Below are 126,144 nucleotides of genomic sequence, written 5' to 3'. Positions count from 1 at the left end.
ATCGATAGATCCAAAAATTTCAACGGGCTTATTATTCAAGGCCTTATACTCTAATTTCGGTAACGTTAAAGACTCTGTTGAATTTTCAAAATACTTATAAAATATTGATGGCTTTACAAAAGAGATCAGACTTCCTATGTCCACTAACGCGGATAAGACGCATACAGAATTATTGATAGAGCTAACCTTCAATGGTGGATTGTCTATAAAGATGTTCCTACCGTGAGACTGGACATGAGTGACGATATGGTCATCTATCGTTACCTCTACGGCTGAAACGGTAGCTGGTGTCGACGGTGTGTGCTGCAACGACGATGAGACTGCAGGTAAGGCCTGTGTCTGATCTCTCCGTCGGCGTTTGAAGCAAGCGTCAATGGTGTGCCCGGATATTTTGCAATAACTACAAATTGTTTCTTCTTTGGCTGGGGCTCCTTGTGCTGGTTTGTTGTTCATTTTATGAGCCGAATCCTTGGATTTCGTTGACTTGAAGTCGATAGTTGATCGTTTATCCGGTTCTGCCGAAACCGATGTAATTTGATGCATGGAATCCAAGAATGCTTGAGACGACGGGATGGAATCCAACGACGATTGTTGAGAGGTTGCTAAGGACTCTTGGCTCTGCGGCGAAGTCATTTCTGATGGTCGCGTTAATTGCTTTTCCGCGACCGGAATCATCATGGATGCGGTGAGCGCGGTGATGGCAACAAGCATCTGCTTCAGTAATTCTTGCTGGGTATGTTGGCATAGTTGGTATTCTACAATCCATTGATTTATTTGTTGTAATGGTGCTGTAACAGAGATGACGAGAGTATGCATATCAACTTGATGCTTATCGTAGGTCACTTTGGTTGCAGGTGTCTCCACAGATTTTAAAGAACCATCGATTGCTTCTGTGGTTCGGTTCTGCGCTGAACTTACTTCGTAATGACTCATGATTGCATCAATCAGAGTTTTAGGATCTTCGGAAAGAGGAATATTATATTTTTGCGCTTCTTCTTGAAGTTGGTCGATCGAAAGTTTATTGAGTTGTGAACAGTTCATTTTGCGGAACGAAACTTTGAAGAAACTCGAAACACTGTAACCGCGACAATCAAACGATCTCGAGAGGACACTTATTGGCGGACACTCGAGTACACAAAGTAATCGTAACAGAAAATTCCGTGTGATGAATTCCAGAAAAGTGCAGATGAATCCCACTTCTGAGAAATGTAATAATATGTAAGAAAGTTTGATTTGTTGAGAGCGACAATAAATGTTCAAAGTTAATAATATCGTCAGTATATTATTAACTATTTGTTCCACCAAAAGTACCGGAATTTCACACTTCAAGACCGGAGTAATCGGAAAAGGAGAAATCATCGGAAGAAAGGATGTCTTCCTTTAATTGAATACAGTCACGATCACTGATTTTATTCGTGAAGGAAATACAAAAAAAGCGAACCAATTTACAATAATTTGGACGCGTAGACGTATACATTGACACTGGAGTAACGTTTCCAACGTCGAATAATGGCGGATATCTCGTAACAATATTCGCAACAATAAACACAATGAAAAACACAGGTAATGAGAATACGAAATAACAAATTCTATCAGAAACCATATATTATACTAGAATGGATACTTTCTGATATATTGAAATCTCTTATTTCCTGTTCTGTTATTTCCTATTGTCCGTGCTTTTCATTGTGTTTCCAGCTTAGGACCCTTAGGGCTAGACCCTTGCGCCGCCGTGCCACGCCGCCGCCGCCGATAAATTATTATTTGCCGATTCCGCCGCCGCCGATTTTGAAATTGTCGCTGAACGCCGCCGCCGCCATGCAAAAATTAATACGGTGCGCCGAAAGAAAGCAAAATGCTATATATGTTCTATAAATATTTTATATACATTGGTTGGAGTATATTATATTGCGTCATCTGTAATTTATTGAAAAATACTTAGGCTGCAATTTACTTGAAGCTACAAAGGCTTCGAAGCATTTTATTGATCAATCACAGTCGATTAATCTTCTCACTTTCGAGTCTTTCGAGTGTGATTGGACAATTTCTTACGAGTTACGATTCCTATTGCAGATGTCGCATAAATCTCGCACGTCTGTCGATCCTGTCGATCTATTATATACATACTATATCTACTAAATTTGTTTATTGAATAATTTAGAGTTTAATTCTCTTATATTCCTACAGTTTCTTTAGAAACTAAAGAAAAGGAAAACGAAATAATTCCGATCAGAATTCATTCCAATTCCAAGCAATTCCATAATATGTGCCCAGGAATATCGAAATACTAGAGAGACTGACGATAGCGCCTGACGGAACTTTTGGAGTACTGTAGCGCCTTCAATCTATATTTCGATCAATTACATGATTTTTATATGATTAATTATAACTATATGAATGACTCATAAACCTTTTTAATAATACTTCATAATTCTTCATACAAAATACAAACGATTCCTTGTAAGAACGTTGTTTAATTCACCTCTGGTTAATTTTTTCGGCTAAATACATGGTGTAAAAATGATTAATTAATTAAAATTAACTGAATGACTCACAAACCTTTTCAATTGCACTTCAAAACTCTTCATACAAAATACAAACGTTTTGGAATAGTAATTCTTTCAACTTGTTCAAGTACATAAGAATTGGTATATTAAGTAGTGACAGCCAATGAAAACCGCGCTTTTTTCCTAGGATAGTCCTTGCCATTGGCTATCGTTAGTTATCGACATCGATAACTGTCGGTAGACGTGTACAGAATATGGGCCCAGGGCCCAGGGCCGTTATGTATAAATCATAAATATAATTTCATTGCTCATAACATATATACTTAAATATTATGCATTTTATATCATTCTATTTCATATTATCAAATTAATTTTAATTACTTTAACGATGGATTCTCGATAAACAGAAATCAATTGATGGAAATGGCCACATTGTGGAATTAAACGAGGCAAAAGTTGACAAGAGAAAGTACAATAAAGGTCGTATAATTGAAGGACATTGGGTTTTTGGTAGTATTGAACGTAATAAAAACATTTTTATCTTACCTATACCAAATCAATCCAGTAACACTCTCTTATCAATTATACGAAAATATGTCCTCCCCGGTTCAATAATTTATACGGATTAGTGGCGTGCATATAAGAACCTTTTGATAATGATAACAATTACACTCATTGTACTGTAAATCATTCAGTAAATTTTGTGAATCCTGATATTGGTGTCCATATTCAAAATATAGAAAGAGAGTATGGCGGGATATGCAAGCAAACATTCCTCGTTATGGAACACGTGAAAAGCATTATGTATATTATCTCGCTGAATTCTTATTTAAAAGAATATATAATTTTGACGAAAGAATTGTTACTTTTTTCGAAATTATGAGTATGATGTATCCATTGGCTAAAACTTGTTGGAGGTCACTCAGAGTCATGACCTTGACAACATATGTCAAGGTCAAGGTCATTGGAGCTTAGTCCTCTAATCGATACTTTTACCCAGGTAAACAGTTGGCGCAGTTATCGGCAGAGATGAATATGTTCATGCCAATGTTGATTGCAAAAGATTATACAAAATACGAAAAGGTAGGTCATGAAACATGCTCTTTGTAATATTTGTCTATTTGGTATGCTAATAGCTAAGGTCTACTATATTTCGATGCTTACTGTAAAACTGGGCAAGTGATATACGGTTTTAATCAGTATTCCCTGGCGGTCATGTGGATGACAGATTATAATTTGTAATATTCATATATGCGTAAAAGTTGCAATTGAATATTCCTCTTACACTTGGGGATAAGATGACAGTAAAACACAATTTTTCCTGCTTGAAACCGTCATTAAAACGATTTTATGAATTAAAATTTTGGATGCTTTATATAATTCGAAATATTTTAAGTTAATGAAATGCCGTTCAAACGAATAAAAGTATGTCCAACTTACTTCCTAAATTACTTTCTTTCATATTTCCTCAATTTACGTTTTATCATACCTTTATGTTTTTATAGCTTAAACTTTTGATTATAGACTGTAAATATGTAAGTAAAATATGCAAGTTTATATTGTATCGCATTATTTAATTGTTTGTAACATCTTCTCTCATAGGAGGTGGCATCTTATTCATATATATAAGGGGAAGATGCCACTTTTGCAAGGTATATGATATATCAAATTTTTTCAATAATACGGAATATTAAATGTTAAATTTATAAACTTGTGTAAATAAAGATTGAAAGATCTCTAAAACATAAATAATATTTTTTCGTAACTTAATTCAATAACATTAAGGAGTTATTCAAGAATAAAGGCTTAAGTGTGACGTCTTCCCCCTAATTACCTTAATGCCTATAAAATGCAAAGAATTATTAATGTATTGTAAAAAACAAAATGTTGTAAGAATTTTTAAAATTTTAACACGTAAAGTATAGTCTTTTAAAATTTTCCACTTTTTTTTTATCATAAAAGTTATATTGCGGTATATTAATGCCTATGTACTGCACACTTATAAATTATTCATTTCTGGGGAAGCGATGAATGACACAGTTTTACATTCTGCGATAGCAAACGATCGCAAAGTGTAGTGTAGTAACGTAGTGTAGCGGAATAGTAATTAAACGATACCAGATATACGATCTGATCTTGTGCTGCTCTTTTATCATAATGGAAATCAATGCATGCACGAATCGATCACACGCGCGTTTTATAGCTTCCGAGTTTCAATATAAATAACATTAATGATAATCCCAGATTGATGTCATTTGCGCCGCACAAGTGCTTGGGATATTATTATACCTGTGTCGTTCATAACACAGTGTAATTGTGTTACAAGAATTTTTATTTTGTGTTGCATACCTAGCTATAACATTTTCTTTCGTTTCGTATATATACAATCGATTTGCGATTATTAAAGTAAGTGAACTACACACACTATTACTTTAATTTATTATATTTTATCTTTTCACGATTGCTTGTACAATTCTGCAAAGTTTAGATCGTTGTAAAGTTTGATAATTGTGTAACGTTGAAAAATATTCTAAGGATATTAATTATTCTCTGCCTGCAAAATTACATAATGTATCTATAATTGAATTCATTTTTACTTATACATCTCTTGGTTTTGCATCTTGGTCCCTATTTAAAAAATAGAAGCCAATTGATGTGATAGATAGAAGTATATACGTTATAGAATTGTTGATCAAGAAATGTAGTTAGTATAAAATATGTTTTTATCATGAATTTTATTTTTAAATCAGAATTAATTAAAAACTGTGATTTTGCAAAATATTTGGGATGTATCAAGGCATTCGATATTTTAGTTCAATATTTTTATACATCATTATGTTTATACAGCAGGTGATAGTTAAGTATCTAAAAGATTTTAAGGAGTGATTTCTCAGATTACTTCAAGATGAAAATTTCATATCATCATATATTCAAAATGATATAGTTTTAAAGATACAAAATTGAAAGGCAAATTTTATTTTTTTCTAAAAACTTCGAAAACCACTCAAGCTATTTTAATAAAACGTTAAACATACATAAAGTTTCATTAAAATAACCCGAATGATTTTTGAAATTTATGGAAATAAAACTTATTTAGAAGAAATTTTTCCTTCAATTTTGACACCTTATATCTTTAAAGTTAAGCCGTTGGAATATATGGACCTTATGAAATATTCGGCTTTATCTAATATAAAAAATTACTCCTTAAAGAGTTACCTTTTAGTACCGCAAATGTAGGTGATTAGGGACAGTTTAGATAACTTGGGACAGCATGTGCTTTTGTTAAATTCAATCATGGAATACATCCATGAGTCTCTAAATCTACAATAGGTGTTTTAAGCCTTAAGTCGTAAGAGATTGACCAATTATAGTCGAATTCAAAGAGAATAATTGACTATGATTCGTCCATTTCTTATGACTTAAAGCTTAGAACTCTATTGTAGATCCAGGATAAAGGAAGTTTAAGTTTTAAACTTCCTTTAGAGATTCATGGATGGATACCACGGTTAAATTTAACAAAAATATATGCTGTCCCAAGTCACCTACATTTACGGTACTTAACTACCACCTTGTATAGAAAAAAAGTTTTTAAATAATTCTTATTACATTTTTATTACATATTTTTGTTACGATTACTTTTTTTAATCTTACAAATAATCTAATTTCAAGACCAATTTGCAAACTTGCAACTTACACATAATAATGTTGAATAATACATAATATCTTAAATAATTATTTACTCTAGGCTGAAATTAATTAATTTTTGTGTTATATATTTAAGAAACGGATAATAAATGATGTGGGTCGAAAGGAATAAAGTTAAAGCTAAAAACAATACTTTTATCAAGCAAGCATGGATGACAAAAGTTTCGGAGAAATCATCACGCTTGAAAACTATATTAAAGTATTTAAAATTGTATTGTAAACATTCCAGTATAAACAGTTTAAAATACCTTGTCGATTCTCAAAGACCTTGGTTTGAGAGGTAATCAATCAAAATCACATTTATTTACAGTATAATTAGTGTGTACACAAATGAATATAGGATTATGTAGGAATTTCTAGAGTGTGTATTTTTCTTGCGAAATTAATAATACCGCAGTGAATAGAAATTTTAGGATTAGTAGCGGTTCACACATAAATTAAGACGTCCACAAATCATGATCCTGTTTCGCGGTACACTTTGCGAAAAGGAGAAAAAATAAACGCGACTCATTTTGCAAAAAGGAGAAAAAAAGGAAAGCGGAAAAAATGTAATTCCATAAAATGCCGCAATATGGCATTGTTAGTTGATTTAATGTAAATTTACGCATGATGACGTTAATATCGCGGTGCGAATTCAGTGATGAACACTTTGTGATATGAATAAGAACGAACAAATTATTGCTCAATGTTGCTTGGCTTACAACACGTAAATCTATACTTTTGCTTTATTCTTATCTCTATTGTTGTCTTTGAACTTTTAAAAATATAAATAAAATAAGCAAGTAAAATAAATAAATAAGGTACCACTTTAACTAAATAATGTCATTTTTACACTTGTTGTGTAATTAAATATATCTTTCAGAATTACGTGGGTTATTATACATTGCATAATTATATCTGTTCTGGTGAGTATGGTTTATACTTCTTATCAAGAATTTGTGTCATCACCTATAGTAATTTCCATGGATGCACATGATCATAAAACGGCCACTTTAGCCTTTCCAGGTATAAAGATTAAGATATTTCCTTAACTTGTACATGTGCATGCAATTATTTATAAAGATTTATTTTTGATAGTATATTATATTAATAGTTCATTTAACTAAGATTATTTATTTCCTAACGGATAAACTTTTCCTGGATGGAATCAATCATAATAATTACGAAAATGTCTAAATTGATATTTATGCATATATACATGTATATACATATATCTACAGGGTGTCCCATTTTAATGTCCCACCCCAAACAACTTTTTTATTTTTAATCTTAGAAAAAAATATTTCAGACAAAAGTTGTATGGCTTTAGGGGGACATAAAATGGTGTTATCATAGGCGAGCGGTTTATCCCCGAAAAATCGCTTAGAAAATGCATTAACCGACCGATCAAAGTTCTAGCGACTGAAAATGATTGGAATCGATTCCTTATATTATTCTGCGAAAAAGCATCTATATACATTTAATTTTTTTAAGTGGTCGTTAAAAAGCTATAAACAATTTTTTGTTTAAAAAATCTAAACTTTGAACAAAAATTCCGAAAAAATTCTGTAAGCTTAATTGGATCAAAATGAACATTTTTTGTCTCTTACAATTAGACTTTTTTGATAAAATCAATAATTTTCGAGACATAAAAGATTATTTTATCGTATTGATAAAAAATATATACCACGATAATTTTCAGGAATCTCCATCTGCTCCATTAATAGGATTAGTTTGCAATCCGCGAAAAAACTGGCGACCAATATGTGAGCTGGATTTGTATACTAAATAATCGCAAATTACATTCATGTATATTAAACACATCATTTGCATTTATGTACACTGATACCGATGAGATACTATTACAGACCGACATCCTTACAAGAATTCGTGTCCCTGTTATATGCTTTATTAGCAAACGCACATTTTAATATATGATATACTATTAAAGTTATTGTTGTACACTTATACAGTATAGTAGAGTAGACATAAATAGATTATCATATATATAGTAGAGATTTAAAAAAATGCTCGATTTGAATTTTTCATCATATTTTATTTTCTAGTAAAGATATTGATGCTGTTTCCAAATGTTATTGTTATTTACAAAAAATTACACAATACAAAAAATTCACTAAAAATTCACAATACAATTTATTCTAAGCTAAAAGATTTAATAATGAAAGACAATAAAAAAAATAATTATGTTATAAGAACTTTTTTTCGAAAATCATTTAATAATTTTACTTTAATAACTGTCTTTTTATTTACTATTACAGAAAATTAAATCAATAAGATTTGCTGTTGCGAGTCGGGCTATTGCGAGTTTTGACAGCATTGTATCTATGTGACGTACGTCACACTAATTTGTCCGTCACATAAAGTAAAAACTTAATTATCAACTTTGAAAGTATTATTAATTTTCTCATTACAGACACCAGTTTGTTCAATTTTATATTATATAAACATTACTTTAAAATATTTTCAGTATATTATAATATAAATATACCATAACGTATTATAAAAATATATGAAACATATTATGCTATTGAACAATGTAGACATCAATTACGTGGTCACAGAAAGTCGTGCATTTTTTGTCCTTGCTACTGTATATTAAAGATATCCTTGAAATGTATCATGATGACTTTAATTGAAATATTTATTCTTATTTTATTTTTTTAAATTTTTTTTTTGAACTAGTTCTAACGCAAAAATCACGGATCAGTCAGTCGATGAAATTCTCGATTTGATAAAGCAGCTGGGCAATCTCTACGTTTCTGTGATGGTCAATAATAATAGTCAAGATGTGAAATTAGATAAACTTTTAACAACTTATTATAACGGGTCTTATGATATCACTGAAATAATGAAAACTGTACGTATGCAAACTCAATCAACATCTTATTTCAAATATGTGATGTACTAGAGTTTTATTTACAAAAACACTTTTATATTAGACTTTTCTTATATACATACATATATACGCGTAAACTTCTTCTAATTGTATAATAATTAGGTAACTGATAATGAAAATTGCTTAATTTTTATTGTTTAGTATAATAATAGAAATTAAATTCTGTCTAATTATATATATAAAAGCTTGTCTAATTTTAAATGCAAATTTCTTCGAAAAGCGTGATCCCATTTTTATGCTGATCTTTCTCGAGTACTCCCTGTCTAAATTTATCTCCCTAACTTTCAATATTCTAGTGATTCTAATAAATAAAAATCATTTATGCACAGACAAGCACGTTTTTTTATTTTTCTGCGATGTAGGTGATTTTAATTTCTTCTGAAGAGCAATCAAAATATTATTTACACGATACTTCGTATCAGCCGTTGTTATCGTTTATATAAAAAATTGTCGGAAATTTATAATATATGTCGTATATTTGCATTTTTCAGCTGACACCACAATGTTCGATGTTAATGAAATGTAAGTTGCATGGAATCTACAGAAATTGCTCAGAGCTTTTTGAGTTTCGCAAGACGCAGGACGGATACTGTTGTACCTTCAATTATGTGCGTGAAAGCGATGACATCCCCAAGTGAGTATCCTGCTTTCAAAATGTATTTTCGAGAAGCATACGACACGTAGTAATTTAACCACTTATTCGACTAGTTAGGATAGGCAGCGCAGCGACATGTTTCAGAATGGGTAAATGAAGTATATCTCCAAAACGGGGGTCCCCTTGGCGTTTATTTTTTCTTTTTTTAAAAAGACGTTTTAGATGCAATACAGTCGTGTGTGCAATACGCTGTGTGCAATATCATTATGTGCAAACAATTAAGCTGTGGGCATTCGTTTTGTAGGCAAATGGAGCCCTCTCTTCCCAGAAGCATTATGTACTATATAAAAATGTTCTACTATTTATACGATAATGTTCTATTATATATATAAAATTGTTGTATTTATCATTGTGTTATTTTATTATATTTTATCACTATATTTTGACATTAAAGACAATAAATATATATATATTTTTTTAAATTAATTATTTTAAATATCTTCTAATTATATATTTAAAATTGATAAATACCAAATTGACATCAATTGAATCGTAACACTCTATAATATTAAATAATTCACAATATTTGTTGATTATTGATCGTAGTATATCAATAATATTGCAAAAAAATACTGCTGTTTGCCTTAATCTATTTTTGTACACGCGATGCATTATAAAGATTAACTACCGCTACTAGAAAAATCGATCTTTTATATAGAATAATTCATGAGTACTTTTTAATTATAATATTAATATGTAAATAAATTTTTCTTAACAGATATTTAATAGAAATCAATTTTTAATCAAAGAAAAACTTATTTAAAATTAATAAAACGCAAGTTCTCTTATCTTTTTATATTCCAAAGTATGTATTTTTGGCAATATGCATTAATTTTTAATGATTAATAATTCATTATTATGTTTTAATATTGAAAGAATTAATGCATATTGCCAAAAATACATCTTCTTGTTTTTACTTGTAGAATATGCTGGTAAAGTTTTGCCAAGAAAACAGGAACACCCTACTGTTAAATATAAGCATCACAATTATTTGAAAAATTATTTGAAATTAATTGCAAAAATTATACCCTAACAGACTGAACAATATAATTGAACCAAGAGACCAGGAATCAGTGAAGACTCTCGGAATAATAGGCGGTCTATCGGTCATGATGGATCCACTTTTGGATGACTATTTCTATTCAATATTGCCCGTTAAGGGTTGGAAAGTAAGTGGAAATGATATTATACACTATTTTAATTAATTGAGAAAGCAAAACAGTGGTCTTTAATTATATCCCACATTTTTTAAAACGACTTACATTTCGGAGCTATAATTAAATTTACTATCAAAGAAAAATTATTTATCGTTCATGCAAAATTAAAAAAAAAAAAAATCTGGAAAAATACTTTTTTTTAATTAACAAAAAACGATATTTAATCTAGATTCTGAAAAACTTGATAATACGCAATTACATAGAGAGTTCCTAGAATGTTTCGCTTAACTTCGTCAGCGTGTCTTGATTATTAAGGTAATGATAGAAGTTTGAATAAAAGAACTTTTGTTATTTAAAATAGTTATTAAAAAGGAATTACATAATTAAGAGGATTTCATGGAAATAAATAACAATCTCAATTAAATCGTAGGAACTTAATTTAATTCTTTAAGGCTTGTTATATCAAGGGCAACTATGTAAAATAAACAGAGAATGGAGGCAACTATAATAGTTCTGTATAATTGCCGTTATTTATTAATTACTTAGGGGTTTATTTTGTAACTTTTAACAACTGTAACATTAGACATACATCTTGATAGCCCCTTAGTTATCTTGTTATAATAACAATTTGGTAATGACGTTGCGAATTTTTATGATGATAATGTAACACCAGAGTTGGAACAGTCAATAGTTATTTATAACGGATTGGAAAAGTCATTCGTTACAGAAAAAAATATCTCACAATTTGTAATTCGTTACTCTTGCACTTCTTGCACGGGATCGAATTAATATGTTCAATTTCCCTTGAGAATTACTTGAAATATGCAAGTCGAATCGCGTACGGATATACAGGGTGTACCATTTTAATAATTAGGCATTAAGATTTCTCGAAAACTGTGGTAGATATGGAAAAATGTTTCAAACAAAAGTTGTATGGTTCGAAGAGGGACATAAGAAGGTACCATTGATTTGACCTTGAGTGGCGTTGTTCAGATCAGGTCAAGGTCACATCGATCTTTTTAAATGGAACACCATATTTTTTATTCCAGAATTTAATAGCTAATAGCGAGAAATTTTCAAAATACTATAATGAAGTTCATTTTCATTAAATACTTTCCGAGTTATGAGACTATAATATATGAGAGTATAATAGTAATTCAAGATTGAATTATTCAAGCATTAAAGATCCAGTTCCGACCGTTATAAACATTTTAATTTCTAATATTGATTGAGTTCTCACATGTTACGGTCTAAAATAAGATTCTTATTGTTAATATTCATTGAATTTTTAGGTGGTCGTGTTCAATCCTACTGATTATCCGGATATGACCAGTGGTGGTGTCACGGAGGTACTCGCAATGCCTCAATATGAAACATATTTGAATGTGGAAGCAACGCTCTTTAGCAGTAGTCGTAACATTATAAATTTACCCAGAAATAAACGTAACTGCGTTTTTTCAAGTGAAATAATTTTTTCAAATATTACAATATATACTTATAGCGATTGTATCGTTAATTGTAAGATTAATGACATACAAAAGTACTGTGGATGCAGACCATTCATTTACCCACGTCGTGGCAAAGAAGACCGTTAGTAAAAGCATATTATTAATTTTTTTAACTATTCATGCTTCCGAATGATCTTGATCCTAAAAATTAAAGTGTTTTGACATTTTCCATCGCTTACTGTTTATTAAAAAATTACTAACGAAACAATTTTTATATGAATAGAATATAATTTTTGAATACACAAACAAACAAGATACAGATTTCAGTAATATATGGAATGAAATTCTTTTCACGTTATATTTTCAAATATTGAGCGATTACGACATGAGTATGGTGTTTTAGCTCGTTTCGGCGTAAAAGATCATTATGTGAATTATAAGCAGAACTTATGTTTAAGAAATAGTGTGACTTTATTTTGAAAGATTATCGCAATTTTTTAAATTAGTGGCTTCTTTATATCCATTAACTAATGATGTAGCAACTATTTCTCTCTTCTCTCTTCTCTCTCAATGAATAAAATATAATATTTTCTCGAAAAAATGTTGGCAACATGTTACTTATTATGTGTGTTGAATATAACAACGGGTTTTTTTTTTCCAATGTTATTATTTTGAGTCATCATCCTAATATGTATGTACAAATACTGAAACACGCAAAACCTCCTTAAGAGTCAAAGTTAACGTCAAGATCATTCGGAAGTCATTTGGAGCTAACTGTGTAAAGGAAATTAATTACCTTATGTTGTAAAAAATAATCTGATTCTTTAAAACTTGCTTTACAAAAAAGAAATTTTAATTTTATTTATACAATTTTGTGTTTTTTACAGATTAATTTTAAAAATATTCTTTATTTGTGATTATTATTATTATGTTCTACATGTAATATATATATATATATATATACTTTGTTATACTTCAGATTCATGGCGTATTTGTAATATCACGGACTTCCAATGCCTATCTAAGTATAAATGTAAATATTTTATTACATTATTAATAATAAAAACAGGTGTTTCTTTACATAAGTAATTTGAAAATTTTAATATTTATATTATCTATATATAACATATTATATAAATAAATTAATAATTACGGTTATGTCATTTACTATATATTGATCCTTTATTTTCTGGAATAGCTAAACGAATGACAATTTTCTCTCACGAGGACGTAGAATCCAGTCTTTTTCAAGAAGAAAATGATGCTTTACATTGTATATATTGTTACCCTGCCTGCAACGACACTAGATATAGTGTATTAAGTATGAGAGCTTTCATGGATCACGGTACATTTGAACCTAACATATTGTAAGCATACAGTATTTTTATTAGTATAAAAAATAAAATTCTTTCTAAAGATTGTTCCTAAAAAAGATGTCGCCATTACTTTGTTGCCGAATTTCAGTCCAAATTACAAAATTACTAATGAAGGATTGCTGCATGTATACTTTTCGAAACACCGCACAATCAAATTGAGACAAGATATGTCTTCTTACTGGTATAATCTCTTGAGTAAGTACAGATTATTAAGAAATTATACTTGTAAATGGAAGTTTAAATTTAAATTTTTACAATCCGAACTTTTATATGTCTTTACTAGATTAAGAATTTAAAAAAAAAATTATGACATAAACGCAATCTATTTTGAATATAGGATTAATTATAGAAATAAGATTCTTTCTTTTATTCAATGCTTCTTTAAGAAATCTTATAATTATGAATTTAATTATTTTACTTAGTTTCTTTAAATATATTTTAATAATCAATTAAGGCAAAAGCTATACAAATAATTTTGTAAAATGGATAAAATTGATAAGCGGAAGGAACGTAAAAGGTATATCACACAGAATTGCTCAATGTTTAATTGAGGTATTATTAAAACGGCCGCAATTGAAAAGTATCTCGAATTAGCATCTTAAATTCTAAAATTCTTAAGATTTTACTTAAAATGATCTTGAAATTAATTGAAAACGACCTGTGAATATCAGACATTTTAATAATGTATAAATAAGCTTTAAAAGTATTGTTTAAAACATTTTAAAACTTGTTTTAAATATGTTTAAAACATGTTTAAAACATTAAGAATATTTTCAATAAAAAAACACGTTTTGTTCTTTAAAAAAAAAACATTTTCCCCCTAACCCTTTCTGTGGGCAATAATACTACATATATAGGCAACCGATCTGTAGACAATGATACATGTAGGCAAATGTGATTTCGTCTCTGAAATTTTTATTTGTGCGCAAAAGTGTTTGTATACTGTATAGTGTAGGCAATCGAGCTGTAGGCAATAATTTTTATGCGCAAACGAACTGTCGACAAAAATAGGCAAACGATGCTGTAGACAATCGATTTGTAGGCAAAAGAAACCATCTCAATCGTCACTATATGCGCGTAATGCTTTTTAAGAATAAACATTGAAAACACGCGGCCATTTCATCAAATCGTCTTATCCTCCCTTTCTAGATATCGTATCACAAAAATGATCGTTTTACAGGTGATATCGGCAGTATATGTGGCGTCTTCATCGGCTTTAGTTTCATCGCTATAGTGGAGCTTCTGTACTTCTTTGTACTCCTGTTTTGCGATTTGTTCTGTAAAAAATCGGTATTGCAGAAAGATGATCGCAAGACTGAAATCCCACCAGACCAAATTCAAACCAAAGGAAAATTATATTGGAATGAACTGTTGCCGCGATCTTGGCATTCAGCGAAATACGGCAAATTCTTTACTAAAAAAGCTAGATATTAACTGGCGAAGTTATTATGGAATTATTCAAGAAAATTTCCGATTGAAATAGTTCCATTTTTGTTAATATAATAGACTTTAAATAAACATGAAAATTTTCTCAAAATTTGTATTTTTTTTATTTTTTCTAGCTTTGAACACAAAATACACCAGCGACAAATACATTAGCGTGTACATTTTAATCGTGAAAAAGAAATTTTTATTCTGTGAAACCATTACGAAGAAATTCGACAGGAACAAAAACATCTAAAACGCTAGTTTTATCGGTAATACAGGCGGCTCTAGCATCCCCTTAAGTATTTTCATAGCATATACATATATTATACTATACATTTACAATAAATATTTCATAATATGTATAATTAATGACTTATAATCTATGCAATCTGAGAGAAAGAGAGAGAGACAAAAATAAAATATATTTACAAAATATTTAAAATAAATCTTACAAATATTTCTAAATATTTTGTAAATATTTTATGAATATCGTATACTGTCTGGGTATTGCCGCAGCGTGCTGCGTATGAAAAGTCAGCTTTACCCACCGGAAATATCCATGGATACATAGTTCTCTATATGCACGCTTCATGTAGGCGTTCATTGAGGCGCCAGTAGACGGATTTTATTTAAAATCTAACTTAACATTAAAGCTAACCTAATCTGACTTTGAGTAGCACTCGATCTGCCTGATCAGTTGATCCGTATGGCGTATCCATGTGGCGTGTGATTTTGACGAACATATTTGTGTTTGTTGAATACAATTAGATCGATCGGAAACAACGTACAACGTTGTAAAGTTTGTCTTTTGTTTCCGTTGTTAAAAAGAATCGAAGTGAGTGACAAGAAAGCATGTTGCTGAGCGTCTTGAAGTCGAAATTCGGTTATGACGATTTCAAAAATGACATTCAGAAGCAAGCTACTACCGCTATTCACAAAGGTTTCTGCAAAATGTTGATCCTTTTTGAATTATCTCTCTTAGTAGCTGTAATATCTTCCATCCCCATGCAGTTTTTCTTTTTTTTTTTCTTCTTTCATGATGGAATATTTCGTAAAAGCCAGTTTACAAAACGTTGACGATTTTAGGAAAGCAAGATGCATTTGTATGCATGCCTACGGGCTCTGGGAAGTCTCTCTGTTTTCAATTACCAGCGATAATGAAAGAGCAGAAAGTTGCAATTGTCTTCTCACCGCTTTTAGCTTTGATGAAGGTATTTTTTACTTCATCAATTTTTTTGTATATGTCTCTTTTATATAAAAAAGAAAATCTGGAAATAGAAAAAGAGAAGCGTTAATAACTTCTTTTACGTTCTGGAGCTGACAGTGGGTCTATTGAACCTATTCGATTATAAATCTCTTTGTCAAAAATGTCAATTTAATTTTCTTTACATCTGTAAAATTTTGATTATTTTTATTAAAATGTACTTATTATCCATTTTTCTTGTCATTTTGGTTCCTTCAAATTAATTAATGTCTTTTAATTAAATTAAATGTATCTTGATCTACAGACTCAATTATATTTATCCAGAACTGATGATGAGTTTATTAGATCCATAGTTATAAATCTTTTTGTAAAAAATTTCAACCTAATTTTCTTTACATTTGCACAAATTTGGATTATTTTTGTTAAAATATATAATTATTGTTAATATTCATTCTTTTTTATGTCATTTTGATTACTTTAAATTAATTAATAACTTTTTAATTAACATAAATTAAATGAGTCTTATAGATCCAGCATTAGTAATTGTATAACAGATTTTTACGTCAGCTCTAGAGGATATACTTATGTTATTAATAATATTCTTGAGGCTTCCACGGGTGTTTCCTATATGACAATCTTGTGCTTCGCGGGTTTTCTCCGTGTTCAAATCCATTCTTGGAATGCCAACGTTTCGTGAACCTTGCAGTCCACTTCATCAGGGCGAGGAACAGCCTGATACCAGGTATCTGGTCTGATACTAAATATACTGACCTAGTATCAGGCTGTTCCTCGCCCTGATGAAGTGGATTGCAAGATTCACGAAACGTTGGCATTCCAAGAATGGATCTGAACACGGAGAAAACCTGCGAAACGCAAGATTGTCTTATGTTATTAATATTGATATTTAATATTGATTGAATATATACTTGAATAAAAACAAATTTTTGAATATTAATTTAATTTCTTTAGAATCAAATAGACTTTTTGGTGAGTAAGAAAATAAATGCCTGCTCTTTGAACTCCACTACTTCCAGCAAAGAGAGAAACACCATTATGAAAGATTTACTGTCAGATGCGCCAAAGATAAAATTATTGTATGTTACTCCTGAAATGGGAGCGCAACGTCATTTTCAGGTATTTTTTTTGGTTTCAAGTCTTTTATATTAGTTGAAAGGAATAGTCCTAAATTATTTCAAAAGCTAATTCGGAAGACGATATTTCAAGATATTTATTTGAATTTTTTAATCTTTCTCATTATGGATTCATTTAATTTATAGGAAACCATAATTCAAATGCAAAAGAAAAAAACACTCTCATATTTCGTTATTGATGAAGCACATTGTTTAAGCGAATGGGGTCATGACTTTAGACCAACTTACAGGCAATTAGGAACTTTTAAAAAATTGTGTTTCAAGATACCTATGATTGCATTAACAGCAACTGCTTCAAAACAGGCAAATCCCATCTAAGAAAATATTAATATTTATGTTTAACGGTTATTACATTAGAATAACATTATTGAATATTATTATAGGTAAAGGACGATATTCTCCAAAGCTTGCATATGCAAGATGCAGTGATATTTTCTCAACCGGTATTTCGTGCTAATTTATATTATGACATATGGTTTCAAGAAATGTTAGACAAACCATTTATACATCTTAAAAACTTTATTTTGGACGCACTTGGTCCCTCAGATAATTCTATTCCTATGGTAAGTTAAATTTTATTATTGTTACCGTTGTATTCTATGAATCATACAGATTAATATTATGGATCCTCTTCGTATTTTTAGCATAAAAGAAATTGTGGTATCATTTATTGTCGAAAAAAGGAAGCAACTGAAATTGTTGCGCATAAATTAACTCTTGCGGGTATTTCTACGCTTGCGTATCATGGAAGTATGTGATTATATAGCATGCTAATACAAACTTGTAAAAAAATAATGTTATTTTATTGTAACACTTGAATAGGCTTAAAAACTCAGGAACGTAATGAAGTACAAAATAAGTGGACGGCAGGTGAAGTACCTGTTATCGCGGCAACATGTAGTTTCGGGATGGGTGTCGATAAGGGATCCGTTAGGTAGTTCTGACATTTTCGAAAAACAATATTACACGCTAAGGAAAATGGTTTATTTATTATATGGATACGTTTAGATTTGTAGTTCATTGGACAGTGCCTCAGAATATTGCAGCATATTATCAAGAATCAGGAAGGGCGGGCAGAGATGGGAAGCCGGCATTCTGCAGGATTTATTTTAGTAACGAAGAATATAGACCTATTTCATTCCTTATCAAAGAGGAAATTACTCATAAGAACTCCGATCTTGTGAAAATTAAATGGCAGAATTTTGAGAAAAGTATTGCATACTGTTTAGAGGCAAAGTACGATCTTTATTTGTGTGTGTGTGTGTGTGTATGTGTGTGTATTCTCAAGAATTTAATTATAATATTTAAAAATGAAAAAATGCGTTTTTTTAAAAGCTTTTAATATTATACATATTTTTCCGAATATTTTGAAGCAAAAAATAAATATATTATAAATAAAATATGATTTGAGATATTTTGGTTGCTTCAAGAATCGCTTGGTATTTTAAGTATATTGTAAATATTGATACTCGCGTGCTATTATCTGCAGATGTCGACATGCAGTATTCTCTAAATATTTCGGGGATTCTCCACCATCTTGCAAAAATAGATGCGACGTTTGTAAAAACAAGGATGAAGTACAAGCAAGGATTGCTCAATTTGAGATGTGTCAGACTAGATCTAACAAATCCCGAAGTAATGTAGGCAGTGTAATACAAATGGGTTACAGTGATGATGAAATGTATGTAAAAAATTGTTTAAATAATTTACATCTGCAACAAACATACTTTCGATAAAATGGTGGCTTTAAAGTGTTTATAATTTTAACAATAACGATAGGGATACATTCAATGAACCACAAGAATCGAGAGAGAGTATAATAGCAGCTGAAAAACGAGAAAGAAAAGAACTTATTATAGAGCAATTTGCACTTCGGCGTGGTACAGCTAAAGAGGATGAAGTAAGTTTGTGAGTAAATTTTTTAAATATAATTGTTTCTATGTTTTTATTTATTTTCCGCAGGTGAGGCGACAAAACATTAAGGATGCGAAAGTGGCGCATGTTTGTGCAGCTAGTAGTACAGATAAAAAAATAAAAGGTTTAACTGTTCAAGTAAGACATTATGCATTGTTTTTTTATATGAAATATTATTTATACTTTTATAATTTTTGTTTTTTTTTGTTTGAAGATTCGAGAACACTTTTACAATGAATTAAAAACAGCATTACTTGAAAATTATCAAAATTTGTGTACAGAAATTAATGAAGAACAGTTTGAAGAGAAAAATATGCACGATGTGGCTAATAGTATAGAATATAAAATATTTTCTAGTTCCAAAGTACCAAATAAGTACAAATTTGATATGTCTAGATTGGTATGTAATATTTTCTATAAATATTTTCTCATATATTTTTTATAAATATCTTTTATAATTATTTTTTAAGTCTTCATACACACACACACACACACACACACACGCACGCACACACACGTAATACCAAAAGAAATTAAAGAACTTGAATAAATATGAGTTGTTTGACTAAATTTTTTTGTATGTAGAACTATAATTGAAATTAATAATATATATTATTATAATAATATATATTTAAAATAATAATAATATTTATTATTATTATTTTAAATATTATTTTAAATATGAATATTTTTTGTTTTATTTGTTTTACTTATACAGATTTCGTCGGTACGAAAATGTACTATTAATAATACTGTGTATGAAGGAATGAGTGACTATAATGAGACTGAATTTCGTAACTCCGAATTTGACTATTCTAACAATATCGACATATCCAATAGTGAACAAATGACAAATACAGTCAAAATACAATTTACCGGAAATACTTATTTATCGAGTAGTCCTAAAGAGACTTTCACTTCTACTTTTAAAACTGCATCAGAGATTATAAAGGAGGAAAGATTACGATTATCTACTTTAGACAAAGATAGAAAGGCTCAATCTTTAGAATTATCTGCTAATAATAATGCACAAAGAAGTACATCCAAAAACGATAAATTACAGATGTCAGGTTTTGTTTGTGCGCGAAAAATTCACGAGGGTGATATGATTAATTCTAATACAAGTTCTTCTAAATCAAAAGTTCATAGAAACAAGACAGATAAGACTGCAAAAAGAGCAGCTAAAACAGTTTACGAGCAGATTTTAGCACAGTCATCATCAAAGAAGACTGTGGAAGAAAGGAAAGATGTTCCTTTTAAGGCAGAATTGAAAGTAGATAATGTTAATTCTATTAAAACTAAAAATGAAGTTAAAAGTGAAAGTAAAAATAAAAGGGGTTATGAATACGTTGAATGTCATGAGAATGACATAAAATTTGCTAAGAAAAAAAGAATTGTACATGACGATTATGTTGATAAAACTAGTGATAATATATCCGATAAAAATAACGATAAAAAGATTTTAAATGACAAAATTATGAAAATGATCAGAAAAAGTACAGATACAGTTATTAATACTATAAATGATAATTTATCGAGAACGACACAAGATAACACAGAAAAGCATTTTGAAATAAAAACTAATGCGGAATTAAAAAGGAAGGAGGAAACTACACATTTGTCTCGTTCAAAATCTCATAAAAATAGTAGTAGTAACAGACCGAAAGTACCTGCAGACAAAGCTACACAATTTAAAACTGCAGAAATTTTAAAGTCGTATCTAATGAAGTACTACCCGTCAGAACGGCTTCCGGATAGGGCGACATTTACGAAAACTTGCAGAGAAATGCACTATAATATGCTACATAAGAAAATATTTGGTACGATAAGCTTAAAAGTTTATAATATAATTTTATAGAATGTTATGAATTTTAGAATGCTTGCAATATATAAATGATATCTTTAATTTTAGATAAAGAAGGAATACACGACTTTGTTGTAAATTTTATGAGTCAGTCTTAAATGTGTTTATTTCACGTTTAACGTGCTCCTACTATTTGCTGATCTACTGAGTAAGTGATAGGAGTAATATGCTATTTATAATTGATACATTTAATTATGAATAAATTTTTCTATATGTATTTACAAAATTTTCTTATTGTATTTATTAAATATTTTTTTTTATTATGTATAGTTAATTGTGTGTGAATATATTCATAGAATTAAATGAAAACAAATTTCTTAGGAGTTTTTGTTGAAACATGTGATCATATATAAATTCGTGATTAAGACTTATTTTAATATTATTTATTTATAAAACGCAAAGAGGATATTTTCGGAAGAAAAACAAATTTTGTACAATATCAATATATATATATACACGTGTTATATATATATATATATACACATATATTGTGTATATACCGGGTGTCTGAGACCACCTGTACACCCCTTTTATCTCGGAAACAGAGCATTTTAGAAAAAAACGTTTCAGACAAAAGTTGGTTCTGAGGTGTGCATAAGATGTTGTCATTGGTTTGACTTTGAATTGTCGTTTGAAAGTCATATGAAAGTCACATTGATTTTTCCAAGTACATCCTATTTTTCATTTCATATTCTTGTAACTTATCTCAAGAGCTTTCCAAAATACTATAATCAGATAGTTTTTCAATAAGAATTTTTTGTGTTGTAAGACTTCAAAGTTACAGTACCGCGCTGACATTAGCATTACGCAATGTGTCCGATCGATGGTTAAAACCTCTTGTTGTTCAGGATTATGTCCTGGATAACATTTATCAAGATTAAGACCATTGGAGATTATTGTTTTACAAGATGTTTTGTATTTTAATTGTCAAAATGTTGAAACTTTCAAGTCTAATAACTCAAAAAGTTCTTAATGAAAAAATATTTGATCATAGTATTTTGGGAAGCGCTTGAGATAAGTTATAAGAATATGCAATGAAAAATAGGGTGTACTATTTGGAAAAATTAACGTGACCTTCATATGACTTTCAAACGACTATTTAAGGTCAAACCAATGACACCATCTTATGTACACCTCAAAACCATACAACTTTTGTCTGAAACTTTTTTTTTTTCTAAAATGCTCTCTGTTTCCGAGATAAAAGGGATGTACGAGTGGTCTCAGACACTCGGTGTGTGTATGTATATACATATATATATATATATTTCAATATCTTAGTTATACATCCAATCTTTTTTTTATTAAATTTATATCATACTTCATAAATGTAAAGAAGACGCTTTCTCGGAAATTTGTCATACCCGCAAATGATATTACGAAACTTATTCTTATTTCTAAGTATTTTATTAAACATGTGAGCACACATTCTTAATTGTAATCATATTAAATTTATATTTCTATAATGTTTGTAATAAATAAGGCAAGGTATTTTTCAGAGAAAAAAAATTTCTCGTAGAGAGCTATATTGTTATGCTTACATTTATGATCTATACATATATTAAAAAAGATTTGCTTCTTCGTTATAATCTACGCTAAAAATGACTTTTGCTCCCTGGTGCGTAAAATTTCCTGGTTACAAAAAATAAATGTATAAAAAAATTTGTTTCTTTTTACAAACAATAAAGATATACGATCTTATCTGTATTTTTTTTCAATTTGTTTTTAGTAAGAGATATGTGCGAAATTTTAGATATAACGTCTCATTGTCAATGCGCATTACATATTTAATAATTCACAAATTATTTACATATTTACATTCATGTAAAAAAATGCAATGCGAAATACATTAAGTATTACTATATAACTATATACTCATTATGTTATACTATAGAAATAGATAAAAATTATTTCCACTCCGATTTTAGGTGACAAATTAAAACTTCGGCACATTAATTTTCGTATCATCCACAGTTTATATATAGTCCACAATTATTAGAATTAATATACAGAGTAGGACATTTAAAGTGTATAATCTACATATCATTTTTTAAAAGCAACTGATGTTTATTTTCTTTGCATTACGTTTATTTTTCTCATTATTTTATTATTTTATGCATATTAAAAAAATTTAAAGCATATTTAAAAAAAAATAGTTTAAGAGATATTTAAGATATTTTATATTTTATGTCAAAATGTGCCATAAATAAAGTATGATATATCTCGTAAATTATTAATTTTTCAATATTTCTACCTTAATACTTTCGTACGCAAAATAGTTAGGGGAATCATATTATATAAAAACTATTTCATTTAAAAAAGTGAAGGCGACCTCCATGTGATCTTTGGAAAACCGATTTTAAAAAGAATTGGTTTTATCATTATTTGTCTTCCTTGAAATGATACAACTTTTGTCTGAACATATTTTTGACGCATACTTTTTGGGATAATAGCTTGTAACACTTTAAATGCCCCATTCTGTAAAATAATAATTGTCGAAAAAGATATAAAGTTGAATAATCTACTGAATGATATTCAAGTCGGCTTGGTCCTCTCCACATGTTTTCACCATGAGATTGCGTTATTGACAATGACGAATCGTTGCCCATGTGGAGAGGAATCCATGATGTAGCCCATGATGTGACATGGGCCCTATTTGAGATCTCTAGATATACAAAGCAATTCGCTTTATTAATACTACTACTTGGAATATCTCTATTTTAGAATTCTATCGACTTATTATATTATTTGATAAATGGCAAGTTTTTAACAAATGCTTTCTTTCTAAAACAAGAGAAAAGAGTACAAAACATAGAAAAGGTAAATAAATTAAAATAGTTGATTCCAAGCGGTAACATTAAATAGACTAATTTGCATATGGATATTTTACAATACATATGTATTTAAAAAGTAATGATCGATTTCGTCTAAAGAATTAACATTGTTAAATTTGTTATGGTTCTTTTTAATATGATTCTCTTTATTTTGTTATTTTTTAACATTGTTAAAAATTTATTAAATTATCCCTAGTTCTAAACATACATTATATAATAATTGAGCGATTGTCAATTGAATGTCTGTTAATTGTTTAAATTTGAGCTTGGTGATTAATGTATCAATATATTCCTCTGTAATGTCGATATAATATTTTTCTCTGTCTCTCTCATATAGGTATCTATATTATAGAATTCCTCTCTATGTTATATCATATTTAAGAAAATACTGTTACAAAATATGAGAGCAAAATGAAACAATCACAGACATATGATTACTAGCATGTCATGTTATTTAGTTACAGTAATTAAAGTTTACTTAGAAATAATGAAGCACCACTGGTATAATATGAATACTATATATGAAGTATCTTTATGTTATATCTTTGTAATTCTAATCAGAAAATTTCAGAAATTTCTTTAGAAATGTTTACGCAAATTATATTTTTTTAAAACATTCTTAAAAATTCTTATTCGTTTTATGTTATAACTGGCTCATAGCCCATTCTTTTTACTACTGATTTATTCTGATTGAGCCATATAGATAATTTATTTTAACTTATTCGTTTTATTTAGAAAAATTAATATAGAAAAATAAAAAATGAAAGTAAAATGAAAAAAAAATGATGCCACCATTTCGACTAAAATGAAGTGATTCTGTCCGACTGCATGATTAGAATGATATGAATCAGCGCTTACAATAAGGAAATAGCTTCGATGTAATAGCAACGTTATATGTCTCTTTCTCTTTTTCTCTTTATTTTATTCTAATTTTATGCAATCTTATTATAACTAACGTGTAATAACATTTTTTTCTTGCCGATCTATATATCTAATCGATGAAGTTAAATATATATAATATATATATATATGTATATATATCTTGATACAAATAGAATGTGTTATTCTTTCATTAAAAAGTTCAAAATTACATTTTTTAAAAATGTTTTTAAATCGTATAAAGAATTTTTTTAAAAAGGAAAAATTTAACTTTCTAAGAATTTCTGTAACAAGTAATTTCATTACAACGATGTAGATAACTTACGTCGTTTGTATAATTACTATATAACATTACATATTATAAGCTATGTTGTGAGCAAGAAAATAACTTTGTTCAATACTAAAATGTAGATAGACAAATAATATTGCTACTAAAATTATGTATATTTCTATATTAAGTTTATGCTATATGAGAAACAATTTTGATAAAAATGGTTAATGATGGTTATTGAAAATATGAAGTAATGGAAAATGATCAGATAGAAATTTCGAAAAATACTTCCATTAATTAATAATTATTAACAATTAGATCAATTTAATTATATCAAAACTATAAAAATGGAAGTATTTGTATGAATTGATTTTATCAGAAACTAGAGATTAAATCAAATGATGTGACTTCGGATACCCTGACATCACTTAACATGTATGCGAGCATCTAATAATATATAAAGTATGATAGTATATAAATATAGCAAAATAATATACTTTACTCTATTTGCACATTGTTTTACCAATAACTAATAAGGATAATGGCCCAAAAGCTATTGAAGAAATAATGTATTGTCCCTTCTCATTATAGCTCGATCACATATACCTATAATTACACCATCGTCAGATTCGGATCGCCAGAGGTCAAAAGCGTGTTATACACGTCTATGTTTTTCACCTTCGGATCAATTTGCTTGTCCGACTGTGTCTTTCGTCGCTTCCTTTCCATTTCTAGCCATTCCGATGATGATTTCTTCGTCTGGTGAAATAGTATCCTCATGATGCACCAGACAAGCAACACCGCTCCGGAAAGAAACAGCAAATACATCGATACTTCCGTCAGGATCGGCAAGAAGTTTAGATAAAACCAAAAACGAAGATTCATACTTAATGGCAGTTTGTACATTCCCTGAAAAGAAAAGATTATATTTTATTATTTTTTACACGTTCGATATAATTTCGCGAAACGAAGAAATCACTGATTGTGCAAAAATTAATATACATAGTCCACTATTGACGCTACAAATGTTTTGAGGCATTCTTTAATTATTTACAATAGTTCAACATCTTAACGTTCTGACCGTTATGGCGCTTCTTAATTTAAAATTATTATGTTTAACATTAGCGGTCTTTCAATCTTATTATTCTTTAATTAGTTTAATTGGTCAATCAAATGCTTCGAAGCGTTTGTAGCATTAGAACTGCACCCATAATTAATTAATACGGAAGTAATTAAAAGTTACTCTTTTGACTGACCTTTAGAAGACAATTTTAAAAAGTAGAACATTATTAAACTAAATCAATTATGTATGCAATTAAATCAATTAAGTTAACAAAATCAATTAAATCAATTAAAAATTAGTTCAATTATTAAATTAAATCAATTAAATTTTGCATTGATATTTTCTGTACTTACAATTTCGAACCATAGTAACGGAATTGTCATATGGGGGAACTTTTCCACCATAGCCATGTGTCCGATATTCTGTAGAGCTAAGTTAATTTGGAATCGAGCTGCCACATTCATGGGTATCCCGGACTTCGGCTGAATGTAGAAATAAGATTCATGCAATTCCTTGTTGGGTTCCAGTCCTTCGATGGCTTCTAGGAACGACGGGTCGCTCTTGTAAAAGTGTGGATACGACAGGGCGATTGGAAATCCTATGTAAAAATAAGGAAAATTTTATAGTGTAGTAACACAATCTTTATTTGACAGGTCTAAATTGAACACGAAAATTTGCTTGTAAATCATTGGATTACACGAGACATAAAACATCGCTCGATTCTCCTAAGATGTTTCATGTCGCTCAGTGGAAACAGCTCACTTACTTTATGATGTAACCAATGTGATATAATTTTATTATTACGAACGCGATTCGATTATTTGTCACATTTTATCGGAACAGATCCATTAAAGACGAACTTTCTGAATCTGCTTGTCGAGGTAAATAATTCTAAACGTATAAATTATCTCTATTTTTTCCTCCACTCGCGTCCTGAATCGGAATTTGCTAATTTTTATTGCAACATGATCAAAGCAATTGGAATCTCATAACACTTCAATAGAGATAAGTACTGCAAGTACTGTGTAAATAGCATGCGACATGAGAATTTTATGATGCATATCGAAATTCCATTCTTTTATAAGTCTATTTTTTTATAAAAAACAGTCAGCAGTGAAATGACTGAGGCACTTAATAAGTTACATAAAAAGCAAGGCTGTTAATGATATATACTGACCAATTAAATATGCATCAACCCAGATAGTCAAATGCAGTGTATTTACTGATATGTTACAGCAACCAATTTCGACAAACTCAGGACGAGGTGAGACAGCATTATGTCTGTCGCGTTGAACTCAATGGAATTCAAATTCTTGCGATGACAAATTGATGGCAATATGTCAGCATGAATATCCTCGACAATAACTAGTGTCATATTGTCAGCATTTTGTTAGCAATGAGCTCAAGACGAAACGATTAATTATTCGTTGCTAACATGTTGCCGACATCATAATGTACTACCATTGTTCACAGTTTGCTCTAGAAATTTCGACAACTGATTACATATATAAGCAGTCACATTGTATTTATAATATGTCCTATTTTGATGTCAGCAAATGTACAGCAAATATATAACAACATATGCAATGCATTAGTTTACACAATACGCTACATCACTTGGCTATCTGGGAAATGTGCATTAAGTGAAAAAAATACTGAAAAAAATTTTGTTCATTTTTGGTCCAATGAATGATCGTTAATCAATGTCCGACTTAATGTCCGACTTAATGTAGTTAATTCATTGATACAATAACTGGATTCATTTATACAACTATATATTCATTCTTGCAATGAATTCTAGTAATAGTTTTATAATCTAAATCATTATGAGAATTCATTGGACCAATTTTCATTATTTTTTCATAATTCAATGAATATTTTATTGTATTTACGTACAGTTTTGGTTCAGTGTATAATAATTTATTCATCGGAGAGAAGTTTAATCCGACTTTAATTTGGAACATCTATTATATTAAAGAATAATTTATTGAAATTAACTGGCGTATTGATATCTTACCGTAATAACAATCGGTTACATCAATTAAGCCGGGCTTTAGGCAGAATCCTTTGCGACAGAAGCACTTATTTTCTGGATTTACTGCTCCGTTATCCAATTCATTCTCCATAAATGTGTATTTGTATGTGTCTAAGCTTTGCAGGACCTCTTCTCCGATTCGTACCTTTGGAAGAGATATCGTAAAGAGATGTTTTTATAAAAAGAAATCTTAAAATTTGTACATTTTTTAAAATGAGGTACTACTGCTCTTACATTTTAAATATTTTATTATTTTAATAATATAAATTTTTTATATTATATCATTAATTACTCATATTTAAAAATTGCTAATGTAAAATTTATATTACACTATAAATAAACCCAGTTTTTTTTATAATAAAGGTCATTTCTGACACTAAAGATATTGTAATAAATATTTAAATAGCTTCTATATAATTATTTAACGAAAAGAGTAAGTTTAATATTTCAACTGATTTTTAATTTAAAGATCAGCTATGAAACAATTCTCAACATTATAAATTAAAATGCAGAAATAAAGAAAGACATAAAAAGACAAGTCTTGAGGAAAAATTGCCGAGTTGCGCTCGAGGGATAGATCCGTCAATTGCATAAGAATAATTTACGAGCATTCTGTATAAGGGAAGAAAGTCAATAATAGAAGAAATAACATTACACGCGAATCGCATGACTTGGCAAAAGATTCTTAGTCGAACTGTCTAACCATTTCGTCGCGTGATGTGATTGCAATGATCAAAATTACCAAGCGTGCACTTCGACAGAGGCTCTTGCGAAAGAAGAGGAGTGTGTCGTTAGGCTCGATGTAGCTCGGAAACTTAACACCGTCGCTCGCGCCTTGCACATTCGCGCATTTACCAGTCCATTGCGGTAAGTTCACGTCCCCATTATACTTATCGATCAAGCCTATCTTTCGGATATCTGTCTCTCCCGTGTAAATCGTTTCGAAATCGCCGTCGAAGTCATACATCTGCAAAGTGTAACAAACACAAGATTTTTATTATCACAAGACTTGCATTCTAGATTGAATTTCATTATTGGAACAGTATTTAAAAAATTAAAAAAGAAAAATCTACTTTAACACAAAATACACAAAATTTGAAAAAAAATATTTATTCGATGGCTGTAAACGGATGTTCTAAGTCTACTTGAGTTTTATATATTTGTAACAAAAAATGTAAGTAATTAAAAATTTTTTAGCTGTGTCAAGGAAAAGCTATGTTAGTTAACTTAGAAAAAATGTATTATTATAAATATTACTTATATATGATCAATTGTATACCTATCTCATATATTTCAGAAGTTGGTTATTTCTTACCCTATCGATTAATCCTAATTTATCGAACTTAATCCAGGAGGGCATTAAATGATTGCCAAGAGTGACGAGAGTTGGTTGATAATTAAACATGAATTCATGTGCGGTCATTTGAACAAGGGGTTTAGTGTTCGTCCGACGGATCAGCACATTAAGACCCCACCTGGACAAGTATGAGGCATCTTTCATGACGTTCGTAATGCTCTGTAATAATAGAAAAATAATGAAAAATGTATAATTGGACGAAATATGTATAATATAAACTATTACTTTAATGAAGCAAATATTCTGCTCCATTAAAATAACTAATTTCATTACAATAAGCTGACATTGAGATTATATAATTGCACGACACTTTGTGTACTCATCGCTCGCGTGCATAAGAAGATCAAGTTGTTGACTCCACTTATTATTTTTCTCTTCTTTTCTCATCATCCCATTAATAAAGTGGAAAATATAACTTTTGTATGATAATTAGCAACAATTTTAAAATGCTTAATAAAACGGTATTACGCAAAAAACAAATTATTTTATAGAATAAAAAATACGTATATATTTACATAAGCAATATAAAATCCTATAGTTTAGATTTAAGTTATGAAGACTATAATTATCTTTGAAAGATAATATATGGACATGTACTTAAATGTGTTTAGCAAATTATTAGATTGTAAATTACGTGATAAATCGTATCTGTTATATTGCCGGATCAATGACATGTTGCCTATTGACATTTATTGTGTGTCATTATAATATGTTGCTCTTTATCGAATTAAGTGTGACATATCAATAGTCTTCAATAGCGGAAAGAATCAAATTATCGCAATCTACAGACATTTTTCATTCAAGCGATTGCCAGGGTCATTGGCTTTATATTGATAACGCAGCTAACATAAATAATGGCATACATGTAGGAGGTTTAACCAGTTTCAATCTAGCAGCTTGCAAAATCCTAGAACACTTGTTCCATATTTTAATATGCTTTTAAATTGTGCTTGAAGTTGCATGCAAAACTTTTGCAATGAAAAATAAGTAAGAATTTAAAATAAAAATAGAATAAAAATAAAAGTCAATAATTAAATAAAAGGACTAATGAGAGTCAGATGAATCTCAGAGCGTAATATAAATTAATGAATAAAATTTATTGAACATATAGAATATTTTGGCTTAATTTCGAATCATCTTCAGAAGTTTCGCATATATTTAAAAATAACTTCACAAAAAAATGATTTTGTGTGTTTCGTAAAGAAGTTAATGTTTTAATAGTATATATTTCATTGGCAATGTAGCAAACCACATTATTATTATAAATAGTAGTATTTCATATTGTTAAAAATTAATTTTTAAAAATTTATTACAAAATAAATTTAATAACACAAAAGATTAATTCTTTCAGAAAATACACTGAAAAAAATTTTAAATTTTAGTAAATATTTGTTTAAACAGTTCTAAGTAAATATTTACTAAATTTAAAAATATATATTTATTTGATACTAAATTAATTTGATTAAACTATCATTTTTTTTATTAAATAAATATTTATTTACAATAAGTAAATGTTTGCTTAGTACTATTCAAAGATATATTTTAGTAAACTTTTTTCAGTATAGATTTTTAGAAAACTTGTTCTAAAAATAAAAATTTGAACCGTCAATTAATTATTTGTTTCTTGATAAATATAAATTTTAATAGAGATATGAGATAATAATTAAGAAATTGTTCGTGTATATTTGTCTTGATTATGGCATTAAATTTTCAAGAGACTTAATATAATTCGGTATATAGTAATCAATGTCAACAGACAATGGCTACTGCATGCAATAGAAAAGTTGCATACACGAAACGCTTTCTCTCGTACGACCTTTTAAACAGATAAGAGTGTGTTTACGGCATATCTATTACTTTTAACTGACGGCTTTACAATTTGCCTGCCCACGAAGAATGTATTGCTTAAGCGGATTCTTCATAAAACACGGTTCACTACACCTCTTGCGCATTGAACAGCGAATTTAATTAAATGTTGAGATTTCATTTCTTCATAGACGCAATAACTTTAAAGTAATTGTCGTACCGATATAACAGGTGTATACCGGAATAACAGGTGGATTTACGTAGTAATATATAAAATGTAAATAATACTGTAACACAAAATTATTTTGCATCAAAATTTTTGTAAAAAAGTTACAATTTAATTATTTACCTCTTATTTAAGAAGCAAATCGCATTTCTTTTCATAGAGCTCTAAGAATTTTTTCAGAATTTTTTATCAACGTTTTAGTACTGCATTTTCTTATTTTTATCAACATGAGAAAGTACTCAAAAATTCTGAAAAAGTTCTGAAAAAATTCTTATAATATATATATATAAATTTGATATAATAAATATAAATTTGATATAGTAAATATAAATTTGACTTTTAAATGTAATGGACTTATCGGATCACATTTTTGTTACTCATTAAGTTCTTTTAATTGCGACAAGCTTCATGATTACGATAATGAACACGCGTCACATTGTAAGTTTTGCATTTTACACATCTACATTTGTTTGCATAAATCAGTATAAATAAAAATATACTTACAATTATAGTTACGTTTTACTGAATAATTATTGTTCTAATTAACTTCTATTTATAACATAAGTATAAGTGTTTACAAGATTATTTTTTACATACTATTTAGTATTGTAAATCTTGAGACGGTTCTTAGAAGTACATTTTTAGCTTTATATGAAATTGTTTTACAATGAGACGCGTACGTCTTATTATCTTTAAATATTGTATCTACATGTAGTTAAACATATATAGTTACAGCTCACTGTATTACTTATTCCATGAAATATGGAGCACGCTTTTATGCGATCTGTTTTGATAATGTTAATAATAAGAACAATGGGTGTATTCTTGCTATTAAGTATATCATTTCGACAATTTTTTTACGAAAAAGGAGTGTCGAAATGATGTACTGATGACAAGAATATATTCATTGTTTTCTCAGCATTATTTTTATTAAAACGATTAACATTGAAAATTTATTGAAAAAAATTGTATTATATAAAAATGATTCTATATTTAAAAAAAAATAATCAATTTTGAAATCAATAAAAGACTAATTAAATTACCATCAAAATTGAAAATCGCGTTATCGGCCTTGTGCAAATATTATTTGTTAATAATAATTGAATTTCACTGAGGTAATATATAAACAGATAATAGTATTTGAAATTAATGAAATGATTAAATTAATATCGAAACTGTACTGACAGTTATATTATTGGTTTTGAGCAAATATTGTTTCTTAATAATAATCAAATTTCTCTTTTAAGGTGACGATGGAAAGGACATTAGCTTGCGTTTCTTTAATATCGTACATGTCTTCCTGGCTTTTCGCGACTGCTTGAGCATGCAAAACAAATGTGACAAGTTTCTCGAGGATGCATCTCGCGAATGGAAATTTTTCATAAGCGGCACATTCTAGAGAAATCTGCGTCACGTTAAAGAATACGTCATATAGAATATTTAATTGATCCGCGCAGTATAAGATTATGTAAAATTCACATACGTGAATCGAAGAGCGCGAGTTCTTATCTCTTGCGTAATATCTAATTGTTATGTTGTGTTACAATTCCATTAATTATATGGCTATGACAGTAATACCGTGTAAAAAATAATGTAATCGTTGGATTACCAAAATGATCTTGTAGGCAATCGATTGCAAACACGGATAAATATTTATGAGTAAAAATTCGTCCGCTTAATTTGCGCGCTAAATTTGAATTGAACGGCAAAACAATGAAATTTAACGGAACGTATTTGCTGAAAGAATGTTATACGGTGTTCTAACTGTTAAACTAACCATTGCAAAATCATGTGTATCCGAGAAAACGCGATGTCACATTATATAAGAATGGAATGTAGCTATCGTCAATAAACTCGCGCACATAATAAAGTTCTTGAGTCTCTGCGGGAATGGAGGGACTTTGCGAAACCGATCGTAATTAACGATTTGTTTAAAAATTTACGACGTGCTAGATCGTGTCATATCGAATAAATGAAATGCCATAGAAATGCTTTGAAGAAGTCCAAGTTTCCATTGAACTTTGGTTGCATCAGCGTGGGTCAGCACTAACTCAGGATTAGAATATACAGACGTTTAGTGCAGTGAGTCGATGACTAAGTTTGATGTTGCAATCGAAATATGTTTTATATTATTATTTTCCGCATACTCGTATGTATACTGCTTTTTGTCAACTGATTTCTTACGATAATAATACGTGTAGCATTTGGTGAATATTTACTAAATTTAATTGCAAAATAGTAGCAAGAGATCGATAATGCTGAAATCATAAGTAACATAAAAAGAAAGGATTTTTATACATATATGTATATATATATATATACAATACATAGTATATTTGCATGTATAAACATGCATATATGTGTATATAAGCATACATATTATTACATTAATTAATAATTACACCTTATAACTTATTATACATATATGTATATGAATAACCATTAGATACTTAATAAAACTGTTGGTAATTAAAAATTTTACTCATTAATATTATGTTAAAAAGTCTAAATATAGCAAGTTATTTACATTTAAAGACATAATACTCTGATTACATCATTGACATAAAGAATGGAATTAATTACAATCTAAAATTACTAAATATGCAATGTAAACAAGTATAATAAAAATGTTTTTGTTTCTGCATTTATTATTTCATACTTATTTAAGCATACTATTTTTATTTAAGCTATGTTAATTAATACTCATACATTCGGTTTTTTCCATCATGAACTTTACGATTGATATATCGTATTATTTATCTAGTCAAGATTTATAATTCTTTTTATTATGTTTATTATGTTTGTCACGTTCCAGTATGCACACTTATATACGCGATGTTGAATAATGCTCGATAAATTTTTGGTAATCTTAGATATCGAGTCAGACGTGTCGAACGTGTCATGAATGCATAAAGCATGTTTCTTGATTAATTATATCCTTCTAGATAATCGTTTCGAGTCGCATGATGAGTATGCAGAAAATTTTGTTCAGTATTTTATTGATTTATTTGTAATATCTTAAATATTTAACTGTTAATCAGTTATGTAGATAATCAGCTGCAGTTTAATGATTCTTTAATTAGCATATATTAATTACACTCTGTGTATTATCTAAAGCGGCGACACATTCTTCTTTTACGATTAGCAATAAATAAATTCTAACGACTGCTCCGTAACGGTATGGTACATAAAAAGTCGTAAGCCGTAAACTGTAAGAGAATCTCTCTATTGTCACAATAAAAATCGTAAGGCAATAATGTAAGCAGTATAATAAATAAAAAAATATTGATTTGATTATTATTTACGTTTTATTGCTTACAAAAATTTGTGATATATAGAAAATTAATTCTCGAAAAATAAAAACATAAATTAAAAAAGATTTAATATAATATCTCGAAAACAATTTATTGTCTGTGCTTAAAATGGAGTAATATTATATCAAGACAAAATACTCGACATGCTCGCCAAGTTTCATAAAAATAAATGAGAGACAATCATAGGTTCCTCTTTGTTAGTCAAACTCAGATAAAAAAATTAAATATTTAAAAATAAAAAAATATAAAGTTTGAAACCGTTACGTTCCCGTTTGTATTCTGAATTCGGTGCGGTAAGAATACTTGCATACAATATCGTATTTTTTTTTCATTTTTCTATGTTAACCCATTTACACAAATCCTAATAGATGATTTTTGTAAATTTATTCATGTTGAATTCGAATCCGCAGCTTATTTCTCCATCACTTATTTCTCTATCACATCACGTGATATATCATATGAGATATTTGAACTTAAAAATGTCCGAAATAGGAATTTTATTTACTTTAGAATATCTCAGAAACTTAACATGATGGAGCAATTTGGGCTATAGATTTGTTTTTAGTATACGAAAAATCTTCGGGAACATACTGCTGTTTCTGGGTCGGCCTGTATTATAAGAATTCGACGGGATATGTAACGTTTAAAAGATCTTGTTTGTACTCAATTTAGTATAAGATCGATATACTTGATAAAATTTAAAATATCGTCTCATTTATCTTACTTATTGTTAGTATATTCACGTGCCCTAGTTAATTTCTAATTAGTTTAATTTAATGTACGGAAAGGGAAATAGAAAGTAATCATTGATCTTATCGTACCGTATTTTTCCATTTTTAACAAAACCCACACATTTCTTAGCGAGCGGTTATTCTTGCACAAACAGGTTCGATTATCAGAACGAATGTGTTCATTAATTGCATTTTGTACATGCATTCGATAAGATAGGGGAGACCGGGGATAATTGATACATGGGGCATATTGTTACACTTAAAATTGCTGCAAAATAACAAATGATAATATTACATAAAAAATATAGTATTTCCTTAAAAACATTGCGGTCATGCTACAATAAGTTATTTCAGACTGAATAGCATATTTTCAAAAATAGAAAATATTTTCGTAGCCAAAAGTAAAATAAATCAGTGATATATTAAAAAAATGGCATATTTATCAATCTGTTCACCATATCATATAATTTCAACTATTTCTATAGAATTCTTATTTTATAAACAACATCTTACAGTTATATTAACATTTTAACATATATTTTTTGCTTAAGTAATAATTGAAATACCCCGGGACTAATTGTGACGAGGTGCATGTCGTTAGCCAATGTTGTTCCATTGGAAGGTTTTCCTTCATTTGGAAGGTTTTTGAAAATGTTTGGTTTTAAAACCCATCGGAAGGTCAAAGGAAGGTTTTTGAAAATGAATGAAAATGGAAAATTTTTTTACTAATGTAAACTACAAAATATTGTACATATACTTCTATTCGACGACAGGAAATTATCGATCTGCGTTTCGAAACTTTACTTGATTAACTAACACGGTGTCTACAATAGAAGTCGTAGCGATCTCAAATCTACAATAAAACTCATAGCGGTATCGTAAGATCTCAAGTCGTAGAAAATTGACCATTGCAATTATAGTCGATTATTCTTCTCATTATTATTTTCGATTATTCGACTTGATGATTGCCCGGGAAAAAATGTTTTATATATAATTATATAAAATGATATAAAATTTTGTATATTTGTATGTAAATGGACATATTTTATATATAATTATTTTATATATAATTCTATATAATTACACTCTGATGCAACCAATTAAAAATACTATGCCATATTTTACCATTTAATTTGCTGCAGCAGCCATCTTTTTTTTCAGTGTATATATAAATATATAATTATGTAAGATATGTCTATACATAATTACATAAAATTATATGATGATATAATAATTTGAATGTTCGCATGAGCGATGTTTTTTATGAATTTCTTACAAGCGTGAATAACTTCACAAAACAATCTCAATTTTTTTCGCGAAACACGTATCTCATATATTTAGAATACGCCAGCAAATTAAAAAAAAATTAAAAATGAAACGATGTTTCAAACGTGCCCGATTTGACATGGAATGCCTCAGGTACAGTTCACTCCATAGGGGATTGATTATGTATCTTTAAATGAGGTGAAAATTAGAAAAGTAAGCAAATTCACTAGATGTTGATTAATGAAATTATGAATATGCTAATAAATTTGTTTTTGTAATTTTCATCTCATTTTGAAATACACAATTGACCTCCAGATATGCCTGAGACCAGGTGCGAACCGTATTTCCTTTGTGGTTATTGGTAGAAGGTTTTATCAAGCCATTGAAGGATTTTCATGCATGCGCGAAAAATTTTTCAGTGATCTGAAACAACTGATTGTTACAGGTATCTGCTTCTTCGTCGTCACACCTAACCTCAACTTAATCTATTGTATAAGCGTAATAGCGGCAATTAAATGGTAATCTTATATAAATTTATATTTTTATTTCTGTGATATATGTAAGAAAAAGAGAACTGTTAAGGGAGGTATATCATAAACGTTATTAACTGTTACATATCTATACAAAAATATCGTTTTAAAATTATTAATAAAGTATGTATATACATATTTCTTTTTATTTCATTTAATTAAATGTGTAATATTTTGAAATCTGAATATGTAACAAGTGACCCCAGTAATTATAACATGTACCCCGCATATGGGGTTAGTTGTTACAAGGTGCATATCATATATTTTTTATTAATACTAGAAAGTTAATCATATTATTAAATTATAAAAATAATTTTTGTGTAGTGTAAGCATGAGGCTATTGCAAAATGACCTTACGATTTAGATTCTATTTATTAGTTACGTGCAAAAAATTCCTACAAAAAACTGTCAACTATCAACTATCCCCGGTCTCCCCTAACTTTTCTGATCTCATTCTCTCTCTCTCTCTCTCTCTCTCTCTCTCTCTCTTTCTCGCCATATAATTTACGATTTACAAGAGTAATACTTTATTACTTACGAACAGCGCAATGTTTGGCATTATTACGAGATCCTCTTCTGTGCCGTTGCTCATTTCCGGAATGTATTTCAGTGGATGCACTGGTATCGACGATAACGTACCATTGTCATTGAAAATTACATTTGCATGCTCAAATGTTTCTCTGTAACAAGATGTAATAATAGAATAATATCAATTATTAATAAAACAACGTAATAACAGAATAATATTAATTATTTATTTGTCATTAGATACGTGAAATTATGTATTTAGAATACGTTCTTTTACATCTCATATACATTTTGAAAAGACACTTTGCGATATAAGGAATCAAATATGTCTATACAAATAAATTTTTATCACATAAAAATGTTATTAATAGAAGAATTTAAATATATATATATTTATAGGGATTATAGAGACATATATAGAAATATATTTGAATATTATATTGTTATAGATAAACATTATCATAATTTATATAAAGTGAATTTATTTAAATATTGTTAGAATGAATATGAATTCAAATTTGTGGAATGATTTGGAAGAATTATTTTTGGAACATAAATTTCGCAAAATCCGTTTAATTTATCAAATTTATTTTACTATTTTATGCGATCCTCCTCTTTATGTTTCTCTCTTATTAATTTTACAAGTGTGCGTTTACACTTAACCGAAAGATTAATTGATAATGAATTTATGTAAGCTTGAGTTACTTTGATTCAAGAACGATCACATTACGACGCGTTGCACTTGCTATTTGGTCAGATGAGTGCAAGGCAAATTTGTAATGCAAATTTGTAATGCAAATTTACTTCATTTAAATGCCGGGAATAAAAAACAAAAATGCAATTGAACAATTGTCTTGAAAGGATAAGTGATACAGAATACGCGTCAGAAACTAGATCGCGTCAATTTACTAATTATTATTTACGAGATGATTCATTTACTTCTTTCTAGCTCTTGAACGTCTGACCTTCACTTTCCACAATTACACAGGAATTCTTATTACAGAAATATATAATTTCCGCTGGAGTTTTCCATTCTGACAACTCAATCTGTCTTTTTTTTTTTAAATACCTCGCAAGCGACACGTAATTTAATTTGTTTAAGTCATTTAAGTCATTTAAAATCACTTACATTATATGAATTAGATATTTAAAAGAACAAGGATGATTTTTAAATTATTTCATTACTGACTTAATTGAGATGAACGTAAGTGACGAAACATAGAATTAATGTAATTACATACGTATAATAATAATAACGTAGCTTTGCGTTAAATGAATCATTTTATGATTCATTTTTTACTCAAACTACAAAACAATAATTTACATAAAGCGCGTTTCTGTAAACAAGATTTAATAAAATTATTATGCCATTTACTTATACACGTAGGGCCCAACTTCTTGAAATCGTAATTTGCTCGCTTCGCCGCTTAGGTACTCGTCGTGGTTTGTCACATTAAACAAGTAGATCTTAAGGTAGAGGTTGACTTCAGGTTTTCGCCAATACTCAAAAATCTCACCGCCATCGCCGAAGACCGTTTTCCATCTAAAGAGTAATTCATAAGGGTCGCACAGCAGTATGAAACATCCGCTTGCGAGGCCAAGCAGACCGAGAATCATCAACATGAAGATATCTGTGGGCAAAACGGGGAAAGATGTTATCCAAGCGGAATCCATGAGGAATCTGCTGAAATTATAGTGAAGCTATAATCAGATAGCATTCTAACAAGGCTGTTTTCATGCTCTTATTCCTCGTGCTGCCCATCTACATACTCTGATTTCGTCGTCATTCTCCTGTGAAATTTCCTATGCGATAAAATTGCTTCCTATGTAATAAGTTTGAGGAGATGCTCGATATTTATGTACTTCTGCATCTGGTAAATAGGAAGTTTAAGAAGATACTTTGCCTTTGCATATTTTATCAAAAAAAAATATCTTTAATGATTTTTTTAATAATATACTACATTCATTTGAAGATATCAACAACAACACAAGAAGATTTTTGTATCTAACATTAAAGATTTAAGAAGCTTTACCGTTAAATATTACAATACATATTCTATGCAATTTCTGTTGAAATATAATTATGAAATTTCCTTCATCCAAGTATAAGATATTAAATATGTTAAGCTAGCGTAACGGAGTAGTTGTGAAATATAATTAATTATTTCTATAAAGTGATTCATTGGGACCCAAACATTACTACTTCGTGTATACCTTAATTGCATTTACGAATTTACGAGTTCCAACCGCAGCATTAATCTTAATGATTTTGATTGCAGATAAAAGGCTTAGATGAATATATTGCAGCAACTTTCACAGATCTTTCGAGGTTTCATAATTTATGCTCGTTGAGAGAAATACCCTGCTTTTCTTTGACCGACAAGTCGCGGCATCGTAATTCTTGCAGCGGGCATCATTGCGATATTGGAATTACAATGAAGGGTCAATCTAATGAACAAATAATCTTTTGATCGTACATATGTTGCGCGATCTTCTCTATAACTTTTTGCTACGAAGATGAAAAACGGTACTCGATCGTTTACGATGGTTCACAATGAATGCAATCAAGTAAACACTTTGAAACTGGAAGATCGACTTTCTGCTTAGCGCGCGCGCGCTATTTTATCTTCACATAGACAAAGACTGATGTCAATTTATTCTCTTATGTAATAATCAATGTCAGCTTAATATAAATTTATAAAGTTACATATTAGTTATTTATAATAATTGTTAAAACTTAGCAATAAACATTTAGCTATGCCGTAGCTCCTTATTTTTATTATATTGATTTTTAATCTATTTAAAAATTGTTATCGTCCTTTCTTTTTAGTAATGTATTTATATAGACGCTTTTAGAGGAACACTTGAGACTAAATTTCAAATATAAATTTTAATTAAACTAATAAATTATATTTTTCAATTTTTCTTATTGATAAAATTTAAAAGCTCTGTTATATTGTTTTTTTTTTAATACGAATTCACACATTTTTGAAACATTATTCTGAAAAAAAATGAACAATTGATTTATTATAAAGACAAATCAGATTTTTATCTAATCTAATAATCTAGTATTTCTTTATACACAATGAACTGTAATTTAATGATCAGAATAAAGAATATTAAATTTAAAAGGAAAATTAAAGTTTACGAACTGCTTACATTAATTTTAAGTTAATTTATTTCTATTACTTCTGTTTTAACGTTACTGTCGTATTTAAGACTTTTTAAGAAGCAGTAAAGTTACTAAATTTAAATACATAAATATTTTTTAATAATTATATTATTAATTAAATTTAAATTCTATTCTAATGTTTGTGCGTATATTTGCTTATTGTGTGTAACTGTTGTTTACGCTAAGGCAGTTCTATGCAAATTGCGTACTACGCAAATCCTTGGAGTATTAAAACTTATTACGCAAATGTTAAGCACATCTGCGAATATCTGCGCATTTATTATGATATCATATATAACTCTGAAAAACGATGCCAGGAAAAACCTTGAATCATTAAGATTAGACACGGAGAGCTTTTTATTTTGCTCCCGACATTTTTTCAGAAATGATGAATTATTACTTTTTCGCATGAATAATTTGTTTTTTAACACAGAACCACTCTGTCATCAAGTTTAATGTACGGTATGTGTAAATCCTCTATATAACGTTCATGTGGCTATTTTATTTCTTGTTTTTTGAAGTTTACGATTATAGCACTTGCTCACTAATACTGCATTATACGTAATATTACAGCATTATATATTCTGTTTTAGTTATAGCAGGATTTCTCTCGCAAATTGATTTTTCTTTCACGAACATAATAAAAAACATATCTCGCGATTTTCCAGTTCTTTTTTTTTACTGAAAATTGCAATTTTATCATATGAGTAAAAATGCCAATCAGAGCCAATACTAAACGTAAATTAAAATTCTTTAATAAAAAACAAAATTTAAATTTAAGATGTTTTGACCACTTTTAGGTCATCCTGAATAATTAACAAATAATGTGGTCAAATTTACATGGAAGTTGAAGTAATTATCGCAGTCAGATACAATAAAATAAAGAAAGTCGTTGAGGCTTTACTTTTATTTACATGATTTATATTCTCTACAGCTTTTTAGTTTTATTATTTATTGTTTAAAATTTAGTTTTAGAAAACCTTCATTTCATCATTAATTATCAAAAATATTAGCATATGAAGAATTAATTTTGATCTGATTAATAAAACATTATAATCTCTTCATTGTTTATGTAGCTATTAATATCGTAACATCTCTCGAAAATCTCATTAATATTAATTAAACAGCTAGAAAATGATTAATTCGTATTAAAAATCTCGTCGCCGATAAAAAATACTTTGACACATTATATGATTGCGAAGTAACAATTTTTTTACAACAAAATAATTTATACAAATTTACAATCTACAAAGTACATTAAAATAAAAGGTAAAGATAAAAAGTTATTAACGCTAATGTCTGCGATTATTACTGCAATATTTGTAATTGATATAACCGTGTGTTATATATCGAATCCTCGTACTATTATAGTATGTATATCGTATTATAATAGTATATCGTACGTATTATTAGATTAATGATTATGAGCTACATTTTTTCCAGTCAAATGATAGTCTGAATGACAATTGAGAGAGCATATCATGGCGCTAATCTCTTTTTCCCCTCGGCGAACTCAATGACGCGCAGCGACTGTGCTACCGTAACAGTTAAATAATTCTCCTGTGGATTACGCCCAAGATATGCCGACGTATATAATGAGAGAGGAAATATAATGGGAGAGAATTATTCGCGCGTTTGTTTGCGAAGAACATCGGGCTCGATATTTATCGAAGGATCTAAGATTATCTTACTGTACCCACGCATCATTATTTCCATACAAACGAGCTTTAGATTTTAATAGATACGAATAAGTAGACTTTTCTAAATATTTGAATATGATGAAATTATGTAAGCTTTTTGAAATGGTTACATTTATTATTACAAATGTGCATTATGTCTAAAACTTATATATATATATATATATATATATGTATGTAAACGTTAGTTAAACAGTCGAAAAATGTATGCATGTATAATATCAAGCCGATTCTTTTTGATGGAAAATCAGAGTTGGGAAAATTATTTTACAAGTTACTTATAAGTTACTTTTTATTACAAAAATTGAGTATAACGAGTTCAGGTATTTTATTCCTTATATCGTTTGCTCCAATTTTGTATTACTTTTTATACTCAATTTCTATAACAAATACATATAAAGTAACTTATAAAAGGTAATTTATAAGTAACTTATAAAGTTCCCAACCTTGAAAAGTATACAATTTAGAATAATATTTCTGATTTAAATAATATTAAAATTATTTAATAATCGTTATATAAGTTATAAGCTTATTTTTAATTGTTATATTAATTCTTTAATATTTATAAAAATTAATCAAAAAATCAAAGAGTTCCTTCTTCGAACAATTAGGTCGCGTTCGACAGATATATTTGTGTAAGTCATAATTAAAAGTTGCAATTAAAGAGCGAAAGTTTTTAATAGTGCATCACGATTAAGCTATAAATGTCTATATGTTCGCGCGCATGTCATGTTAGTTGCCATAGTTGCCCAGGTAGAAAAGGTATAGAAAAGGCGTTCTGCTCTCTCGCCTATTGCAAGATCGCTGGCAACGTACAGTTGTGTCGTAATAATTTTCCGGTGGTAATCGAGACGCGACTGCAAATGCATGATCAAATAGAAAGCGCATAGTTACGCCGTGTGTTCCTCTATTCTAACATTGTTTTACACTTAGTATGTACCACGTACACAGTAGTTACGCCTGAATGTGTCAGACTCGCTCAGCACTTTATCAGTTTTTTTGCATCGATGATGTTACAGGCTGAAAATTTGACATGAAGCGCTATTGAGGAAGGAAATATGACAAGGATTGATTCAATAAAAATACTGAAGCCAACAGCTCATAAATGTCAGATTCTATCTGCAATTATCTAAGAATTATCATTTAACTAACAACGTTAGTTATTCTGCGATTTATTAATAGTGAATAAGAAGTATGTAAATCAGGTAATAAACTCGTTCCGGCAATTCTCTGCCAATTCGCAATGATGTTTTGATTTTGCGTAACATAAGTATAGTTTATCAGGAGTCATAGGTAGTTTACCCCCTCGTGGTTTTCACTGCGACGAGACATAATCTGAGAAAGCGACGCGAGTTTCTTCCGTGCATTTTACTCGTTGCCTCATTGCCATTTGCAATGAAAATCAATTTGATAATTCTACAGAGTTAGTTCGTCGGATCTTTACTGCGGTCGATTTTATCTACGCGGTTTGTGGCAAAGCGCTGTTTAACTCTATTCGCGAACTGGTTCCGATCGTGTTTATCTCGCATTCCTTCATTAGGCATTCCTTCATCCTTGTCAACTCGGCACTGTTTCGTACCGATCGCATTTTTGTCAGCATTCTTTATTCCGTGACGGGTCTTTATATAATGCTAATAAATCCGCAAATGACGGTACTACTGCAATAGTAGTATGTGCGAGAGTGCCGTTTGCATAACTGGTGTTTAATGACCGTTTAAAGAGTGTCACCTGCTATCTTATCATTCCTGATTTTTACGCCTGCAGACGATAGTAGCCGATAATGATTTGCACGTCTTATTCACACATTAACTGACCATATACCATATATGGTACGCGTGCAAACATTTTTTCCGGAATGTCATTTCATTCTATTTCCATGAAAAAAAGGAGTCGTTGTATTCTTCGCATTTCTACGAACCAAAAATCGATGCTAATGTGACTATAAAATTTGAATGTAATGCAAAAATGTATTATAACAAAAAATAAAAAATAACAAGATTATAATTTCAAATTATCATATAGGCTATATCGAGACATTACCTCTTTTTTCTTATCAATTTTTTTTAAAATTATTCTAATTAACACCATTATTATGCATAGCGGTATCGCATGCGAACTTTTAATTGATCTACAATTTTCAAGGCGCACTTTTTATCCAAATGAAATGTTCACAGAATGATTCTGGAATTAAATAAAGTGGTCAATCTAGTTTTTATATTATATGGTAATTAATAAGTAGAATAATGTACGAAATGTCATACCATTTGGTTTCATAATATTTCAATTTTCTAGTTCTAATAGATTTGTAATATCAAGCTTTATATATATACACACAAGTTAACGAATTCTCTTAAACAATAAGAATCTTATTTTTAGACTGTACACAATGTGAGAAACAGAATTAATAATAGAAATTCAACAACTTATACCGATCGAAGCTAGATCTTTTAATGCTTTAAATAATTCAATGTGAATTATATATATCCTATATATGTACTTGCATATATAATATATTTGTTCTTCAAACTGCGCGCCGAATTAGTTTTCCGGACTCATAAATGCAATTAAACTACTGGAATAATATCACGAATTAAATTAAATTAACAAGCAATTCTTAAATAATTTTGATGCACAATCAAGCATCATATTAGCAAGATGTTACTGTGCTGAAAAACTGTAAATAAATTTATTGCGAAAAATATTACCTCGGCCGGCAGTTTGAAGGACTACAAATATGTTATATAATTATGCACTGTTAAATCTATAGTGTCAAATTTAACTTAACGTGAGTCGCCACTGCTCCTACTTAATTATATCGTTATTTTATACTAAAACAATGGTTATAATTGACACTATACAGTGTCAATTTGATATTATATAGTATCAAATTTAACTATCGTTTTCGTAAAAAATAATGATATATTTAATAGGAGCAGTGGCGACTCACGTTAGGTTAAATTTGACACTAATGAATGAAATGGATTGTATATTTTCAAAATTATTTTACTTAAAATTACATATAAAAAATAATTAAAATACAATTTTAAAAATAAGTGAAGAAGAAAAATTATACTATTTGCATAAAAAGTAGTCGAGAAACTTATAACGGTTTACACTGCAAAAACTAGTACAACAATGATGCGTACTGAGTACAATTGAATGCAAATTAATTCACACATTTTCAGTGTTAATAAATGATTACATTATTCTTTATTATCATGATAACTTTATAAAATCTTAAAAAGATTAAATTATTCATTAACACTAAAATTATACAAATCGATTTGTATTTAATTGCATCAGTTTTCTCACAATCAATGGAAAAACACTATTAGTTTCTATACAATCATAAATACGCGAAGCTTTTGGAATAGAATGTAATCGTTGTAGAAAATTGCTAATTAGTACTTATTTTTTACAAATAACACTTTTTTTATAAAAATTTCCCCTGTATGAATACATTTTGCATCCATTATATAACACATTTATTTTTAACAAAATGGTATAGAGCTGGTATAGTAGAGAAAGAATTGATTACTAAAATCTAAAAATTGAATTAAATAGTATATATTTAGTGCCAATTTGTATACATATGCATGTGTGAGTGTGTTTATTATGATAGATAAATGATCTAGAAATTTCTACTGGTAGATTTTATCATGATTTATAGTTATTTTCCAAGATACATTTGCTATTCAAGCGAAATGCTCATGGAATAATCCCGGAATGAAGCGGGATTATTCCACGATAGTCAACAAACTGGTTTTTGTGGATGGTAATTAATAAACATTCCCACGTGTAATTGTGTTTATTATCTCCAATCTGAAAATTTCTGCTGGTAGATTTTGTCGCTACTTTATAGCAGAACCGGTTCTGTGATTGATCCTTTTTTTCTTGAGTACACAAGTCTCTAATATCATTATCTGTATAGCAAAAATATTCTACTGTATATTTAAAGTGCATCTGTTATTAGATTTACCGTTGGTTTCCTGTCAATTCCCGTGAAACTAATTACAGTTAAATAAAGATGAATGCGTCATATAATATTCAAATTGGACAGAATCTTATATCGTTGTATTCCATCAAATAAAAGTGCAATGTATAATTGAGATCTTTTTTTGTATAGAATGATCTTAAAAGTTAATGAATTTTAAAATGATATATTAAAAAATGTATTTTTATTGAAATTTATTCAATTTAATTTTTTTTAAATTGAATTTTTCTTAAAATTTGGATGTATTTTGGATTATATTTTATTCAATAAACTTTAGTTTATCTTAAAAGAATTCATTAATTGATATTATAAATCTGTTTAAAGTAAAATATTGAAATATTATGAGAAAGAGATGATAATAGTTGTTTTCATAAGTTGTTTATTAAGAAAAATCAATTTTGTATATATTGGAATTTATAGAGAATTTCTATGATTGAAAAGGTACTGCTGATAGAAGTACCACACACTTTCATACTTTATACGTAGATGTAGCTCATAAAAATGATAATTAGGAAGATAAGTGCTGCTATCGTCTGGATGGACGACTGTTTTAGGTTAATGGTGAACTATGTACAGGATGAGAAAGCACTAGCCGGGGAAGATACATCGCGTCTGTACTTGACAGCTGACTGTCTCGTCCATTCATAACTTGTACCGTTAAAGCAGATCTCATACAACGAAACTTCTTCAGATACGATGATGATACATTCCTCGTGCGCGCGCGCGCGCGCGCGTGACCAGTAATCATGGACCAAGCTACCTGTTACGAACAACGCACCGCAACGCACTCGTGTTTTGAATGCAAAAATGATAGGGACCGCATTTGAATGGTTTTATTTCGCTTATCTACTATGGTGAATCACATAGGTATCTACGTCTTATAAATATTTAACGACACTCTTCTATTTGCATTTTTGAAGAAACATAATGCTTGGGACAAGCCTAATGCTGAGATATAAAACGCACTTCTCTAAAGTTAACAACTTAAAATGGTCGAGATAAAACGCAATCCCGGACATTTCTGGACAAAAAATGTTGGCGTTGCGAAATTCTTAAGTTAAAAATAGGAAACACACTACTAATCATTCTTTATTTTAATTTTTATAAGATGTAAATTTAATTTAATTAAAAACGATTTAATACGAATAGATACGAATAAAACGATTTCTTTAAAATGCACGTATTGTACAATACATATTTTATTCGCAGAGTCAATGAACATTCGTTTTCGCTGAACATCCACATTTCATTTGAAAAACGAACGTATATCGTCGATGCAAAATAAATTTTGAGTACTGACGATCAATTTTGGAATACAGCCACAGTTTTAGTATTTATTTTTATATAGAAAGTATAAATATTAATACATTTTTAACTTCCAAATTTTGCAGGGATCATATAGCCAATATCTTAGCTATCGCTTTATAAGATCACTCGCTCGAGACTTCGACGTCTATCATTACCTTCCTTAACGCGCTTTCTTTTTCTTTTTTATGGCCACTGACGTAAGAATCGCGTTGACTCTTTTATTTGACACAGTTATCATGTAGTCCACAGATTTTAAGTCGGTCGATGACTTTTATTCAATCGAGAGTAAAAGAGTATGTCATGTGCATGCGGCACGCTTTTGACCAACTTCTACTTTCACGCACGAATATGCAAGTAGATCATTCACGCGTATGCGGTAATATTTATTCGATTCCCTTTTCTTGTATCTCAGTGATACAAGATAAGTATGTTCGAAGCTAAATATGACTAGTCTGTTTAATGATCAAATATTTTTTATTTTTTGTACGATATATCCTTTTTGTCTAGTTCATTCTATTTTCGTAATTAATAACAGAACTGGGCAATTACTGCTAACCGATATAATCAAACCAATAAGATTATATCTTTAATCAGTTCTATTTCAGAAATACCTTCTAAGGATTTTGTCATTAGCTTGAACAAGCAGCTTAAATAAAATTATAAATTTATTTACGTTTACAGCTGCGTAAAAAGCCGAACGCATTACAAATCTTGTTAATTATAGCTAATCGTTATTCGTAAATTATGTTGAAATATTTAGAATATATAGTGATATAATATGGCATTTATACAAATTTATCTACTTGAAGTATTAAAAATTAATTCATTATTATTAGGTATTTCTGTACACACTTTGTCTGTAAAGTATTTTAGAAACTTTATATGGAATTTAAGCACGAAGGAATTTGAAGTCATGCGAAATCGCATACGTAAATGAAATTTCATTATGTATATATAATAATTATTGCCAAGAGAGTTGACGCGAATTTATTCAGAATAGCTCTGCTAGTACTAAAACTGGTTGGAACCGGAAACTTTTAAATGTAATTTAGTAGCAACATACTGAATTAATTTTTATGTCGATACGTTTTTTATTTGCATTAAATAAAAAGCTAAATATAAATGTGAGATAAGTATACACAGTAAACAATCAACAATCTGATAAATTAACAATTTATCACAATGATAATATTTATTTATATCTCAAAATGTCAAACGATGAATATTATGGGGAAAAATGTGAAGTCATTATCATATCTAATTGCAGCATAATTAGTATTTTGAGATAAGATTCAGTGAATTAAGAATTAAGCAACAGGAAGTCATTCGCACGTTATTGATTTTCAAAGATTTATGCGATTGTAATTAGAAAAAATAAAACTTGAACTTATTTACTTATTTTGAAGCTATTTATAATTCTTCATTTTAGCAAAAAGTAGCTCTTTGAAAAAATAAATTTATAATTTCTTAAGGATAGAATTGTTTATAAGTTTGATCGAGACTCTCAACGAGATGCGTGCGTCTCGAGTAACCAAGCGTGAAACGTGACTTGCTGTCAAATGGCTCATCAAATCAGGGATTATAAACAACGGACCACGTTCTTTTGTTTCGATAATTAGGGACATCTGTCGATTGCAATCTCTTCCATGAAAGAAAGCGACAGTGCATGAATAAGAAATTAAAAATATACCGAATTATATGCGTCTAATGATTCTTTTAGGCTCAACTGTATAATGTAGATTGTTTCCGCATGGATCAACAAACAGCCGGCACGTATTGCCGCACTCAATACACTCTTCCAGATTATCTGCAGCTTCGATAAGTTTTCAAAATATGAAACGTATGAATAGATTCGCCGTTACGAGGATGTCTTTTCGCGCAGGTTAACTCATACATAAATCCGAAAATTTTTTGTTTGTTCATAAAAAAATTGCATTTAAATCAGTAATTAGATATGAAATATTTAATAAAGATATATTAATTTCTTTCAGTGTAATAACCAATTAATACTATTAAGCAAATTCAATATATTTTATAATTAATATATATATATATATTATTTAATATATTTTATACTTCCATATACTCGGAGGTGTTACGAGGCACTGAGTAGGTACGCTCCAGCGTAGGGCGCAAAATTTTAATAGGCAGCACTATTCTTGTAAATAAAGTTCTATCTTACTTGATATTTTAAATGAATTAGTTAAAAGTGGTTTTCTGGAAATCTTTTCACATTTAGCAGTAGCGTTATGGATCTTATTAATTGTGCCAATATCTATGGCAATTGCAGAGGCATCTTTTTCAAAATTAAAAATAATAAAGAATTATCTGAGAAATATAAATGACGCAAACGTGGTTATGCGATTTAGCTATTATATCAATTGAAAAAGAATTGACGATCAGTCTTGATTACGTAATCAGAATATTTTCAAAAATTAAAGCCAGAAAATGTATGCATTAATATATTGCATTAAGCGTCAAATATGTTATTACAAAAGAAAATATGAAATTTATTACATTCGTATTTCTGAGTTATAAATTGGTAATTCCTTTTTTTTTTAGTTGTTACCTTAACGGAAAAACTTTTACGAAAATCTGTATAGATTGAGACAAGATCTTAGAAATTATTAGTTTTTCATAGATATTCGTATTAGAACATAGAGTAGCGTTGTTTGTTCGAAAAACCTAGAAATCCTCTGCCTTCAAATATGTTCCACTACGAGTGCGAAAAACTACGAATTTCTAAGATCTATGTAATTTTTCTGTACCTTTTCATAAAAATTTTTTTTCTGCCATGGTGGTTCGTTGCAGTTGGCAGAGAATTGATGCTTCAGAGACTTAGCAATCCTTATGATGAGGCACAAAAGCAAATTCCAACGTAGGGCGCCAAAGGTGATCGTAACACCTCCATATATACTATATTAAATATCTACTACGGAAAGACGTTAATAATTTTGAAAGCATACAACAATTTATTACGAACGATTATTTATGATATTTTACATATTGCATTGATTTTAAATCGTTTTTTAATTACAGTGCAACAAAAAATCTCATGAATTTTACACGTGTAGGAAAAAGTAGAACTATTAACAGAATTATAAAATGGGGAAAAAAGATAAGATGAATAGATTTTAATTATACTTTATTGACAATACGTGTAAGTTAAAATTAATCACACGTTGACGTCAAAACGAAATTACATTTAATGATTTCTAAGGATGGCATCAGGAATTGAAAATACAAAATCGCGAGATAATTAACAAAATAATCATAATCTTGTGAATCCTTCCTTTCTTTTTTTCGTGTAAAATCCCTTTTACCTGCGAATTTGTATCATTATCGTATTGGATGTGTAGAGATTTTCTTTTTTCGGTATTATTATTATTATCCTGCTGCACAAGGCAATCAAGCGTTAGTAAGTCAAAGTAAACTCGTTTTTCAAAGATGCATAATATAACATAAATTAAAAATTCAATGATCGAACATTAGTTAGTCATTATTATTGACAGTAATCAAGGTAACATAAAGAAGATGGACAATATTAATTACGTTCATAGCTAGATGTTAATTAACATATGCTTTTTACATGCTTCTTCTTTTCTTGCCAATTTACTTTTTGTGCATCAGTTTTTACTAAACTCAAATTTTATTTTTCAAAAATCTTTTACAATACTCTCTCTCTCTCTCTCTCTCTCGTTAACTACCTACCCTTAAGAAAAAGAGAACTGATTAGTGTTTCATTTAACTGTTTTACTATACAGTAACTAACGATATTTCATCAATTACTGATGCAGTATCATCAATTATTGATACAGCTAATTAATTTATTGGAACATTAATCAATTCTTTTTCGTAAGAGTACTTTTAAAACACTCATTTGAAATCGAATCATTTTCTTTAATGTGAACAAACAAAAGTTTAAACATATACAGCTTCTCTCAAATATTTTTTATATTGTATTCTGTAATTTCGACGTAAATGATCTCATATTTTGATGTAACAGTTACTACATATAAAATGTGTGTGTCTCTTATTCTTGGATACGCAGAAATATTCTTTTTCCGGTATATTCAAAGCGTGAAAGAATTTGATTGTTTGTTTAGTTGTTTTCTGCTCCTTCTTCGGAAAGGAGCTATTATATCCGCGACAAATTACATACTGCGGATTTAACCAACGGTGCAAGTGCACTTTGCGATTTTTGCAATTACGTTGGTATGTATATTGTATAGTCATGTGAAAATTTTTGCCGCAAAATTTTTAATGTTGCAATCCGTGGAAAGTCACTTGCGCAAGACTAAAACAGAGCTATTTCATCGAAATGGTCTGCAGTTACAATTTTCGATCCAGCCCTCGCCTTTTTCCGTAATTGTGAATTGTATCGTGTAGTTTTACCGGTTTACTCGACGTAATCACGCACTCACATCTCGAATTACTCGATTTTAGACTGAATTCCTATCGCATTGGAAAGACTGCGGTTTTTTTTCCGTCGAAAAACCGAATGCAATTTATTCTTGATACACGCAAGAACATTTATTCGTAAAACGCGGACATGCATTCAAGGCCGCTGCTGACGCACAAGGCGTCTTTGTGCGAAAGGGATTTTACCAGCCCTCTCAATATGACATGTTTGTTTACCAATCTTTTAAACAAGACATTTTTTAAAATAATTTTTTAAACACCTTTAGAGTGGATGCAATTTTTTATTTTTATTTTAGGATATTAAACATATACTTTTTTTTAGGACGAAAATGTAAAAGTGAGAATTTTTATCTACTAATAAAAGTAATAGAAAAATTTTCACTTTTTATGTCGGCCAAAGAAAAAAAGTTATACAATCGGCTGAAATGTATGATCGACTTAATATATCTCTGTATGTATTGAAAGATTTTAGTAGCACTGGAAAATAAACAACTACTTAATTCGATATAATAAGTACACATAAGTCTACACATAAGTACCTACAAAATTAATGACCAAAGCGAGCACACACAGTTGGCATTAAAAGTGGAGAATTGATTTTTTAATTCTAATTTGACGTCTTTCCTCCACACAAGCGCTTTTGTGCAGTACACAACTTGCAAACCTTGAAGCGGCCCTGCACGCATTCTTTTACGGGGATTTCCCGATTCATCTCGAAGAGAACTGCAAGTAGGTACTACACGTATTTTTATATAATATATATACGGCATTCTTTCCTCCTTCGTAAATATATACTGTGTTTTTTTAATCGATTTTACATTTCATTTTAGAATGAAACTTGGAAATCTGGAACTTATAGAATATGTTAAATAACGACCTAATTAAATCTAATTGATTGATTTTTTCGGAATGTAGATTTCTCTTAAATTCATGATTCAATTATCATGATATTTGCATAAATATTAAAAAAAGTCTGATATGTATCGATATATATCAGATATATAAAAATATGAATATTTAGTGATTCAAGATTGAATTATTTAAAGCATTTTAAGATCTAGCTTCGACCGTTATAGACATTTTAATATTGATTTATTAAATCTGAAATAAATCTAAGATTATGAAAGTTTTTGTTATTTCCAAAAAGTTATTACAGATTTTCTATAAATAACTTAATTTTTGTAAAAAAGTTAAGTAATTGCTCAATTAACATCAATTAGAAAGAGATAATTAACTAAAGAATTTTTTTCTGTAACACTATTTCAGCTGCTATTTGGAAAAAATACAATATAATACATTATATTTTATTAAAAATATCTTATTAAAAATACAATATACCTTATTATGCAATGTAAATCTGATAAAATTATGGATTAAAAAAAAAAACAGTAAAAAATGAAACGAGATTTCTCTAAACTTAGTTGGGAAAAACCGTGATGTTGGAGAAAACATGTAAAGTCACCTTGGCGAAAATAAAAATCAGAGCGTACGTCAAATGTAAGGGAGAGTGACAGTACAAACGAAGCTTCTAGGAGACGAAAATCGAGACGTGAAAGGCGTTTACTCTTCTTTTACTCGTCTCAATTTTCGCTTTTTAGAAGTTTCCATTATACGCTTCTTTCACTGTCCCCATTCGATTTACGTTTCAATCTTTTAATTTCACTAGAGCAATAATATGTAGTTGTTCATTTTAAATGATTGGATGCATTCAGCACTGTGGATCACTAAACGCTTAATGATATTAAATAATAAATAATCTTTAATATTTTATATTACTTATAAGTAAGAAATATAATATTAAAGATTATCAATAATAGATAAGTTATTCTATATTACAAATACTATAATAAATAAACATATTAATTTTTTTTTATACATTCTAATAAATCTTATCAATGGTGCTGGAGAATTTGCGGGTTATCGTCGTGTCGTGATCCATTGCTAATGTCGTTTCGTGAACTTTGCCGTTCACTTCATCAGGACGAGGAGCGCATTGATGACACGGCGATAATTCACAAATCCTTTGGCGTCTCTGAATAAACTGAATAAACATATTCTTTTTATGCTCATCGAGGGCTCAGTGAACGGTCTGTAGCAGTATTGAATGCACCCATTATAGTTATAGAACTATGCGTGGATATAGCATAATACATGCTATATATAACACATAAATATGTTATTAGGATATACGTCAACAATATATTGCTGCATTGATAGAACAATGATACAAGTAAAAAATCAGCATTTTAAGAAAATGAAAAGAAATTTATCCTAAAGTCTTTAGAGTCGATTTATTACTTAAAAAATGCTAATTTTTTGTATCATTTTTTTATGAACGATATATCCAATATGTTCTTTCAATCTTGTTTTTAATCGTTTAATTATTATTGTAAAATACAATGTTTGACTCAAAATCAATAACATTAATACAAAATTCCAATAACTCATTAAATATCTTTGGTTTTCAATAGCAGAACGATTACCTGCACTGCGTTAATTTGTCTAAATTATAGAAGAGAATTGGAATTAGACCGAAACGTGTTGCGTGTCTTCCGCATACCTGTACATTTTAACGCTTTCGATAATACTTAGTTATTGACGGTAAGTCATTATGCATTTATTACTGCTTTTAGATAGCGCTAATTTCTTGTTTTTCCTAAAAGATCTTTTCATTTATTATTTCGTTCCGCGCAATTGAGTATTTAATCTGTCACGAGACTGCCAATTTAGATCTATTTCGACTTACAATTAGAATCCGTTTTGAACAGTAAAAGAAAACATGTATAATTTCAGAATTCAAATCGTAAAATGTACATATGAAATAATTGATCGGTTATATATCAGTTTAATCTATTAACTTCTTCAAAATATTTTTTTTAAATGCTAATTGTAATCATTTAACTACTATGACAAATGTAATATTTGATTTAAAATTTACAATGTAATATTTATAATTAAAATATATAATTATAATATTTATATAATTACAATAAGAAAAAGGAAGAGTTTGTTACACTGAAAGAAAAGATTGGCTGAATATGGCATAGCATTTTTAATTGATTTGCAGCAGCCAATTTTTGGTTACGTTAGCCTATCTGCAATGTCAGTATAGGATTTCGATAGACTAACACAACCAAAAATTGACTGCTGCAACCAATTAAAAATGCTAAGCCATATTTTACCATCTAATTTGCTGCAGCAGCCAATCTTTTTTTTCAGTGTATAAGATATTCTTTCTCACAGATTAACCGTAAGATTAAAACAAATTTAGCATTTATAGAAACAGTAACTGTGACACATTAAACAGCCACATTAAAATTCATAGTTCTCTATATTCTACTCTCTACTACTAATCTACTATTTTGCTTTTTTATATTCTTTCTCCGTATATCGTATTTAAAAATCTTACTGTTATCTTTGTATCTACATAGCCTCGAATCTGCCGGATTGTCGGGAAGGTTGTTGTCCCCGTGAAGAATAAAATAATGCTCTTCGCTACTCGACCCTGAAACGAGACTTCCTCGTACTTACGTTTCGACCAGTTTTGTCTGCTGTCGGAATGCGCTGGTAAAGCGGCGTTGAAGAATTTGTTCACCACCACCGAGGACTTTCTTTGAAGGTTCGCCAGCGTCCTTGTCTCATCCTGTTCAACTTGTTTCTCAATATTAGGGTTGGTATTCACTGACGAATATTTTTGACAGCGCGACAAAGTGTTCCAGATCATCATAAGATCCTTCATTTTCCCGGCACAATTGAGTCTGTTGCTACGCGATATATGATATGACGAGGGGAAGCGGTTTTCGGCTTTTATCTACTTGCGACGACTTATTATCGGTGATTGAGTCGTAACGGCAAGCCACGGCCGAAGATAAAGGCAGGTCTCCACTTTAGGCTTGATGATAGTTTGTGGCTCCCACGTCGCGGTTTATAATACCATGTAATTTCAACTAGAGTTGCTCACCGATTATACGTGCAATTTCAACACTCGATTTTTGGCTCAAACTTCAGCTAGGAGCCCTTCACTTTCTCCTGTGCAGTTCGATGTCCGGATAATATCATACAACGCGTCTTTGAGTACGGTCCTTTCCGGTCACTATCAAAACTTTTGTTTGTTAAAACTTATTCGGGTTTAAAGGATCCGCGATATGATTTTTAAAAACAACGCGCTTTAAGATAATATTGTTCGACGAATGATATCGCTTTAATTCCAACGGACATTTCAGGTTTGAAACTTTGTCAGTTCAAGAAGAGCTTCGCGCGACACTTTGCCGGTCGCTTAAAGTCGTGGCTTTTGTCTACTCCAGACCGACTTTGTCTGTTCTTCTATACCATCTGTCGTATGTCACCTCAATCCCTCGTGTCGATGCGGTGCGTGCGGTATACGTCTCGATGCAAGAGTGGCAGTACGAATCAGTACAGATTTGAAAAATATCGCGCTCCCACTACATTTGTTACCACGCTTGTTGCTGGTCGTCATGGTGGTGGCGACCGGTAAGTACGTCAGATGCCATCCAATCGGGTCACGAGGTTGCAGCCCCACCGCGAAAAGCTTGTGGTACCTGCTAGTCGAGGATCTTGGTGAATCCCCGGTTTTATCGGTCGGAGGGAGGCGATATCTCAAGGACATTAAGTGATCAAGAGACGCTCGTGTTTTAGGATAATACCACCTGCCCTTTGCGGTGATCGCTTCTTGGAACTATTGAGTCTACCAAGATCGACCTTGCTTCGCTTGCGACGATAGAATCATATGTAGACTTGTTTATGATTGGAGAATGTAATATATTATACTCTTCACTTCCGAAGATTAAGAAACTATAGCAATGAGAGCGTCTCTAATGAGCGGTATAAATTAAAGAACAGAAGATGTATGAAGTAATTACGATTCGAACGAAATCGTTGTCTTACTTCAAAACACATTTCAACAAATAAAGTTTTTCGGAAAAGAGGAAAAATTATTCCACAACTTAACAGAAAATTATTGATCAATTAAATAATATTGGCAAAAAGTATATAATAGAAATATAATCAAATGTCATTTTTGTCATTTTTTTCCTTTCACGACTCTTAAAAAACCACCCTTTTAGAGTTGTGACGATATCTTAGCTACAAAATTATAATAAATCTGGAATAATTCATCAAAAGTGACATAATTCGTATCTATAAATGTCGCCAACAGTTTATATTTACGTTGATTACAAAAAATGTCTAAATTTAAAATAAAACAATTTTTTCTTCAAACTTCGATCATCAAAACTAAATGTACTCTGTAAAAAATTCTTTTTTTTTTATAAACAATAATACCTGCTCGTTATTGAATATAGTTGAATTAATTTAATTTAATTTTAATATAGTTGACATTCTTTTTTTATTTACACAAAAGTAATATAACTCAAAATGTGTTATTCTTGTAGAAGATATTATGATCTCTTTGAAAACCTTAAGTAATACAAGTGTTATTTGATGAATAGACTATGAAATTGAGTTAGTTTACTTCTGTCAATACAGTAATTTTTATATAACTCATTCATGATTAGGGCAATCAAAATATGTATAGGGCATGTTTTTTTTTATTTGACTAATAAAGAAATAAACTAAATACAAATTTGTTTCAGAAATTATGCATTTTGACCTCTATATGTTGCAGCATATTTTTCATATTTCATAAAAGCATATTTTTGCATATTTTGCCTATACGTGCATAATATTTACATATTTTATCTATTTTTATACTTGTATATTTCACATTATCGTTTTTTAATTTAAGTTTATGATTAGTTTATTCTGATATAATAATAAATAGGATTTCCAAAATAAGTTTTTCTTAATCAGAAATATGCTACATGTTTTATATTTTTGAAAAAGGAATTGATTAGATAAATTATCCCACACGCCGTGATGCATTGGTAGGCAGTGATGTCAGAGAAATCACAAGGAGAAAAAGATTTGGCGCTTTTACGTTCAATCTTCTATATTTCTGTGTCATACAATACATAACAAAGACTCTCTCTCTTTCTCTCTGGAGTCACTATAATAAATAATATGTATTTGTTTAATTTTAATGCCTCGTAAGACTAATTAAATTTTTTAAAAATGCAAACAAATTTTATCAAATTCATTTTATTTTGTTATTATAAGTAAAAAACTTAATAATTTGAAAATTTGTGCGATAAAAAGTAATTTTTAAATGCATATATTCCTTTCTTTAGAGCATTTTTTCAATTTCATAGAATATATTTTAGGCGCTAAAAAGGGATTTTTACAGTATAATTTTGGTTGCCCTATTCATGATAATAATTCGAAAATCATATTTTTTTAGTTGTGTTACTTTTGAAGTAAAAAAATGACACAATGTTATAATTTCGAAAACACTTGCATTCTGAAGAAAGTACAGCGATTAGGTATATAAGCATGACTACTTCTCGACGTATTACAAAATTGAAATAAATTGAGGTATTACAAAAGTGGCCGCGAGTTTAATTTAAAATGTGATTTATCTTCCAATTTTATTCGATTGTTCCATTTATAAGTTAAGTTGATCTAAAATAATTCATTATTCTATTATCTACACATATTAGAATTATATATACATATTATGTCAGACTTCTTTTCATTCTTCCGCCGCGGATTTCATTGTATCTCTCGCGACTTTACAATGAAAATGTAAAGGTAAATGTAATGCAAATGTTCTTGTTATTGTTAATAATTCTCGAATATGTTTATTTTTTTGTTTATTTGTTTATTTTTTTTTATTATTTTTTATTTTTTACGAGCTTGTGTTTCTTTTATATTTAATGTAATACCTTGTTTTAATCGTCTTACTGGCTGACTTGTAATAGCAGTTCTGCTGGTATCTTATCATTTGTTATCTGTAAATTTTATGCATTGCAAAAATATGAATATAAATATGAATATTAATGTCTTACATAATTATACGATGTTGTATGGTATTGCACAGATTGTTTTATAAACTGTAAAAAAATAAATATTACGATTAATATCACGTCTCATTGATCGAATTGGTAAAACGCCCGCATGAAATTCGAAAAATCCAGATTCGAATCCCGGCTGCAGTGACATTTTTCATAATAAATTATTTACAGTGTTTTAGAGATGGTTATTAGAAATCAATAATATTAAATTGCTTGTCAAATTAAGTTATGATAGTACTCCAGCTTCAATTTAAGACTGTGTTTTAAAATCAACACGCATGTATATATAAATCACAAAAAATTCTTTTTGGAGAAACTCAAATCAGAGTAGGTGTTTCTTATAGATTTTGAATCGCTGAATCCAAAAAATAGATCGTTTTATTTCATCGCGTTTAGTTTTTTAGATAATTCAAAATGGTAGAAGATGTTAAAATTATGTATTATAATAAATTTTTATCTGAGATTGTTTCATCTAGTTATAGATACATAATGATTTTGCCAATCGAAGCGACTTTTTGCGATGCTACTGGCAAGAAAACCAATGCTGCAATTTCTCAAGAAGCAGTCGTAACTGGTCAATAGCACTTATTATATAATTATGATTAATCATACGTGCGCGTCGCGATGAAGCGCAGTGAGTACCGAGCATGTGCATTATTAAATGTCTACGTCTCCGCATATTTTCGCATAATCGCATTCTTTAAAGAAAAAAAATCGTCTTGGCATATAACTATTTAAGAAAATAAAAATAATGATTTTGAAGTGTAATCTCCGATTGTGTTTCACGATCTATTGACTGCAAAAATCTTCGGTGCTGACGTTGCATGTTTCACCACTGTTAAATTAATTCGACCGACGCGAACAACGCATGATCCACGTCCTTGCCGATCCCGTTCCCGCAAGTTCGTACAGACCGACGTCATTGAACGCGTATGATGAATAACAATGTGTGCCATAATTTTTTTTTACGATCCGGTGGTGTAGCAGCAAACCGGTTCCGGGTCGGGAGATTCCCCAACCGGAATTGTCTGCGAATTATGACGGTTCTTCTACATTATATTTAATTTCGCTTTTACTCATAAATGTTTCCTATAATATTTTATGAGGCATTTTTTGGAAAATTAACACACATACTATTTTTCCATTTATTGCGGAGCATTCCGTTTACTCATTCTTATATACATGTAAGAACGTTCGTAATTAACTTGTTAAGCATACTTTAAATATTTTAAGGTTTAGATAAATTGAATATATATATATATATATATATATATACATAAAGGCTCTGAAAAAATTGGGTTAATAACCTATTAGAGTTGACTAACTGGTTATTAATGCGTAGAAATATATATTACAGAATATATATATATATATACATATATTACAAATTAAACGTGCATACTGTTGGAGCAAAAAATTGCCGTAGGCGATGTACTTTACATCGTCATAACGGGGTATTGGTAAAAGTTTTTAACTAGTAATAATGATACCTTAGTAGAACTTCACCGATTACATCCTATAAGAGTAAAATCAAGTAAAATGCTATATAAATCTCCGTAATTATTATATTATAATAATAATGTAAATTATATCATAAATTGTGTACTTATAAAGCCATAATTTTCATACATCTGAATGTGCTAATCAAACAAAGTTAATTGCAAACTCTGAATTTGAATCCTCGTGGTGTGAAAGTTCATTGATTACGATATCGCTACTGTGCAAAGCTACTTTCACTAATACTCTTACCACGATGACGTGGAATATTATCGACTACAGCAATTTTTTGCATCAACAGTATGTACGTTTAATTTGTAATAATATCTATATACTTACGTACTAATAACACACACTGTGCGTCGACTGTAATAAACTTTTATTATACTAGTTTTATGGTTTAGAAATATTTATTAGAATGAGTTTATGTTGGAGCTATGTATGTGTTAAAAGCTATAAGAGTGGCGAAAAATGCTAATTAAATCTATCTTTCTTTAATATGTTCATAGCGATTCTGTGATGATAACATTATATACCTTTGTAATGTAAAAAAATATCATTGAACTAGTGAAAGACCTATTAGAACGAATAGTGTGTATAACATTTTATTCAAATAGATTTCTAATTATTTCCAATAATTCGTTTGCTACTCCTGTAATTTTCCATAAGGTTCTGTTAACTAAACCGTTTCCAAAAATTTGCAAATTATTTAAATCTTACCGTGTTACAATCTTATTGTAAATAATATCTAATTTTTTAAATAAAAATTTGCTATAGTCTTGATATTATATATAGTTAATACAAATAAACATTTCTACTTACGTGTGTTTAATTTAAGAGCCACTTTATTCCATAGTTTATCTAAAATGAATTTGTTGCAATAATTCTTATCTCTTTCATGCCACAAAGATAATCTCACAAACATTTCACTAATTAACTTTTCAGCGTTCATGTTTTCTATATGTAATATATAGTTGATGAGAGCATTTTATGGTAAAAATCTAAATTTTTCTTTCTCGACGCTTTTCAATTCATCGCTGGTGAACTACTAACAATAAGCACTTTGCACTGCTTTAATATAAACGCTTACATATATGTAAGTCAATGCATCAATTCTCCATTGCTTCGTCAATATCGCTACTCTTATCGTTTATCACTTCAACGTAAACGCACTCTTAAATAGAAACATTTGTTAGTACTTAATTTTTTTGTTATGATATTAAAACATTATAATCTCCCTCTCAACAGTTTAAAAAGGAGAAAAGAAATTTTTTCTAAAGCTTTCCTTACATAAAATTTTTGTCTGCTATTTTCTCCAGGCAATTAATTAGTTCTGATAAGATTTACACGTAACAATAATAGGTGAAATGAGAATAATAAGCTACTGCTATCCAAATTTTAGAATACTGATATTTTTACGTAGGTAAAATATTTTGTATTTTTATACAGCAAGTAATTACTTTTCTAATTAGCTTTCGAATGTACTAATCTTAAATTGCATTAATATCTGTGAGTCTCAGCGTCTTGAATAGGCAGCTTGCGCTCGCAAGGCGAATGGGTTATTGGCCAAAGCCTTTACGTGAGAGTGCGAGATTAAATCGAACTGAATAAAATTAATCATACGATGTCGTTATAGGTCTATACATTCGCGGAATTGATAATGTGTAAATTTGCAACTTTACCGGTTTTCACTCGACAACCTTGCAATGCTTAAAAAAATTACAATAAATCATCCTGTGATTCCAATGTCCGGTTTCCGGGTTTCGTTTTTGTAGCCGTACTACTTCCCTCTACCTTGAATTCAAAAAAGAATGCAATGTATATTTTTTCTTTGTCAATTTATGTAAATGAGCGTCCTTTGTTTACTATTAAGATCCAAGACTAAAAAGATTAATCGCGATGCAAGCTGAAAAATACCAATACATATTCTGTAACATGTAATGCTAAGGTGATTGAACTACGAAATTGTACAGTAAATATTCGAACACACAGAGAAGATACATTTTTAAAAAGTAAATTAATTTATAACATATTGACAAAGAATTAATAAACCTAAAAAGATGTGTGTAATAATTGAAGTATATTATCTTAAAAGTAAGCAGAGAAATGAAAAATTGTATTACTTGGATATACAAAATTATTTGTATAGTTGAGAAATTTAAATTTCTAAAATCATTAACATGCAAAGCTCTTTTATATTAGGATGAACGTATTTTTTATATGAAGCTGCTAATTATAATGTTTATTTTTTATAAATAAAGTTCTTGCATTTAAAAATTTTCCCTCTGCATGAATATTTTTTGCATTTTCACTGTAATAAACCTGATGACATATAAATTTAAATGACTGAGCTTCAGTATTATCCTTATTAATAAAGCAACAACATATTTTAAGTACCTAAATACTGAGTTATTACATAATCCGAGTTTTAATAAAGCTTAATGAAGCATAAAAGTTTTTAAATTATAAATAATTAGACATAGCAAGTTTTTGAGTATTCAATTAGTACTCAGAGGTTTAAACTAACAATGAAATTCTGGCGCCGCTTATGTAAGTAAGAATGAAAGTAATTGCATCTTCATGTAACAGCACAGATGTATGATGTCTTAATTATAATTTTCATATTCTTTTCACAAGTCGCACTGATTGATATCTTCTTTTTTGGGTGTATAATCGTTTAATGCACGTTGTCACGGTCTACGAGTACGCCGCTAACTATGCACACATATAATTTTGACTTTCGACGTCCCGTTAACCTTATATCGCAGTCAACGAAGCTTGAACGCGGCCATCGACATTACCATGATAGCTGGTTTTACCGATTATCTGCCCACTGTATTTCCGAGACATCATCGATTAACAGCGACATAATCCCGCATCACTTATTTAGTCTAAAGCTATTCTGTTTCTATTCCCTTGTCGTAAAAAGATTAAGACACTGATTTCTGAAATAAAAAAATAAAATTGTATGGCTCTATGCTCGAAATGGTGCAACAACCACTTCCAAGTCAATGTACCGTAGTAATGTCCACATTTTCCAGTAATTTTTTCTTTTTTTCAAAAATATGTGTCTTGTATGCAAATAATGTTTAGCTAGAAATTTCAAAACTAAGAATTTTTAACTTTATTATATTTCCATAAGTATTTTTATAAATAACAGGCATAATATTTAAATATAATAATACCTATCCGAGAAAAAAAAGATTATGAAAAAAAAGAAATAATATGATAATTTATTGAACATTATAGTTTTTAAAAAATGTAGATATTAAGGATGAAGATATCTTCTTGAAACTACATTATCTTTTTATTATAATAAATTATTAAATATCTTTTTTATTGTCTGAATAAAGATCTTATAAAATTTAGATTCTATAGAGAAACATAGATTTTTAATAATCAATTGTGATATGCAAATTGATATATAATAATCATTACATTTAAATTGATTCTATAAATGTGATTCTATAAATTACATTTATTATGCGCATTATAATGATGTTAACTTTGAATTATTTAAAAAATATTTATATTTTTGATTCTATTTGTAGATTAAATATTGTTTATTTATATGTTAATTTATATATAATAAAATATATATTATGTATTTAATATATTATTTATTATACATGTATTTATAATTGAACATAAACCGAAATATTTTACGATAAAAAACAAAGTTTATATAAAATTTTCATGAAAATTTATTATTTTTTATTTGAATTGTGAATAGAATGAATGTATAAGTCAGAACGTAAAAATCCAGATTTATGGTAATAAACATTACTAAGGTCAAACTCGTAAATCGCCTTATCTTAATTGAACGCTGTTATTATTGCTATATCATTTCACATATCCGTCTTATTGTATTATTGTTGCTAAATTAGGCATAAATTTCTTATAAAATTTTCTATCGATAGTTCTGCTTCGACACTATTATGATTGACGTATCATTGATTATTATAAAAATTCAAGGTCTTTAAAGTCGGTGTGAAGCAAACAAGTGCGCAAGTATCTCTTGAATAAAATAATTGTTGAGAGAACGAAAAGATATTTGCGTCGAATGTTTCCTATTCACGAGAAAATCATGATTAGTTTGCCATTTATTGAACAGAACAAGTTCTTTCTCAGTTGTTTATCATTTTTTTTTAAAGCATTTTGAATCGTTGATAATGAAAGTTGTGTGGTTGTAAATTTTTTTCTAAATTCTCTAGCATTTGTTGTCTGTATAAATTGTTAGTATTATTCATTTTGTGTATTATAAATATACAGGATGTGTTATAAATATATACAGGATTCCAAAAAGGTCGGGACATCTGAATATCTTGGAAAATATAAATTTTATAGAAAAATGTTTCAGACAAAAGTTGTAGGGTTTAAAAAGATCTATTTACTGATCTTATCAATTTGACCTTGGGTGGCGTCGCCAAGATCAGGTCAAGGTCACATCGATTTTTTTAAATGGAACACCCTACTTTTGATTCTAGAATCTAATAGCTGGTGCCAAGAGCTTTCCTAAAAACCTTTCTAAATTCGGATCTGAATTTGGTTTCGAATTTAGATTCATGTCCAAAGAGAAAGAAAACATCGACGTATTTAATAAATTTTATTATAGGTTACTTTTTAAATAATAAAAATTGAATTTTAATTCACATATTCAATTGAAGAAAAATAAAATTTAAAAAAAAATATAAATATAAATTCACACAGAAATATACAAGCGCTTAAGGGGATGCTAAAGTTGTTCTACTTTACCATCATTTCCATTCGGTGAAATATCTCCGAATTGAATTGACGGATTGCAAAAAATTGTTTTTACAGAATTAAAGTACGCACAAACAGGATCTCAACTGTATCGGATTTTAGAAGAAAATCGAAGAAAAGTTTAAAATTCGCTTACTTTTAGCTCGTACAGCTGACACCTCAGGTCTATAGTTGCTTCATACAAGAGTTTTATAGTTTATATCTTGAAAATAAGCATAGGTCTGAGGTCACATTATTGTAATGAAGGATACCAAGTTTATAGAACTAAGATTGAAAATCTAGAAAGAAAGTAATCCTACCGAATAGAAAATACGTATATACTTTTTGAAGACTGGGACTGTCAACAGAGTCGAAATTCCATGTAGTAATAGTTACGCGGTCTTGCGATAGATGGTGCTAGCATATGTTAGATAAGGACAGATGTATGCGTTTAAGTGAGATAGAACGATATATAATATAATGTAAGAAATGAATAAAAAATGTCACTATTATCGAATTTGGAATTAAAAAAGTCTGCACTATCGATCAAGTTTGGTAATCAGTTTAGGATCCTCTGATCCAGCTAGACCGTTTAAGGCATTTGTTTCTATTAGGTTGTGTTTCTCACATATACGTCCTATGAGATTTAATATTATTTATAAATATAAATGTTTAGAACAGACTCAATCTTAAAATAATAATAACAAAGATGTTCAAAGCTAATAAGAGAAGAATTTGTATTTTACTTTTACACTCAGATTAAATAAATGTATAATGGCTTTAATATTCACTCAGTCCGCACTAATGTATCCAACCGAATTCGCTATAAGTTTGCTACGAATCCGGAACCGAATCTGAGAACCGGATCTGGGTTCGACTTTTACTATTTGGATCGAGATTTGGATATCTTAGAAAATTCGAATCTCCGGATAACCCGAATTTGAAGCATCACATTTATTCGTAATCCGGATAAACGGATATGCGGATAGCTTTAAATCCGAATCAATCTTGAAGCCCTAATATAAACCAATCATATGAAAGAATCGTACAACAGTTGTGCAAAGCTGTTTTTTCTGCTGAACGCAGTCATCGTTATCATAAAGGTGCTTGATGTTTGACGCTGCTTGATGTGTGACGTTTGTATGTGAATGCACCTTATGGGTGGTCCGTTATACGCACGTGTTTACAAAGCACGTTTCTATTCATGTTGATGCGCCCGTATTAATTCGTATTCACGACATTCGCAGCAATTTTAAAAGGATGCATAGACATTGCGAGATTATGCTATTTCGTTCTTACGTCACATTATTATGCATTAAGTTGGTTTAAATATTCAATCTTATTCATTACATAGTTTGCGTTTGTAAGTTCAATTTTTTTCTCGTCACGATGGAACAAAAGATTGCCAGTATGATAACAGTCAATTGTTGATAAAGTAACATATATCGCAACATTTATTTTTTTTTAATTTAGCAAAAAATTAAAATTAAAATTTAATTTTTTGCTTTCTTTTCCGAAATACATTTTCCGAGAGGGTAACCACTAGCTGAAATATTGTCCCAGATTACATGATTTCATATAATTTTATCTGATTTTAAATAATTTTTTTTACTATATTATATGAAGTCATTTGGTAAAACATACGACTTTATTTAACATTATACAATGATTTCTCGTGGTTGCATATGTAATTATCGGATTATACATAGAGATTTCATATAAATTTTATAATGATTTCGAGGATTCTGTCCCACGATTACATAAAGTGGTTACCCCCTCGACATTTTCTGATAAAAAAAAGCTTTCTTCATTCTTTCAGATAAAAAGTGAATTGTTGCATCATTAAATAAACGGATTACATAATTTGATAAGTTACTACATGCTTTTTTTTCATAACAAAGTGCTTTGAATCGCTTTGTTGAAGTGCTTTGAGAAAGAAACCGTAGTTGTGATAGCTAATTAAAGAATATATGATGCGTAAAAACGTGTTATCACTTGCAACATTACTTCAAGTCACGATACTCTACATGATCTATATTTTTTCTTTCTTTCTCTAAGAACATTTGTCACGTTTTATGATATACTGTGATCAAGTTGAATATGTATTATAGTTTCGAACGAAGAGTTTGAAAGTTTTAAAAATAAAAACTTTATATTTTATTGATTTAAATTTAATTAATTAAAAATATTAATTTAAATTAATATTAAAGACTTTTTAAATTTCAAATTTAAAGAATCTATTAAAATAAATAGATTGATAAATTTAAATAAAAAACATCTTTTTGCACCTCTTGATGTTAAAAAATCTTTATCTTTAATGATTTACCTGTTTGTTTTCTAATTCTAATTCTTCTTTCTTTATTATAAACAAAATAATGAATTGCACTGAATTATATACACTCTGAACCTGTAGCAATAAAATTTCATTCCAGGTGTTAATAGCAATTGAGCCAGTTAATACCACTGCCAGTGAATCTTACTGCAAAATGGGAATAGAAAATCCATTCAACAATTGGAGTAAAAAATTACTCCAAAAAGAAATGAATTTAAAGGTTAGAATAATGACAGAATAATGTCATCCCAAACCCAGATAGCAAAACTTACGGAGACAGATTTTGAGCAGAGCAAAACAAAAGTAAATAAATAAATAATTCTTATCTGTGACAAAGTGTTTAAATTCATCATGCAAAATAAATCAATTTGCAGTCTTTTATTATTATATGCGTCTGAAGATGTATCTCGTTCATAACGTTTATTATACCAAACGATATAGCGGTGCATAACGGTGCTCTTTGTTGCTAATTCACTCCTTGCAGTAACATTCAATAATTCAATGTATCTTGCATTGCAATTATCAACTAATGCTTAAACTACTTTGATTGATCGAATAAAATAGTCCACTCCTTTATGTACGAGTAGACAGATTAACTTCAAAGCAGTGAAAATCCATATTTAAAGCAATGACTTTGCTACTCACTTTTGTTAGCAGTAAAATTTTCATTGCTATAGATTTAGAGTGTACATTTTTAAAATAAATATTTTACAAAAGTTGATATATTCAAGGTTAATACTTAATTTGATATTTATATATTCTGCGATCACTGATACTTTCTAATCCTGCTAATATTAGCACTAGTGACCTGCGCGAGCGAATTCTACTCGCTGTCTTCAATATTTTTTAGTGTAGTATCGCATTGGAATTTCTGTATCTTAACTTTGATTCCGACGCTAAACTGGTTGACAATCATGACGGCGACCAAAAACAAAAAAGTTTAAACGTATGAATAATCATAACGCGCAAGTATTGCGGAAGTTTAACGATCATTGTGACATTCCTTTTTGGTTCGAATTACTTAATGCTAATTCGTTAATGCTAATCTATCTAATTTTATCTCAAGGGTAAAAATTTACAATTGCCAACAGACTTTTTTCGGGGGGCAGACGTTACAAAAAACACAAATTTTTTATCTGTTCCGTTTTTTGGTATCTTACTTTACATTACCGTGGCATTTATATTTATAACGCGTAATATGAAAATAATTATTTAATGAAATTTGGCGGTCTGATTAGCAGCTTTTTCTAATAAAATAATAGTTGAATATATGATACTTACACAATTTTTTCAGCACTAACAATAATCGTACACATTACCTAAAATTTCGAAAAATACATAGAAGAACTAAAAAATTGACATTGTTACGTGATTTGCTTATATGCTTCATTTTTCTACTTTCTTTTAATGTATTTTTAATCACATAAAAAATTATTGTCTTACATTTGCCTTCTTTTTTAAACATTCTTTAAGATGTTTGACCCTTAGAAAAAAATTCTTATATGCAGTTCTGAATCGAATGACTTCGTGTTCTCGTTTGTTATGCAAAGGGAATAAACTAAAAAACGGCGTGGCATTAATTCTTAATTAAAAAGATAATTGGTTTTGAAAGATTTTACAATTCAGATTAGAGCTAGGCTGAGTTCGGAAATAACACCCGAGTGCCTCCGTATATCGTTTTATTCTTGTTGTTTACCTAATGTTAAACAAGGATGATACATGGAGATACACGGGTGATGTTTCCGAATGCAGTCCTATTATTATCAGTTCACAAAAAATGGCATGTTGCAAGTATTGTTTTTAACAATGTAAAGGCAGAAGTCTTTATTCTTTTTTCTAGGTTAAGGTGCATTTACGTCACTCTATTTAGAATTTATGCAAATATTTTGGAGCAATATTCATGATTGATTAGATATAGAATATTTTAAAAAAATGTATATTAATAAAGACATTTTAATATTAATAAAGAAAATATTATATATTTAATAAAATATATTATTAAATAATATTTCATTAAATAATATTTTCTTTCTATCTATTAATGTCATTTTGGCAATCTGTTTATTGGCTTATTTAGATTTGCCTTCATTATTTGGATTTTAAATTCTAGACAGAACAATGTATGGATAAATTGCATTGCAAATTTTGATAGTGTTAATGTAGTATGTGAATAGCGACTGAGAAAATTGTTCATTAAGAAAACAGTTTTATAAACAGTTCAGAATCTTGTTAATTTAGATTTTATATATGATTTATTCGCACACACACATACGCATTAAGCACACACTTTTATGATCTATCATAATAATGAGAATTCCTACAGAACCGGATTTTGAACTTACGATCTGTATTTACGATCTCGTATATCGGAACTGACACTGATGCAAAAGTCTGTTCGCATCTTTAGGTATATGATGCATAAAATTAATCATTTGTTTTTTTAAATACTATTTTTAAACTTTATCTACATCACATACATAGCAATATAAAAGTTAAAAAACTAAAATTTATTATATTATTTTGCATATATTTTTCTGTACTTCGACAACATTGTAAAAAATGCAGAATATATTTTGATCATTTAAATAGATCTTAATGGAATTATTTTATCGCAGAATAGAATATAAATTGTATTACACATTATTAAAAATAATGATTACTAAGTTACTTATATAATAAGGTACTTTTGTTGCAAATAGGGAAAAACGATCTTGTTTTGCGATACTCATCGCCTTTAATTGATATAAAGTTCTGTAACCGCTTATTAATTTTTTATTATAATAATTTTTATTATAATAATTAACGTGTTGCGCAATTGATTTTAAATATACAAATACCGAGTCGCGAATAAAATCATAAATAGAAGATTAATTGCTATGACGTTCAAAGTGTTAAAATCTTTCTTACAATATGAATTTTCCTGACTACGTTTTTGAGTTGATTATTTCACTTATTTCTAGTGCAATCATATCCGTAAATCAATCCGTAAATGCGTTCAGACAATATCTATATTTTATGTGAAGTTTGGATTATAAATATAAATATTGGTATCCATATTTTATATAATTCTATATAATTTCAAAGTACGAGATTTGTATTATTCACATATAAAACAAACTAATCTTTATTAAAAATGTGATAGCATAATTTATATTTAATGCTAGAATAAATAAACAATTGAAAATTTACTGCAGAGATTTCAGAAGATTTTATAAAAAAAATTATTTAAAAATATGCTACATCTCTTTTTACAGAAATAACTCTCTTCTCTCTTCTTTCATAAAAGTATTATATAAAAATTCAAATCAATTTTTTAAAACTAATTTTACGCAAATACAAAATATGCAAATATATTGCACTTCTCAAATTTTCTACTTATCTGAGTCTATATAAATTGGAAAATTATTAAAGTTCTTATAGTTATTGGGATTCAGTAAATTTTTTGCACAAAAATTTCTTGGACATATATAAAATATGTCTATATGAAATAAATAATAAATAATAATAAATTTACGTACCTAAATTTAAGCAAGTGCTTGCATCAATAATATTTTTAAATAAATTGTATACGTTCTAACTACTGTCAATAAGTCAGATCCGTATTATTAGTATTAATTCTATAATAAAATTACATTTTGGCCGTATCGGCAATGAGACTGGTGACGGATTTGTCTTGTCTGCTGTATTGATCTTCTGTAATCCTTTACTCACATACCAGACTTCTTTATGGCACCATCGTCTAATTATCTCTACAACGTTCCTCATCTCCATTGCGATTATATCTGAAAAACGAATTTGTAAATTTCGATAAACGAAGAAATCTTTGTCTCAAAGTTGAGCATGAAGGCAGACAAAGTTATTTTTACTGTTTTTGCAATAGCAACTGTACGCGTGACTTCTTCGAGTTTTTATGATATTGCAAACAATAAAAATTATACAGCAAGCTCTTTTACCATAAATAAAGACAGAAAAGTAAAAATATAACATATTTCGGAGAAAATCTAATACTAGAAATACTAATATTATAGATTGATGGAAAAACAATATTAAAAGATTCCGTACAATATCAGATATCCTAAAGATTCTCGGGAAACCTGAACATTCTTCGGAAACTCGTATATTCTTGGGAAACTCTAACATTCTCTCAGGAATCTCAAAATTTTTAGAATCCCGTCCCGACCCGATTCGCGTCTTCCCGTCTCATCCATCGAATTTCGAGAATTTTCGGGATCCCACACACTTCTAATATTCAGCAATATTAAGATCTTTTTAAGATTCTTTAAACATTAAATTATTAAATTGCTAAGTAATTTAATTTGATATTTCTATTGTACTTCAGTCGGTTTGCATTTTAAGCCAGAAAATCAATTCGGCGCGCAATTTAAATGACTACATATATAGATAATATCAACATAAATTCACATTGAATTAGATTCAGCTTGATCATTGAAGGAGTTTATTCCTTGCTAGTTGTAAATTAACTCAAATTAAATAAAAAGTTAGTTTTGAAAAAGATTTTATTTTTATTAAATTAGAATATTCTAATTTTTCTTAAAATCAGATTATTTTAAATAACAAAACAATATTATAACATAGATTATCATAAAATTTACGGACTGAATAATGGCGTTAGGCAGTTGAAACTTAAAAAATTTTCTTTTTTACCACCACAAAACTGAAAAACTTGCCTCCATTCAATTTCGTTTGGGGGCCGTTTTACCTTCCGTAACCTGCTAGAGCCTTTAATACAAGCTTTTAAGAACATAATTCTAATGTTTATACTTAATTTAACGAGATTGCATGATCTTTTTAGTATATTACACAAGTCTCAGTACCAAAATATATTCTAATAAAAGAAAAAGTGAACTGATAAGATTTAGAAGTATAACGCATCATTTTGCCCGCGTATATTAAAATTGGTCGTGAAAAGTCGTGAAAAAGAGGTCATGAGTAATCAATATCTATAAAAGGCCACATTAACAAAATGCCATAGTATTGTTTAAATTTGTATAATTCAAAATATATATAGTCAAATAAAATGTTAAATAGCAAATAACACACTCAAAAATATATACATTCGTGTGATAATATGCTTAAGTTTAAGAAAAATGAGGGGAAGTAGGTGTAATTAAATGCTAAAGTGTACCTCAGAAACGTTTCGAAATGGGGGAATAAAAGTAAAAATAAATCATATATGATATAAATCGTATAATAAAATATATTAACGTAAATCGTGTTTTATTGTTCTGTCCTTTAATTGTCTAAGTACTTAACAGCCCATTTGCATTTAATAAATTGATAATCATTAATCTTCATTTTGTTAAATTAATTTTACAATCTTGAATTCTAGACAAAGTTCTAATTTTACAAACTTTTTTAAGCAGGACTTATTGCAGAATAGAATTTTTAGAACACTACAGTGTCTTTATCTTTTCTTAGACCCTATTATTCAGAAAGAAATAAAAATATTATACATTTAATAATAATAATAATAATATCTAATAACTTTATTGAAGTGCAACTTAAACATAAAATAATACACATACATAAGAGAACTAGAGAAAGTTTTGTGTGCACAACAACAAGCGAAACATCAGTAAAAGTTGTCTTAAAGCCTAGATCTAAACTACATAAAAAAATAATAGCATATATCAAGAAAAGATCTGTATGTATAGATATTATCGAATTAAAGAAGATATTACTTGTAAGTAGGAAGAAAGAGAAAGAGAGAGAAAAGCTTCGATTTTATTCAATTTCATTAAATCTCATTACTTACGGGTCGTTATTCTAATGTAAGTTAGCATTCTAACAATTCGCAGATATACTATGCACTACACACAATTGAATTGCAAAATATTTTGCCACAAATGAATGAAAAATGTAATTCTTGATGGCAACGTCCCCATCGACGTTTGATCGTTCACTGAGAGCAGCCGTAGCTCTCGATTCTTGTTCTCACAGTCGTTCTATAAAATCTTCGGGTGATAACACCACTCAAGCCGATAGATAAAGACCAAGATCGACTCGAGTGACCTATTATTTATTATGGGTCTGTGGGAGGAATTGCTATCCTGGTTGCTCGTCGAAGATTGTACCGGATGAGGTATGATTAAAAATGTGTAACGGAAAAGTTCCGCTACATTACTTTCACATCCTTTGCAGTCTTTTTCAGTGCAAGTTGATCTATGATTTTCCAATGATTCGTAGAAATTATTTATTTTATTCTGATAACATTAGTCATTATCTCTAAACTTTTGTACATAAAAATGTGAAAATCAATAGATAACTAAAAATTTTGCATACATTTTTCTATTTTATTTGTTGATAAAATCTGAAAATATGTAAATATATTTAAATTTAAGATATAACATTTTTTTATAGATAAATTTAAAGATTACATGTTTTTATTAGAAATTAATATTTTATAATTGATGTTATTAATTGATAAACAAATATAATATAAATTAATAGTCTGTATTTAATATAATATAACATCCATACTAATTATTTTTTATAAATGAAGTCATTAATGATAAGACTGGGGAGACACTTAATATCAAGTTACATCATATGAAAAATATGCATAAGATTCTTCAACAAATAATATGCAAATTAATTAATTGACATTGATGTAATTGATGACAATAATAAGTACTATCGTAACGTATTGAAATTTATGAGAATGTTTTGCAATTCTTCCTAATGTTATATTAATCTTTCTATCAGATAAGAACATAGGTCATGCGTCTGATTATCGCGTGTTACAATTTTATTATATAAGCGATACGTAGGACGTATTAACTGGCAAATATGCAGATTTAATTAATTTTTTTATGTCTTGGTGTCATTTTGTTAAAAAAAATATTTCTGTACTGTAATTAATTGAAAATTAACAAAAATATCTTGATAACATTAATCTACGAGTTTGCACTAGCTTGAATAAACATGATCGTTTCCTGTAGTTTTTTAAATGCTGAATATGATGTTATTTATGCATTGAGAACGGTTACTTGACTATATTATAATATAGATTCAATTAGAAAATTCTGATTTGTTTTTTTGTTTTCAACCAAATTATCAATAAATGTAATTTTTTTCTATTGCGAGGTCAAATTGTTCCATCAAGTTATAATTTTGAAAAAAATGGCGTCAAAGAAAGACTAAAAACGATGATTTTGAAGATTTCCATGACGTTGCAACACCAGCAGCAAATTTTTTTCTAAATTTCGTTAATACTTTGCGAATGTATTACTTTTTAGTTTTAAAATGTATTTTGAAAATAGCCATGTTGTATTTTATCAATTTTATATCTCTTAAACACTTATTTTCCACATAATGCAATGTTAAGATTGAATAATATACATTTTGCATTTTGTATTATATGAAAAAAGTGCTATTTTTAAATTGCTATATCTTGAAAATGAAACATCATATCAAAATGAAAAAATGCAGTTTAAAACTAAAAGTTGACACTTCCGCGTATCATTCACAAAATTTAGACGAAAAATTGTTGTCAGTGTAAACAAAGTCCTGAAAACCTTCAAAATTACCGTTTATGTTTCTTTAAAGTTATTTTTTCAAAACTGTAATAATTAATTATATATATAATTTGCGTATTGCTTGTTGAAAAATTTTATATATGTTTTACGTAATGTAACGCAAAATTTCAAAAACGGATTCGTGTTCCATCAGGCAAACATACATTAAAAAGTGTGAAAGACAATTTCATTGCAGACTAGTGTAATGGAAAGTACAATATAATAATCAACGAATGATTCTATTATATTTTTTGTTCTATTCTTTTCTCTTTGTCTTTTCTTTTTATATTTGTTATTTTTGTTATATAAATTTATATAAAAAATAAATTACTAAAATATTAATTTGTTTTAATTTTATGTTTATATTTATTAAATTTATTAATAAAAATTTTATATTTTTTAAATTTGTATGATAAATACAATTAGAGATGCATATTTCTATGAACTTTATTTTAATATGATCAGTGTTGAAATAATTAATTTGGTACTAGTTATGGTTTAAAACATATTTTGAAAAAACGTTTCATTGCATACAATTATAGACATTTATTATATTTGTTATATTACAAGCATTTTTTAATTAAAGCCACGCTTATAATTCTTTATGAAGAAAATGCCAATTTAATGCTCATTACTGTAACTTTATTTAATTTATTTAAATAATTAATAAATCTAATTAGTCTGTGTATTTTTAATTTAATTTTGAGATAAGAAATAAATATAGGAGTATGTACAAAAACCGCATATAAAAAAGCAATTAAAATGTTGTGTAATTGTCATATAAAATCAGTCGGTAAATTTGTCGGCAAAGATATTACTCAATTATAATGACTTTACAATATGGTAATTTCTTCATACATATATAAAATATCAAACACAGGATATAGTCTCGCAATCAACGTGTTCATCCTGTGTCTACGAAGAAACGTGAAAGATTTTTGTAATCAAGTTTAACAACAAGAATGTATTTCGTAAAAATACTTATACCCTAGTTTCATAATAAGTATTTTATCACATTTTTGTGTGATAAATTCATTCATACCCAATACATTCTTCTAGAACTGATGCTGATTAAACAAGATTTAAAAAATACATAATCAAGAAACAAGCGAGTTTTTTTTATTATATATTTAATTTTGGGAATATGTGACAAAATAAGTAAAATAAATAATAATTTGATTTCTAGTGCTAAAATAATTAAGAAAGTTTATAAATACTTTAAGTATTTGTAAAAAAATATTTTATTCTGTAATGTATTTTATAATTTAAATTATTGATACATGTATTAAACATTTATGTAATTCACAAATTGTCTTATCCTTTCTTTAGTGATTATAAAATTATTTTTTTTATTGCAATAAAAACATTCATTTTATTTTACATAACAGACGCTTTTTATTCACAGATTCGCTATTCGCAGTTGACAAAAATGTGACTATACTTCTTCATTCGCGATAATTATCTTAATATTTGCGAATATAAATTATCGTACATGCATGCGATAGCATTTTAATTATTATTAGCGCCTTTTTTCGAAGGAAAAATTTTTTGAAAACTGCTTATACCTCACAAAATGAACAAACAGTAGCAGTATTTATGTAGGTTTAGATCAAGACATCTTTTTATCGATAATATTTGATATTAATATTTTATTGTGATTTTTAATTAATTAAAATAATCAAAAAGAAGGGAGATAATATAAGCAATTTTAAATAATACAATATTGTATACATATCGAGTGATTCCATCATGATCGTAATAGTCATTTTTATCGATTGAATTATTCTGTTGATAATTTCATTTAACTCAATCCAACTTGAAATTAATTAACTTAAAATTTAAATTTAATCGTGTTTATCTAGTCCATTTTTCAACAAATATTAATTAAATTCAATATTTTAATTAAATTCAATATTTTAATTAAAAATTCAATATTTTAGAAATATATATATCTACTGGATATCAGAAAATGTAAACATTATAAGCTGTTGATTAAATGCAGTCTCCTATGTTGCTTATGTCGCTCATTAATTCAGGTTCGCTCTCTTTTTTGATTAATTAAGGTTTTATTAAATCAAAGTGCTAGAGAGTTATATAACTGTACAGGTAATTTTAATTATATTTTCTGGAAATTTATTAAGAATTATATAAATAAAAAATATGGAGCTTAAGAAGGAAGCAGCATTCGATATGAACAAAGAGAAAGCAAAATCATTCAAGGCGAAAATAAAGCAGCTTGCTGAATATAATGAGATAGTTTCGGCCGAGACTATCAGTGCGATCGGAGATGTTACGAAAGATGTTACGAAAGATATGATCAAGGATGATGCACCGAGCAGCGACGAGTTCGATGAGGATCTAGAAGAAGAATATCGGAACTTGAATAACATGCTCGATTTACCGAACGATACTTACTCTCTTACTAAAATTACAGCGGAGTTACCATTGTGCGTCAAGTATGGTGTTCGTTCCGGCCTCATTCACTCGAACATGTCGTATTTCTCACCATTATCTAGAGGTTATCAGGTAATTACAATCGCGATTAGTTGATGATGCAAGCTTTATTTAAGGAATGTTTCTTAACGTTTTGTCATATTAAAGGAATTCGCGAATTGTTTGCGTTGCATTCTATACATTCTTTTTGATGTAATTAATTTTATAATTAAAAAAATTCCAATATTAAGCAATTATTTTTTAAATACAAATATTTTTAAACGTTGCTTTGCAGTTTCTCATTTCGCAGCTCTAATAACAGGGTGGCGCTATAGCGATTGCAGCCTTTGCCACGACCGCGATTCACAAATCTCGCTGTTGGAACGAAGCGGTGATCGATCAAATCGTCGAGGACGGCGACACTTTTTATTGCGAGTCCTACAAAGATGTGAACACGGACGATCGCCGAACAATGACCATCCTCGACTTGAAAAGGAATCTTCTTCTTCAGAAAAAGTTTAATGTGGAAGTTAAGATTGAGGATCCGGCATACGCTGGAAAGTTTCGTTCGCGCAATCCGACAGAGCTTCATCTGGCGAAAGCATTAGAACTATTTTTCGAGCGACACAATGCCGGGATCCTGACATCGCCGGTGCTCAATATAGCTATCTGGAAAGATTCGAAGTATTACTATGTATTTGATGGTCAGGCGCGACAAGAAAGTGGCGAGCCAGCAGTCGATAGAGTCAGCGGATCGGCCAAACTGTTTCTCGTGAAAGACTTGATAGGATTACTGTTTATCATTCTTGAGAAGAGTAACGTACGAAACGAACCCTTCGTAATTTATCCTATATTCATCAGCAATGTCGAAATGATTTTACCAGAAGATGCCGAAGAGGCCGCAAAGATACTTGAGAAGCCGCGGAGAAGACCGAGCGGTTATAAAATTTGCGAAAAATACCGAGTTATTGTACAGGGATCTTATCATCTGACGCATCCCGCCATCCCAGAAGCTCTGCGAGGTAAAGGACATCTGATTATAGCTGTAGCAGCTTTGATATATTCTCGACTGATCAATGCTAACAAGTGGACGACCGCTTTAATCAATTTGATTTTTAATCAGGCCAATATCTATCTAGTCGATCTGGTCAGAGTTCTGGAGAAGAAACTCGACTATAAATTCGAGCTTTGCTTGGATGATTTAATGAGCGATGTTATTCTCGGAGTGTATTCCGCCAAGGTAAAGGTAGACGCGAATGTAATATCGAGTCAAACGCAGAAGGGTAAGAGTTCTATTGAGAACGGCTTAAAAGAGTTCTTTGAGACGCAGGAACTCGGAATAGTCGAGATCAAGAAGATCTTTTACGCGATCTGGAAGGATGGTGACTCGTATTATTTCTTCGATCCATTTGCTTGTGACGACGAGGGTTTCAGGATAGATTACAGTGATAGAGAACGCACGACACATGATACTACGAGAGATGTTGCTTGCGTTACCATGAATAGCACCGTAAATGACGTGATGGAGATAGTGCTGGAGAATACTGGCAATGAGGAAAGCGATCCTTTCCTAATACACGGAGTCAAGGTGCTTTATGTTAAGACTGGAGTGACGCCAAGTGGGCCGTTCGAAAAAGTGATTTATCGAGAGAGTGGTACAAATCGTAGACCGCGAGCGCCGCCGCCCCCGGTACCAATGGATACGACAAAAGTTGATTTGATCGATGCGACGCCACGCTTACGACCAGAGTCACGTAAATTTGCAGAAGTGTCTATTCAATATCCAGAACTTATGCAGGATATAGATCAATACATGATGGGGGTTGATGAGCCAGTAACTTATACAATTGAGAATGGAAAAATTGAGAAAATAAAGAAAATAGAAGAAGAGGGAAAAGAGAAGGAGAAGGAGGAGGAGGAGGAGGAGGAAGAAGAAGAAAAAGAAGAAGAGGAGGAGGAAGACGACGAGGAGGAAGTAAAAGAAGAGGACGAGAAAGAAGAAGATGTAATAGGCTCTATCAGAGGATATAATCTGATAAACGATCACTGTCTTATCGTTCGTGGTAGCTTGACTTGTATGAGCGGCACGTATGATCTGCGATCACAAGGTAGACAGGGATTAATAATCGCTTTGACTGCGTTGGCATATAGGAAGTTAAAGGATCCGACGCGCTGGCGATGTTTAGACGTAGATCAAATTCTTAACATAGGCAACAAGGCTTATAAACAAGTTATAAGGTGGATTCAACAAGGCCGACCTGAAATAAAAGAAGTGAAAGTGGTAGAAAAGAAATTGAAAGAAGAAGAGGAAGAGGAGGAAGAAGAGGAGGAAGAAGAGGAAGAAGAAGAGGCTGAAGAAGAAGAAGAGGAAGAGGAAGAAGAAGAGGAAGAAGAGGAAGAAGAAGAAGAAGAAAAAGCTGTTATTCGAAAAGTAGCACGTGCTCCTAGTCATTTGGATATCTCTCTCTTACCTCCTAGATTGAAGCTAGCTGAGAACGATGTTTTTTTTAAAACGAAAATGAACGTCGCTAATGGCGACGCAAATCCTTTGGCTAATCTCGCGGAGGCTCTTGAGCGTTACTTTGAACGGTATCCTGAAGTGATATTGGAAAACAATAGATTGATGTATGCCATTTGGAAGGAGGATGAAAAATTCTTCCTCTTTAATCCTTATGGTAGCGATGAAGAGGGATGGCGTCATTGGCAATATTCAGCTGGCTTTAATGTAACGGATCGTTTCAATGAGTTGATCAAATTGCTTTATGGCATCTTAGAATACCACGATTCGCGTTTCTCACTTCATTTCGTAGCTCTGGACGCTATAGAACCAGGAAAGTACAGGTCATCTGTGGAAATCGTAATACCGGATGAGAAAACAGAAAAATTCCAAACAAAGTTTCTTCCAATTACTGATGATGATTTACTAGAACTTGAAGAGAAGAAATTGGATGTTGATATAGAAGTGACAAAAGAATTTGTTGATAAAAAGGATGTAGTAGAAGAGGAGAAAGAAGAAGAAGAAGAGGAGGAGGAGGAGGAGGAGGAGGAAGAGGAGGAGGAGGAGGAAGAGGAAGAGAAGGAGGAAGAAGAAGAGGAGGAAGAGGAAAAGGAAAAACATATAATAGAACAAAAAGAATTTGATGAATTTAGGGAAAAAGATCCTACAAAATTAATCGAAGAATCCGTGCAGCCTGATGCACCTTACCGCCTAAACTTGGCTCTCTTGACTTCCACAGTGAAGATCCAAGATCCGACTGAAGAAGAGTTGAAGAGCTTGCCCGAAGAGATAATAATGGAAAAGATGAAGTACGATCATCCACCGCCATATGTGATGCCGCCAAGGGGAACGCTTCGTGTTTTGCTGGAAGCAAAATCAGCCAACAAGTCGATCCCATCTCTCGTATCGAGATTCTCGATCGACTCGAGATTGGAAATTAAGAAGGGTGATGTTCCTATGGACTCTATATTAACCACGATCGTGCCGTTGCTTCGGGACACGAAACCTTCAAAGATGATTAAGCTATCTCTCAGGAAGTACTTGTACTCGAGATTGCCGCCTATCCGTATGGTGCCTTTAAGAGCTATCGACGAGAGTTACATCCAGGACAAAGAAATTGATAAAGCAATTGACGAGAGATATCTTGGGCGAGAAAAGCTGGAAAAAAAAGAAGATAAGACACTAGGGAAATTGCCGAGAGTGTCTTATGTGAGACCAGAACTGATACCTCGTGGACCGATAATTAAAACTCCCGTTTTAGTGATAAAGCATCTAACATATCCTGATGAGCGAAAGAAAGTGTTGAAAACTGAGGAAGTAGCACCTACTATCAAAGAGACTATCACCGATGCGGAACAACTTCTATTCAAGTTAAAATTTCTGAAATTTCAATTTGATGTGCCTCTGCAGGTGAATTTATTTTTTAATAATCATAAAAATATAATAGAAGAATATATAATAATTAAAGAATATACATATATTTAATAAAGAAAAAATAATAATATACATATTATTATTAATAAAAAGATTTAAAACGTGCCAAAGCAAAACATTGTAAATTTTTTAACTTTTTTAGGAAAAATAAGAACTTATTTTCTTAAAAACTATCACTTCAAAAATTTTAAAAAATTGCTACAATAAAGATATGAGCAATTAGTTTCTGCAAAAAATTTTAATTAGATCTAATAAAAAAAATTGTGTTAAAGGTGTTAAAATTTCAAAACGTATGTAAAAATGATAGTCAAAATATTTAAATCCAAGTAAAGGTACCAATTGTATAATAGACATACAATGTTTTGATTTAATCATTTTTCTCTTGTAGTAGCACTTTTCACGCCAAATATTAATATATGTGATAAAACATAGCAGTTATAACTTATTTATACAATAAAACATATTTTTTTATGTTTTGTCATGGCAAGCTTATATGTTATTATATAGTTCAAGAGACAAAAAAGTATGCAAAATTATATATTACGTTCTTCTTTACTCGTAATAAATATTATTACTATTTGTTTTTTACTCTTATGGAAATTTTTTTTAATCTAAGTTTTCTTTCGATTCAGCCATTAGACAAGAAAAATGATGTTAAGACGAAAAAAACGAAGATGATAATTAATGCGAAATACTTCGATAAGAAAGTAAGTCTTTCGTCATCAGAAGTTATTGTTTCAAAGTATAATTTCATAATACAATATTAGATATTTGAGAATTGATGCGTTATCAATAATATGCAAAATATATCGCTTATTGACTACAATAGCGATTTAACTTAAAAATTGTTATTTTTTTTAGTCGCTTGTAAAAACATGTAAAAACATATAAAAAGAAAAAGCATATTTTAAAACTATATTTAGATAAAAAAGGTCCCAAAATTATTATGTTCTTTTTTATTTATATACACTGACAAAAAAATTGCTGATTCAAAAAAATATTAGTTGATTTAATTAAATACAGCGGTCATGGACTGTTAAATAAATATTTGTTAATTTAAGCAAATAACGTGTTTTAAATTACAAGGTTTTATTGATATGATTCACATATGTATATATATTTAACCTAAATACATAAATACTTTAACTAAATAATCATTATGAACTAAATGCAGTTAAGTTAACTTTTTTTTCTCAGTATAGACATTATTACTATTTGTTTTACTTTAACAGAAGCTTTCTTTAATCTTTAAATTTTTTTTCCATTCAGCCATTGGTCAAGAAAAATGATGATAAGATAAAAGAGAAAAAGAAAATGCTAATTAAAGCGGAATACATCAATAAGAAAGTAGGTCTTTTGTTATCAGAAGTTATTGGTCTTAAAGTATAATTTTATAATACTTAGATATTTTAGAATTGCTGCGTTACCAATAATATGCAAAATAGATATGTCGCTTACTGACTACAATAGCGACTTAACTAAAAAATTATCAACTTTTAGTTGCTTGTAAAAAAAAACAGGAACATAAAGAAAGGAAAAAACATACTTAATAATAAGCTTTTAGTAGATATATAAAGAATATTAGATATAAAAATTATCCGTTTTTCTTCATTTGTATAAATAATTATTACTACTTGTTTTTTTTTTTACTTTTACGAAAGCTTTTTTCAATTTAAGTTTCCTTTCAGCCATTAAACAAGAAAAATGATAAGGCGAAAGAGATGAAGAAAATGATAATTAAAGCAGAATACTTCGATAAGAAAGTAGACTCTTCGTCACCGGAAATTATTGGTTTCAAAGTAATTTTGTAATACAGATTTAGATATTATAGAATTGCTACGTACCAATAATGTACAAAACATGACTCATTACAATAATGACATAACTAAAAAATTGTCATTTCTTAAATTCCTTGTAAAAAGAAAACAAAAATATAAAAAAAGAGAAGAAAACATACTTTGAAAAAACATACTTTTACTCTCTTATAATCAGTTATTCATCAAAATTATATTTCAAAATTAATATTACAAAGTTTTAATAATTCAAAATATTAAAAATTATTTTTTTTAAATCTTTATTCTTTGAGTTGTGTTGTTGGAACAATGCGATATTATTTAATATAATTATAGCTATATATGTACATCATAGTTCAGAGTTTCAAACTAATTTATATCTGTCATTCTGCTAACGTTTATATAATTAACTTAATAAGTAGATCATTTAGTACGCAATTAATCTGAATATTACTTTAAGGTTGTGGATGAAGATGCAGAGATAATACGAGGCAACCACAGTTTGTCGGATCGTACAAGAATTGAACCTTCTCACTTCAAACCTTGCTTTATTTCGGCTATATTATGCATTTTGGCCAAAAACATGCTAAATGTAGATCGCTTTTGTGACAGTATTCTAGATTATTTGATCTTTTCCGCCAGTAATATCGATCAACAAATCGGCAAACTGCGATACAATGGATATAGAACATTTGATAAAATAATCATCCTGGATACAAGTTTCAACATTATACTGAAGGAAATCATTTATGCTAATCCCGAGAGTACTCCATCCGACGAGCTTGATGCGGTAGTCGGTAAATTTCTAGAAAACAATCAAACTGGTACATTGGTGTTAGCAAATTGCGCCTACGCATTTTGGACAGCGGATGATAAATACTACCTGTTCGACCCTTATTCTTGTGATGAGAGGGGGAAGGCCAACGAGGAAGGCTACTGCTGTCTCATGAGATTTCGCAATTTAAAATCCATGCTCGATAGAATTAAAGAAAACGCTGGTGAAACTGTGAGAAAACCTTTCCGTATCTATACCGTATCAGTCACTTACGCAGAAATGAAAAGACGGAAACGAAGGAAAGATATCAAGCGTCGCCCGAAGCTAGAAGAGGTGACGAAAGAGTTGATTCTTAGCGAAGAAAAACGGGATGTATCAACGCCAACAGTCAAGTCGGAAGTGTCTCTGATCGAATTAACCGAGTGGGTTACGGCAGGTCCAGAACTAGATCCACGTTGTGACGTCGCGGTGACCGGTTTTACGCCGATGCGGCATTATGAAGCCTCGATGCTCGAGGAAATTGTTTTGGAGAATGACATTACGACGCCTACATTGGCACCGTTCGAGCTGTTTCTAGATAATCAAGGTCTTATAAAAATGGCGAATGTGAGAAAAATACCATCCGAGAGAATATTTCATAACAACTCGTCCATTCAGATCCCAATCGATCTTTGTATCATGGCGTGGTCGTTGATTCATGATCCAGCCTCTTGGTCGGAACGTACCATTGACGGCTTAATCGAGGCTGCCACCGATTACGCCTACGACAGCGTATTGGCTAACGAGGACACTTCCGTGAGTGATATGACCGACGCAGTGCTGCCGGAATTCGAAATAGCGAATTACGTGTTTCGAGTGGTATTTGCGCCGCTACACTACGGATTTTTGTATGCCACGGAGGGATGGAATCTCGCGATGACCCTCGAGAAAATATTCGAAACAATGATCTACACTGGCGCGATCATCGTCTGCCATTCCGCTCACATAGGTGTTTCGAAATGCGGCAAGAATTACTTTGCCTGGTGGACAGTCACAGGGACGAAAAATCTGAGAATGATTGCGACCAGCAGCTTTGACGAGTTTCTTAAGATGATCGTTAAAGTGATCAACATGCCGCAGACGATTGCATTTACTGTAAGAGCGATCACTATATCCCACGCTCTGAAAATGGCACCAGATTTCAGCGATGTCAAAGGTCTTCATGAGCCGAGGGTAACGACGGCGTCTCTACCAGAGATCTATCGGAAAGAGCTTCAGGACTCTTACGACGTCAAAGCGATCTTCAAACCAATCGATCCCGCACAGAAACCAATCTTCATACTTGGAACGGTAGCTCTTCGCAATCGCGACAGTCTACTGGAGCCACTGATTAAACGTTGCTATTTCATCGCGTTACTGGCTGTTGTGATAAAGAGAGATATTGTTCAGTCCCCACTTCCTGGTATGATCGACAGAATTCTCGAAGTGGCGGAAAGTTTGTACAGAGGATTCCCTGCCGAGCCGAAATTTCATACGGAGCATATCTTGCGAAATGTTCCGCTGATGAACAGGTTCTTTGATCTTCGTGATTGCGCGTTACCACTGGTTGTGTTGACGACGAATTCTCAGACTGGCAGAAATGATTTTTACGTGCAAGTGAGTGTCAAAAACAAGAAAGAAAATTACTTTTCCTTCATTTTCTTCTTTCTTTTGTAAAAATGGGGTAATGCTTCTATTTTACTTTATATAATTTTACCTGGTACAGTGATTGATTTTTTAAATGTGCTTATAATTTTATGTAAATTCATTTTTACTATAATTATATTTTAATATATTCTGTCGCATAGCTCTATTTGTTAAAAGAATTTAAAAAAATAATTTTTATTTATTTTTATATACATTATATATTTATATTTATTAATTTTTATAATCTGTCTGAAACAGTTTAGATTACATTTAAAATTTATTATTTCTTATTTAACACTAGTAAGGAAGATTTTTTAAAATTATTCTCTATTAATTTCTATTTATTTATACTTATTTATCATATGCTGGTTGACAATAATTTCGTTAAATAGATAATTTTAGCTGGTTCTTAGATTTAAAATATATCTTGCAGACTTCGATTTTTGTAAATATGACATATTTCTTTTTAAAAACTTATATATTTTGCTAACAATTTGTGTTGCATCTTTATATTAATTGAAATTATTTGTTTTGCTTTGAAGCCTTTTATAATAAGTAGGAATTTACATTAATTAGCTGTTTCCTATATTTATATCTAAGCAAAAAAAGGATGAATATTTATGATTTCTATGAATATTTATGCCTAAGCAAAAGAGAAATGCGTATTAAAAATGTTCTCATAAATTTGCCAAACAGATTTAATCAGCGCAAAGGGTATTATAAGAAACATTCTTTCAGATCTATTTAACGTACGAAAAATGAAATTTTGTCAGTGAATTATCGGAACATGTTAATTTATAAAATTTTTTAATGCATATTACTCAAAAATCCTGCCTTTCTCATAAATTTGACAGATAAATTTTGAAAAAAATCAGTACAAAAATACTATAAGAAACACCTTATCAAATCAACTTAACATAAGAAAAATGAAATGTCAATCAGTATAATTAGTTTAAAAATAATTTAGATTACATTTAAAATTTATTGAAGCTAGAATTCTAGTTCTTAATACATAATTTTATTTTATGTATAAACATTATTATATCAATGGTTTTAGGTGAAACACCATCTGAAACGTTATTTTAAGATGCATACGAGTGGTATACTGCACTTTACAAATTGTTGTTACGGCTTTTGGTATTCGAGAGCGACCAACTGCTATTACTATCTAGATCCCTATCAATGCGATACGGATGGCAGAAAGACTTGTGCCAACGGCAACGCCTGTCTTTGCATCTTTTCCTCCATACGTCAAATGGTGAAACATATGTGCCTTAATCAGTACGAAGGCACGACTGGATTCTTCCTCCACAGAATTCACGTGAATTCCATCGATGCGCCGTCGTTTGATAAATTTCAGGAAGATCCAATGTGGCTCTATTTGGATTATCACTGGAACTTTACGCATTCAATTATGAGATCGCGTAAGAAAGCGAAGTACGGTGACAGGTCAAAGACCAATCGGCGATTTTGGAACAACTACGCGATCGAGGTAATCGGTCTAATTTATTCCATCTGGGGCACGATCGGCGCTTATGATTGTCGATTCGGCGAACGAGCTGGAAAAAATTGCATCGCCATATGCGTAGCTGTCCTGGCTATGCGAAATCTTTGTCATCCTTCGCGATGGAGTCCGGCTATTCTGGACTCGGCCGTTATTTGCGGAGATTCCTACTACACGGAAAGCCTGAAAAGTTTAATGCAGAACTACTCGAAATCTGACAACAGGTTCGGCTTGCAAACTTCCTTCAAGATATTTCCACACTCATGGACCATTGATTTCGATACGAGTATATGCGGGATTCTGTATAGCGGCGATCAGAATAACTTAACGTTAACTGACGCGTTGAACTTGGCCTTTGAAGAGGCGCGTAATGTTATCATCGAGTGCAACAGGATCGCTTTGGCAGCTTTGGCGACTAAAGATGCTTATTATGTTGCCGATCCTTGCTGGATCGGTCCGCCGTTGTTCCCGAGAAATCGCGGCGCGATTTATGTTCTACGTTGCAAAAATATGAACGTTCTAATATACGCGATCACGAAGATGTTTAATACCAATCAGAGACTTAATGTGTATGTCACGCCGTTGAGCCTCGCGTTCGACCGAGAAGATTTCGAAGCGGATTTATGTACCACGAGAAGAAAGATTCTGCCGACATCTGTACAAAAAGTTCCGGGAAGAATCGAAGACCCCGCCATACCTATTCCGGGAGCGGTCGTGGTACCCGACGAGGATTCTTACTTACACATAGTAAAAAATATTTTATATTTATTAAGCGGTCATTGGATCTCAATGTTGAAAATAATTCATGTGAATTTATATATCACAATTGCAATCTTGTACACAATGTAAACTGAGCGTCGAAATTATTTTCAATCTTGAAACGCAATTAGAACTAGAGTAGTAATATCACAAATTAAATTGATAAGCAAGAAAATAATTTCGGCACGCAGTTTACATCGAAATTGTATAAATTTCTTTTATACGAATTGTTATTAGCATTAAAATCCAGCTTGACCGCTTAGTCTTTATTCTTAATTATTTGTGTTGTTCACAACGCGATCTTTAAAATGATACTTTAACATTGTTTTGTATTTACGTTATTCAACCTGGTCCACTTAAGTCTTTGTTAAAATTTTGTGTTAAATTTTTAACATATCTAAGTGTTAATGTAATCTTTAAGTGGATAAGTGAGGTAGTACTTCAAATATAGTTTTGTGTAATGTAAAACATTGTTTTGGAAAAAAAAATAAAAAATGTTACCTAGAAGAAAAAAATATTGACTAGAAGTCTTAAAGTTCATCATTTTTACGTTTCTCTATCTCTTAAGGATATAACTAATGTAAATTTAACATAATATAATAGGAAATATAACTATAAAATTAAAATTATTTTTGGGGTGTTCTGAACACCTCACCTACTAACTTGTATATTTTAAACCACCTATCTATTTAAAGGTTAACATAACATAATTTTTTTTATGTTATTTAAATATTTTATATTAAATTAATATTTATAATATCTCTTAGTGTCAAAATAATACAATTTATAAGTAAATGAACAAATAACATAAACGCAATGTATTTAAAGTTCTAAGATAAATGATTAAAATATATATGTGAATTTAACCTATCATAATTGTCACTTTTATTGAAAAATATGCTTCTATAATTTACTTACAAATTGTGTTAATATTACATTTTTGTAAATTTTTTTACATAATATTTACTTTCTAATAGTTACTTTCTAACATATTCATGTTGCAATAAATTTGAAACACATAAAAAATTGAGTATACACGTGAAATGTGTTGAATTTAATACAAATTTTCCAACTGTGTAGTATCGTCAGCGCCTTGCCGAGGATATTGCTAGAGATTCCCAGTTGGAGAGTTTACAACTTCGTTGTGCGGAATGTGTACTGAATCCCGAAAATGCGAACAATGCGCTCGTGAGCACCAAGTGGCGTATGAATCTCGGTCAAGCACGTTCCCGGAAAAGACCTAAGCTACCCTTAGATTCTGTCGAGTCAAAGGATGATTTATTGGAATTTGATTCTTTGACGGATCCGTATAAAACGCGAATTTCCATCACAAATTTGATTACCGCGAGCAATCGTTATCCAAGACCGATAGACTTCACCAGTGATGAGCCTCCACCTAGAATAGAATTGCTCAAAAATGTCAGCGAACGTGGTTTCATCAGGGAGCAAAGTCGTATAGATTTCAACAAAAGCGTCGCAGAAATGTCTCAGGAAAACTATGCTAGTTATCAACATCGTCTACCCAAAAATGAAACAGCTCGAATTAAAACTAAGATTCCGAATATTTATAGCGACTCAAGCAATGTAACAACCGATATAGAACGTGAATAATCAAAAGCGACGTTAGAATTTTATGATAAGAAGTTCATTAAGAGTATAAATAGAAGTTAAACGTTTTTCTTTGGGAATCTGACGTAAAGACGCATTATTATGGAGGGAAAAATAAAACTGATTATGATTTCATGCATTACATATCAACATTATGCAAAATCGATTCATTTAAAAATCTCCCAAGGTCTTTGTAATTTTCTCTCTTGAAAAACTACGCCATAAAAAATAATAATTGAGCAAACAGAGAACAGATCTAGGATACTTTTTCATCAAGTATAAAATCATTATCTTTTTATACATATGTAAAGTATATAATTACGTATAAATTAACACTTAATATATAGTTATACTAGGAATGATATATAATATATGCATTATGTGACACGCAACTTTATACGTGTATATGTAAAATTGATAAGTAATTAAAGTATGAAGATTATTAAACAATTGTTAACGATACAAAAATTTATTCATGACCAAAGTTATAAATTCACACACAATTAAGGACGGTAAGTTTATCACAATTATCTTCATTAATTTATAATATTGTATTGTTGCTTAAGCAATATGCTACCTTTTTATTTCTAAATCTCATTTCTAAACCTCATTAATTTCTGAATCATTTTCAGAGGGAAGGATATTACATAATTGAAAAAATTGAATACATTTATCACATTTTTTTCAGGATAAAACAACTATTTTAGAAAGACTTTTCAAGAAGGCTCAATGAGAATAAATTAACAAATGAAAAGGATTACGAGCTATATGCGACACAAGCCATTTTTTACAAAAATTTTTTAATATAAAAAATTACAATAAAACAATTTAGAGTTAAATTAACGTTACAACAAGGATACAATAAAACGCATGTTTAGCATTAAACTTAAAATTAGAACAGACAGTTTCGACCTCGGTCAGGTCATTTTCAATGTAAATAATCCAGTAAAATACAAAATATGTATAACAAATGTATTCCTTATCAACGGTCAAGTATTCGAAATTAGGTAGCTTAATATTTTCAGTCCAAAAGATTCATTTAGTATCGTGAAAGTAGAACCATCAAAATTATTTCCGATCTACAATTTTACAACATAATTACGTTACAAATTATATTAATAATCAAGTATGTATAGTTATATAGTATATTAGTGTCCAATAAATTACATATATGTATACCTTGATTAATCTTGGCGGTGTAATTCTGACAAAAATAGAGACACGCAATAAAAACTGAGTCACAAATTTTAAAAGTAAAAGCCATGTTAGATATATTCAGAAGAACAACTGCATCGAACGGTGTCAAGCGACGTTTTGAGAAAGAACACAAAGAGATAAAGAAAAGACAGAAATATATATATAATAGGAGGGGGCACACACACACACACACACACACACACACACACACACACAGAGAGGACAAACTAGGAAAGGGAAAGAAATTGAATAATGTTGAGGTATGAATCTGGCAGAGAATCTGTATCATTCTGTTTATTTAACCCGTGTTTCTATTTTTTGATATGAACTATCTCCGATATCAATCTCTTATTTTATACGAAGTTTCAATATCCAAAATCTCGACGTTATCCCAGCCAAAACTATGATTCTGGTCAATACGATGACTGGTGATAATCGTCGGAGACTTTGACCTCCTATTAATATCAGATACATGCAATCTTGTTTTTAACTGTCTTTTCGTCTGACCTACATAACTGACATCGCAATCATCACAAGAGATCTTATACACCATGTTTTGAATACAAAAATGATCCAACTGGTCTTTGCCCTTCTTAATAATACAGAAGCAAAAACAAACTCCAGTGGATAAAGCGTTTTATTGTGTCCTTGTTACAACGTTAATTTAACTCTAAATTGTTTTATAGTAATTTTTTATATTAAAAAATTTTTGTAGAAAATGGCTTGTGTCGCATATGGCTCGTAACCTTTTTCATTTGTTGAACTATTTTAGAGTTAGAAAAACTAAAATTAGCATTCACACAAAAATTATGGAAGATTTTATAAAAAAGTTTAGATTTATAATATAATATAAATAAGGAGAGGTAAAGAAAAATGCAGGCTTAATAAATTTCATATAATTTATTCACATATATTTTACGCTTACATCTATTTATTAAAATAAATGCGTAAAAAAATTAACTAAAGTTGTTAGTGTCGGACGGCGAAAAATGTTTAAATCGACATAATCATAGGTTTTGTACCTAGAATATAATCGAACTAATCAAATGAAATTTATAATTAACTTATGCCTAAATTAATATTGCTGTGATTAATTTAATTAAATGATTAGTTTAATATAATAATATTAAGCCTAGATTCTTGCAAAAAATGTAATATTATATACTTACAAATTACATACTTAAAATAACGCAAGACGTGATTGTAATACGCAAATTTCGTATTATATAATTATTAGCAAAAATTTTATTCAATAAAAAAAATGATACGATTTAAATATATAACTTTTAAGCACATTAAACTTTACAATATATAAAAAAAAGGACTTTGCTTAAAAGTCGTTCCTGCAGCTTTATTCGTTTGATGATGAATATCTTTTTATGTTAATTTCTTTTTTAAATGTAGTTAATATTTATACAGTGAAACACAATTGTTTCCCTTCGATTTTGATACGTTTTAAATATGTTAAAATATAGACAAAAATAAGAGATGCATATTTCTTTATAAATATTGTTTCGCATTGAAATGGTGAAATCCTCTCTTAAAAATATCTTTTTTTTCTTTCTGAGCGAATATTGTCTGAGAAACTGTCAAAAATATAAAAAATGTCTTAGTTAAAAATTCAACGATTTCAAGAGTAGATACTTTATTATAATAATTAAATAATTTAAAAATATTGTTATTTTACAAAATATTCTTATTTTACTGGTCTGCTATATGCTAGAGATCCCGGGTTCGATTCCCGGCAGAACCAAAAATATATTCATACGCTCGTATCTCCTTTCGGAAGGCAATGGCAAATCAAAAGTATTTTTGCCAAAAACACTTCTCTAATAAAAATTTCGTCCAGAATCGACGTTAAACTGTAAGACCCATATAATTGTGTACAACCAGCGTGCGCACTACAGGCTATATGAGAGAAGTCACCACACTCGGCTACGAGCAATAGAATTGAGATGAGATAATTATAAAGTATACATTTTTGAAACCATTCACATTTCATTTAAAACATTTTTTATATCTTTGCCAGTTTAGACGATTCACTCAGAAAGAAAAATTTCTTGAAGGAAGAATTTTATTCCTTAATGAGCAAAAAAGCACTTAAAAAATACGTGTATCTTACTTTCGTCCATATTTTAACATATCCCAAGCTTATTAAAATTTGAGAGAAACATTTGATTATATTCCTTTGTTAGGACAAGTTTCTTTTAAAAGTTTCTTTTAATTTTCTATACTTTAAGTAATTAAATCGTTTAAGTGACTTTTAAACGTATCTATAACTTGTACGTAATACAATGTTATTATTACACTTATACATTATTTAAGGGGACAATAACAATATTAACGATAATATTTAAGTACGTTTAGCATGACGATTAGCGTATCGTTGAGATAGTCATATACGCTTAAACGAAAAATTTTAGGAAGAAAAGGAAGAGATATATTCTTATAAAGAATTTTTTTCTCAAAAACAAATTATTAGAGCAAATTATTAAAATTATTAAACAAATTAATATAGCAAATTCTTCATATAATAAAATTCCAACAACAGAAAAATTTCAAGTAAAATTGTTTATCTAAGAATTCAGGAGTAAAATGATTGGACGGCTAAGATCATACCTTCCATAAGATTTTCATCAATAGAAATACAAATGCAAATTACGAAAGAATGACATAGCAATGAATAATGTCGTTTGCATATTTGCATATATTTTTTGTGACATGTTATAAATTTATATATAATAATTGCACGGAGCAACATTATTATGATTTCCGGTCGTTCCAGTTAGTAAAGAGCTTGCTCCCGAATTCGATAATGACCAGTTGCATATAGACGCAATGTCGAATAATAAACCGATGTCATAAAGTTATTCACCGTACAATAAATTATCACACGTACGGAAATATGTAATCGTGAGGGTTTGATTAACGAGGAACGCCGACCGTGTCCATTTTCATATATGTGAATGTGTAAATAACGATCGTGATAATTACAATAAAAAAATCAATAACGAATAATACCTTGAAATATATCTTGCGTTTCAAATCGTCTATCTATTTTATTTTCGCTTTCTCTATCGAAACATCAATTTTTTAAAAATTTGAAGTCATCTTAAAACATGAAAGGGGGAACCATGGTGGAACCTTATTATTTTCACCATGGAGAGAACACACGATCGTCTTAATTGCTTTCGTGGAGATGCAGTTATTTATCCGCTGTTTCTTCGGTTTCCGGTTTCGTATACAAGATTTCAGCATATTCTGTTTTGTCCTCATTAATTCGGCGAGGTGTCACACCTTGTTGCTGTTGCGTAAGATCCAATTCTGCGTATACTATGCCACCTTCGCCTGTCGAAGGATTCGTTCTGCCTTCCTGTACGGTCGGCTCAACGGTCTGAAGCTATATCATGGTTTTTCAGATATAAAATGTAATAGACAATCACAAAAAAAGAATCTTAATGATGTATACTATCGTACATTTACATTTAAATAGGTATCATTTTATAAAAAAATGATATAAATTCTGTAAGAAATAATTTTTATACATTCAAGCGGAAAATTAATATGACGACTAAATCTTATATTTCCATAAAGTTAATTTAAGATGTTTTGGCTGTAAAGTGGTGGACAGAATGGTTTCAACACTTTTTCTTTCGATGAGTTTCGGAATGTAGTCTGCTCATCGAGCGATTGCTTCTTACTTTCGGATTTAACCACATTTATGTTCAACCGTTTACGAACAAGGCAGTTCCGAAATCTATCAGAAAAAGTGTTGCAACCATTCTGCCCTTCACTGTACAGTCAAAACGTTCAAAATTGTGTTTTTATGTAAATATAACATTTAGTCGTCATTTCAATTTTTTTTAGTGTAAAAAGTTATTTATTACAGGATCTATTTAATTTTTCCATAGAATTCTGTTTACCACTATATAATATCAGTTAAAAACATTAGTTAAAAAATTTATTTTAATTTTAACTTTATTTATTTTATTTTATTTGCGTATCAAATAAATAATTACAAATTACAATTGAGAGTGGAGAACAGATAATAATAGAATTGAAATGCTTATAAGCAAAATGGTGAGGCACTAGCAAAACTGCTACAATGGCGCAAAAATAACACAAAATACAATGAAAAATCAATTTAAAAAACCAATATCAGATAATTAGCCAACAAATTTTTATCATAAATGCTCTTTGAAACCAGATGTAAAAAAATAACAAATAATTTAGCTTTTAATAGCTTTATGCAATAAAACGACCATATTTTGCGGCAATTTTAGATAACTTTTAAACTTATAAGTACAGTCAAATAAATTTTTGCACAAGTATTAATTTTATTAGTATATATACATATATGTGATGTAGGGGAAAGTTGCCGAATGCGTATCACTTAACCTATTTTTTATTATATTTTCCATTTGGCACTGTTTTATATGCAAGTGAACATTAGAAATTGTAGCTTGAAGTTCTGAACGCTTATTATTACATGTTTAACTTTCCACCAATAACAAATTAATTTGTTATAAATCTTTTTGTAACATGCTGCAAAAAGTACGATTTAAGCAACTGGTCGCCTAAATCGTACCTATAGATATTTTTTATCGTATTTCCTTTGAAAGTATGAATGAAAACCATTAAAAATATAAGATTAATAAAAGAAGTCATTAATTAATACCTAATAATTAATACCTAATTTCAATAATTTATTGAAGAAAATCAAATATTTTATAATTATTATAAATAACAATAATAACAAAATAAATTACACCAAAAAAATTTGCTTAAATATATTTTTGCACTTGATATTTATACTAATATCAATTATTAGTTTTATTATTGTCAGTTATCAGCCTTTTGATGGTACGATTTAGGAAACTTGATGAATTTTGTAAAAATATCGATTTAATCTTTACAATGGTTACAGATATGTATATACAGTGAATATAAAATATTTTACTATAAATCTTTTTTTATAAAAATACAAAAATTTATAATAAAATTGGATGATCGCGTTGTTATCAGCTATATAAGTTGATTAAAAATTAATATCAGATATGTACCTGATTTTTTAAAACGCCGCTAACATAAAATAAGATGTAGGCTATTATATTTTTGTCTATATTACTCATTTCTCATATATTTTATATTATTGTTATTAAATATTGCCTATATTAACTAATAATATAAAAAATTGATAAGGTACGATTTAAGCGACCAGTACGCATTCGGCAACTCTCCCCTACATAGAATACGTAAGAAAGGGCTGTGAAGATGCAATGTAATAGTTTGATTCTAAATTAACTTTTTTTTTCGAATAATGATATCTTTCACAAATAAAATTTTATGAATTTTTAATTTAATCTATAAATTCTCTTAAATCTTTATTTAAAATCGCTGTAATGTCCGTATTAAATTCAATCTCGATTCAATTTACTCTATTTTTGTTCTAATTTTAAAACTATGAGAGAGAAAAGTATAAACCTATAGTCGCTCCTGTGCGATACAACCACTTTAATATCAAAGATTTTGCGATGTAGAAGTTTGTCTTATTCTATTACGGTATTAATTAATCATTACTAAACTTTTTAATTTTCTATCAACATAAATATCATGAAGACATCAAATTTATTTAGAAAAACGAAATAATAATGACACACAAAAAGAATAATAAATTATTCATCCACGTAAAAAACGGCAATTACCTTCTCGTCGTCGACGGTAACGACAGTTTTCATGGTATCTGTATCGGTGCCAGACACTTTATCTTTGTTCCTTCCAAAGAATCGGGAGAGATTGATCCTCGGTTTCCGTTGTCCTCGGGACGACGCTCCGTCCACTTCTGATCGGGAATATCTGCCGGCGCTCTCTGTGTCACTTCTATGTACATATATATATATATGAATAATGAAGAAAGAATTAAGTTGTAAGTTTTTTCTGATACAACACTTATCTCGTTGATATGATATCACACAACAATAATTTTACGAGAAAACAAAATATTAAATATATACAGCGCTTATAATGTTAACTTTTCAATATCAAAAAAAGACGATTTAATAAGTTCGTTTTACTTTGATCGAATAGTTATTATGATACATGAAATTACTGCATGTGTGTGTGCGTATCGTGTCTGGGTTTTTTAGTTTAGTGGATGATCCAGATTGAATGTACTATTCAGTTCTCATATGCATGCATAAATTGCGCATGATATGTAATCAACCCGTATCTTTGTGTCAAGTACGACATTAGTTTATTTATTAAATCTTCTTTATTTTTTGCCATTTATCTGTTTTGTCTCATGCGTGGCGTACCAATAAAAAATTGTAATTATAACGATTAAAATTAAAGAGAAAGCTCGAGAATCCTTCGTAAAATGCTTGAGAAATGTGGTACTTTGAAAAATTCTGTTTTTTATTTATAAAAACTCGCCGTGTTAAATATTTTAGATTAATGATTCACGCGGATCACATGTAGCAATAATTGTAAATATTTAATATTAATAATTGTTAATATTAAATAACAAATAAGTAAAGTTTACAGAAAATATCACATAACAGTGAACATATAGTGACAGACACCATTTCTTTCATGTCGCACATGATGCAATTAATTATCCAATAAAACTTAACAGGACATTACAAAATTAATTGACTTAGCGTAGCATTAGTCGTTTAAATGCATTCAGTAGTTTTACTTTCGAGAGAGTTATAATATAAGCGCAGCGATTAACAGATTGCTACATAAATTGCAATAAAACAGGAAACGCTAGACAAAGCACGCATATGAATTGAATGAAGCACTCGATACAAATACAAATAACGCTTCCGATAAATAGAAAAATATCAGCTTTGCTCGATCAATTACAAATGCGATTTCTAGAGAATTGCGGAAGGGAGGAATTTGCATATTATAAGCAGCGATAAAATTACATGCCACATACTGCACCGAACAGCTTATCTTCCTTTTCTTTCTTGTCCTATTTTCATTCTATTTTCTTGTAATCAAATTGCCATCTCTTTGCCCCAGATAGATATTATCTAGCAGCAGTCATCTTGCTGACACCTCATCTCTTGCATGTACGTTTCTTTTCTTTCATTTTGCTTACACTTTTTGTAACTATCCTATCTTATCGGAATCAAATTTCATACGTAACGAACATAATTATTGCTATTATTACTATTTTTTTACTCGGGGACTCGTAAACCATGAACTGTGAATAACAAATGTCTCGAACTCTTTAGATTTTTGCTGACAATAAACGTCATAAAATCGAATAGGAAGCATTGAGATCTTTGCGAATAAAAGACTCTTCTATTCTACTTCAGAGATCGTTAATCGTTTCCGTTTTTTTTTACGATCTTCACTCGTAATGAGACTTATTGCTTATAAAAGCAAAAGTAGAACACGGAATAAAAAAACATATCACTGTTGGGATAAGGCAATCTACTAGATTTAAAGTTTTATATTGAAGCCGGATTATATTTCGCAGTAATCTGTATATGTAACACAATTGCGTAAATACGACTCGCAAAAGTTATCCCCGATATGCTAACCCCGATCTCATTTTTTTGTTTTTGTTTATCTCATTGATACGACAATTAGGTCACATTAAGATTACTTCTATTTAGTACAACTGTCTATATAGCCGGCGTTCAGCGTCATAAAGTATCTGCGCAAGAGATTTTCGATCAACTTTTTTTATTTTAACTTGCAAGGGACCAGGAAAATTTATTACTTACAAGGGGAATACCAGAAGTGGAAATGTGCTTTTTAAATTCGATTTGTTGTAAAATACTCTTGGTACTCATATTAAAAATCCTAACTCCTAACTTCAGATATTCCTTTTTCAAAAAAAAAATAATGAATATAAAAATGCTGATATCGTTGGACCAATTAATCCTACTGAAAAGACTCACATCACAAAGTTACATAACAAACTCATGAAATTAAGCCAAGTAAATCACTATCAGATTGTTCCAAATCAATACGTGATTTAAAAAAAATTTTTTCTCATTTTTTTCCAGTGTAGTTACACTGAGAAAAAAAAATTTGTTCAACTAACTAAACACATTTAGTTGTTTGCAGATTTGGTTAATTCAACAAATTTTATTTAATTGAATTTAACCTTAATCTGCTTAACAAGCTGTTCAATGTTAAACAGACTATGGTTAAATTCGATTAAATAAAATTTGTTGAATTAACCAAATAGTTAAGAGAAAAGGGTTGCTTTTATTGGAGTATTTTTTTTAGTTTACATTTTGTTTGAGTGAATATAAATATTTGTAAAATAATTTTGAAGTATTCATGTGAATAAATATTTTAAAAAACTCACAGTTTTGAATAAATATATGAATGAACACTTCTTTATGAGAAAATTTTAAATCAATAGAATTTGTAACTTAATTACAAGTTCTTTTGTATTCATCGGACATACTAATCCATTCGTACTTTTTCTTTTAGTTCGTGAGCTAATAAGAGGTTTTAATCTATTGTCACGTAAGATTTATTTTTGCTGGTAACACGGTGAGACGAGGAATAGTTCCCAGTTTGATCAAATTGCGCAGAAAACGGGTGGCGAACAATACTTTGTTGGTCGCCGCCTTTCCGGGCAATTTAATCCAATTTTGTCCGACGAGTAAGAAAAGCGAAGGCGTCGACGGACACATCCGACATTGCGAACGAGTAAAATAAAAAAGCTGCTGCTTGCCTTTTTCTAACGACATCGGCCGTAGTTTTCGATTTGCCGAGCTGAAGAAGACTAACGCCCGTCGTTGGGTCCGCGAAGTCTCTGAAAATGTGCATGCTTGGCAAAAGTCTACTGAACGACAATCGTCGAGTGACGGAAAAGCGACGAAGAGATCTTACTGTTCGTCCCTGAATCGCGTCACACGGCTAAATTAAACTAAAGCACTACGAAGAATGAAGTATTAGTCATGGTATTGGTGCGAGTGTGATAGATACTAAGCGAGAGTGCGATAATGTGGATTAAATATCGTAATTTCGGTACTCACGACTCCCCGAGATTTCTCGTAGTCGAACGACCTGAAAATAATGACAAGTTTTGTTTTAATTTAATAATTAAATATGAAATTCTTTCGTAATATCGTCATATTACAAAAATTTTCAATTTTTATATTAAAAAGGCAGTATTGATAATAATGTGACAAAAATCATCAACTTTTCATATATGATTTAATCAGTCAACATTATTCATATTTCTTCTTTTTTCAGTTGTTACAACTGAATGTTATGATTACACATATAATCTGAAGTACAGACATTCCTCAAGTGATAATATTACAAAAAAAGGATATTTTTGCATTCGTCAGTAAAAGATATATAGAATGTTAAAAAAAACATCATTAACGTCACAATTTAAAAATTAATCATCATGTGATTTTAGTTGTACAAAATCTATATTTTGCTTGGAGATGTAAAATTAAGCGTCGGATTCAATGTGATTTATGATAAAATTACGACAAGATTTATACGATAAGTAATTTGTTTGTTATTTTAATAAAATTCGTTAATTTACAGTTTTATATACAAATATGCATGTTTTTCGCACCAATGCTTAAAATAAAACAACATTCTTCTTATATTCTCAAATTTATTCTGAGTTGATAAAACAGCATCTGAAAATAAGTCTTATTATTATTGAAATCTTGCCGATTAGCTGTCCTTAATACGCCTCATACATAATCCACTTGAAAAATACTTAATCGGGTTGCAACAAAAGATAATAGCTCTACGAGCTACTATCTAACTTCAAAATTCAAGTAACTATAACTTCGTTAAAAATAAACAAAAATACAAGTTAAATAAAGTGTTTTACTCATCTTAGGCTGAATGCTTCATGTCAAAATTTTTTCATTTTTGTAGTTTTTTTCTAAATTATTATTTTACCAGCTTTCCAGAATTACTAAATAATTTATCAAGTAAATTACCATCAGATTTTCCTCTAATTTATTTAAGATTCTAAAGTTAATCTAAAGTCAATAATGTAAAATCATTGAATAAATTTAACGTAATGGTAGGACATACATTTCTCAACATTTGTATATTTAAAACAAATGTTTTATTTCAAAAATCATACGATATCTAAGTATAATATCATAGCGACGAATGAACTTATAATTAATTATACATACAGCTCTCTATATATTAATTTCATTTGAATCCTTAGATATACTTTTCTCGCCTATCGTATTGTATCTACAAGTAGAGATACAAAATGTTATCGTTTCTCGCGCGATCGCGGTGTGGCTAGTTTATCTTAATTCGCGACTGCGTAACGTCATTTAAACCGTTTTGCTTGCTTAATTAGAGAGTCAGCGATCTCTGGACTATTCCTGAAACCAATCGCCAACCGGCGCCGTTTCAATTGGGCCCTTAATCAGAAATGACGTGATAACAATGTCGCGCAAACGCAATTTCTCGTGATGACCGCAATTTTCGCGCGGCATTTAATTAACTCCTAAAAATGCTTCAAAGAGAAGAGAACACCAATTGCAGGTATTTATAATATATTTCGCGATCCGGCGCGAATTGGCGCCGCCATCGCGTTCATCATCTTATTCTAGACTTACATTTTAACATAAATATATCTATATAATATAATATATATAGTATATATACCCCATTGTATGGCCAACGATCATGCTCCTTAATAACGTATATCATCTTTTCGATAATATTATGAATTTTACAAATGTTCATTCAATCTCTAGTTGTCATAGGATAAAGAAAAACACATATTGAACAAAAATGTGTATATACGCGTTACATCTGTAAATATATATACACGTTCGTATATATGTATATGTCTTCAAAGCATGATCATCGAAATTTAAGTTGTACACATTAAAAATATTGTTACATTACAATTAATTAATTATAAGAATTACGCAATAAATGTATTAATATCGATAAAACATATTAAAACTTATATAGGTTTGTACGCAAGTGGGTTCGCGTATAAATAATTTCATCTTCTTTCTCTTTTTCATTCTTCATTTTTTTCTCTACACACCGACGAAATTATGTTTAGCGATTTCTCGATCGAAATAAATACAATAAACAGCTCAATAAATCGGAATGGATCGCAATCTACGACGATACTTGTCACGTTTCACGCACTTTGTAAACACCAATAATTATAAAAGCTGATGGGTATCTTGCGATTCAATTAAATTACCGTTCTTATCAAATAGGAATATGTTAGTTCGCAACTTATAGATTAAGGTGAAAGTTGCATGCGATATTTTCTCTTATGACATTTTGTAAATTTGACAAAAAGTTCTATTTATCAGTGTTTGGCAGTGATCTTTGACATTGTTCTTGCAATACTTCCGGAATCTGTTCGAGCTTATCTAATCTCGTGAGTGTTATTGAAACACTTTTTGGTGATGATCTTAAATATAGTAACAGCTTCGGTTTGATTCAAACCGATGAAATCAGAAGAACTCGCACACAAAATTTAAATTGGACAAAAGAATGAATTATTCCTGTCTTGATAGATTAAGTTTTACGGTAAAAATAAAATCAATAGAAGGCTTTTAATCCCCGATTTCAACAAATTCGAGCTTTAGAACCAAATTTTAAGATTTTTATGGTAGCCTTTGTGTTTATCCAACCGAAAAGATATTCTTTCAATAATTTTTTCATCTTAATAATTTTTTACCTCTCTAACTTCAATTATTCCAATTCGCTGTTACTACATGCTTGAGTTTATGTGTTAAAAACGACTTTTAATTAATAAAAGTTTCCGATAAATCTGTGAACGATTCTCGAAAGCTATTTATTCGCGCGTTTTATTTTTCAACAGTGAGAATTTTGTGTATATACCTAGCCTAAGACGGAAAATTGAATTGTTATTCGTTTTCAATCAGTTCTCTCCTCGTGTAGTTCCTTTTTAGGAACGGTGAGGTCTCCTCTTTTTATTATGGCATACTGTAAAATGTTTAAAAATCTCTTTCTTGTAGATGTCACCACATATATTATTAATCTTATTATGTATATAAAAAATTCGGGCCGCCCTAGTGCTGCTCTTGTTCGCACTCGCTGCAACAAGATCGTCGCGATGCGTGAGGATACATAGAACGACATCCGTTTATCTTTCTCCTTCCATGTCTTTTAGGTAAACGCACGATTTTTCCCCTTTCCCCATTTTTTAGGCTCTATTACATACATTAACATACTGACATTAGTATACATAATATATATTACTGTGATTATACATATATAATGCATAAATTATACACATATATATTTATACTATATATTATATATTATATATACTAACAAATCGATATATTCGGGATGAAAACTGACGCGAGACATCCTCTGTGTGACGGCGCGAACGGAGCCGCGTTCTGCCAATAATTCGCAAATGTAACAACCGACGTTATTCTCCTTCTCTTTACGACACTTTCCCATATAGCACAAATATTGCAGTAACATTGCAACATTTCAGAAATATTGCAGTAACATTGCAAACGTTGCAGCAATATTACTGCAAGCTTCTGTGCTGTATATGGGTGCCTCCTGCAACTTCCAATATCGCTGGAAAGTAAAGTAAGGGGATGGAAATAGCGGAAGAAACTTTTGCCATATTTAGTACTAAGAAATATAAACATGAGGGAATAAAAAGGACGAGCTTAGGGCTGAGTAGGACAGGCGAGAGAGGAAGAGATAAATGCCTATAACAGAACGCGTGTAACATTTCCTTCGTTTTACTATGCGAGTAATAAGGGAAGGCTCATACTTTTGAATATAGAATGCAGCACATAGAATTAACGTCGGTCGTTCCAGCTACAAAATACTGACGAATTTATCCGTTAATCCCGCTTTTCCATTTCATTCACGCCTTCACCACGCGCGCGTTGTCCTCTCTCGTCCCTTTTCAAAAAAGTTCTATCAACTCCCGTTAAGTAAATCTCACATTCTCTGCTCTCCGATAATATCTTTCACCCTGAAAAAGTTTCACGGATAACGACAGGTCGACTCGGCAATTGGAATGCAAGCGCGGATAAGTGTGTCACTCACTCGATCGGCATTCACGAGTTGCAAGCCAAATGCCTCCGACGCAGAATATATGTATAATACCGTTTTTTATTCGCGATCTCTTGCCGTTATATTTATAATATATATTTATATTTATATATATCTTTATTTATTTATTTATATTTATATATATTTAGAGTATGTACAACACGCAGTAGAGATTCAACCGTTGCGACCGACGAGCTGCATCGGAGTTCTCCTTCAAAATTCACCCGAAACACGCGCTTCGGGATGCGATCAATTCTTTAACCATATTCTTAATAATCATATCGTATCCCTGATAAGAACCTCGATAATCCCATCGGTCTTAGCACGGCCCTTTTCTTGTAAGTGAAAACACGAATGCATCCGGAAAAAAACGGCGGAGGAGCGTGCAGAATTCGGAAATATATGATTGATGAATGGAACATGAGAAAATCCATCCTTTAGTTCTTATTCGATTTTTTTTTTTCACGCGATGCCGACGAGACCTACGTTGTATATTGTGTGTGTATGTGTATGCGTGCATGTAAGTGTGTGTAAATATAAATATACGAGTGTATTTCATTTAAATTTGCATAATTGCGTTTGGTGATTAGCTAAGGAAAAGTCACCTGTACAAAAGTACAAACGACACTTATTGTCGGAGGAAATAATAGGAAACAATAAGATAATATTTACGACGCTCACCTCGAACGAGGAGCAACTTCTTCTCGTAGTGTCATTTGATGCGCCGTAGAAAATATTTCCAGTAAATGCGTATAGAATGTTTCTGTAAGGTTTGCATCGAAATAAGAGCATATTTCCTTATATAAATAAGAATAAAATAAGGAAGAATTGAAAATTCATTACTATATTCCTTAATCCTTGAAACTGACGATGGATTAAGAAATATGTTTATTGTAGACTCACTCAATTATAAATTCCTATGTTAAAAATGTCAAATAATTCAATTTTCTTTATGTTACAAATTTCTGTAAAAATTTGGATTATTCTTATTAAAATATCTTCACTTAATATCTTTACTTTTATATTTATTTTTTATACGAGTTATGTCATTTTAATTTCTCGAAATTAGTGCTTTTTTAAATCAACATAAATTAAATTAAAATAAGGATCACTCAACATCAATAACCGAAATATCTTGATTTCATTTTTAACTAAAGCGTTAAAAATGAAATTATATTAAATTAAAATCAAATGTTGTCAGAAAAATAAAATATTCTTCATTTACTTCATTTTAATCTCTCTATCAGGGTTTCTTTCTTTAAAATGATTAAATTACGTAATTATAAATCATAATTTCAATTTTTTCAAACTGTATCGCTACAGAAGGTCGATGCAAGCCTCTCAATAATTCCGTAAAATGTGTATATTATTGGATAGAAAATATATTTAATACCGCGCTGCTGATAATATATTCAATATAAAGATTCGATATATTTAATATGAAGCACCTTTCGCACAAATTTTTAATATGACAAGTTTCAAAAATTTGATTATCACAATTGTACTTATAAACTCATATCATTCTCCTAGATATGATTCAACTTGTACGAACAGCAACATTAATTATATTTGCCATCCAATAAGTGAAACAGGTTGCGTGTATTGTTGAAAAAAAAGGTTTAATTTACTGAAATTAAAAGATACGTCCTTTTTATATAAAAATTTCGTAGTTATCTGTAATAACCACAAGTGCCGCTCTTACAAATAGTAGCCATGTACATGTATTGTAGAAAATACGCAGAATGAAAACGTTACGTCAAACGGAGATTACCGGTTGATATATAATACTGTCTAGTGACGTATGGAGGGATATAATTTGTTTTATCATATATATCATAAGAATATCATATAAATCTTATTGGCTCGATTACATTCGTCAATCGTATGATCCACGGTCAGATTCGAATGCATTTCTTGTATTTATTAAACGCTGCATATAAAATCGCACTTTTTATAAAACGCAATAATTATTACATATAATTCGTTTCATAAATGAGATTCGTTCTAAGTGAAATTCATATCTTATAAGGTCGCGTAATAATCAAAACGTCATTAAACGTTTAATCGCTATAACTATATACAGGATGTTTCGTAAGTTGCATAAGTCAGGAAGATAGGAACATAAAACTGAACGATAGCAAGATCGCAAAAATTCGAAATATTAAACAGAAATCAAAATTTTAAATAAATATATTTTGAAACAATTATTTTATTACGTATTTTCGGCAAATCGATAAACTACCTCTACACAAAACTTAGAATTAGACAAGTAAGTAACATTACTGTAACATTACACACCTGTTTAAGAACTTACGCAACATTCTGCATACTCGCGCAATAATCTTATTGTACTCTATGTATATATGTAACTTGTGTAAAAAGATCTTTCTCCGATAAAATGCATTTAAGTAAAGCACACAGTAAAATACGTCAGGAATGTTACAATATTCGTAAAAATGTTACAGTACAAAAGACATTGGATAATAATATAATAGTTGTGCCTAATAATATAAAGATCGCATCTTCAATCTCGAAATTTCGCGAACATCGCTTCTACTGTCCGTTTATACGCTTTCATCGCATTTACGAAAGTATCTTAAAATCTTAAAATTCGTTTCTAGCGTGGTAAAAATTTCGTAGCGCTAAGATCAGAGGACATATGATAAAAATGTTGAGATAGAAAAAAAATCTCTTTCATCGAGATTCGACCGTTCTTGAAAATCAACGTCGGAAACGCGATGTTGCGTTTCGTAGAGAACCAAAAGATGTGTGATCACAGTATTATGCACATTTTCCACAAAGATTCACGAAAACATTTCGAGTGAATTCAAGGGAAATATTTTAAGGAATGTGTTCTTTTACCTTAGCGATAAAAATACGCACACACGTATTGTTCTTGCATGTATATATCGCTTTTTAAAAAAGCAAAGAAATTTTAAAATTTTCAATGAAAAGCATTATCAATTTTAAAGTTTTTTTAACCTTCATCAGATTAAACGTCAATAGCAGATTTTCAAGATAAAAATTGGAGATAAAGATTTAAATACCAAGTTTGGTTATTATAAATAGGGATGCATCAGGTCGTAAAATTACCGGATACCGGATATCCGATATCCGGATAGATTGCAACATCGGATATCGGGTATTCGGTCGGATATTCGAGAAGGCAATTTCTTCGAGTCGGATATCCGACATTTTCCGGATAAGAAAAAATTGTAATTTTGCAACAATAAGATATTAATATGGCATTATGAATATGCATACTCATTTCTAAAACATTTATATAATAACGAGGCTAGGTATTTGAAATACTTTTATTTGAAAAACAGTATTGGTAAGACAATTATATTTTGTATTTTGTGTTTGTTAGGAGTACATGAAAATATTTTGTATTTTGTGTTTCATGGGAGCATATAAAAGTATTTTGTATTTCAGTATTAATAGTTTTTCGATTTTAAATACACAATTAATACTTTTATACGATCCGCTGAAATAAAAAATACAAATACGCTTGTACTACAAATAGTGTGTTTTAAATAAAAGTATTCCAAATACATGCTCAGTCCTGATAACAAATCAACAATTTAATGATATAAAATTTCAACCGGATATCTAATGATTTAATGATATTAGTATCCGGGAATATATCCGGTTGAAATTCGGCTATTCGATCGGATAGTAAAAAAGTGCCAGATAATACCGGATACCGGATACTTTCCGGATATCCGGTGCATCCCTAATTATAAATTTTGAATTGACAGTTTCTAAGATTTAAAAACAATTTCTAAGAAAATGATTTTTTTTAATTAAATGTAGTTTATTATTTATACTAATAATAGTAATTAAAATTAAATATTTTTTTAAATTAATAAATTTATTTTAGTATTTACTTTTAGACTTCAACCTTTAATTTTTTTATTTTGAGCTTTACTGTGAAAAAATTTTACAGTAGAACTTAATTATTAATTTCTTCATTTAATTTAATTGATGTCCCATTTTTAATTCCTAAAGGCTGATTCAAAATTCAAAGCTGCAATTGGCGATTAATGAGGCAAAAATAGAACACATTTTACAAACAAAAATAGAGCTAATGTCAATGATTCAGTAAACGTGCAAGTATCTATGTGTGTGCGTACATAATGTCTCGTCGTGTATAACAATTAACGTGTATGCGTGTATATGTGTGTGTTTTTACTAGTGTGTAAAATAAAAAGTTCGCTCGGCTGCGTAATTTGATTTGTTCCAGTTATCGTGAGGATGCCTATCGTGATTCGGATACGGCACGTCCCCGCGTGAAATTTGTCATAGCTACTTCATAATTATCGCTAAGTCCAGCATGAAAAATCACATGCGTCCAGTGGCGAGCAAATCGCGGTGAAAATCTTCTGATCTCGACACTCATTCGTAAAAAAAAGAACAATTTAAAAGAATTACATTATATCCATTCCTTTCTTACAGAAGAGATTCTAGTTTTTAAATATTTTATATAAAATTACATAATTAATACGGTTAGATCAGAGTATAATAGTCAACTCAGTTCTCGAAATCTTAACAAATACTCCAGCGAATGAGTCTAAAATTATGCGTGTACGCACCACCTTGAGATCCTGTTAACACGCATACACGCATAAAATAAAAGAAATGGAAATCGAATTTGCCGAGCAGTTTTGTTCTTATTATACTAGCGATTGAGGGGAGATTCGGAACGTCATAGCCGAATATATCGACGGATCGAGAACCAAGCTTCCTCGACGCGAACACTTACGGTCGTACTTAAAGGTCTAACCGGCTGCCATCAGAAAAAAAGAGAAGGCGACGCATAATTAAAACATAATTCGTTTCCCAGCTGAAAGTTTCGACAATGATTTTCGCTGTCGATCGAGTTGACGTGCGCACAAGTTTACGAGAACTATTTCGTCAGATATTTTCACGACCGTTCTTTTGAATATTTGTAAAGCACGATCTAGTTAAAAAAATGACATCATTCGTATATTGCAAAGGCGTTTACAGGATGAAAAGCATCGACAATAGAAAATTTATCATCAGAATTATAAATAAAAATTGAAAAATAATAACTTAGCTTCTTCATTGATCGAAACTTCTAAGAAAATTAAATGTAGTAAAACTTTTAAGAAAAAACTGAAGAAATTTATCGTATGAAAAAGTGATGTTTAATATTTGTTATTTTTATGTTACAAAAAAGGTTTCCTATAACTTCAAATTTTTTTTTCTTTATTCATCACTGTTAAAATAAATATATTAAATATTAATAACTTTTAGCATTGTCAAGATAGGCAATATTTTAACCCTCTCATTCTCAAATTACCTTTACATTTTAAAACCACTTTTATATTTATATGCATTGATTATTGATACAGTGATACAATAGATTACACGTCTTATATATATATTTCTTTTAATTTCACATAATATAATATAATCTCTTGCTCTCTTTTCTTCTCTTATATAATCTCTTAAGTCTTTATAGTCCATCGTGTTACACAATTACCCTAGGCATTTCAAAGAATCACATTTAAACAAGTCAATTATACGACAAAGTCGTTTTACGGAAATTTTATATATAACTCTCTAGTTTATATATTCTTACACGTAATCTCTTAATACAGTGGCTCTTCTGGCTACCGCGGAGAACGAGAGGGTTAAAATCATTCTATCTTATTCGTCTTGTGAGCATGGGAATGAGAAATAAGTAGCGTATCGCTCTACGGCGAGTCAACTTCCGATTGCAAACGCTTAACGAAAGTGTCCGCACGTTTTGCACGCAAAAACGAAAATCACCGAGGGAAACTTGGATCGTTACTGCTGAAGTCTGGCGCGGTAAAGTGCGACAGCTTGGTTTTCCTGCGTACGAAGGAAAGGTAAAGAGAGGGAGGAAACGAGGCGAGAGGAATGCGTCCCTTCTCTTATCTTTTTTTCTTTTTTTTAAATCTCTCTCTTAGACGGGCGTGTCCGTCTTCTCATCCTTCTTGGTGTCTTTGACGTCCGTACGGCCGTTCACGTATTCGGTGCTCGTGTGTATTGGATTCTCTTGGCCACCCTGCGGCACCTTCTCGTCGATGATACGCGGGTCCTCCTGATCCTCGTCCTCATCACCGGGCGTGATGTGCGCCTCGCTTCCGGCGCCGACGTCACCCGTAGTCTCCTCGTCGCCGCGACGCCTCGCTGCAACAAGCAACGCCACGATCGGTCAAGGCAAATGTGCGTGTGTGGGTATTCTATCTTTCTCTCTTTTTCTCCCGCTTTTTTCACCGTTTTTCTTTGTGAACGCTTTGCGAATGCGATATCGCCGTTCGCGTCGACTATCGAGCGCCGTTTATCTTGTCAACGAATCAATATTGCCCGGATGTCTATCTGTCGCGCGACGTCTTCTTGTACACCTCGTAGCTAAGCGAATATTTTGTTCTTGCGAAACATAATTTATATCTCGCCATAAAATATCTCGGTCAGTGATACTACTCGCGAGACTGCAAGATGGAAAGCTCGAAACATTCTTTAACGTTCTAACGAAATAATCTTTAACGTTCATTCGCGTGAATCGAAATTTTAAATTGATTTCTTGATTTGTAAACTCGATTATTAAAATGTATCATGTGTTCTTTTTGTACTTTTCTATGGAGTTAAGTATTTAATGCGTGTTTAACGCGGAAGTTTTTAATATTCATTATGCGATTAATGTAACAATTCCTAATGCAAATTGTCCGAAGCACATTACATCGTGCTGCATTACTCATAATGCATATTTTCAAAGTGTATCAATTGTGTACAGTGTAAATGTTATGATGCCCGATATAAAAAGGCATTACTGTATCTAGATATATTATCTATAACTACTGAGATAAGACATTCAATTTGCATCGCTCGTGCGTTACATAAATATATATAAAAAGTACGAATTAACGATTGTGAAAAAAATGTATTGTAACATTCACAGGCAATCCCACTAACATATAAATATCGATTCAAGCAAGATAAATCCGAATAATTGAAAGCACGTCGTTGCATCTCTCGACGCTAATTGGCAAATATAGCAAAGGATACACACGCAATCTGCGCACGAGGGAGATATAGAAAAACAGTGAGGGGTTTCTGAGGTGACAAACATGCTTGTACGATCAGAATCTGAAGGGATGAAAGAAGGAAAGATCGCAGTTTCAATTGTAACCAAAAAGACGCTAAAACGGCGACGAGCAGTGTCAGAAGGCACGTGGAAGGTAATTGGTATTGGACCGGTCGTTTCTGCTCGGGAACAATTTCACCACACTTGCCTTTGCCGATTGCTTATCGTTGCTTGTTGCGAGAAAGAAAAGAAAAGAAACGCTATGTTCTCGTTCAATGGCTTACAGCGTATTCGCACCACTTGATTTTCTAACGGTATCGCAGCTTTGTATCGTAATCCTTGTCACAGATTTTGCAGCGGTATCCATATGTGCAGAAATAAATAATAATACGTATTTATTATTATTACCAATTTCATAATACAGTACTTTTGCAATGTAAGCGAAGAACGATTATAAGCCGATACCGTGATGATATTACAAATGACATGCTAAGAAATTAAATTACGTAGTGTAAACAGGCTATAAGACTCGCATGAGAGACGTACAAGATAATCGTAAACATGTTGCAATAAGTATGCTTAAATTATCGTTAAATAACTATGAAGCAAATACTATTAACATGCAGATGAAATTCGATAACGTGACCGTGTATCAAATGCGATTCGGATAAGGAATAATAGCTATCGATTTGATATCGATGACGGAAGTCATAGCCAAAGATTGCTGGGTTGTACTGTACAAAAAATGAAAATATGACTTAATAACGTATATAAAAATATATAAGTATTATAATTTTATACGTATACTTCAATTATTTCAGAAATAATATAAGAATTAATTAGTAAATGTCTTCTTCACATTAAAAAAAATTAAATAAAATAACTAAAATAAAAACAATTATGGTAGATATTGAGAGATAAAAACAATGTATTAACTAAAATAAAGGCAATTGAAAGTCAGTGCGGTAAACAATACGTAAAAAAACGAAAATGTATAATTCATTGAATATAATTACATAATTAACGCAAAAATCAGATTAAAAAAAAATAAACTGACTATTATTCCTAACTTTAATCATGCGTTTCAATTGACTCTATGCTTTGTATTTACCGCTTCGTTTAGTAACACGCAACGGAAAATGGAGCGACCGTCAGATCGTGAATTCGAATGTTAAATTTACTCTGCAGACCAGGGCTTATCGGAATATTTAAAAACATTCCTATGGAATAATTAAGTAGGGGTGAAATATCGGGAGAGCGATTTTTTTAACGTGCGTTTTTAATTGCCCGAAATAGTGTTGGTCATAAAAGTTTCGCCATTAAACTCCACGGTTTCTACTGGAATCCTCGCGATACGCGTGATACATTGATATTATTTCGATTATGGGCTGTAAATTAGACCACGCAATATTGTGAGAGGAAGTATAGAACATTTCTCGTTAAAGAAAGTGAATTCTTAAAACTGCCAAGCGCGCTAAAGTGGCTTTAATCTTTCTCCATTACGAAAATGTCTTTCATGCTTCGTGAAAAATATTCCTTTTTTTCCCTGGCTTACTGGGTATCATATTTTGCGCAGATCTTTCTAAGTCTCCTCTTCATAAATACAGGCAAGATAGTAGTTTGCGATTCCATGCGAAAAGTAGCCATAAAACAACGCGGAGGAGAGAAGAAACGAGCAAAAATCGTGCGCGTTACAGCCTCCAACTTGACCAACGAAAGCGAGAATGCGGCGGAAACGCGATCGATTAATCGGAGGAAACGATATTTATCGGCGATATAAAACGCAAGCTATAAATCGATAAAACGGTTCGGTATCGACACGTGTCACAAATAAAAATGATAGTGCGGCGTAAAAATTTGAGAACACGTCAGGGAGGTCTTGCAAGATGAGAAGCGCGAGGAGAGCAGAAGCGAAAAGTGTATTAAATTTGAAGGGGAGGGTCTACCACTCAAACGAGTAGACGGGGTCGCGGTCGTCGATAAGCCGGCGCTGAAGGTGATGGCGCGAAGAGAACGAGAGAGGATGTCATGAGGCTGATAAAAATGATCGCGAAGAAAAAGAGGTGACGAGCGAGCGGACGGGTCGATGATGAACGAGAACGAGCATTGTTTTAGAGAAATGGGGGGGTGGTAGGTTGTCAGGGGAGAAAGAAGGTTGTTTCGGCCTGCCTGAGGTGACTTACCCCTGGACAGTGTCATGCCTAGAGTACGGAATCGCAAGGTAATCGTTGACGTATCTCCGTATTCTTTACTTGGCCCGACTCGCATGCTGTCCTATATCGGCGTAGCGGCACAACACATAAGACATTTGTATACGTTCAGATATAAAAATATACTCTTATTGTATGTATATTAGATATACGTACTTATATAATATATATATTAAGGTATATACGGTGAACAGCGTTGCAGTTGCTTCGGAGCATACTAATTAAACCCAGTATATACGTTTCTACTGCACGCGCATACTGTGATACCGCTGTGATAATTACTTCGCGTTTAGACTAATCGCATACTGCAGACATTGCGATCCACGCGATCGTAGCGCAACGTTAACGGAAACAATAGTAATGAACTATGTGGTAATAAAGTAACAACAACAGCGACAACAATCACAACAAGAAAGTGAAGAGTGATACATAAGTTGTTTCATCGCATTTCAACTTTTACTTCGAGCAATATTATTTCAATTTCATATTATTTCATATTATACCGATCATATTTTCTCTAGATTCTTGAATATCGAGGAAATTTACCTTCGTCATTTATACTATATCTATAATACTAACGAATATCGTACGTGAAGCTTTAGAAATTTCCTCGAATTATGTACGTTCGCGAGGCAAATGAAGACAAGCTTCTATTTTCGTTTACTACACGTCGAATAGATGTCATAGCGCAGTCAATTTGTTTAAATAAAAACTAAATTAACATTAACTAAATTAACACAAAGCTATAACTGTCATGAATAAGTGCAAATGGTAAATAACAATAACTTCCACGGCTTGTTCTCTACTTATTTGAATTTTCTTTCTCTCTGTATTGTAATAAATCTTGACATACTGATACAGAAAGAATCATTTTGCGCGGAAGTATCTAAAAAAAATTTAGTTAGATACAGATTTGAAAATACTTTTGTTGGACAATCAAAACAATTATGTAGAATACGCTCAAGATAGTAATTAGAATGTCAAAACGCTTTTTATAGCATTGCCCATCACGCTTGAATCTTTTGCATAATTATTTCAATGTCCAACAAAGTTATTTTCCGATTTGTATCTAGCTAAATTTTTAAATATTTCAGCAAAATCGTTCAGTGCAATGAGTTTTTTTTCGTCTAATATTAAATTTATCTTATTGATTTCTATAATTTGGAGTTACTTTTAATGATTATGAAAATTTTATGAATTTAGTCAAAATTCTGAGAACAGGAGAGATATAAAAGAAATATAAACGAAGTAAACTACGTATTTTTGCTATCAAAAAAATTCACTTTTTCTCAGTTGTGCGACTCATTTTTTTGCCGACTCTCATTTTTCGTTTAATTTGCTGTATACAATTCCGATAACTTTAATGAGGTCACGTTTATTCCAAGAAGTTTCTCGTTCTGCGTAAACGACGTCTCTTACTCAAATTTTACGATATTTCCTGCTCTATGGTGTTTGCGTTCCCCGACCGTTCTCGCGAAACCAAATCGTTAGGGAGTACGAAAGAAAAATGGTAAGACTGATATATATATACATATATATGTAGCATAATAATATGTAGCATATATAATCTAAATAGGGTCTTCTTTTACCGAGTATCTACATTTTTAAATTGACTCACCTGCGAAACACCAGCGGCCAGTCGCGCGTGCAAAGATTACAAGGAAAATAACGAGTAAGAGCATCAGAACGCCCACGACGATACCAATGATGGATCCAGCGTCCAAATCAACGCCTGCAAATCGCAGAAAAAAATGCCTCTTGTTATCATAGTTCTTTATACTTGTGTGACATTTGGTGATATATCAATGCCTTGGAAAGCAATGATAGAATCTTCTGGTACGAAAGTAAAAGAATGAGAATGTCGCATATGAAATATTTGAGATCGAAATTTTGAAGCGTTAAAATTAATAACTTTTATTTGCAATAATAGAATGTCTATGATAAATCAAACTATACGTAAGTAGTAAAATGCTAACAAGTATTTTATAAATTATTTATAGAGCCTTTTTTAGTATTAAAAAAAATTTTTTATTTTGAGATTTTTTCAATTAAAATAATTGAATAAAAGAATAAATAATTAAGTTTATATTCATTTATATATATAATTACTACAAACTATTTTTTACAATTCAATATAAACAAAAATTTTTTATTTTTTATTTTCTCTCTCTTTTCTTAAAGTTCTTCAATATTTTCGTTTCCAAGGTACTAATATATTATAGGTATATAATATACATATATTGATGATATTTTACGCAAATATTTATTAAATATTTGGCAATAATTATATCATTATATAAAATCTCTTCGCAATTTTAATTGGCTCTAATATATTTTTCATCAATATTTCATTATTCAAAATATCAATAATTTTTCAATATCTTCAACAAAATCACATTTTTAATTAACTTAAGTAAATTTTATTTTTCCGTGAAATTTTTATAGATATTAAATTAGAAATTTATAAAAATGTTAATCGTTCTCGATACTTTTGCTAAGAAAAATACTTAATACTAATTCGACAATCTGTTATTAAAATCAAGTTGTAAAACATCTTGTATAATTTTGTGTTGAAATAACCATTCTAGTGCGACATATACTCATATTTCATCACACAGCGTTTCGTGCGATCCGATCTGATCCACGTTGACGAAATCAAGACTCGTGGATGTGCATTGAAATTAGTAAATTACTCGTCGCTCGATCAATGTCAACGTGTATCTCTCGTGATCGACGTATATTACACCCTTAACCAAATAGCGGTTATTAATTTCCCGGTGTGATCATCCCCGCGCGATCTTCACCTAATCAAACCGCTGTACACGGAACGCCGTGCGCATTTACATTACACAGACTACTTACGTATAGTAATTTGAAAAAATGACATTACCTAGTGCGTGCATGTGTTCGGAGAGCTTACCATAGAGGTTACTGAGCGGTCCTGCGTGAGCATGCGGTGAAGGATCGATATGGTTAGACACGCACATAAACATAAAACGGAAAATATTTTCAAAGGCACGTGTGTATGTATGTGTGATGATCGGTGGGTGATCATCTCGTGGCAATTACGACGATCGACAGCCGCAATTTTACGTGCGAGATCGCGGTGGCATGATTATGATCGTGATGTAGTAGTGGGTGATCAGTGGACAGCCAAGTGTGAATACCGGTTGATTCAGGCAATCAAAAAAAAATGTGAACAAAGCGTGTGGTGGTTTATTAATTGCTCGCGTGTTACCTATCGTCCGTTCACTATTATATGTATATTGAGATCCGTAAATATAATAATTCAATTTGAGCGAGATACATATTTCAAAAATATCTCGTAATCATGTCAAGTGAGTTAATATTTCCAAAAATCAAGATTAAATCATTTAAAAAATTCTTGACGGGTTCTATTTTAAAAATATAAATAAGTAATAGAGTTAGATCTCTCAAAAAAAAAATTTAATTTTTAAGTACATTCCACTTTGAAGAAATTTAATTGATAATATAATTATCAGGATTAATTTTATAAATTGTTACTATAAGATGGATAAAAATTTTTAATACATTTTCTATAGAAAGATTATTTCAAATACGAAGTAGTGAATATTTCTATAGAAAAATCTTCATATTTGAAACAATCTCTCTGATTGCCGAATAATTCAAAATATGTTACAAGAGTCATAAAATTATTTTCTTCAATTGATCGATTAATTAAATTGTTAGAAATGTCATACATTCTTGTGCTGCCAGTTATCATAATATTTTCATGGTGCACCGATTATTTTCGATATGTATACAAGATTCGTATTTTTAGGTGCACTGTGTGACGCTTTCAATGGAAAAGAACTCACGTAAATCGGATTTGTCGAATAACTTACCCGCCGGTTCTGGGGATGTCGACAAAATGATACGATATTCATTCGATCCCTCATTGTTGGTCGCCATCAACATATATTCCTTTTCCGTGTCGGATTTCTGAACGCTGTCGATCATCAGAATTACGCTCCATGCTCCATTCCCCTGTAAAATGTTGCTTCGTGTTACGGACACATGTACATCAATCAGATCCCGTTCCGCCGCGCTCTTAATTTTGCACGCGCCATCGCTCATTAATTACATCCTTTAATTAAGCCCTTTAAAGTGTCGCCGTGCGCGAACACGAAGGTACGTCCACTATAAATTATTCGGGAGCTTTTACCATTAATCTACGAGTTCTTGCGCAATCTTTGTAATCCATATATTAAAAAGAGGTAAATTGATAATTATAGCGCTCGTTACAGGGAGAGAGAAACAAAGAAAAAAAGGATGTATAAATTCTTTATATATACATCACAGTCAAAGTGTAACTCAGTAAATGTATACTTACTAGTCTGCTGTCGTCAATGTATATATTTACTAAAATTAAGTTACTTTAACTGTAACATACATATAAGTATACATGTATATAAGTATGCACATATATAAATAAATATATATACATATATATATATTATACACACACATTATACGTACAAGGTGAGAAAAAAGTTTGACTACAATGTTTTATGTGATTATCAAATGATTATCCAGGCTGCAAGCTGTTATTCGTTAGTATTTTAACATCAGTCCGTTACCTAGGTAATAATATCTTCTAGGTAATAATTTAATTAAAAAAACAAACTAGTGTTAGTTACATCCTATTAAATACCAAAAAGACTGCACCAACGATTTTCATTAGTTAGTGAATTGAAAGACCGTTCTATTGACTGTTTGAGAGAATTATCTACTATAATTATCCATAGAAAGCTGCGCAACCATTAATGCTTTTCCAAAGCACTTTAAAGTTTATATCAAAGCTAAAGATTGCCATTTCGAATGTTAATTATTATTCTGGTATTTAATGAGATATATGTAAGTACCATTCTAGAGTTTATTCATTGTCAATATATGTTACTAATAATTTGGTAAACACAAAACTTTGTAGGCAAAACTCTTTATATATATCATCCTGTGTATTATTTAATTTAAAAAAAAATTTATTCTTATATATATAACTTCATAATCGAATAAATATTCGATATAAACTTTATTTTTCTCAAATTAAATGAATTTAATTTCTATTTGCATTTTTCATCTCTACTATTTTTTACGATAATAAAAATATTTCCTTTTTTTTTAAATTCTATCAATTTTTATTAAATTTTATTTCTGTAGTTTTCTAATCGGAAAAATCCATTTGGCGGATCTCGATATCGCATCGAGCATTGTTCTCGGGTGTTATTATAGGAACGAAAGCGGTATGCCGAGCTTTTCCAAGCTCTCGTTCCTCTCGTCCGACTCACTGTTAGTAATTGCGTTTTCAGAGTGGAAGCTGATTCGTATTCGTCGATGGCGCGGTACATCGCGGCGCTCGGTCAGTAATCCGCTGTAAGTTGCTTGCAGACTTGTGAGGGCTGCGCAAAGCCTATTCGAAAGCCATTCATATACCTAGCCGAAGCCGGGTTGTCGAATAGCGCCGGTTGCCGACGGCAGCGGTGGAGGCTTTTATTGGTTCTGGCACACGCTGCCGTTGTCTAGAACGTTACGCTCGCGCAAGTGTGCCGTTCGCCCCGAAAGTTTGAACCCGAATCGCGAGTTCCCAACGAAATCATCGGACGCCATTGAGATCTCTCACCCTCGACCAGGGAATAACCCGCGTCATTGAATGCACTCGGCCGGCTAGCCGCGCGTGCCGCTCGATTAACGTTCCGACCCTCCTTCTCGTGCACCCGAGAGTTCGTGTGCTCGCCTATTTGTCCGGAAGTTCGCCGGCTTTCCGCGACCTTCCTTCGTGATGTACCGAACAGCTGGCGCCCGGCGATAAAATTCCCGATTTTACATAAGTATTAGACCGAAGAAAAAAAATGAAATAACGAGAGAAAAAAAGGAGATTGAAATGTGTTTTGACTATTTGCATTCTTTGCAACATAGATTTCTTCCTTAAGAACAAATATAATCCTAAATGGCATCTAAAGAACGTTTGAAGTTGGAGTTCTCAGTAACGTTGAATGTTTAAGTTTTTTTTTTTTCGATTTCTATCCCTTTTTTCTCTCTCGAACTGATTTAATAAATAGATTCAGAGGAACAAGAACGTAGCCGGTGCATTCAGAAGCGACGAACGTCCTACTTCCGTTCGTCCCGAACTAATTAAAAAGCGCAAGTTGCAAGATCGGCAAATCCATTTAAACCGTAACTACGGGATGAACAAACCGCCTCTTGCTAACGAAACAATGGGTGGAGAACAAACGCCTCCGAGGCTCGAGGACCTTTCGCGTGCGATCGCGCGGATGCTCGATCGATTCGCATCCTCCCGTGTCTGAATTCAATGGAATTTCATTACAACGCTGCACTCCGCACGCGCTGTCACACAGGTGCATGGAGAATGCATCGGGCGAATCGGTAAATCGAGGCTCGCCGCCGGAGTCGCAGCGCAATATTGGATTTCTGTTTCATTTGCCTCCGCCAATCCGGTTGTTCTTCCCTTTCATCGCCAATTATTTCTTGGACTCGTGCGTTTCTTCTTCCTACATTTTATCTGTCACCAAAGAGAATGGCTCGAGTCTCTAAACGAATCACCGATCGGTGACACCGATGCGTTCTGCTCAACGTTTCGCCAAATCAAATCGCCAAATGCACTAATACGTAACCTCGTTACGTCACGTCATGGCGACGATCGTTTTAGGATAACCGAAAAATATGGAGATCAATAACAGCGATTTTTTTTAGAGAATTTCAAGATTTCTTTTAACGAAGAATTAATGATTTGAAAATGACTTAAAATAGTAAGTGCTTTTCTTGATGTTTAAAAAAAAATATCTCTCTAATAAATGTCTCTCTTTTTCTTTCATTAAAATTTATTTTTGTAGATCATAGAGAGACATTTAATATTGAAAAAGGAAAACATCTTTATTCCAGATCATGAGATTTTATCAGCCAGTCTGTGTAATTATAAATATTTGACAAGGAATTGACTCGTTTAAATTTAAAAAAGAAAACTTACCAAATCGACGGCGGTTGAAGTTTCCAGTCGATTACTCTCGTCGGGACGACCTTCTTCAATTCTTTCGTTGTTCACTCGCCATGTAAATCGCGGCCTAGGATGCGCATGAACGGTAACATTGATGATCCCTCGTCTGCCAATTACGTATCCGAAACGTTCAACAGTCGGCTGTGATTGAGGTGGATCTAAAAAAATAGATATAGCTTTCTTTTAAAATTTACGATAAAGATAAACGATAGAATCTATAATATAATTTTTTTATGTAAAAAAATATTAAACATTTTAATTCAAATTCATTAACGTAAAGATTAATTCGAGTAAATTAGTATTGCATTATTAAATAAATATAATATATAAATTTTACTAGTATATAAAAATTAACATATTAAAGAAAGTTACAAACTCTGAACGGTAAAGCAGAATAAAAATACAGATGAAACAAAATATAATTAAAAAAAATGTTAGCTAATTAATGTCAATAAATAAGAAATTGGTTTATATTACAAAAATGGTAACTTACAGTATACTTCGAGAGGCTTAGTTTGTTCTATGGGCCTATCGAGAGCAATGTGATTGGCTATGCATCTTATCGTTCTGCCGTTATCTGTCCAATCTAAACTGCGCGAAGCGTTCTGCATTGCTACGGTGTTCGTATTCGTATCGTAAGAGCTTGGTTTTTCTTCGCCAATCGGCTCCTCATCTAAATGTTCAAAACAAGAGTAATATCATTTTTCTATTATTTATATTGCATTTCATACATTTATATTTTATATTTTATATAATATAATAATTGTATATTACGGATAGAGAGAATATTAATTTGTTATTAATCTATTCTATCAAAAATTAATACATTCAAAGATAAGTGCACATGACCTATTTCAGTATTTGCTTGTATTTACAATATTGTTATATTCTCCTTCAAATTTTCAATTTTCTTATTGTTTATTTTTGAAAAAAAGTTGACTCATTATCCAAATGATTGAAATATCTTTGTTATATAATTAGCTATAATACATTATATAATTACATTTTTCAGTCATTTTCTTATTTTGATTTATGTAAATCTTTGTTATAAGAAAAATCAGAAAGTTGGAAAAAAAGTACACTTCTTCTAGAATATTAAATATACTAACCGAGAAATAGAGTCAAATTCGCTGCTGGTCGTCCAGATTTAGCATTGCAGCTAATTTCCAATTTTTCGCCTTTTCTAAATCTGTTTCCGCCAAGACTCCCCGAATTCGTGTAAATCTCAACAGTTTCGGGTGGTTCTGAGAAATTAAGAGAAGTAAAAATTTCTTTAGATTTCGCCACGCCATGTATCGATCAGAGATCAGATCGAATTAGAAAATAACATAAATGGTGATATTTTCTATACACTTTATTATATACCTTATCATTTTTATTATTCGAATCTGATGCGGAGATACTAATTTAAATTTAACTGTTTCCGTAATGTTTTTTTTTTGTAAAATAACATAAAAGATTTTCCTAAGATATTCGCGAATCTCGCCATTTATCTTTATCGGGTTCATCTTAAACAGTAATTTTACTCCGGGTACTTATTTCAGTCTCCGTAAGCAATTTCCTTAAGGAAGATTAATTACTTTTCGAATACAGCTCTAGCGACTGGAACAAGCGTTTATTTTTTGCTTCTTGCTCTAATTAATGTTTCTCTTTTCATCGTAACCTCTTTGTCAAAAGTATCCTATCTCTTATTTATTTATTACTTCGCACACTTCACAATCCCCCGTTTATACTCATTTTTAATTATCTTTGAGTTTATGTGTAATATAATACATAAAAGTAATTGTCTATATCTGTGTGATTGAAAATTAAATAAAAATTTGCTATTAAATAAAAATAAAATTAAGATAAAAATTTTAAATCAACATATCACAAAGTACAGATTAAATATCAAAGTGATCGAATATATTTGATGTGATTAAAATGATTATACATCAAATAATAAACGATTATATATTAAAATGATTATACGTGCTGTTTTTTATATTTAAAATAGAAAAACAAATTTTAAAACTAATATTCGTATGTGTATATATACAGGGTGAATTAGAGTCGTTGAACCAGCTTTTTATCCTATGAGAAAATTATTAACTGCACATCTAATTATTGACTTAGCCGTATAGATTGGATGCGTGGATATGCATCGTATGAATTGCAGATCCGAGCGCGAAAAAATATTTAATGAAAATGGGTGAAAAGAAGAAAATAGAGAATATTATGATATATTTAATTGGAAATAGAAAATTATACAAGTCTACATTGACATTTTGTTTTATACAAATATTAAATCTTTTTAACTCTTCTCCAGCCACGGCACACACATTTCTAAGTACTATTTTGTCCCATATTGACAAAGCGATCCCGCGGATATGGGATATCCTCAGGATAAAGTGTGCTGTGTGGGATCTTTATTTTTGAACACTATCGAAATAGTACTTAAAAATGCCGTGGCTGGAGAAGAGTTAAGAAGATTCAATATTATTTATATAAAACAAAACGTCAATGTAGACTTGTATAATCTTCTATTTCCAATTATAATATTCTGTTCTCTATTTTCTTCTTTCCACCGATTTGCATTAAATACTTTTTCGCGTTCGGATCAGCAATTTGTACGATGCATATCCACACATCTGATCTATACCTCTAAGTCAATAATTAGATGTGCAATCAATAATTTTCTCATACGTTAAAAAGCTGATTCAATGACTCTGATTCACCCTGTACATATAGAAAAAAGATACCTACATATACAGATATTTCTAGAAATGACGTTGATAATTTTTAAATGCTTTTTGAGGCTTTCATGGATATTTTCTTCAAAGAAGTTACTAAGAGAAGTTTGAGGATTACCTCCGTATCTTAATACATCGTTTATAGCTTCTTACTGTGTTTTAGAACATACAGATATCTTCTTAATAAAAATATAACTTAAAAATATATTTTCTTTAAAATTCTGATACGTCAAGTCTATATTTAACAAGTTCGAGTTAGAATATCGTCAAATTAAGATAGAAAATGAAAACTCACTCGCGACGACGATATTGAGAGAAGCAGTTGCTTCTTGCCGAGCGTTCTTGGTCGTCAAGGAACATTTGAAGGTACCATGATAACTTTCTTTCACTTTAGCGATACGGACGCCGCATTCGCCACTATTTAATCCATTTCCATAATATTCGATGTTGCCATCTTCCGATGGGGGATCTGACCCGGTTAGCACAATGCTACCCTCGCCAGGTATTTCTACACGGCAAACACGAAGTTGTTCTCGTTGAGCGGTGCAGAGAATTTGTAGAGTTTCTCCAACTCGCACGGCCGTCTGTTCTCTTGGCTCGATGTTTATGAACATATTCGATTTTGCTGAAAACAGATAAACATACAAAATTAATAATGGGCTCGATAAATCGTCGTTTCATAAACATTATATGTAATTTAATTATTCCATATAATTCTATAATTATTCTATGTCTTGAGATAAATTTCAGAAGTTGTGATCATTGATTTACTCTTCATGTTAAAATAATGAAAAACATTCTTATTAAATATATACTAAATATTAAGTTTTAAATCAAATTTATATCGTCTTAGGGCCATGGCATACAGAAAAACTTAGCAGTATATAGAATGTAAATAATAAGAAAATCAGTGTTGAATTTACTACTTACATTATGGCCATCTCTACGGTGTGATTGGCCAATTCGCTTACTGCTAACGTTTTACTACTAAGTTTTTTGTGTACTATGACCCTAAGGCGACATAAATTTAATTTAAGTAGGGGAGACCGGAGTCAGTAGACTATAGAAGTAAGTAGAATAATCGAGGCTACATTAAAAACAAAACACGCGAGACACGCATGAACATAAACTTGTCTGAGCACGCAGCAACGACAGCCACTCAGTCTGCTGTAACATCTCGTTGCTAACACATCTATGATAGAAGTTACGCTACAATTTAAAAAAATCGTACACCTAAGTAAACATTTTTATTCTTAAAGTTTTTGTTTTACAATCGTATATAATTGTCTGAGATATTTTATTTCCATTTAGATAGTAAGCGTAGTTCTTACTTAATAAAATCCAACAGATTTTTTTTGTTTATTTGTCTTTGTTATCGTATACGGTTAATGTTTTTAAAAAATGAACAGGTGGAGATAGTAAGCTAACCACAGCATGGGGCTGTATGACTCATTTAGTGACGATTCTTATAGTATTTACTCAATATTTTATTCATTTAAAGAGATTTCAGTGGTAAATGTTATATAAGTTTAATTCCCTCACGTCTAATGTCGATAAAACCAGGCTTATTCAACATGTTTTTGCACGAAACGGACGAATTTAGCAAAAAGAAGCATCTACCCTGTGAAGAGAATGTTTGTGTTTATATTATTATAAAAATATATTTTTATACAAGTTTTATTAATATGTAGCCAAAGATGTAGCTTAAAATACATTAATCTTCATTTTAATAATCTTACAATTAGTCAAATTACCCCATATCATTAATCACCTTACCCCGGTCCTGGGGCTAGTTGAATCAGATGGAATGCATTAGAAAAATGCATTTTTTTCATGTTAGTTATCAGTTTCCCCTTACTATTAAAATATTATTAGACAGTCAAATGTATGTAGTAACTGGTATAGAATTCATTTTTTTTATAAGTCTCTTAATTCCTTCTGTAAAAATTCAAAACTGAAAAATGAGTCTACTAACCCCGGTCTAGCCTATATTTAATCAGAATGATTCTCATTATTTTAGCATAAAGAAAAAATCAATAATCACAATTTCTAAAATTGATCTAAGATACGGAATAATTATACGAGAATTGTACGGAATGATTTAACATTTTAATTTAATCGAAGAAATATGATTAACTTTGACGTTCTTCAACATTATTTAATTAGTTTCGGTATATTTATATTTAATATTATTAAAGTATATTCCTGCATTTAATATTCATACTGTTTTAAAAAAGTTGATTTAGAATCGAGTTGCACACAAGTGTGATCGTTTATTATATCTAATATATAATTATATAAGCCTTCAGAACAGCTTTATATATAAGCTTTCGAAAGGAAAAAAGGAAGTTTTAAGTAGCAGGTTTTAAGGAACACGCGTCTGCGAGAGTTTCAATAAAAAAATCGAGAGAGTGATTCGCGTGAACGAAGATGCTACGTCTACGAAGATTTACGAGACAAAAAGAAAAATTAATTGAATCTCCACCTGACTGTCTATATCGCCCTCGTGTATCTTTTTTATACCAACGCGCTCTGTATCGGAAAGAGACATATCTTTCCCTAGTTGGTCTTTTATCATTGTAAACTCATTTGACAT

General features: G+C 30.3%; 5 protein-coding genes across 11 annotated transcripts in view; 3 read left to right on the top strand and 2 right to left on the bottom strand.

Annotated features, from left to right (window-relative positions):
- Positions 1-6,304: 6,304 nt before the first annotated feature.
- LOC108721450 (sodium channel protein Nach) lies at positions 6,305-15,178 on the top strand. Its single transcript, XM_018446000.1, has 11 exons — positions 6,305-6,492; positions 7,075-7,217; positions 7,894-7,957; positions 8,895-9,069; positions 9,600-9,742; positions 10,800-10,932; positions 12,213-12,510; positions 13,348-13,401; positions 13,567-13,735; positions 13,833-13,939; positions 14,925-15,178. The coding sequence occupies exons 1-11, from the start codon at positions 6,305-6,307 to the stop codon at positions 15,176-15,178; spliced, it is 1,728 nt and encodes a 575-aa protein (XP_018301502.1).
- A 717-nt stretch (positions 15,179-15,895) lies between these two features.
- LOC108721570 (ATP-dependent DNA helicase Q5) lies at positions 15,896-25,929 on the top strand. 2 transcript variants are annotated; one of them, XM_018446184.1, is made up of 15 exons: positions 15,896-16,112; positions 16,259-16,383; positions 17,346-17,510; positions 17,654-17,830; positions 17,911-18,090; positions 18,172-18,277; positions 18,350-18,461; positions 18,536-18,763; positions 19,017-19,208; positions 19,307-19,427; positions 19,490-19,579; positions 19,656-19,841; positions 20,160-21,261; positions 21,354-21,453; positions 25,878-25,929. In XM_018446184.1, exons 1-14 carry the CDS (start codon positions 16,025-16,027, stop codon positions 21,401-21,403), a joined length of 2,922 nt encoding a protein of 973 aa, XP_018301686.1. In that variant the 5' UTR covers positions 15,896-16,024; the 3' UTR covers positions 21,404-21,453; positions 25,878-25,929. The 2 variants fall into 2 exon arrangements, with proteins under 2 accessions (XP_018301686.1, XP_018301687.1); XM_018446185.1 differs by lacking the exon at positions 25,878-25,929 and adding an exon at positions 23,231-23,263.
- On the bottom strand, positions 25,636-74,154 carry LOC108721571 (scavenger receptor class B member 1). Of its 3 annotated transcripts, none has more exons than XM_018446188.1 (9): positions 74,013-74,154; positions 71,869-72,018; positions 39,518-39,773; positions 38,153-38,294; positions 29,700-29,900; positions 29,127-29,351; positions 28,367-28,529; positions 26,703-26,947; positions 25,636-26,195 (listed from the first exon to the last, which is right to left on the bottom strand). In XM_018446188.1, the coding sequence occupies exons 1-9, from the start codon at positions 74,038-74,040 to the stop codon at positions 25,899-25,901; spliced, it is 1,707 nt and encodes a 568-aa protein (XP_018301690.1). In that variant the 5' UTR covers positions 74,041-74,154; the 3' UTR covers positions 25,636-25,898. The 3 variants fall into 3 exon arrangements, with proteins under 3 accessions (XP_018301690.1, XP_018301691.1, XP_018301689.1); XM_018446189.1 differs by lacking the exons at positions 71,869-72,018; positions 74,013-74,154 and adding an exon at positions 56,267-57,099 and having other exon boundaries at positions 25,636-25,892; positions 25,965-26,195; XM_018446187.1 differs by lacking the exons at positions 71,869-72,018; positions 74,013-74,154 and adding an exon at positions 56,267-57,099.
- Positions 74,155-77,693: 3,539 nt separating this feature from the next.
- LOC108721449 (uncharacterized) lies at positions 77,694-90,302 on the top strand. Its single transcript, XM_018445999.1, has 10 exons — positions 77,694-77,810; positions 77,916-78,300; positions 78,530-82,114; positions 82,771-82,845; positions 83,408-83,485; positions 83,827-83,850; positions 83,899-83,937; positions 84,392-86,341; positions 87,429-88,622; positions 89,715-90,302. Exons 2-10 carry the CDS (start codon positions 77,935-77,937, stop codon positions 90,243-90,245), a joined length of 7,842 nt encoding a protein of 2,613 aa, XP_018301501.1. The 5' UTR covers positions 77,694-77,810; positions 77,916-77,934; the 3' UTR covers positions 90,246-90,302.
- A 3,733-nt stretch (positions 90,303-94,035) lies between these two features.
- Fas3 (fasciclin 3) overlaps positions 94,036-126,144 on the bottom strand; it is a 394,377-nt gene continuing 362,268 nt past the window's right edge. The window contains exons 2-12 of one of the 4 annotated variants that reach the window (XM_018446212.1): positions 123,844-124,173; positions 121,926-122,060; positions 121,310-121,489; positions 120,790-120,974; positions 117,650-117,791; positions 116,704-116,724; positions 115,402-115,515; positions 100,454-100,484; positions 100,150-100,230; positions 97,145-97,319; positions 94,036-94,839 (exon numbers count right to left, since the gene is read on the bottom strand). In XM_018446212.1, the coding sequence (XP_018301714.1) occupies positions 94,645-94,839; positions 97,145-97,319; positions 100,150-100,230; positions 100,454-100,484; positions 115,402-115,515; positions 116,704-116,724; positions 117,650-117,791; positions 120,790-120,974; positions 121,310-121,489; positions 121,926-122,060; positions 123,844-124,173 (1,589 nt within the window). In that variant the 3' untranslated portion in view covers positions 94,036-94,644. Of the gene's footprint in view, positions 94,840-97,144; positions 97,320-100,149; positions 100,231-100,453; positions 100,485-109,944; positions 110,679-115,401; positions 115,516-116,703; positions 116,725-117,649; positions 117,792-120,789; positions 120,975-121,309; positions 121,490-121,925; positions 122,061-123,843; positions 124,174-126,144 lie in introns of those variants that run through there. The other 3 variants (XM_018446213.1, XM_018446214.1, XM_018446215.1) reach the window with 3 other exon arrangements.

This window comes from Mycetomoellerius zeteki, unplaced genomic scaffold, assembly GCF_001594055.1.
Source record: "Mycetomoellerius zeteki isolate Tzet28-1 unplaced genomic scaffold, Tzet1.0 scaffold174, whole genome shotgun sequence".
Classification (NCBI taxonomy): domain Eukaryota; kingdom Metazoa; phylum Arthropoda; class Insecta; order Hymenoptera; family Formicidae; genus Mycetomoellerius; species Mycetomoellerius zeteki.
The sequence above is the reverse complement of the archived record's forward strand: the minus strand, read 5'-3'. Positions and strand labels throughout refer to the sequence as shown.

Bases quoted from the DNA above. Each gene is read 5' to 3' on its own strand.
- LOC108721449 (XM_018445999.1), top strand. From the start codon at position 77,935: ATGGAGCTTAAGAAGGAAGCAGCATTCGATATGAACAAAGAGAAAGCA. The intron at 83,938-84,391 runs GTAATTTTGTAA...TATTACTTTAAG, and splicing joins CGGAAATTATTGGTTTCAAA to GTTGTGGATGAAGATGCAGA. The intron at 86,342-87,428 runs GTGAGTGTCAAA...CAATGGTTTTAG, and splicing joins GAAATGATTTTTACGTGCAA to GTGAAACACCATCTGAAACG.
- LOC108721450 (XM_018446000.1), top strand. From the start codon at position 6,305: ATGTGGGTCGAAAGGAATAAAGTTAAAGCTAAAAACAATACTTTTATC. The intron at 7,218-7,893 runs GTATAAAGATTA...GATAATTTTCAG, and splicing joins GGCCACTTTAGCCTTTCCAG to GAATCTCCATCTGCTCCATT. The intron at 13,736-13,832 runs GTAAGCATACAG...GCCGAATTTCAG, and splicing joins ACATTTGAACCTAACATATT to TCCAAATTACAAAATTACTA.
- LOC108721571 (XM_018446187.1), bottom strand. From the start codon at position 56,474: ATGAAGGATCTTATGATGATCTGGAACACTTTGTCGCGCTGTCAAAAA. The intron at 38,295-39,517 runs GTAAATGGCATA...ATCTTGTTACAG, and splicing joins GTTGGGCCCTACGTGTATAA to AGAAACATTTGAGCATGCAA. The intron at 29,901-38,152 runs GTAAGTAATAAA...CTATTATTACAG, and splicing joins TGCCAAACATTGCGCTGTTC to AGCATTACGAACGTCATGAA.
- LOC108721570 (XM_018446184.1), top strand. From the start codon at position 16,025: ATGTTGCTGAGCGTCTTGAAGTCGAAATTCGGTTATGACGATTTCAAA. The intron at 18,462-18,535 runs GTAGTTCTGACA...GGATACGTTTAG, and splicing joins GTCGATAAGGGATCCGTTAG to ATTTGTAGTTCATTGGACAG. The intron at 18,764-19,016 runs GTACGATCTTTA...TATTATCTGCAG, and splicing joins GCATACTGTTTAGAGGCAAA to ATGTCGACATGCAGTATTCT.